The sequence below is a fragment of the Bombina bombina genome, chromosome 3 (genome assembly GCF_027579735.1).
Source record: "Bombina bombina isolate aBomBom1 chromosome 3, aBomBom1.pri, whole genome shotgun sequence".
NCBI lineage: Eukaryota > Metazoa > Chordata > Amphibia > Anura > Bombinatoridae > Bombina > Bombina bombina.
Genome location: NC_069501.1, coordinates 151183471 through 151327649, shown reverse-complemented (window position 1 = coordinate 151327649; position 144179 = coordinate 151183471).

The following is a 144179-nucleotide window of genomic DNA, read 5'->3' as shown; positions in this document are numbered from 1 at the left end:
GTGCTATATATATGACTTACATGAGCTAATACCCTCTAGTGGTGAAAAACTGTCAAAATGCCCTGAGAAAAGAGGCATCCTTCAAGTGCTTAGAAATTAGCATATGAACCTCCTAGGTTTAGCTTTCAACTAAGAATACCAAGAGAACAAAGCAAAATTAGTGATAAAAGTAATTTGGAAAATTGTTTAAAATTACATTCTCTATCTGAATCATGAAAGTTTATTTTGGACTAGACTGTCCCTTTAAAACCTTTTTGTAGAGCAAGGATATGCGCTTCTTTTGCTGCCCAACAAAAAAATAAAAAAAAATAATCTAAAAGTAAAAAAACACCCAAATAAACCTAACACTAACCCCCAAATTAGTACTCACCAATGTTGATGGCGGCGGCACTCCATTTTCATCCCGGCAGCGGTCCATCTTCTTATCTTCTCCCTGGAGGTCAATTTTCTTTTCTACATCCTGGCGATGGTGATCCTCCTCTTCAGAGCTTTAACAGGGAACTCCTCTTCATGCTGTCCCAAGCCACACACTGAATAGTAAATGTGAAGTACCCCTTTTACATGGGGGTACCCTTGCATTCCTATTGGCTGATTTGAATCTTCAAATTCAAATCAGTCAATAGAATGAAAACTTTATTTAGATTGTTTGCATTGTGGGGGAATGGCAGTTTAGGGGTTAATAGTTCTTTTTAGTGTTTGTGATGTGGGGGAATGGCGGTTTATGGGTTAATAGTTCTATTTAGTGTTTGCGATGTGGGGGTATGGTGTTTAGGGGTTAAAAGTTTATTTATGAGTGTAACTGTACTTTGTAATGTATTTTTGATGTGCTTTGTGCAACTTTTTAGTTTTGGAAAACAGTTAACCATAGCTCTGAGATAGCGATAAAATTTCGCTCAACTTTTAATATCAGTGGAATGGAAAGGGGGTACAAACTATCACCTAGATTTGGAGTTTGGCGTTAGCCATGAAAACCAGCGTTAGAGGCTCCTAACGCTGGTTTTAGGCTACCGCCGGTATTTGGAGTCACTCAAAATAGGGTCTAACGCTCACTTTTCAGCCGCGACTTTTCCATACCGCAGATCCCCTTACGTAAATTGCATATCCTAACGCCGGTTTATAAAGCTCTTAACTACTGTACTCTAAAGTACACTAACACCCATAAACTACCTATGTACCCCTAAACCGAGGTCCCCCCACATCGCCGACACTCTATTAACAATGTTTAACCCTTAATCTGCCGACCGCCACCTACGTTATCTTTATGTACCCCTAATCTGCTGCCCCTAACACCGCCGACCCCTATATTATATTTATTAACCCCTAATCTGCCTCCCACAACACCGCCGCCAGCTACCTACACTTATTAACCCCTAATCTGCCAACCGCAAAGCGCCGCCACCTACGTTATCCTTATGTACCCCTAATCTGCTGCCCCTAACACCGCCGACCCCTATATTATATTTATTAACCCCTAATCTGCCCCCCTCAACGTCGCCTCCACCTGCCTACTCTTATTAACCCCTAATCTGCCGACCGGACCTGAGCGCTACTATAATAAAGTTATTAACCCCTAATCCGCCTCACTAACCCTATAATAAATAGTATTAACCCCTAATCTGCCCTCCCTAACATCGCCGACACCTAACTTCAATTATTAACCCCTAATCTGTCGACCGGAGCTCACCGCTATTCTAATAAATGTATTAACCCCTAAAGCTAAGTCTAACCCTAACACTAACACCCCCCTAAGTTAAATATAATTTAAATCTAACGAAATTAATTAACTCTTATTAAATAAATTATTCCTATTTAAAGCTAAATACTTACCTGTAAAATAAATCCTAATATAGCTACAATATAAATTATAATTATATTATAGCTATTTTAGGATTAATATTTATTTTACAGGTAACTTTGTAATTATTTTAACCAGGTACAATAGCTATTAAATAGTTAAGAACTATTTAATAGCTAAAATAGTTAAAATAATTACAAATTTACCTGTAAAAGAAATCCTAACCTAAGTTACAATTAAACCTAACACTAGACTATCAATAAATTAATTAAATAAACTACCTACAATTACCTACAATTAACCTAACACTACACTATCAATAAATTAATTAAATACAATTGCTACAAATAAATACAATTAAATAAACTAGCTAAAGTACAAAAAATAAAAAAGAACTAAGTTACAAAAAATAAAAAAATATTTACAAACATAAGAAAAATATTACAACAATTTTAAACTAATTACAATTTTATTACTAATTACACCTACTCTAAGCCCCCTAATAAAATAACAAAGCCCCCCAAAATAAAAAAATGCCCTACCCTATTCTAAATTACTAAAGTTCAAAGCTTTTTTACCTTACCAGCCCTGAACAGGGCCCTTTGCGGGGCATGCCCCAAGAAATACAGCTCTTTTGCCTGTAAAAAAAAACATACAATACCCAAGCCCCCCAACATTACAACCCACCACCCACATATCCCTAATCTAACCCAACCCCACCTTAAATAAACCTAACACTAAGCCCCTGAAGATCATCCTACCTTGTCTTCACCTCACCGGGTATCACACCGATCCGTCCAGAAGAGCTCCTCCGATGTCCTGATCCAAGCCCAAGCGGGCTCGCATTCTATTGGCTGTTCCGATCAGCCAATAGAATGCAAGCTCAATCTGATTGGCTGATTGGATCAGCCAATCGGATTGAACTTGATTCTGATTGGCTGATTCCATCAGCCAATCAGAATATTCCTACCTTAATTCCGATTGGCTGATAGAATCCTATCAGCCAATCGGAATTCGAGGGACACCATCTTGGATGACGTCATTTAAAGGAACCGTCATTCGTCGTTCAGTCGTCGGCCAGGATGGATGTTCCGCGGTGGAGGTCTTCAGGATGCTGCCGCTTCGCTCCGTAGGTTGTGCGTGCAACCAAATCCCTGCAGCACGAGACAGCTTCAGGAAGCTCCAGCACTCAGGTGTTATGTTACAGTCGAGCATCTGCCGCAGCATATGGAGCCGAAGCACGATCGGTGCTCCGCCTCCATATGAGCGCAGATGCTTGATCGTTACAGACGGTGACATTGTGTGTGTCAATGTCTGTAACGATCTTCTGCTGGTGCCCGGGGGAGGTGTGGGCGGGAGTCGGGTGGCAGGTGGGCGGCTCAGCAGTGGAGGGGGAAGGGAAGGGGAGGGAGGGCCTAACGCTATAGAAATTAAAGGAACTAGGAGGGATGGGGCAGCTACAATTCAGAAAAGGGGTTTGTGGGTGCGGGGGGGACTAAATGGTGATAGCGGGAGGGGGGAGGTGGTGGGACCAATACACTACAGACAACCGCCAGTACCTAAGATGGCGGCAATAGTTAGAGGGGGGGTTAGAGAGCTGTTTGAGGGGGGATCAGGGACATAGGGATAGGGATATATGAATAGGGACAGAGGGATAGGGACAAAAGGATAGTGGGAGGGACAGAGGCATAGGGACAGAGAGATAGGGAAAGGGGGATAGGGGAAGGGATAGGGACAGAGGGAAAGGGACAGAGGGACAGGGACAGATGAATAGGGATAGGGACAGGGATAGAGGGATAGGGACATAGGGATAGGCACAGAGGGGCAGGGATAGAGGGATAAGGACAAAGGTATGGGGACAGAGGGATAGGGATAGAGGGACAGAGGGATAGGGATAGAGGGACAGAGGGATAGATGGATAGAAGGATAGGTATATTTCTATTATTAAACATTTTGGCCCGTGTACACAGGCTTTACCACTAGTAATAAATAAATGCTCATCAACCACCAATCTACCGATATTGCACATGGACCAATGATCTGTGCATATAAAATAAAGATGGGGCAGAATATATAGCAATGACCCCTTTAATGAAGATAGATTTAATCCACATAACTAACAATACATCATCATCAGCAATATGTAAATGTTAACATGAATAAAGTATTTTTAAAAATTGACAGTTACAAAGTCTATACAGATATTAATACCAGTGTGTACTTATCAGGAAATGGCATTAAAAAAATATTTTAATAAAAAATAAACACTGCTCTATCCAAAAATTCACACCCTATTAACCCACTATAAAAGAAAGCACTCACTGACAACATGTTGCTTATATTGTCAGTGTTTCTGCTTGGCTGTGGAGGCAATAGAAATGTGATGCAAAAAAATCACTATTAATGTAAATCTTAATAGTGTAGTGGTTTATTTTGTGTTGGGGTACTGGTGGTTTAGGAGTTAATTGTGTAGTGGGGACTTTGTGATGTGGGGGGCTGGTGGTATAGGGGTTAATAGTGTAGTTTAGTGCAACTGTTTCCTCCGGATAAACTTTTGCATGATCGCATTTACTTTCAACTTGTAACACAAGCGCATATTACCGCTAAATGCTACCCATAGAAAATATGAGTAGCGTAAATGACCATGAATTTGCAGTAATTTTAACAGTGAGCAACTATGGATTTTAGTGTATAGAACACTGCAATCTTGCAATTGCGTTTATGCTTCTCGCACTAACAATAGCGCTCCACTCGCAATCTAGGCTTAAATAAAGCATTGCTTGAATGATGTATTCAGAGCAAAGATTAGCCTAATACTAATTTGCAGATGTATTTTAAAAAATATATTAGTTGTTTAAATATTGAAAATAAAAATAAGGGTAAAGTTTATGTCCATAAAGCAGTGGGCATCTCCATATTGTAACTTTGGTTACCTTTTCTGCTGAGACCAATTAGAAATGGCTATAAATGACTTACTAGAGTATGCAACCAATCACTGTGTGGAATATAGCTGTGTCTATACTTCCATGTTTGACATGAATTGGAAAGCTCACATTATTCAGAATTAAATTACAGGAAAGGAGAACAAAATAAATAATTAAAGTATATTGTAAAGTTGTTTTATGTAATTAAACCATTTAAATTAAAGGGACAGTAAAGATTCAGATAGAACATGCAATTTGAAACAACTTTCTTATTTGCTTCTAGTATCAAAATATCTTCGTTCTCTTGATATGTTTTTACTAAATTGTAAATCTAGGCAGGCAAAGAGGTCATTTATAGAGGCACGTTTGTTGTGAGGTGCTGCAGTTCATTTTTTTTAGAAGAAAAAGTAGTCTATGAGAGTTGTTTTATGGACAAAAGAGGAAAGAAGGGCCAAAAAAACAAAAACTGGATTTGAAGAAGGACATAAAAAAAGAAAAAGAACACAGAAAAAATATATCAAAGCAGTAAATGCAGAACACAGAGATAAAAAAGAAAATATGTTTGCTTATCTCAGAGATAGCTCAAATCTTGTTCAATTCTTGTATAATTCAATCACTATCACTTAAAAGATGTTCACTTAGAAAAATGAGAGCTTAGAAAGATGCAGTTCTCTGCAAATGCTCTCCCCTAGCTGATCTTAGATTTATAGGCCTGTGCACACAACTTAGTTTACTAAATTAGTTGATTGCATAATAAAAGATTAGCGAGGCTCAGGGGTAAACAGAAAATTGCAGTCCTAGATCAGAGCGATGGAATTTCAAACAGATACATGTAGATCAGATTAAGTTAATCAATTTAACACATTTTAGATTACAAGTTTTGTGCTAAACAGGGTGCGAAACAAACACAACAAAAAGTTGCGTTATTTCAAACCCCCATAGCGCTGCCATTACGAGTTACTGAAAAGCTTCCTTGTGCGTACGATATGGTGGCGTTAAGCTCCATACTGCACAAAAGCCAAGGACTGCTTTGACTCGCTCGTGCACGCTTTCCCCCATAGACATCAATGGGGAGAGAGTGTTAGAAAAAAAAACTAACACCTGAAGCGTGGAATGAAAAGCTCTGTAACGCAACCCCATTGATGTCTATGGGGGAAAAAAGTTACGTTTAAACCTAACACCCTAACATAACACCCCTAATCTGCCGCCCCCGATATCGCTGACACCTAAAGAAAATTATTAACCCCTAATCTGGTGCTCCCGACATCGCCTACACCGAAATAAAGTTATTAACCCCTATTCCTCCGCTCACCGACATCGCCGCCACTAATAAAAGTTATTAACCTCTAAACCTCTGGCCTCCCACATCACCGCCACTAATAAAAGCTATTAACCCCTCTTCCGCCGCTCCCCGACAATGCAGCAACTATAATAAATTTATTTAACCCCTAAACCTCTGGCTTCCCATATCACTGCCACTAAATAAACCTATTAACCCCTAAACCGACAGCCCCCCACATTGCAAAAACCTAAATTAAACTATTAACCCCTAAACCTAATAACCCCCTAACTTTAAATTAAAATTACAATATCCCTATCTTAAAATAAATAAAAACTTACCTGTGAAATTAAAAAAACCTAAATTTAAACTAACAATTAACCTAACTATTATACTAAACTATTATACTAAAATTAAAATAACTACCAATTAAAAAACAAAATTACACATAAAAAAAAACTAATTATGAAAAATAACAAACAAAATTATCAAAAATAAAAACAATTACACCTAATCTAATAGCCCTATAAAAATAAAAAAGCCCAGCCAAATAAAAAAAAAAAAACCCTAGCCTACAATAAACTACCAATAGCCCTTAACAGAGCCTTTTGTAGGGCATTGCCCTAAAGAAATCAGCTCTTTTACCTGGAAAAAAATACAAAGACCCCCCCAACAGTAAAACCCACCACCCAACCAACCCACCAAAATAAAAAAGCTAAAACCTAAGCTACCAAAAACCTAAGCTACCCATTGCCCTGAAAAGGGCATTTGTATGGGCATTGCCCTTAAAAGGGCTTTCAGCTCTTTTACATTGCCCTGAAAAGGGCATTCTGCTCTTTTACCTAAAGCTCAAAACCCTAATCTAAAAAAAACCCACCCAAAAAAAAACACTAACCCCCGAAGATCCACTCACAGTTTCTGAAGTCCGGACATCCATCCTCATCTATCCATCCTCATCACTGGATCTTCAATGCAAGGGAGCCTTTTCAAAATGGCGTCCCTTGCATTCCTATTGGCTGATTTGATTCTTGAAATTCAAATCAGCCAATAGGATGAGAGCTTCTAAAATCCTATTGGCTGTTCAAATCAGCCAATAGGATGAGAGCTACTGAAATTTTATTGGCAGATTTGAATAGCCAATAGAATGTCTTCAAGGATAGATCCGCTCCACGCCGCCGGGATGAAGATAGAATACGCTGCCTGGATGAAGACTTCTCACCGCCTGGATGAGGATGGATGTCCGGACTTCAGAAACTGTGATTGGATCTTCAGGGGTTAGTGTTATTATTTTTTTTAATTAGGGTTTTGGGCTTTAGGTGGAGCTGAATGCCCTTTTCAGGGCAATGTAAAAGAGCTGAATGCCCTTTTAAGGGCAATGCCCATACAAATGCCCTTTTCAGGGCAATGGGTAGCTTAGGTTTTTGTTAGAATTAGGTTTTTTTATTTTAGAGGGTTGGTTGGGTGGTTGGGTGGTGGGTTTTACTGTTGGGGGGGGTCTTTGTATTTTTTTCCAGGTGAAAGAGCTGATTTCTTTAGGGGAATACCCTACAGAAGTCCCTTTTAAGGGCTATTGGTAGTGTATTGTAGGCTAGGGTTTTCTTTTTATTTTGGGGGGGGGCTTTTTATTTTTATAGGGTTATTAGATTAGGTGTAATTGTTTTTATTTTTGATAATTTCGTTTGATATTTTTCATAATTTAGTGTTTGTTATTTTTCGTAATTTAGTATTTTTTATTTTTTGTAATTTTAGACTTAAATTTGTTTAGTAGTGTTAGGATTTTTTAATGTGTAATTTAGTTTTTTTAATTGGTAGTTATTTAAATTTTATTATAATAGTATAGTATAATAGTTATGTTAGGTTAATTGTTAGTTTAAACTTAGGTTATTGTAATTTTAATTTAAAGTTAGGGGGTGATAGGTTTAGGGGTTAATAGTTTAATTTATTAGCGGCGATGTGGGGGGCTGGCGGTTTAGGGGTTAATAGGTTTAGTTAGTAGCGGCGGTGTCAGGGAGCGGAATAGGGGTTAATAACTTTATTATAGTGGCGGGTATGTGGGTGGGCAGCAGATTAGGGGTTAATAAGTTTTAAATAGTGTTTGCGATGCGGGAGGGCCTCGGTTTAGGGGTTAATAGGTAGTTTATTGGTGTTAGTGTACTTTGTAATAGTTTAGTTATGAGTTTTGTGAAACATTTTTGTTACACAAAATCCATAACTACTGCTCTCAGGTGGTGGTATGGATTGTGTCGGTATAGACTGTAACAAAAGAATTTTAGCCTCACCGCACAACCTGTAATACCGGTGCTATAGAAATCCCAAACAAAAACATACACCTAGATTTAGAGTTCTGTCGGTAAAGACCCGCGGTGCTAACGTTGCTTTTTTTTTCCAGTGCACCCTTAAGACAACGCTGGTATTTAGAGTTGTCTGAATGGCTGCGTTAGCCTCAGAAAGGGGAGCGTTGAGCATAATTTAGCTCCACTTCAACCCTCAATACCAGCGCTGCTTACGGTAGCGGTAAGCTGGTAAAACGTGCTCGTGCACGATATCTCCATAGGAAACAAAGGGGCTGAGCTGGCTGAAAAAAAACCTAACACCTGCAAAAAAGCAGCGTTCAACTTCTAACGCAGCCCCATTGTTTCCTATGGGGAAACACTCTCTAAGACTACATCTAACACCCTAACATGCACCCCGAGTCTAAACACCCCTAACCTTACACTTATTAACCCCCAATCTGCCGCCCCCGCTATCGCTGACACTTACATTATACTATTAACCCCTAATCTGCCTCTCCGGACACCGCTGCAACCTACATTATAGCTATGAACCCCTAATCTACTGCTCCTAACATCCGACACCTATATTATATTTATTACCCCCTAATCTGCCCCCCCAATGTCGCCGCCACCTACCTACACTTATTAACCCCTAATCTGCCAACCGGACCTCGCCGCCACTATAATAAATGTATTAACCCCTAAATCGCCGCACTCCCACCTCGCAAACACTATAATAAATTGTATTAACCCCTAATCTGCCACCCCCAATGTCGCCGCTACTATAATAAAGTTATTAACCCCTAAATCTAAGTCTATCCCTAACACCCCCCTAAATTAAATATAATTTAAATTAATCTAAATAAATTTACTATCATTAAATAAATTATTCCTATTTAAAACTAAATATTTACCTATAAAATAAACCCTAATATAGCTACAATATAACTAATAGTTACATTGTAGATATTGTAGGATTTATATTTATTTTACAGGCAACTTTGTATTTATTTTAACTAGGTACAATAGCTATTAAATAGTTAATAACTATTTAATAGCTACCTAGTTAAAACAATTACAAAATTACCTGTAAAATAAATCCTAACCTAAGTTACAAATACACCTAACACTACACTATCAATAAATTAATTAAATAAATTACCTACAATTAGCTAAACTAAAATACAATTAAATAAACTAATCTATAATACAAAAAAACTAAACACACTAATTTACAGAAAATACATTTTTTTACAAGAAGTTTAAACTAATTACACCTAATCTAAGCCCCCTAATAAAATAAAAAAGCCCCCCAAAATAATAAAATGCCCTACCCTATTCTAAATTACAAAGTAATCAGCTCTTTTACCAGCCCTTAAAAGGGCCTTTTGCGGGGCATTGCCCCAAAGTAATCAGCTCTTTTATCTGTAAAAAAAATACAACCCCCCCAACATTAAAACCCACTACCCACATACACCTACTCTAACCCACCCAAACCCCCTTAAATAAATCCAACACTATCCCCCTGAAGATCTCCCTACCTTGAGTCGTCTTCACCCAGCCGAGCCGAATTCTTCATCCAAGCGGAGCAAGAAGATGTCCTCCATCTGGTAGAAGTCTTCATCCAAGCGAGGCAAGAAGAGGTCTTCCATCCGGTAGATGGTAGTCTTCATCCAAGCGGGGTCTTCTATCTTCATCCATCCGGAGCGGAGGCATCTTCCATACAGCCGACACGGAGCCATCCTCTTCAACCGACGGACTAACGACGAATGACGGTTCCTTTAAGGGACATCATCCAAGATGGCGTCCCTTGAATTCCAATTGGCTGATAGAATTCTATCAGCCAATCTGAATTAAGGTAAGAAAAATCTGATTGGCTGATTCAATCATCCAATCAGATTGAAGTTCAATCCGATTGGCTGATCCAATCATCCAATCGGATTGACCTCACATTCTATCTTGGATGACGTCCCTTAAAGGAACCGTCATTCGTCGTTAGTCCGTCGGTTGAAGAGGATGGCTCCGTGTCGGCTGTATGGAAGATGGCTCCGCTCCGCTCTGGATGGATGAAGATAGAAGACCCTGCTTGGATGAAGACTTCTACCGGATGGAGGACCTCTTCTTGCCCCGCTTGGATGAAGACTTCTACCGGATGGAGGACCTCTTCTTGCCCCGCTTGGATGAAGACTTCTACCATATGGAGGACATCTTCTTGCTCCGCTTGGATGAAGAATTCGGCTCGGCTGGGTGAAGACGACTCAAGGTAGGGAGATCTTCAGGGGGTTAGTGTTAGGTTTATTTAATGGGGGTTTGGGTGGGTTAGAGTAGGGGTATGTGGGTGGTGGGTTTTAATGTTGGGGGGGTTGTATTTTTTTTTATAGGTAAAAGAACTGATTACTTTGGGGCAATGCCCCGCAAAAGGCCCTTTTAAGGGCTGGTAAAAGAGCTTAGATTAGATGTAATTAGTTTAAACTTCTTGTAAAAATTTTTTTATTTTTTGTAATTTAGTGTTTGTTTGTTTTTGTAGTATAGATTAGTTTATTTAATTGTATTTTAGTTTAGCTAATTGTAGGTAATTTATTTAATTAATTTATTGATAGTGTAGTATTAGGTGTCTTTGTAACTTAGGTTAGGATTTATTTTACAGGTAATTTTGTAATTATTTTAACTAGGTAGCTATTAAATAGTTATTAACTATTTAATAGCTATTGTACCTATTTAAAATAAATACAAAGTTGCCTGTAAAATAAATATAAATCCTAAAATAGCTACAATGTAACTATTAGTTATATTGTAGCTATATTAGGGTTTATTTTATAGGTAAGTATTTAGTTTTAAATAGGAATAATTTATTTAATGATAGTAAATTTATTTAGATGAATTTAAATTATATTTAACTTAGGGCGTGTTAGGGTTAGGGTTAGACTTAGGTTTAGGGGTTAATAACTTTATTATAGTAGCGGTGACGGAGGGGGTGGAAGATTAGGGGTTAATATTTGTAGGTAGGTGGCGGCAATGTTAGGGAGGGCAGATTAGGGGTTAATACAATTTATTATAGTGTTTGCGAGGCGGGAGTGCGGAGGTTTAGTGGTTAATACATTTATTATAGTGGCGGTGAGGTCCGGTCGGCAGATTAAGGGTTAATAAGTGTAGGTAGGTGGCGGCGACATTGGGGGGGGCAGATTAGGTTTTAATAAATATAATATAGGTGTCGGCGATGTTGGGGGCAGCAGATTAGGGATTCATAGGGATAATATTTTTTGCAGCGGTGTCTGGAGCGGCAGATTAGGGGTTAAAACATTTTTATTATAGGGTTGGCGATCTGGGGGGGCCTCGGTTTAGGGGTTCATAGGTAGTTTATGGGTGTTAGGGTACTTTATAGCACAGTAGTTAAGAGCTTTATGTTCCCGTGTTAGCCCATAAAGCTCTTAACTACAGACTTTTTCTGACGGTAGGAGTCTTGTCGGTAAAGGCTCTACCGCTCACTTCTTCCAAGACTCGTAATACCAGCGTTAGGCAAATCCCATGGAAAAGATAGGATACGCAATTGACGTAAGGGGATCTGCGGTAGCCTCGAGACGCGGAAAGAAAGTGAGCGGTAGACCCTTTCCTGCCTGACTCTAAATACCAGCGGGCGGTAAAAAGCAGCGTTAGGACCCCTTAACGCTGCTTTTGACAGCTAACGCCAAACTCTAAATCTATTTAATAGCTATATTGAGTGCTGGATTGACATTACGTTACAGGCTAAAATGCTTGCGGTATAACTATACTGACACGACTCGTAATGGTTGTGTTACTGTTTTTACGGTGAAATTGCCAATTTTTTCAGTGTTAAAACTGTAACGCACAACTTGTAATCTAGTCATTAGCAAATTAAAGAATTACACATTTTGAAAAGGATCTGAACAGATATCTCATGCACCAAACACACTTTAAAAAATGGACCAGAAAAGACATATTGCTAGATAAAAAGTGTCACTATAACTTTTGCTCACAAGTTAACTGAGCTAAAAGTAAAGTAAACTTTTAACACAGGCAGGTTAGCTTACAAGTTGAAAGTAAAAAGTGAAGCCCTTTTCACAAAATGTGTAAGGAATCCTAGGTAGTGACATCACCGGTTTTCGTCTGTGATCGCTTAGACATCCTGGACTCCCCCTGTATAACTCTGTAATACTGTATGGGATTATAAATTTCTATAATTTGGAGCAACAAGTATCTTTTATAACAGAACTCTGGTATCAATTTATTTTGGACATTATCAAACTATTTCAGTTAATAGTGTTCTTAATATTATATTTGTCTTTTCTGCCCCTTCTACAAGGAATAGGGATTGTTTTATCACTGACCAGCTCTCTTAAAGTGAAGAACTGTGTGTTACTTTTAGTGACAAGTCTCTTAAACTGATTCATGATTAAAAAAAAATTGCCTCTTGTAAGAACATGGATTTTTTTTTAATTGAACTGTGTCTGTCTTTTAAGAGGAGTTTTTAATAAATTGTGGATTTTTAAAAGTATATGGATGTTTTCTGCATCTGTAACAATGATAGGAAGCTATTCACCTGCAGGCTTTTGAAATGTCTCATATCAGTAAGGTATTATAATGTGAGGACCCTTGTTTGGTTTAAATTTCTATGTGCACTTTCCCTCCTCGATTTATACGGGTCATTGATGGTAACTGACTCTCTGCAGTAAATGAGCAGCCTGTACTAATAGAAAATAAAAATAAATCTGAAACCACAAACCTTTATTTGAATGTTACTTTCAGCACTAGAAACACTAACACCTAGATTACAAGTTTTGAGCGCTATAGGGAAAGTAAAGAGCGTAACAAAAGTTGTGTTATTTAACACCTTATAGCGCTGCCATTACAAGTTTTAAAAAACCCATCTTGTGCAGGCGATATGGCTGCGTTGAGCTCCATACCGCACAAAAAACAAGCGCTGTGTTTGACATGCTCATGCACGCTTCCCCCATAGACATCAATGGGGAGAACGTGTCATAAAAAAACCTAACACCTGCGATCGCGGAATGAAAATTTCCGTAACGCGGCCCCATTGAAGTCTATGGGGAAAAAATCTAACGTTTGAACACACCCTAACATAAACCCTGAGTCTAAACACCCTAATCTGCTGCCCCCAACATCACCAGCACCTACATAATATTATTAACCCCTAATCTGCTGCTCCCGATATCGCCGCCACCTAAATAAAACTATTAACCCCTAATCTGCCCCTCCGATGTCGCCGCCACTATACTAAAGTTATTAACCCCTATTCCGCCACATGCCAACATCGCCGCCACTATAGTAAAGTTATTAACCCCAATTCCGCTGCTCCCCGACATCACCGCAACTATATAAAGTTATTAACCCCTAAACCTCTGGCCTCCCACATCACTACAACTAAATAAACATATTAACCCCTAACCCTAACGTAACCCTAACACCCCCTAACTTTAACATAATTAAACTAGAGCTAAATTAAAGTTACAATTAACTAAATAATACCTATTTAAAACTAAATACTTACCTGTGAAATAAAACCTAAGCTAGCTACAATATTACTAATAGTTATATTGTAGCTAGCTTAGGTTTTATTTTTATTTCACAGGTAAGTTTGTATTTATTTTAATTAGTAACTATTTACTAACTACCTAGTTAAAATAAATACAAACCTGTGAAATAAATCCTAACTACCTTACACTAAAACCTAAAATTACAACAACAAAAAACAAACACTAAATTACATAAAATAAAAAACGAAATTATCCAAAATAAAAAAGAATTACAACTAATCTAATAGCCCTATCAAAATTAAAAAGCTTCAGTTTAGGCGTTAATAGGTAGTTTATGGGTGTTAGTGTACTTTTTAACACTTTAGTTATGAGTTTTATGTTACAGATTTGTAGCGTAAAACTCAAAACTACTGACTTTAGATGGTGGTATGGATCTTGTCGTTTTAGGCTGTAATGCCGTTTTTTTAGCCAGAACGCAAAACTCGTAATACCATCGCTATGGGAATCCCAGTAAAAAAAAACCTAATTTTTACGAGTGCGGTACTGCCGTTGCGTTACAGGCTAAAAGGCTTGCGGTACAGCTATACTGACAAGACTTGTAATGGCTGCGTTAGGGAAAATGATGCGTTATGGGCCACAACACTGCTATTTGACTCATAACGTTCAACTCGTAATCTAGCTATAAATTTTTTTCGTTGTCTATACCTATATATCTATATACATATACAGATATAGATATATATATATACAGATATATATATAGAAATATATATTTAAAAATAAAAAGAACATTTTCTACTATGTGACAAACATTGGAATGTAAAGTATATTAAAAGCACAATAAAACACAATTTTTTTTAAATTGCTTAAAAATGATTTTTTATGTTTCAAGGTATTTTATTGGAAAGGGTTCAAAAGTGTATGTATATATATATATATATATATATATATATATATACACAGCATATATGTTTGTGTGTGTGTATATACATGTGCATATATGTGTTTATATATGTATGTATATACATATAAATACATTTTTATATATATGTATATATATATATATATATATACACACACACACATTATAGCCATTTCTGCTTAAATACCATGTTATACACTATATCCCTTTTAACCCTTATAAAACACTTTTGATTAATGTTTATCAGTTAGATTACGAGTTTTGCATTATGACTCAAATAGCATCGTTACGGGCCATAACGCCTCATTTTCCCTAACACTGCTATTACAAATTTCTGTAGCGCCACAAAAATCACCATCTACGCTCAAATACAGAACGCTCTCCCAGACCAGTAATTATTGATAGATCGTTACCAAAAACACACAAATTGCTTCATACAAACACTTGACATTTTTTATTTATTTAAGAATGTATTTTATAAAAGAAATATAACTGATAAAAGATACAAGATCTCGGGTGTTAGAAAAAAAAGGGCACAAAAAACAATTTCACATTGACTTACATAAATATCTGTGAACATACACTCATATAGCTACATCTACCTACAAATATCATCACATACATACAGAATTAGATACATACAAACAATATACAGCACATTACTTTAACAAAACATAGTTTAAATATAAAATGAACATGATTTAGGTACGTTTTCACAGAAGGACATGACGTCACTCACTTTACGCTCAACACAAGTTTTTTTTCATGAAATTTCTTGCCTCCATTGACTTCTATAGGGAATATGTGCTCATGCACGCGACCAGCAGATTTCCGTAACGCACAAGAGATTTCTTTTACGAAATTATATTACATCAACTATAAATCACCATCAATTCTATCATCACCAATACGAAATCGGTTTCAAGAATTAAATCATATTTAAACTGACAGAAAATATACTTTTTAAGATTTCATTATTCACAAACAGTAGGCCATTTTAAACACTTGCCTCTTTTACGTCTATCATAGCATTTCATGTATTCAATCAAGTCATATGCTTGGATGAACAGCATATCTAGATAGGCTCACCAGATGATGATTGATGGCATATACATGCCTTTTGTCATTGCCTCACACATGTGCATTGCTCTTTACTCAACAAACAATATAGAAACAATGAACACATTTACATCATACAAGTACATTGGAAGGTTGGTTAACATTGGATTCTCTCTCTCAATCAGGAAAGAGAAATTATGGCTTTAGTGTCCCTTTAACATCACAATTTCAACATAATATAACATTAGGAATTCAGTATAATTATGAGATAGCCTTAGAAAATATTATAGTTGTCGCTTTTTTGGAAGGAACAACAATGCTATACTGCTTTATAAAATGAACATATGTGGGAGAGAATCACAATACATACATATATGTACATAACACACATCACACAACAACAAAGCACACATTTATCTTTTTAATCATCACACAATAAAAATGTTGCAAAATACAAGAGAACGAAGATTTGCAAACTAGACAGGCATGTTGCTAATATGATGACATCATTCGAAGCTTCAACCATACAGATTACAGCATTAGGACTGTACCGCCCCTTTCATCAGTTTTTCACTCAATACTGCAATATTACATATACGTACGAGAGGTTGGAAGATCTTCATTATTATTGCGATTTTAATGGGACGCTTAAAATATTGAGATCTCGCCAATCACTTATATATAGAATATTATAGATGTCAGCCGTTACTTTGTCATTTTGCAACAGTATTGCAGCAACATTGATCAAGCAGATTCTATGCCATGTCTATGCACACATTATACACAAGTATGCATTTTCAATCATGTTAGCGTGTGTTTTATAATATAAGATCCCGTTTACTAAGTATTTGGTATGCATATGAACAAACATCACGAAGATGCACTGCATATGTTACATTTTACACATTCACATTACGTATTTTTGGGGAAAAATTATTGGGGCCATCAATTCTATTGGCTGATCCAATCAGCCAATCGGATTGAACTTCAATCCGATTGGCTGATTACATCAGCCAATCGGATTTTTCCTACCTTAATTCCGATTGGCTAATAGAATCCTATGACGTAATTTAAAGGAACCTTCATTCTCTGTTAGGACATCGGAAGAAGAGGATGGCTCCGCGTCGGCTGGATTCAAGATGGCTCAGCTCCGGTTGATTGAAGATAGAAGATGCCGCTTGGATGAAGACATCTGCCGCTTGGAGGACCTCTTCAGCCCTGATCGGATGAAGACTTCTGCCGGTCCGGATGTCCTCTTCTGCCCCATCGGATGACCACTGGTGCCCGGCTGGGTGAACATGGCTCAAGGTAGGGTGATTTTCAATGGGGTAGTGTTAGGTTTTTTTAAGGGTGGATCGGGTGGGTTTTAGAGTAGGGGTGTGTGGGTGGTGGGTTGTAATGTTGGGGGGGTATTTTATTGCTTTTTTTTTTACAGGTAAAAGAGCTGATTACTTTGGGGCAATGCCCCGCAAAAAGCCCTTTTAAGGGCTGGTAAAAGAGCTGATTACTTTTGTAATTTAGTTTAGGGTAGGGAATTTTATTTTTTTGGGGGGCTTTTTTATTTTATTAGGGGGCTTAGATTAGGTGTAATTAGATTAAAATTCTTGTAATATTTTTTTATTTTTTGTAATTTAGTGTTTGTTTTTTTTTGTAATATAGTTTAGTTTATTTAATTGTGTTTTATTTTAGATCATTGTAGTTTATTAATTTAATTAATTTATTGATAGTGTAGTGTAGGTGTATTTGTAACTTAGGTTAGGATTTATTTTACAGGTAATTTTGTAATTATTTTAACAAGGTAGCTATTAAATAGTTATTAACTATTTAATAGCTATTGTACCTAGTTAAAATAAATACAAAGTTGCCAGTAAAATAAATATAAATCCTAAAATAGCTACAATGTAATTATTAATTATATTGTAGCTATCTTAGGCCTAGATTTGGAGTTTGGCGGTAAAAGGGCTGTTAACGCTCCGCGGGCTTTTTTCTGGCCGCACCATAAAATTAACTCTGGTATCGAGAGTTCAAACAAATGCTGCGTTAGGCTCCAAAAAAGGAGCGTAGAGCATTTTTACCGCAAATGCAACTCTCGATACCAGAGTTGCTTACGGACGCGGCCGGCCTCAAAAACGTGCTCGTGCACGATATCCCCATAGGAAACAATGGGGCTGTTTGAGCTGGAAAAAAACCTAACACCTGCAAAAAAGCAGCGTTCAGCTCCTAACGCAGCCCCATTGTTTCCTATGGGGAAACACTTCCTACGTCTGCACCTAACACTCTAACATGTACCCCGAGTCTAAACACCCCTAACCTTACACTTATTAACCCCTAATCTGCCGCCCCCGCTATCGCTGACCCCTGCATATTTTTTTTAACCCCTAATCTGCCGCTCCGTAAACCGCCGCCACCTACGTTATCCCTATGTACCCCTAATCTGCTGCCCTAACATCGCCGACCCCTATATTATATTTATTAACCCCTAATCTGCCCCCCTCAACATCGCCTCCACCTGCCTACACTTATTAACCCCTAATCTGCCGAGCGGACCTGAGCGCTACTATAATAAAGTTATGAACCCCTAACCCGCCTCACTAACCCTATCATAAATAGTATTAACCCCTAATCTGCCCTCCCTAACATCGCCGATACCTAACTTCAATTATTAACCCCTAATCTGCCGACCGGAGCTCACCGCTATTCTAATAAATTGATTAACCCCTAAAGCTAAGTCTAACCCTAACACTAACACCCCCCTAAGTTAAATATAATTTTTATCTAACGAAATAAATTAACTCTTATTAAATAAATGATTCCTATTTAAAGCTAAATACTTACCTGTAAAATAAATCCTAATATAGCTACAATATAAATTATAATTATATTATAGCTATTTTAGGATTAATATACATTTTACAGGCAACTTTGTAATTATTTTAACCAGGTACAATAGCTATTAAATAGTTAAGAACTATTTAATAGTTACCTAGTTAAAATAATAACAAATTTACCTGTAAAATAAGTCCTAACCTAAGTTATAATTAAACCTAACACTACCCTATCAATAAAATAATTAAATAAACTACCTACAATTACCTACAATTAACCTAACACTACACTATCAATAAATTAATTAAACACAATTCCTACAAATAAATACAATTAAATAAACTAGCTAAAGTACAAAAAATAAAAAAGAACTAAGTTACAGAAAATAAAAAAATATTTACAAACATAAGAAAAATATTACAACAATTTTAAACTAATTACACCTACTCTAAGCCCCCTAATAAAATAACAAAGCCCCCCAAAATAAAAAATTCCCTACCCTATTCTAAATTAAAAAAGTTACAAGCTCTTTTACCTTACCAGCCCTGAACAGGGCCCTTTGCGGGGCATGCCCCAAGAATTTCAGCTCTTTTGCCTGTAAAAGAATAAATACAATACCCCCCCCAACATTACAACCCACCACCCACATACCCCTAATCTAACCCAAACCCCCCTTAAATAAACCTAACACTAAGCCCCTGAAGATCTTCCTACCTTGTCTTCACCATACCAGGTTCACCGATCCGTCCTGAAGAGCTCCTCCGATGTCCTGATCCAAGCCCAAGCGGGGGCTGAAGAGGTCCATGATCCGGTCAAAGTCTTCATCCAAGCGGGGCAGAAGAGGATCTTCCATCCGATTGAAGTCATCATCCATGCGGCATCTTCTATGGTCTTCCATCCGGAGCGAAGCGGCAGGATCCAGAAGACCTCCAGCGCGGAACATCCATCCGGACCGACGAAAGAATCAGCCAATCGGAATTCGAGGGACGCCATCTTGGATGACGTCCCTTAAAGGAACAGTCATTCGTCGTTCAGTCGTCGGTCCGGATGGATGTTCCGCGCTGGAGGTCTTCTGGATCCTGCCGCTTCGCTCCGGATGGAAGACCATAGAAGATGCCGCCTGGATGATGACTTCAATCGGATGGAAGATCCTCTTCTGCCCCGCTTGGATGAAGACTTTGACCGGATCATGGACCTCTTCAGCCCCCGCTTGGGCTTGGATCAGGACATCGGAGGAGCTCTTCAGGACGGATCGGTGAACCTGGTATGGTGAAGACAAGGTAGGAAGATCTTCAGGGGCTTAGTGTTAGGTTTATTTAAGGGGGGTTTGGGTTAGATTAGGGGTATGTGGGTGGTGGGTTGTAATGTTGGGGGGGGGGGTATTGTATTTATTCTTTTACAGGAAAAAGAGCTGAAATTCTTGGGGCATGCCCCGCAAAGGGCCCTGTTCAGGGCTGGTAAGGTAAAAGAGCTTGTAACTTTTTTAATTTAGAATAGGGTAGGGAATTTTTTATTTTGGGGGGCTTTGTTATTTTATTAAGGGGCTTAGAGTAGGTGTAATTAGTTTAAAATTGTTGTAATATTTTTCTTATGTTTGTAAATATTTTTTTATTTTCTGTAACTTAGTTCTTTTTTATTTTTTTGTACTTTAGCTAGTTTATTTAATTGTATTTATTTGTAGGAATTGTGTTTAATTAATTTATTGATAGTGTAGTGTTAGGTTAATTGTAGGTAATTGTAGGTAGTTTATTTAATTAATTTATTGATAGTGTAGTGTTAGGTTAATTGTAGGTAATTGTAGGTAGTTTATTTAATTATTTTATTGATAGGGTAGTGTTAGGTTTAATTATATCTTAGGTTAGGATTTATTTTACAGGTAAATTTGTTATTATTTTAACTAGGTAACTATTAAATAGTTCTTAACTATTTAATAGCTATTGTACCTGGTTAAAATAATTACAAAGTTGCCTGTAAAATAAATATTAATCCTAAAATAGCTATAATATAATTATAATTTATATTGTAGCTATATTAGGATTTATTTTACAGGTAAGTATTTAGCTTTAAATAGGAATCATTTATTTAATAAGAGTTAATTTATTTCGTTAGATAAAAATTATATTTAACTTAGGGGGGTGTTAGTGTTAGGGTTAGACTTAGCTTTAGGGGTTAATCAATTTATTAGAATAGCGGTGAGCTCCGGTCGGCAGATTAGGGGTTAATAATTGAAGTTAGGTGTCGGCGATGTTAGGGAGGGCAGATTAGGGGTTAATACTATTTATGATAGGGTTAGTGAGGCGGGTTATGGGTTCATAACTTTATTATAGTAGCGGTGAGGTCCGCTCGGCAGATTAGGGGTTAATAAGTGTAGGCAGGTGGAGGCGACGTTGAGGGGGGCAGATTAGGGGTTAATAAATATAATATAGGGGTCGGCGATGTTAGGGCAGCAGATTAGGGGTACATAGGGATAACGTAGGTGGCGGCGATTTGCGGTCGGAAGATTAGGGGTTAATTATTTTAAGTAGCTGGCGGCGACGTTGTGGGGGGCAAGTTAGGGGTTAATAAATATAATATAGGGGTCGGCGGGGTTAGGGGCAGCAGATTAGGGGTACATAAGTATAACGTAGGTGGCGGTCGGCAGATTAGGGGTTAAAAATTTTAATTGAGTGGCGGCGATGTGGGGGGAGCTCGGTTTAGGGGTACATAGGTAGTTTATGGGTGTTAGTGTACTTTAGGGTACAGTAGTTAAGAGCTTTATAAACCGGCGTTAGCCAGAAAGCTCTTAACTCCTGCTATTTTCAGGCGGCTGGAGTTTTGTCGTTAGAGCTCTAACGCTCACTTCAGAAACGACTCTAAATACCAGCGTTAGAAAGATCCCATTGAAAAGATAGGATACGCAAATGGCGTAGGGGGATCTGCGGTATGGAAAAGTCGCGGCTGAAAAGTGAGCGTTAGACCCTTTAATCACTGACTCCAAATACCAGCGGGCGGCCAAAACCAGCGTTAGGAGCCTCTAACGCTGGTTTTGACGGCTACCGCCGAACTCCAAATCTAGGCCTTAGGGTTTATTTTATAGGTAAGCATTTAGTTTTAAATAGGATTAATTTATATAATTATAGGAATATTTATTTAGATTAATTTAAATAATATTTAAGTTAGGGGGGTGTTAGGGTTAGACTTAGGTTTTGGGGTTAATTCATTTAATATAGTGGCGGTGGTGTAGGGGGGTAGATTAGGGGTTAATCAATGTACTGTAGGTGGCGGCGGTGTAGGGGGGGCAGGATAGGGGTTAATAAATGTAATGTAGGTGGCAGAGAGCTCCGGGTGCGGCGGTTTAGGGGTTAAACAATTAATTTATTTGCGGCGGGGTCCGGGATCGGCAGGATAGGGGTTAATAACTTTATGTAGGTGGCGGCGGTATAGGGGGCGGCAGATTAGGGGTTAATAGGTATAATGTAGGTGGAGGCGGGGTCCGGGAGCGGCGGTTTAGGGGGTAATAAGTTTATTTAGGTGCGGGAGGCTCCGGGAGTGGCGGTTTAGGGGAAAAAACTGTATAGTATAGTTTGGGTGCTTAGTGACAGGCTAGCAAGAAAGCTGCGAATAAGCCAATGAACAGCGAGATCGATGACTGCCAGTTAACAACAGTCCGCTTCTCATCGCTCCGTACTTGGTGCGCGGCTTCTTGACAGCTTTCTTGATAACTTTGGTGAACGTATTTAGGTCTGCGGCGGCGATGTAAGGTGAGCTTAGGCGAGCGTATTGGGCCGGCGAATGCAGGTAAGTAGACAGCTTGGTAACTAGAGGCCAGAGGATGCGATTAACCATTTATTTGTCTTCTTCAGCAAATGTCTAGTTTTAGCGAAAAACGCATATGTAGCAGGTCATAGCTTAAATGTGCAGATATAGGATGCGATTTAACCATTTATTTGTCTCTTTCAGCAAATGTTTAGTTTTTGCTACAAACAGATATGTAGCAGGTCATAGCTTAAATGTGCAGATATAGGATGCGATTTAACTATTTATTTGTCTCTTTCAGCAAATGTCTAGTTTAGGCGATTTTCGTATACACAAATGCATTGTATAATTTTATTGAAATGTATTTTCATATCATAATTTGTAAGATTTTGGTAATATTGACATTTTGTAATGTTCATTATTTATAGGTGATTCGGGTTACATGAGCTGGCCTTGTCTCATTACTATGTTGCGTAACCCAGCTGACGAGGCCCAGGTGCGCTATAATCGGGCACACAAGTGGACCAGGGCTGTAGTGGAGCGGATGTTTGGGTTCCTCAAAATATGGTTACGATGCCTGGACAGGTCTGGAGGAGCCCTCCAATACAGCCCTGGTAAGGTGGCAAAGATCGTTATAGCTTGCAGCCTCCTTCATATCATTGCTCAGCGAGTTGGGATGCTGCAGGCCATCCAGGCACCCCGAGACCTCCTCCAAGATGAGGAGGACAAGCCAGTTCTAGAGGGGCCATTCTGGGATGAGGGGGTCAATGTCAGAGACAACATCATCAACCGCCATTTCAGATGGTAAATTCTATACGTTATATAGGAGTATTGCGAATATGTGAGACTTTGAATAAAATGAAAGTAGAATTGTGCGAACATGTTAGGATTGTTCAAGAAATTATTATAGAAAAATCTAAAATATATTTTATTATCATAGGTAATTTGTACATCATATGATTCTGGCATTGGCTCCTGTAATGACTTTGCCATCTGATTTTTAAAGACAACATTAGATGATAAGTATGCACAATGTATGGACCGAGACTGGGGGGGTGGATTTATCCATTGATCCATCATATGGCATACAATTAGTTTACATGTAGTATTTAGTTTAGACATTATTAGATTTTAGATATTCTGAAAGGGATACATTCCACAGATAGCAGATAAAGGGATACACTGAAGCACATTAGAATTGACAAAGTCATACATCAGAGGTTAAGTATGGACAATGTATGTGAGTCAGCTTCACAATGTATTGTTAGAACATAACACAAGAGGTTACATACACTTGGTAAGCTATTGCTATAAACATTTTAGGAAATAGGTAGTGTTAGGGGAGGGATGCAGAACTATGTACCATTTTATTAGACATTTGATTTACACTTTTTATTTTCCATTAGGGAGATTGACTTCATCTACAGACTGAAAGTGAATAATACCAGACTGAAAGTGAAGAATAACTATGTGATCCTGTCTGTGGCATTGTCTTTCAACTGTGCGGACTTTGAAAAACATACACACGGTAAGTGTACACAATTCTATGGAAGACTTGGATGCAGGATACATCCTATGGGAAACACTTATATTTCCTCTTTTCTTTAAGATGTTATTTCACAATCCTCTATTTGGAAAGTGATGAATATGACACATAATGAAGATAAACTGATATTTTCAATAGAGTCGACATTTAAAGACCATACATCCAGGTTAGTTTGCACAATGCATGCTATTAAGAATCATAGGAGGAATAATTGGAAAATAGTTCATAATTTATTGAATGTGTCTGACAATTTTCACCATGTCCTATTTTTTAAGACTTTTTTTTAATATACATTCCCCCTAATTTGTGCTAGAGAGGACTCAGATTGTGATCAATCATACAGATTAAGGGATACATTGCCTAGTTGACAATTAGGTATATTAGTTTTTGAAGGGACAGGAAATATTACATTAAATTATGTCCCTCATACAATATTTGAACAAAATTGGATATTAGCCATTATTTTGTCTAATTTTAAATGATAATTTGTAAGTCAACTCTTGATTAGACAATTTAATGTGATTAATTTAAAATTATGTATAGATAGATATAGATCTCCAGTCTGAACCTGACTTTAATCTCAAAACAAACAATACATGTTAGAGCATAGACAGAAGATGCATTTACATTTATTAGATTTAACAAATATTTGTTTATTCATGTGTTCATTAAATAATATAATTGATTTCAGATTCTAATATTTATTTTTTTCTTTTGAATTAATTCCAAAACAAAAATTGATTTATTGTTTGATTTTTTTTTACAAATAAATATCGTTATATACTATATTATTTTATTTATTTAAATATATCTTTATATATATATATATATATATATATATATATATATATATATATATAGATATATATATTCATATTTTCTATCCAAGTAAGATAATAAGAAATACTTCCTTCTAATATTTGGACATGTAAACAAAATATTAGTCCCAGGACTGTTTGATAAAGTATCTATTTTACAAGCACATGCCTTATAGTAAATATAATACAGTTGCACTTTTATTTAATTATCAACACAGCTTAAGCAGATAATGAGTGTTAAAGTCTTGTATCTTACAAAAGTGAAGGTGGAGTTAGATACAGCAATCTAATTTTTGGTTGGGTGATTTAGAGATGTACAAATCCTAAAATGTGCAAAAAGAAAAGAGAAACAATGATGGCACTACATATGTTGTTGCCAAAACACTTCAGTATAAAAGTCCTATTTGTATAGTTTTATAATAGGACTGTGACTAGATAATTTGTGAGGCTGGTGCTGTACACAAAAAGAGACTGTTAGCACAAAAACCAGTGGGCTACTGGGAAGTGTGTACTTATATAGCACTCAACAAAATTTAGCATTAGAATGCAATATCATCAGTGTGGAGATTGCAACATGGTAAACATCTGGAGCGAAGGGGTTAAAACTTTACTTTTATTGGTTCTACAAAATAAAAATACAAATGGTGACATAAAAACACAAAGGTCTATTCTCCAATACTTCTGTATAGTGTGGTAACTGTAGCCAAATGAGGGGTAAGTATGGTTTATAGTATGACCCAATGTATGGGATTGGCACTGTCAAATACACTGCTTGATTAATTGCACTTGTCAAAAAATCTAAAGTAATAGGGTCATGCTGGGGGACATACACCTATTACTCACATTCCACTGTTAATGTTGAAAAATAATGCCCGATTAAGCTGAGTGTGGTGGATATATATATATATATATGTGTGTGTGTGTAGAGGGGTAAATGTTTCCCAATTTTTACTGTTAGTGTGCCCAGAACAGTGGAATTCAAAAAAACCCCATCTGAAATAACCAGAGTATATCAGGCAATTACACAATATTAGGTCGCCCCCAAATGTAGCGTCTGAGACCTAATGTCATGGGGTTCATATGATAGTTCTATAATATTGAATGATTTCCCCTGACAGATAGGTATATAAGGCTGAGGTAATAGTACTGGCAGTACAACTCGAGAAAATCCTAAAATGTTAATGACGAGGCTATGCAGTATAAAGTCTACATAACAACCTTGGTCATGTCACTTTTAAGAAATGTGTAGAGTGAGCTTGTTAGATTAAAGTGACAGTGTAGTTTAATTTATATAGTCACATTCTAATATTTTTTTAAAAGTTTAACATATTCTAACAATAAATATAGCTTAGTTATTATGGTATCATTATTTGCAAGGTAACCAAGGTAGATTAAATGATCTTTAAAGAAAACATGATAGCTAAGTTTATTTTCACATAGACAGAGCTAGTTATTGTTATGCCATACTGATGACTTCTCACTCTAGTGGAGTCATTTGAAAGGACAGTTAACTCATAGATATTTCAACATATCATTTCTCACAATTATCCTCTTTACCTGCTGGAGTGTATACAATTGTATTAAAAAAGTATTTCTGTTACACTTAAAAAAAAAATCAAAATAGTTTATTTCTCCTATGGTATCTCCACCTATTCATAATGTTTTTTGCCTTAAGGCAAAGCTGTGTAAACAAAGCCATTATAAGATATTTCACTCCCAGTGGGGCATACAATATATAAGGTAATACAAAGTAAAAATGTTTTAGGTTTATTGTTTTGCAGATATAAGAAGTATGTATATGTAAACAATGGGATAAAGTTAGGAGATAAGCTTATCTATCCAAGCTAAGAAAAATATATTTTGTTGTGGCTTCAAAATAATATTTCCTAGACAAACAGGAAATATTTAATTTCATACATTATACTCTGCTGCTAATAAAATAATAAGGAATTGTAAACACATTAAGTGATCCAAATATTATAGTATACTATCCCTTTAAGAGTCTGCACTGAATCAATAAAAACCTCCATCAAAGGAGGGAGATAAATGGACACTTTACATACAATGTCCTCACACAGGTCAAATGTATATTCATATAACAGGATCGAGTATGACAAAATGTGGAATGTGTATTAAAGGAACATGAAACCCAAATATTTTCATTCATGATTCAGATAGAGGATACAATTTTAAACAACTTTCTAATCTACTTCTACTGTCAAATCTGTTTCATTCTCTTGGTATCATTTGGGGAAGGAGCAGCAATGCCCTAATGGTTTCTAACTGAACACATGGGTGAGCCAATCACAATCGATATACAGTATATGTAACCACCAATCAACAGCTAGAACCTAGGTTCTCTGTTGCTCCTGAGTTTGCTTAGATAAACCTTTCAGCAAAGGATAACAAGAGAAGGAAGCAAATTAAATAATAGAAGTAAATTGGAAAGTTGTTTAAAATTGTATTCTCTATCTTAATCACGAAAGAGAAATTTTGGTTTTCATGTCCCTTTAAAGTAAATATATATAAACTACCCCCTATTAAGTTACAATGGTATTTATACCTTCAGGTCTCCTCTTCCATGAATAAATATCTTAAACTAAAGGCAGACGGACCTAGGACCCTGTTGGAAACTATCTGTTTAGAAGAAAACAGGCCAAAACACTCCATTAGTAGAATATATATAGCGATGCAAAAAATAGGTGATGCCTCTAAAAACCCACTTCTACTCCGATGGGAAGCAGTTTTAGAACTTATCCTGACTAGAAATAAGTGGAATGAGGTGTTCACCTCAGCGGGTAGAGGACTAGTGAGTGCAGACCTAAAAGAGAACTCCCTAAAAAAAAGTTCAGATGGTATCTAACCCCTTTAAGTTCCTCCCACATGATTCCTAACGGTTCCAGGCTATGTTACCGAGGATGTAAAGAACTAGGTACATATAGACATATGTGGTGGGATTGTACAGACATACAGAACATATGGAGAAGGCTCTCCTCGTTGATTAGTTATATATTAGATGAAAGAATACATCTCACTATCACACAAGCATTACTTCATACCCCGCTTCATAGGTATAATAGACAAATCAATACCTTCATCAAAATATTATGCACAGTAACAAGAACATGCATAACGAGATACTGGAAGATAGGGGCACCCCGTGGCCCGAAATTAAAAATAAGATTCAATTTATATGCACAATGTACTAGTCAGCATCTTGGTCTCTGGGAACTAAGGAGACCAAGATGTTGACTAGTACATTGTGCATATAAATTGATGAGGTCTGGTTCTACTGGACACTCAGGAATGTATCTGAATATGCTGGTTAGATTGACTTATTTATGTTACTTACTTATTTATGTTGATGTTTTTGTTATTTGTTCATTTTTTCATATTTATATATGAGTATTTACTTGGTCCATATGGACCCCCCTGGGACAGAAAGAACAGTCGCTCTATTCCATATTGCTCCCTATGCTTCCAATTAATCCATGGTAGGGAAGACCACTGTAGTCTTTAATCTACAAACAAATTTTGAGACAAGACTGTGAAGAGTGGTCGGGGGCTATAGCACTAGTAGATCCAGTTTATATTATTATGACTGGACATGGTAATGCGATCTGTTTTCCTTACATAGTTTTGTTAATCTTATATGAAAAGACTGTTGGAATAATAGCTACTATGCAAAATTTCAATAAAAATGATTTAAACATAAAGTAAATATATATTTATGGTTTACTGTCCCTTTAAATGTATATAACCTTTCACGGGGTATACACTCATCGATTTAAATATATTATTATATTTAGACATGACTGCATATTTATTTAGAAAATATCCTATTGCATATTTACTATTAGAATATTGGCTATTATGTCAACTATGTATTTTTAGTTAATAGCTTGTGATGGCTATTTCATTTGTAGTGAAAGGGAAATGCAACCATAAGTTAACCTTCCATGATTCAGACAGAGCAGATTTGAATCTAAAAAAAAATGTACTTTAATAATCACATATGGTTCATTCTCATGTTATCCTAAGTTTGGAAAAACCATATGCATAGGCTTATGAGCAGTAAAGCATTACTGGTAGATATCTACTTGTTTGTGGGTGGGCAACAATGCATAGTTGCAATGGTTAGACAGATGTCTTTAGATACTTCACACTATTGCATATCTGCTCCTTAACAATAAAGACACCATGAAAAATAAAATTATATGTGAGCATTTCAGACAAATACATGCTCTATTTGATTTTTATAATTAAGGAACAGAAACGTTGAATTTCCATTTTAAAAAATTCAATTTATTTTTCTCAAAGTAACATCTATTATAATACAAATTATGCATTTCACCATTTTGGAAATATAGCGTGGTAAATGTATCTTTCAACACGAGATTCACATCTATGTAAAGTCAAATATAATTTCACCCACTAGCACACAATCGATGTGCATTGTTGGGATTGTAAATACATTTAATAGAGCACTGTCAATACTTCACAATGAGTCACAATATTTATTTAATAAACAATGAATACATACAATGTTTACTTTTTGAATCTAAAATATTTTTAAAGTTTTATTAAAAAACTTGATCAATATTAAACATTGAATTGTGTCATAAACATTTACTAATGTGACTGGATTATATTTACTATCGTGAGTAAAAATACAATCAAATGTCAACAAAATATATTAATATTTTATGGATTCTGTATATTATATATGCGTCACATATATACGCATACCATTCTCATAAATTCTAAATAAGTCTACATGCCAAATGTAGTAACAGCACCCTCAGGGGGTATGTGTAAGGAAGTTACAAAGATATGAATCTATGAACCATTAAATATTGGCCAATCAGAGTTCATCACACAAACATAACTTGACTCAGTATGGCCTCACAGACATGCTAACAAAATTACAGTATTTTATCTAATCAGATGTTCAGATACCATGTCCCATGGTATATCTCATGTATACTTCCCCATATTAAAGTCCATTACACGTTGCCATTTTGTCAGTTCTCTAATACCTGCTGGTGGATTAATATATATATATATATATATATATATATAATCTATATAAAATATATCTAACTCGGCAGGCATGACATCTCCCAGGTTCACACGGGCGGAAAGTACTGCACTGGTCCACGTGGTAGAGTTTTATCCGCAGCTGTTTGGGACTCAGAAGGGGTCGAAAAAGCAGTCGTTTAGGAGGGCCCTCTGGCTGTCTATCACCGTTACTGTGAATTTGGTGAAAGATGTTCAGAGGACCACAGATCAAATCATGCAGAGATTTGGGGATATGAGGTTGCAGCTTCGCAATAAAGTCCGCCTCATGAGGGAGTGGGCAAAAGCCTGTCGGAGAGGTGGAAATCAGGATCCACCCCCATGGAAACTTTTCCTTTAACCTTATGAGGAGACTTTATGCGCCCTCCTCAATCTCCACTTCCGCATGCTCCTCGGTCCCTTCACAGTCCCCAGCTGCTGGCTCTGAAACTCCCGACCCGGAGGCCAGTGCAGCTCCAATCGGTGACCTAGGAGAAGGAAATACAGAGGCATCTACTTATCAAGCCATCAACTTACTTGCATTCGACGGCACCAATACGCTAGCCTAAGATCGCCTAACATCGTGGCCGCGGACCTGAATACATTCTCCAAAGTTACCAAAAAAGCTGTCAAAAATCCACGCACCAAGTATGGGGTGATGCGCAGCAGACTGATGTTAACTAACAGTCATCGATCTCGCTGCTCTTTGGCTTTTTTACAGCTTTATTGGTACCCTGTCACTAAACACCCACACTATACTATACTGTTTACCCCCTATACTGCCGCTCCCGGAGCCCACCGCAACTCTAATAAATGTATTAACCCCTAAACCGCCGCTCACGGACCCCGGCGCAACTAAATAAAGTGTTTAACCCCTAAACTGCCGCTCACGGAGTCCACCGCCACCTACATTATACTTATTAACCCCTAATCTGCCGCCCCCTACACCGCCGCCACTTACATTATACTTATTAAGCCCTAATCTGCCACCCCCACACGGCCGCCACCTAAATTATACTTATTAACCCCTAATCTGCCGCCCCCTACACCGCCACCACTATATTAAATTTATTAACCCCTAAACCTAAGTCTAATCCTAACCCTAACACCCACTAACTTAAATATAATGTAAATAAATCTAAATAAATATTCCTATCATTAAATAAATTATTCCTATTTAAAACTAAATACTTACCTTTAAAATAAACCATAAGCTAGCTACAATATAACTAATAGTTACATTGTAGCTATCTTAGGGTTTATTTTTATTTTACAGGCAAGTTTGTATTTATTTTAACTAGGTAGAATAGTTATTAAATAGTTATTAACTATTTAATAACTTCCTAGTTAAAATAAATACAAATATACCTGTAAAATAAAACCTAACCTAAGTTACAATTACACCTAACACTACACTATAATTAAATAAATTCCCTAAACGATGGTAGACATCTGAATTGATGGTAGACATCTGAATTGAGATTTGTCACACATCAAATAGGAATATGCGTCACAGAGCTAAAATGGAATTGCGCATCCGTGAAATCCCTATCCTCCGCCATTTCATACATTGAATATCGATTCATACAAAAGTTTGAAATATTATTTTGTAACATTCAATCTTTACAATGATACTATTGGAATATCATGATACACACAATTGTAAATATATTCTAAAGATCTAAAAATTATACTCATCACACTACTAGATCCAAATCAATTCATAATTACGGATGCACAATTATGCTTTTAATTATTGCGCAATCATCATGGAATTGCGCAGAGACGTGAACATGGTTTTGCTGTAACAGTGGCATTACTTTAGATATGTTGGTCAGATGTATACATTAATTAGTATGAATGTGAAGAATATAGTATCCTTATTTTCAATCTTATAAATTGCAAAAGCTATACTAGCAATATAAAAATAAAAATTGACCGCTCAATGTCTGACAAAGAATTGATGACAATGCAAGAAGACATAAAATTACTTAAAGGGACAGTTAACAACATAAAAGCTTGAAAATAAACATACATTATCTCTTTATTAATAAATACATTTTTGAAAACTATGAACTCACATGAAGAATTAAAATGTTTAACTTTGTCAATTTGAAAAACAATGTATGATTGCTCATGTCAAAGTTCTTATTTGTATTAATGGTATCCAATCCTGATTTAATATTTTACAGAGATGGATGTTGGTGCTGGAACCTCTAGCCTGGGTTTGTCCCATTCTGGTATGTCTCATTATTGTCAGTATATGGCTGGGTTATAATACAATTTATTTAATAATTATTCTTTAAAACAAACCCCCAATAAAATGCATATACACAACAATTAAAATCAATATTTTATTTTTAAATTCTTTATATTAGTTAAAGTTATAAACACATTAAATTATATTTATAGGAACCAGATTATGAATCAAACTATACAAGCTTAAACTGTTACAATATTCTATACAAAGATCATAAAAATATACCTTTACAATTTACCTTATTCTCAAAGGATTACATTAAAATACCACAATGAAATACCAGAGTACGGATCACTAACTTTAACAGTTTTGCTTAGTTAAACAATATAACAAGATGCTTTAACAGCCAATTTCTCTGAGCTGAAATAAACTCTTTTTAGCTACAATTAAGGCAAGTTCTAAAATATATATAGTTGCCAACAACTTAATGCACACCAGAGAGATTTACTTACAATAATAGGCCTGACTTAGAAATATGTAACACAAAGGACCTTTACCAAGCAGACAATTACTTAGCACTAAATATGACTAGTTTAACTACACAGGACTATGAAACACAAACTTAAAATACTAATTGTGCCCTTTTAAATGTATCAGCTTCAATTAGACTGCAGCAACAATGAATGTAATTCTTGATACTTTACCAGGTCAACAGTTTGAGAATTCAGTTAATATCCAAATATGTCTATCGTCATATGTTTAGAGGAATTATGCACATTTGTAAGAGAATTAATCTTGATAGTTTCTTATCCACAAAGAGTGTTCCAACGTATTTGTCTTACAGAAAATTGTGTTCGCACACTAATCCTTCTATAAGCAAAGATGGCAGCAAGCAGGATTGCAAAAGTAGTTACCAACCAAAAATGTTTCCACCAAGATTTTTCTCTCTCTGTGCAGGGAGTTTTTGTCTGAGACAAAACTCCTCCTCACTTCTTAATCATTCGATAGATTTGGATACGTACTTTTCTCTGATTGGCTACTGGGAAATTTAATTTTCAACAGTCAAATGCCTTTTGGCTGTAATACTGGATTTACGTCATCGGGGGCAGCAGACAAAGACAAACAGTTTCATTCAAATATTGCTGCAGTTCAATTATCTAACCTATAAAATGTTTATCAAATACACTATTTCTTTATATTAATAAACATGTCTGGTCATACATATATCTGTCTCATCTAATATAACTTAGCATGTATTTATAGAGGCCAAAGATGAACTTACTTCCAGTATCATACTAGTAGTCAATTATACTGTAAATTATTTGGCTCTTCACAGAATCATTTCATTCAACATCCTGGCATTATATTGCATCTTAAATAAATACAGCACATATCACATTTCTAATAATTTTTGAGTGCATATATTTATATTTATGATCAATATTCATAGGACATCTTGTTGTCTGAAAAATAAAGAAATGGATGTTGTTATTTTAAAATAAACATTTATACATTTATTATACAGCCATTTTTCAAGCTCAGCAAATATTTATCTAATATGTTACTGTTTCAGATCAATACACACACACATATATATATATATGTTTTTAATATGATCTGTGTATTTTAAATTATGAGGATTTACACACAATTTCTTTATCTGAAATTTAGTTTCCCATGTCATACAGAGACTTAAAATGTCAGCTTGTTTGGGAGCTCGGCAGGGGATCATTCACACCTATATGAGATTAGCTACATACTTTTTAAAAAAAAAAAAAATTCTGAATATATTTAAGCTTCAAAAGAAAATCCAGTGAGCCATGGTGTTAAATTATCACATGTGTATGTTAGTGAAGGTTGGCATATGCTTCTCCTAGATCAGAATGTATGTTGAGAATCTTTAAGGGTGCTTCTGAACATATTTTCCACCAAAACACAGAATATTCTGCTCCATCACCCCAGGGGTTTGTGTTGAACTAATGAGACCAATGCTCTCTTTTGAATCCTTTAGAGGTATAAGGTAGAGAGTGGGGGAGGGGGTGTCCTGTAGTTACAGTTTAATTATAAATGGATCATTTCCTGCCCAAGACAAATCTATATGCATTAAATAATATATATATATATATATATATATATATATATATATATATATACAACACATAGAAACACCCAGCACTCACCAGCTAGCTCACAGCTAAGATAAAATCACAACTGGAAAGGTTAGTCACCGCATCTGGCCAAATGGGAAAGCTCAGGCACCACGTCAAGGTCCTTTCCTTAGCCTGAGTCCCTAACACAGGCACACCATCATGCGAGCTCACAAAGCTAAACAAACTGAGAACAAAGAAGGGGTGCACAGGTGGCTGTAATCACCCATAGGAAATACAAAACATGGAAGGGAACTGCACACCAAGACCGGATCAGGTACACATCCTGTGACTCAGTAACATCCAGCCCTGGGTGCTAAATAGCACTCCAAAAAAGCTGTGATGTCACCAGAGCCACAGGCAGTTAACCCCAGTCCGGAATGGGTGCAAGAACCAAGGGAGATTACAAATAAAAAGTAATACAACACATAGAAACACCCAGCACTCACCAGCTAGCTCACAGCTAAGATAAAATCACAACTGGAAAGGTTAGTCACCGCATCTGGCCAAATGGGAATGCTCAGGCACCACGTCAAGGTCCTTTCCTTAGCCTGAGTCCCTAACACAGGCACACTATCATGCGAGCTCACAAAGCTAAACAAACTGAGAACAAAGAAGGGGTGCACAGGTGGCTGTAATCACCCATAGGAAATACAAAACATGGAAGGGAACTGCAGTTCCCTTCCATGTTTTATATATATATATATATATATGTATATATATATATATATATATATATATATATATATATATATATTAATAACACTTACAGATATCCTGACATAAATCCCCCTTCCAGTTTCAAATAGATGTAGGACACATGTATTTAAATTGGCTTAAAGTCAGTAGTACTTGGTGATTGTAGACAGTATGCATCATAGACAGTCTTCTATGAAGAGAGTTTTTGAGCCCTCATGCTTGTTAGTTAGGCATCTTTAAACCACCATATTTATTTAGTGCATTTGGGGATATGACACTTCATTCTCCCTCTATGACTTGTAGTTGGGATCTAGGATGGCATACTCGCAACTCATTAATATGAACCCATTTATCCATAAAAGTATCATTTTTAGGTATCCTAATTTTATAGGCAATTGGAGATATTTTGTCAGTAATGACAAAAGGACCCTTCCATGATGGAAGACATTTCTTCTCCTTAACCTGATCTCTTCCAAAATTATAAACATAAACGTTATCATTTATTTCATATTCCTTTTTGGATGTTTTGAGATCATAATAGGCTTTAGTGGCATTTGCAGATTTTTCTATGTTCCTTTGAGCAAATGCAAAAGCATATTGCAGGTGCTTCCTTAAGTTCTCCACATATTGATGTGTATTGGCAGCATTTATCAAGTTCTGGTCTGATGTACGGTACAGTAGAAGCTGAGGTAGGACCATTCTTCTACCAGTCATCAATTCAAAAGGTGACATCTTGGTAGCACTACTTTGAGTTGCTCTTAATGCCATTAGTACTAGAGTTAATTTTACATCCCAGTCTTTACCCGTTTCACTCAAAAACCTTTTGAGGATTTTCAGAATGGATTGGTTGTAACGGTCTACACCACCACTAGAGGCAGCTCTATAAGCAATATGGAGCTTTCTTTTGACCCCTAGTATTTTCCACATTTTGGTCATCACTTCGCTAGTGAAGTGGATCCCCCAATCGGATTTGATTCTCTGGGGTAAGCCAAATCTGGAAAAAATGTGGTTGATGAGCAATGCTGCACATGTTTCAGCACTATTGTTAGGTGCACTAATGTACTCTACCCATTTAGTGAATAGGCATGTCACTGTTAGCATTTATTTGTTACCTCTAGATGACCTTGTTACTGGACCAATAAAATCAATTGTATATCTGACCATGGCATTACCATCTCCCTTTTCTGCAATGGCACTCTATGCGTTGGTGCAGGTGGTTGGAACTGTGGACAGGTTAAACAACCTTGACAGTATGTTTAAACATTCTTCAACATATTCGGCCAAAAGGCATAGTCACGCAATATTTATAATGTTAATTTGGCACCACAATGGCCAGATGTGGGAGCATCATGGGCATGTTGAAGCATTAGACCTCTGAACTTGGTAGGTATCACCCATTGCTGGATGCCAGTTATGGAGGTTCTAATTAAAAAAACATCCTTTAACTTGAATTGTGATTTGGATTTCCATAACATTCTAAGATATTCCTTGCCAATACCGTCCTCTTTTGAGATGGGGTTGCTTTCAGGATCTTCTGTGTTTATAGAAGATACCTACAATGGGGTCTTCTTTTTGACTAGTGATCAGGTCCTCACTAGGAGAATCCTGACTCCATTGTACCAGGTTAGGCTCACTCTGTTGTTTAGCCTGGTTTCTGGTAATGGCTTCTACCTGAATTGCACCCATTAAGTGGACAATATTAAGGAGTTCTCCAGTTTTGGCTCCTTGTTTGGCTTATGAATCCGCAAGATCATTGTCTTCCTTATCAGGACCTAGGATCCCTGAATGACCCTTGGTCTTCTTCCAGTGTATGGTTAACCCATTGGACACCACTAGATTATCAATGAATACCGTGTTCAATAGCCATTTCAATGGTTTTTAGAACAGCAGTGAGTTCTGCAAGTTGACTGGATCTTGGTCCTATGTTGAAACCTACAGAAATATTTGGGAATCCATTTGCCCAAGTTATACCAATGCCAGCGACTAGTCTGCTCTCATTTTCAATAGTGGCATGGTAAGAACAACCATCAAACATATACACAAGGTAATGTTTGACAATGGTCCTCATTGTATATTTTATATGGGGAGAGCAATTGTTCCTCCAGGAAATCGTCTTCTAATAACTCTTCCCCATAATCCTTAGCAGTACAGTCATGGAGCTCAGCAAGCCCCTGTGCGACTGGATTCTTTTTATTTTGTTTGTAGCGAATTTCTGAAGGCCAGCCTTTTAAGGAAAGAGTCCAAGCTGTTATGCGGCTATTAGACAAATTTCTGTTTTATTCTCTCACTTTGCAGATATAACAAAGGCTGGTGGGCCATTTCTGCAATAGTTTTCTCACCCTGTATATAGATGTGGACATTTTGTAGAGCCCATACAATAGATAAGAGGGCTTTTTCGCAATCGCTAAACTTTATTTCTACTGAGTATAAAGTTTTACTCGCATAAGCAATCACTTTGCTTAAATGATCATGCTTTTGGTATAAAACAGCATTCATGCTTATATCTGTGTAACCTATCTCTAAGTAGAAAGATTTACCTCCTTCAGGGTATGCTAAGCAAGGTGCTTGAGTGAGTTTTCTCTTCAGATCCTTGATGGCTGTCTCTTGAGCCTCACTCCAGTGCCACTTCACATCCTTCTTTAGAAGAAGTACCAGTGGTTTAGCTAATTCAGCATAATTATCAATACATTTGCGAGAATAATTTGTCATACCCAGGAATGATCTCAATTCCTTTAAGTTAGTTGGGTTTTTAGAATTTATTATAGCTTCCACCTTTTTCTTCTGAGGATTTAACCCTTCAGAAGTAACTTCATGTCCCAAGAAGTTTACATGAGAGCAGCACCATTGAGCTTTTTGTAGGGATAATTTGACACCTGCCCTTTTAAGTTGTCTAAGGACGTGTTTAAGCTCTGTGATGTGTTTTTATTAAAAAATCATCAACTTAAGATAAGGTCCCCCTTTCCAGTGCATCAGGTATAGCCTTATGCATGAATACAGCAAATTCATGTCCTGAGTTTATGTATCTAAAACGGGAGCCTTTGGAATGCATACTGGACCTTTTGGAATGAGAATGCAAGCTTATACTGGTCCTCTTTATGTACCTTTATGGTCCAATATCTCTGTGCACAATCAATGGCAGTGAATATGTAAGATCCCTGCATCTGCGCTAGGCACTGGTCAATGTATGGCACACGCCAGCTGGACATGTACTCTCATTTGTTTAGCTGTCTTAAGTCAGCACACAAACGCTATTGTCAATTGGGCTTAAGAACACCTAGAATAGGATTGTTATAAGAGCTATGCACCTGTCTGATAATACCTCTTTCTTCCAAGTTCCTTATGATTTCTGCAAGAGAATCATGTGAAGCTAAAGGAAGTCTGTATTGTTTAACAAAGACAGGTGGTGCATTGGGATCTGTTTGGATTCTTGCAATGCGTAAGTCTGTAGTCCCACAGTCATAAGAATCCCTAGCAAAAATATCCTTGTACTCCATCAGGAGTTCTCCTAGTTGTCGACGTTCATCATCACTGGAACAGCCGTTAGCTAAAATATTTGCTCTTTGACTATTTGCTGAAATCCTGGAAATATTTCAGGCTGTACTATTTCATAGGCTTCTTCCAACCTAGAGGTGAGGTCCCCTTGATTATAATTTACATTGCCCCCATGATTCTGGGTATTGGTGTATTCTTGCTGTTTGATCAGCTGATCAAATACTAGAGAGGCTTCTTCAATTTTTCAGATGCCTTCCTCTGAGCTAAAGGGATACATAGACTGAATTGTGAATAGTCCCTCTGGCACAGATGCAAAGGATTGTTCTGTTAATTGTTCTTCAGTTAAGTATCCTTCAGGTATTAGCCCAATTACATTATTCTGGAATCCAAAAGTGTAATAACTTGATTCCAGTGCATATCCTATGGTAGTTCCCTTGGATAAGTTTATATCCTGTGGGGTCATGTTATGCACAATAACATGTAGTTGCTTAGTTCCAATATTTACCACAGGAGTATGGGTCATTGTTATACCCAGATTTTGCATTCTATGGGAGAGGCAAATTAGTGTTTCAGAAGTTTTTAATTTCTGACCTCTCTTTACCTGTAAGGATAAGAGGAATTTATCAGCCCCAGCAGGGATTACAACATCGTTAGACACCTGCATATTCACAGCATATGGCAATTGCTGGTTTGATTTCAGGGCGGCATGTTCATTCTGAAATACTTCAGGGTCCCCCTTTAACCTGCTCCAGAGGCAAGAGTTAATCAAATCTATTTGTATGGCATATCTATGTAAGAGATCATTGCCAATGTATATTTGATTATGGGGAGTATTTAAAACTAAAAACAGGTGCTTTGCTGATTTATTACCTATAGAGATAGATAATAAACATTTAACTGTGACATTATAGCTTTCAGACCTGTCATCCAGGCCGTGGACACAGTGGTCTTGGGGAGAAAGATATTTAATCACCTTAGGTTCAGCGATCTGCGCTAATAAGCCTTCGCTTATATAGCTAGTTTCCTGTTTTAAGTTCAATTTAACATATTTGGTTTTACCAAGGTCATGCACTTGCATAGGGATAAATAGATCATCCTTAACTGTCTCAATTCCTGAGAGGTATTGAGTGTAGCTTCCCCCTTGTGGGATTTTATGATTTCCCTTGTGGAGAGATATGGTTTATACATCGCCGTCTAAGGAAATATTTGCTATCTTTCCAGGCGAAATTTTAAAAGTATTATCATCAGAGCCACTTAAAGGAGTCTGATCATCTATTTGTAGATTAGTGATTTCAGGTATATAGTCATTCCTGAAATGAATCTCCACAGCATCTGTTAAAGGAGTCTGATCATCTATTTGTAGAATAGTGATTTCAGGTATATAGTCATTCCTGAAATGAATCTCCACAGCATCTGGCATTACCCTCATTGCTAATAGAGGGGTTTTCATTATGATGATACAGCCTTTATAAATCACTTAATTCTCTCTGGCTTTGTGCAAGTTCCTTATGCAAATCTTCTATCTGAACTACTAAATTCTGGTTATATTTTTGTAAGGTGGCCATGTTTTGGGAAAACTCATCAATTTTATCCTGGATTCGTTCTGCCTCTTCCTCATCTAACCTTAATGAATAATTTTCACCCCTCAGTTGCTCCAATTGTGAATTTTGTACTTCTATTTTATTGTACATTTCATCATTCACATAGAGGAGCAGGCCCCAAGTTTTGAAAATTATTTCATCACGTTTCCCCCACTTTTGAGGTTGGCCCAATTTTAACAGCCCTTGAAATATTTCGCTTTTGCCGCACCATATATCATTTGCAATATTTTTGGCCTTAGTCTTCAGCATCTTAATGTAAGCGCTTAATTCTACCTTAATATTTAATTTATTTTTAAGGTGAGAAATGGCTTCTGTTTTAAGCGTTTCTGCCTGACTAACGGGCGATTTTGGGGAACATATTTCAACACTATGTATAGAATTAAATGATTCACTTCTAGTAACAGACATTATTATATTGGCTTAGTATTTAGTTAAATTAAAACACTAATACAATTTTGACCAACAAGAAAAAAAATATATATTTTCAAAAATATTAATATTAATTTTGAAATATGAAAAATCAACTTTTTTAATCAATTTAAAAAAAAAAATATTTTAATTATAGTTCAAGATATTAATATTAATTTTGAAATATTTAATCACAAAAAAATTAATACATTTTTTTTAGATTAATCTTTCAAAAAAAATTACTACAAATATATTATATCAATGTGATAAATTTAATAATCATCTACTGCAGTGCCTGCAAATAATATGTCAGTATATGGCCGGGTTATAATACAATTTATTTAATAATAATTCTTTAAAACAAACCCTCAATAAAATGCATATACGAAACAATTAAAATCAATATTTTATTTCTAAATTCTTTATATTAGTTAAATTTATAAACACGTTGAATTATATTTATAGGAACCAGATTATGAATCAAACTATACAAGCTTAAACTGTTACAATATTCTATATAAAGATCATAAAAATATACCTTCACAATTTACCTTTTTCACAATGGATTACATTAAAATACTACAATGAAATACCAGAGTATGGATCACTAATTTTAACAGTGCTTAGTTAAACAATATAACAAGATGCTTTAACAGCCAATTTCTCTGAGCTGAAATAAACTCTTTTTAGCTACAATTAAGGCAAGTTCTAAAATATATATAGTTGCCAATAACTTAATGGACACCAGAGAGATTTACTTACAATAATAGGCCTGACTGAGAAGAAGCGGACAATTACTTAGCGCTAAATATGACTAGTTTAACTACACAGGACTATGAAACACAAGCTTAAAATACTAATTGTGCCCTTTTACATTTATCAGCTTCAATTAGACTGCAGCAAAAATGAATGTATTTCTTGATACTTTACCAGGTCAACAGTTTGAGAATTCAGTTAATATCCAAATATGTCTATCGCCATATGTTTAGAGGAATTATGCACATTTGTAAGAGAATTATTCTTGATAGTCTCTTATCCACAAAGAGTGTCCCAACGTATTTGTCTTACAGAAAATTGTGTTTGCACACTGATCCTTCTATAAGCAAAGATGACAGCAAGCAGGATTGCAAAAGTAGTTACCAACCAAAAATGTTTCCACCAAGATTTTTTATCTCTCTGTGCAGGGAGATTTTGTCTGAGACAAAACCCCTCTTCACTTCTTAATCATTCGATAGATTTGGATACGTACTTTTCTCAGATTGGCTACTGGGAAATTAAATTTTCAACAGCCAAATGCCTTTTGGATGTAATACTGGATTTAGGTCATCGGGGGCAGCAGACAAAGACAAACAGTTTCATTCAAATATTGCTGCAGTTCAATTATCTAACCTATAAAATGTTTATCAAATACACTATTTCTTTATATTAATAAACCTGTCTGGTCATATATCTGTCTCATCTAATATAACTTAGCATGTATTTATAGAGGCCAAAGATAAACATACTTCCAGTATCATACTAGTAAGCAATTATACTGTAAATTATTTGGCTCTTCACAGAATCATTTCATTCAACATCCTGGCATTATATTGCATATTAAATAAATACAGCACATTTCACATTTCTAATTATTTTTGAGTGCATATATGCATGTTTATGATCAATATTCATAGGAAATCTTGTTGTCTGAGAAATAAAGAAACAGATGTTATTTTAAAATAAACATTTATACATTTATTATACAGCCATTTATCAAGCTCAGCAAATATGTATCTAATATGTTACTGTTTCAGATCAATATATATATATATATATATATATATATATATATATATATATATATATATATATATATGTTTTTAAAATGATCTGTGTATTTTAAATTATTATGAGGATTTAGACACACTTTCTTTATCTGAAATCTAGTTTCCCATGTCATACAGAGACTTAAAATGTCAGCTTGTTTGTGAGCTCGGCAGGGGATCATTCACACCTATATGAGATTAGCTACATCCCTTTTTTTAAAAACTCGTTCTTTTTCTGAATATATTTAAGCTTCAAAAGAAAATTCAGTGAGCCATGGTGTTAAATTATCACATGTGTCTGTTAGTAAAGGTTGGCATATGCTTCTCCCAGATCAGAATGTATATTGAGAATCTTGAAGTGGGTTTTGAGCATATTTTCAACCAAAACACTGAATATTCGGATCCATCACCTCAGGGGTTTGTGCTGAACTAATGAGATCAATACTCTCTTTTGAATCCTTTAGCGGCATAAGGTAGAGAGGGGGGTCTGCTGTAGTTACAGTTAAATTATAAATGGATCATTTCCTGCCCAAGACAAATCTATATACATTAAATAATATTTATATATATATATATATATATATATATATATATATATATATATATATATATATATATATATTAATAACACTCACAGATATCCTGACATACATCTTTGCTTTTGGCTTACAAATTTGGTCAAAACATTGCGTAATCCATTCACATTGATCTATATTAACATATATCCTCTAATTCGATTTCAAAAGGATTTAAAAAGAAGAATCACAATTCAGAGATCGAATTCCATTGTAATCCAAATCTCATTGTATTAGTATTCGAAGATATTCCTCTGATTCTTGCTATCTTTATTTGAATGTAATATTAGGGTCTTGCCCATTTGGTATTCTGCACCTGGGTAGTGCTTGACAGTTGGTGGCTACATTTAGACAACACTAACACATTTTTACACATGTGCAGAATATATAAATATACATCTCATATGCTTTGATATTTTCATCTTATCATTAAGAGAGAAGTAGAATTAAAATTCATGATGATAGGAGGAAATAATATATTTGATGGAAATTGCATGCTCTCTCCGATTCATTACATCAACATATGGAATTGATAATTCCTTTAGAGTGACATTCTCAAATATTGATATTGAATTTATCTATAGATAAAAAATATATTTCTTAATCATTACACTGTTTTGATGAAACAATACTGTGATTTAAATCACATCTTTCACTCTCGGACTACATTTTTATATAAGCAAATCCTAACAACACCATGATGACATAGTTTAAAATATATCTTATGTCTTGCACTGTGATCAATATGTGTTGTGTCAGAAACAAAATTACTGTACATAGCACAAATTGATATATGTGCTACATGTATTATGCTCTAGTTGATACCAGTTGTTATTCAAAGTGTTGTTTGTCTGGATTATTTAAAAAAACAGGGACCAATAGTTATTTATAGATATGCCATAGAATAATATGATAACAATTGGCTGTCTAATATTTTAAGAAATCTGACATATGTGAAAGACATAATTTTCTTTCCACTCACCTTAATGAAATAATTAATTTATTTTTCATATTAGTGGTCTAGTCTTCCCATTTCAAAAGATATTTTTTTAAGTTGTTTAGAATAATGTTATTTTTGAATACCAGATATGTATATTTAAAGCTGATGTACAAATTGTATTACATAATATTTATTTATATCATTAATAGATATAGTTATTGTGACAGACTCAGAGGGATCCAGCACTGACACAGACCTGCCTTTGCAGGGTTCTGGTAAGTCCATTAACTCATTCATATGTCATTAAAGGTGTCTTTTTCAGAAATATTCTGATTATGATTATGATGAAGCATTCCATTTGAATAAAACTTATAATGTACTTGTCACGCCAAGCTGCTCTAGCCATTGCTAGGGGTGCTGTGTCTCCTTCCCTGCTCGTTGTCAGGGGCAGTGTCGGCTCCAGATGCATGCAGTGCTGACGTCATCACCACATACTCCGGATGCTGGTCAGAGCTCAGTGGCGTGAATCTGCCCCTTTTTTAATGTTTTTAGAACGATCTGTCACTGCCCAAGTATAGGTGTTACTTTGTGTGCTCCTGGGTGTGATAGATTGTTCTTTCTTGTGTCTAATATTGTTACTGAACCTGCCTGCCTGACTACTCTACCTGCCTTAACCCTTACACTGCTGGATTGATTACTGTTGATGAACCTGCCTGTCTGACTACTCTACCTGCCTTAGCCCTTAAACTGCTGGACTGTTCTACTGTTGCCAAACTCTGCCTGACCATTCTAGTGGTGTGCCCTTGGACTGCTTTACTGTTGCCAAACCCTGCCTAACTATTCTAGTGGTTTATCCTTGGACTGCTTTACTGTTGCCAGACCTTGCCTGCCTGACCATTCTAGTGGTTCATCCTTGGACTGTTCTGCTGTTGCCGCTGAGGATTGTCCTGCCTTCTTCATTTCACTAACTTTCTCTGCTCTGGGATATTCCCTATCATTCTGGCTTGACGCCGGGATAACAAGACTACTGGCTGAGTTTGGTCTGATAGAGGAGTATCCCACGAGCGTTACAGTACTCCTCTAATTCTATATATTTTTATTTTATTAGTTTAATATTAAGATCTCAAAACTTCTTAGTCTACACCTTTGTGCTTCAGAACATGGCTAGCACATGTTGATATTTTGTATAAATGTAGACAACAATGATCAAGCGATACACACATGAGAATTATTAAATGTTCCGTGTACTATGCTTTTTTCCAGATTTTCAAAATACAGACAATCACATTTAATTATTAATCATCGATAATTATATATTTTATTTCAATTGCATACCCCATCCAAATTAAGAAATTCCTAACTTTGGTTCAGTATCTCTTTGATGCAACATTTATGTGTGTCCTTGAGCACCAGTAACACTTGTTATAATATTTGATTTTAACATGTACACAACATATTATGTTTTAAAGAGATTGATGTAACAACATGTGCGATGGAGGAGGAAGTGGCTCCCTTGGAGTCTGATGGTACGTCATATATATATATATATATATATATATATAACATGTATCTAACGTGTATTGTTTCAAAATCATACTATTGAAGATAACTAAAGTCTACAGCTTTGTCCCTTTAAAATATATTATTCCATTAATTTTCTAATACACTACTGCCCCCCTTTCTATATCATGCAGCATGAACATATGTTTTAATTTATTTTCCAATTTATGTATGAATTGTCATGAATGACATCATGATGTCACATGAATATTACATCCAAACACCCAATAATCATCTTATGATTGTACAGACAGTCATTACTATTCATCTGAGTGCCTAGATGCAGACCATATCATTATGTCATCATTGTTTGGAGCTTCTCAGCCACATCTAAATATACATAAAACATAATCGTGTTGAAATCCATTGATTTAATTTCATGATATGTAAAGGGATTTGAAAATGATTTATATGTAGACTGTCAATTTCACTCGAATAAACATTAATAATTCCTCTAACCTAAATATTCAATTCTGATTGTGTCTATTAATATTGGGATGACATACATTTAATCCTAAGTGTAAAAGAGATATTCACAAAACATACTCTGTAAAATTAATGTCAGATACCATTCGAATCTTAATATTTAATATGAACGGTAGCATCTACCATGTATAGATTCTGAATAGTAATTGATTGAACCATCAAGCTTAAAGATACACTGAACCCAAATTTTTCCTTTTGTGATTCAGATAGAGTATGCTATTTTAAGCAACTTTCTAATTTACTCCTATTATCAATTTTTCTTCATTCTCTTGGAATCTTTATTTGAAATGCAAGCATGTAAGTTTATATGCTGGCCCATTTTTGGTTAACAACCTGGGTTGTTCTTGCTGATTGGTGGATAAAATTCACCCACCAATAAACAAATACTGTCCAGCGTGCTGAACAAATTAAATTGCTTAGGTGCCTTCTTTTTCAAATAAAGATAGCAAGAAAACCAAGACAAATTAATAATAGAAGTAAATTAGAAAGTTGTTTAAAATTGCATGCTCTATCTGAATAAAAGAAAAAATTTGGTTCAGTGTCCCTTTAAAATATTTCTATTTAAGATTACAAAGGAAATCATCTTAATCAATATGGTAATCAGTGATTACCTTGATTCAAAGGCTACAGTATGTGGAGTGGCCATTTAGATATGATCATATTACACACTCCCATATTATCCAATTGTTAGAGTCTCCAAAGTCAATCCACGGGCATGTGTCTAAAAGAACTATGGCGTTTCAATCTCAAATGCATACATGCGTACTGATATATTATCAAAAAGAGAAATATCATATTATAAAATCATAAAGATTAGCACATAATGTTGACTTTGCAAAATATGTTTTTTAATGTATTGATCAAACGTTCCATGAAAAATATCAGTGAACAATCAGAGTTTCAAGGATCAATTAAATATGATTATTAATTATACTTGATTCAAATCAATCAATACCTTTAAACATAGTTATTATTGTGACTTTGTATAAATATTTTATGAGAACAACAATACAGATTTTAAATGATGGTGAATATTGATTTCTCTCAAGATAATAATATATTTTCATTTAATATATGTATTTATAAAATTGTATTATATATTTCAGATGGAACTTCCACTTCTGGGCAACAGCCTTCCGCCCCTTCCCATCCTGACCCCTCTCCTGGCCCTTCCCGTCCTGACCCCTCTCCCGGCCCTTCCCATTCTGACCCCTCTCCCGGCCCTTCCCGTCCTGACCCTTCTCCTGGCCCTTCCCATCCTGACCCCTCTCCCGGCTCTTCCCATCCTGACCCCTCTCCCAGCCCTTCCCGTCCTGACCCCTCTCCTGGCCCTTCCCATCCTGACCCCTCTCTCGGCCCTTCCCCACAAAAAATCCCTGCCCTCCCTCGCCGCTCTCCCCATTTGCACAGCCACCAAATCCCCAAGCCCATGACTCCCCAGCTGTGCAGGCTCCACCGGAGCAGGAACCCAATCCCCCACCTCGCCCCATCCCTCCCCCTCGCCCCATCCCCCCCAACAACACCTTTACCCTAATCCCCACCTTCATTGTCCTGGGTGTTGGATTGTCCTTCACAGCCACCGATGTAAGTATCATTACAAATCATTACAAATCAACATTAGAACATACATTGATTTAGAATAGAAAATGTTTTTTATAAACCTTTTCTTTATTTGATTAAATATTTCAGATTTACATTTTTTTAAATCAACATCCTCATTTTCTAATATCTAAATGATATTGCCCAGATGTTGGATATATATTATGTATATATGCCAATATTTTGGATTTGTTATCACTGCCCTTTTCACAGTGTGTCATAAACCAAAGAAAGATTTTTTTTTTCAGATTGATAGGGTTGTGATTTTTCTTTAATATCTTAATGGTTTATCTATGAAAAACATATTTCATGTGTAATTCATCTTCTCTATAGCATATTTTATTATAATAATGATTTGTATTTTAATTAGTACAATGGCCTCTAGTTATGAAGCTCCGTATTTACCTGCATTCGCCGGCCCAATACGCTCGCCTAAGCTCGCCTAACATCGCCGCCGCAGACCTGAATATGTTCGCCAAAGTTATCAAGAAAGCTGTCAAGAAGCCGCGCACCAAGTACGGTGGAATGAGCAGCGGACTGTTGTTAACTGACAGTCATCGATCTCGCTTCTCATTGGCTTCTTCGCAGCTTTCTTGCTAGCCTGTCACTAAGCACCCACACTATACTATACTGTTTTACCCCCTAAACTGCCGCTCCCGGAGCCCCCACAACTAAAATAAACTTATTAACCCCTAAACCGCCGCTCCTGGACCCCTCCACAACTATAATAAATATATTAACCCCTAAACCGCCACTCCCGGACCCCGCCGCCACTATAATAAATATATGAACCCCTAAACCGCCTCTCCCAGACCCCACCAAAACCTACATTATACCTATTAACCCCTAATCTGCCGCCCCCTATACCGCCGCCACCTACATAAAGTTATTAACCCTTATCCTGCCGATCCCTGACCCCGCCGCAAATAAATTAATTGTTTAACCCCTAAACAGCCGCACCCGGAGCCCTCCGCCACCTACATTACATTTATTAACCCCTATCCTGCCCCCCCTACACCGCCGCCACCTACAGTACATTGATTAACCCCTAATCTACCCCCCTACACCGCCGCCACTATATTAAATAAATTAACCCCTAAACCTAAGTCTAACCCTAACACCCCCCTAACTTAAATATTATTTAAATTAATCTAAATAAATATTCCTATAATTAACTACATAATTCCTATTTAAAACGAAATACTTACCTGTAAAATAAACCCTAAGATAGCTACAATATAATTAATAATTACATTGTAGTTATTTTAGGGTTTATTTTTATTTTACAGGCAACTTTGTATTTATTTTAACTAGGTACAATAGCTATTAAATAGTTATTAAGTATTTAATAGCTACCTAGCTAAAATAACTACAAAATTACCTGTAAAATAAATCCTAACCTAAGTTACAATTACACCTAACACTACACTATCATTAAATAAATTAAATTAATTAACTACAATTACCTAACATTAAATAAAATTAACTAAAAATAACTAAAGTACAAAAAAAATCTAAATTACAGAAAATAAAAAAAAAATTACAAGAATTTTAAACTAATTACACCTAATCTAAGCCCCCTAATAAAATAAAAAAGCCCCCCAAAATAATAAAATTCCCTTCCCTAAACTAAATTACAAATAGCCCTTAAAAGGGCCTTTTGCGGGGCATTGCCCCAAAGTAATCAGCTCTTTTACCAGCCCTTAAAAGAGCCTTTTGCTGGGCATTGCCCCAAAGTAATCAGCTCTTTTACCTGTAAAAAAATAAATACAATACCCCCCCAACATTATTACCCACCACCCACACACCCCTACTCTAAAACCTACCCGATCCCCCCTTAAAAAAACCTAACACTACCCCCTTGAAGATCACCCTACCTTTAGTCGTCTTCACCCAGCCGGGCACAAGCAGTCATCCGATCCGTCCAGAAGTCTTCATCGAATCCGAGCAGAAGAGGTCCTCCAAGCGGCAGATGTCTTCATCCAAGCGGCATCTTCTATCTTCAATCAACCGGAGCGGAGCCATCTTGAATCCAGCCGACGCGGAGCCATCCTCTTCTTCCGATGTCCTAACACTGAATGAAGGTTCCTTTAAATGATGTCATCCAAGATGGCGTCCCTCGAATTCCGATTGGCTGATAGGATTCTATCAGCCAATCGGAATTAAGGTAGGAAAAATCCTATCAGCCAATCGGAATTCGAGGGACGCCATCTTGGATGACATCATTTAAAAGAACCTTCATTCAGTGTTAGGACATCGGAAGAAGAGGATGGCTCCGCTTCGGCTGGATTCAAGATGGCTCCGCTCCGGTTGATTGAAGATAGAAGATGCCGCTTGGATGAAGACATCTGCCGCTTGGAGGACCTCTTCTGCCCGGATTCGATGAAGACTTCTGGATGGATCGGATGACTGCTTGTGCCCGGCTGGTTGAAGACGGCTAAAGGTAGGGTGATCTTCAAGGGGGTAGTGTTAGTTTTTTTTAAGGGGGGATCGGGTGGGTTTTAGAGTAGGGGTGTGTGGGTGGTGGGTTGTAATGTTGGGGGGGTATTGTATTTATTTTTTTTACAGGTAAAAGAGCTGATTACTTTGGGGCAATGCCCCGCAAAAGGCCCTTTTAAGGGCTGGTAAAAGAGCTGATTACTTTGGGGCAATGCCCCGCAAAAGGCCCTTTTAAGGGCTATTTGTAATTTAGTTTAGGGTAGGGAATTTTATTATTTTGGGGGGCTTTTTTATTTTATTAGTGGGCTTAGATTAGGTGTAGTTAGTTTAAAATTCTTGTAATTTTTTTTATTTTCTGTAATTTAGATTTTTTTTGTACTTTAGTTATTTTTAGATAATTTTATTTAATGTTAGGTAATTGTAGTTAATTCATTTAATTTATTTAATGATAGTGTAGTGTTAGGTGTAATTGTAACTTAGGTTAGGATTTATTTTACAGGTAATTTTGTAGTTATTTTAGCTAGGTAGCTATTAAATAGTTAATAACTATTTAATGGGGGCGGCAGATTAGGGGTTAATAGGTATAATGTAGGTAGCGGCGGGGTCCGGGAGCGGCGGTTTAGGGGTTAATAAGTATAATGTAGGTGGCGGTGGTGTAGGGAGCAGCGGAATAGGGGTTAATAAGTATAAAGTAGGTGGCGGCGGTGTAGGGGGGGCAGATTAGGGGTGTTTAGACTCGGGGTACATGTTAGGGTGTTAGGTGCAGACACTTCCCATAGGAATCAATGGGATATCGGGCAGCAGCGAACATGAGCTCTTGCTGCTGTCAGACTCCCATTGATTCCTATGGGATTCGCCACCTCCAGGGCGGCGGATTGAAAACCAGGTACGCTGGCCCGGAATAGTGTCGAGCCTACCTGCTAGTTCTTTGATAACTAGCAAAAGTAGTCAGATTGTGCCGAACTTGCATTCGGAACATCTGTAGTGACGTAACCATCGATCTGTGTCGGACTGAGACCGGCGGATCGTATGTTACGTCACTATATTCTACTTTTGCCAGGCTGTAGGGCTTGATAACTAAAGTGAATCAGCCTCACCACAAATACGCTGCGGAATTCCAGCGTATTTGCGGATGACGGCTTGATAACTAGAGGCCAATGTCTCTTTGCTCTATTTTTATTATGTTATTTAATTATTATTATTATTTTTTTAGGTTTTTAGGTTGTTGTTTTTTTAGCTAGAGGCTCTAGGAAGGATTGAGCAGACCATGCTGAGTTCCAATCAGTTGCTGGGAAGGATGCATGACACCATGCATATCCAGCTGTGGCTTCATCGCATGACTCTAGCCAGAATAATAGGGTTAGAGGCAATGAATGAAGCCAATTTGCTGGCTCCTTAGCATAGATGCCTTCTTTTTCAAATAAAGATAGCAAGAGAACGAAGAAAAATCAATAATAGAAGTAAATTAGAAAGTTGCTTAAAATTGCATGCTCTATCTCAATCATGAAGGAACTTTTTGGGTTCAGTGTCCCTTTAATGCTACTTAACACAATTCAATTCATGATATGAGGTGGAATAGTGCAATACTAACATGTCTCAGAGTAACACAGGCCACAAGCCACATGTAGAGTTTTCAGTAAATGGACACTATAGCCATCACATTACTTTTAGCTCAAGAAATCAGGTTCTGTGTCTACATCAGGCTAAAGTAAATTGTGTGACCATAGTGTCACTTAAAGAACACATTTTCTCCATCATTGACATATACACATAACTATTGTATGAAACACATACCTGTATACTGCGCATATTAAAATCCCTCATATCACAAATAACAATGTGCACATGCATGTTATAAAGTTTGACATGAGAATTAGTATAGGCCCTAGCATGTATCAATGTACATTGTATGCCCACATAGACATATATATGACTGTACTAATCCCTCTCATCATTTGATTCCTCCAAAGCGCACCTCCTGTCACGAGGATACAAACAGGCATGCCACCACCATCACCACCACCAGTCACAGGCATGTAGCATTCCACCAACAGTAACAGGCATGCAGCATCCACCACCAGTCACAGGCATGCAGCCACCACCACCAGTCTTCAGGCAACCACATGGACAGTATGCTCCCAGGCATGAGCTGGGTTGGAGGGCTTCAGTTGAGGACCCGGAAGTGATGCCACCACCATTGACATATGACTCCTGGCAAGATTCCTGGCCAGAGGAATATTCTTCTTTTGGATTTGAGGGGGAGCCAAGACAGCCACAAAGGGTCCATGTATTTACCCCCCCAACACAATCTCAGGGCAGTCATGCTTTTTACACACAGAGTATGTCACAAGAAGGGCCAACTGGACAGGCTGAGTGGTCACACACTGGTCATCAGTGGGACTATCGATCCACCCTGAGAGCTCCACCATCCTCATCACTTGGGAGAGCTCCACCATCCTCATCACTTGGGAGAGCTCCACCATCTGCAGATGATGAAAATATAGCTGAAAGGACTCAAGCACCAGCAGATGCAGCTGAACCTGTCCCAACAGAACCAGCAGATGCAGCTGAACCTGTCCCAACAGAACCAGCAGATGCAGCTGAACCTGTCCCAACAGAACCAGCAGATGCAGCTGAAACTGCACCTCATGCAACAGCAGATGCAGGTGACCCTGCCCCACAAGCACATAGAAGCCCTGCTGCTCAAGAGCCTGTGGATGCATTGTATTTACCCCTGGGTGAGGAATACATTGCACTCCAGAGGAGGCTCATAACAAGCATCGAGAACATACAAAGAGGCCAAGAGAGGTTCTTCAGGAGCCAACAGAGGAGACAACAATGTAGCATAGAGCTACAGAGGGACATAGCAGCATCGTTAAGTGCAAGTGTTCATAACCAATCACAGATGATACAAATTCTATCTGATATGCAGATGCAAATGGACAATAGATGGAGAGAATAAAATCAACTCTTGGGTGTGTTGGTTGAGCACTTTACACACCAGCAGGACACTGCCTCCAGCCTATCATCTGTGGCCAGCACACCAGCAGAAACAGCAGAATCTTCTCAAACAAGGAGAACAAGGAAATCCACTACAGCCACCTCAGCTCCCTCATCCAAGAAGCCAAAAAAATAAATAAATATTCTTATAGTTCACCATAAATCTTGTCCTCTGTTAATTACCAAATAATTGTCATCCACATCCATGTGAGGTATGTTTTAGTACACTAATATTGTTAACACATATAATATGACCTGTGTGGAAATTGCAAACAAAGGTAATATTATCATGTTTATGGCATGTTCTATAAACCACATCACATAGTTGTGTATGAAGGGTACATATAGTAATATTCACTTCTAAGATGTAAATCAAGGTTTCTCACATCCAATATAAATTTCCACATGGGTATATATATATAAATAATAATGTATTTACAGAAGGTGTGAACATAAGGTATAAACATCCATTTTCATTCTTATTAATGATAGTCAATAAATCATAGTGACATAAACATGAATTAAACAAATGAGACATTTTTAGTAATTAGGGTGGTTAAGGGAAGGGGGGTGGGATGTAGTAGTTTCACTTACATGCAGTGGAAATCCGCAGTATGTAATTCTGCAAGACATGATATATACACATACAATGGTTGGTGAGGTATAGTCAAACATCATAATACATGTGAATGTTACGGTTTACTGTACTTATGAACAAGTAACTTACAGGTGAAGTATTGACGGATGACAAAGTCCCTCACTTCATTCCCCCTTCAAGTCCCCCTCACTTCTTTCCCTGTCCACATCCTCAGGTACAGGAACCAGCTGCTGATCTTGTTCTGTTTCCATGTCCCCCAATATACGTGTGTCCACAGCAATGTTATGTAGAATACAACATGCATTGACTATGGAACACACTTTGTTGGGGTTATACTGTAAAGCTCCACCTGTCAAATCCAGACACCTGAATCTGGGTTTGAGTAGGCCAAAGCTCCTTTCTATCACATTTCTGGTCCGTATGTGGGCCTCCTGGTACCTGAGTTGTGGCTCTGTAAGGGGGTGTACCAAGGGGGTTAACAGCCATGGTCTGCAGCCGTACCCTGCGTCACCTGTCATGTAACATATGTATTCTGATTACTACAGGTTCATCATGTGCTTAAAGGGACATAACATGGATTTCATTTAAAAGATATATTTTTCAAATACATTAAATTGGTGCATTGTAAGCAATCTACTTTTATGCCAGGATTAGTCTAGATAAAATTCTATTTTCATGATTCAGATAGAACATTCCATTTTAAGAAAATGTCCTTTTAAGTGAAAAACTATTTATAGTATACTGTCCCTTTAAAGGGACATGAAACACACATTTCTTCTTTCATGAGTTAAAAAGAACCTGCAATTTTATTCAACTTTATAATTTACTTCTATTATGTAATTTGCTCTATTCTCTTGATATCATTTGCTGACAAGCATATTATATATGCTCATTAGCTGCTGATTGGTGGCTGCACATAGATGCCTCATATGATTGGCTCATCTATGTGCATTGCTATTTCTTAAACAAAGGATATCTAAAGAATAAATCATATGAGATAATAGAAGTAAATTGTAATGTTGTTTAACATTGTATTCTCTATCTGAAACATGATAAAATTATTTTGTGCTTATTGTCCCTTTAGTAGAAATATACAGACAGAATGAAGGTAGTGCATACTCACCAAGCAGCCAACCTCCCGAGAGTGTGCCAGATTCGAAAAGCTAGAATAAGGAGGTCTGGCGCAGGATGTAGGAATCATGTGCACTACCTGGAAAGCCTGCATACACATGTGTGAATTTCAGAGTGGTATCGCAGAGCATCTGGCAATTCAAGGAGTAAAACCCTTTCCTGTTAATATAGTGGAATGACTCCTCATGTGGGGCCACGATACACACCCCTAGACTTAGGTTTAGGGGTTAATACCTTTAATATAATAGTGGCGACGTTGGGGGTGGCATATTAGTGGTTAATAAATGTAAGTAGGTGTCGGCGATGTTAGGGCAGGCAGATTAGGGGTTAATAAAATTTAACTAGCGTTTGCAAGACGGGAGTGCAGCGGATTAGGGGTTAATACATTTATTAAAGTGGCGGCAATGTCCGGTTGGCAGATTAGGGGTTAATAAGTGTAGTTAGGTTGCGGCGACGTTGGGGTCGGCAGATTAGGGGTTAATAAATATAATGTAGGTGTTGGCGATGTTAGGTGCAGCAGATTAGGGGTTCATAAGTATAATGTAGGTGTCGGCGATGTTAGGGGCAGCAGATTAGGGGTTCATAAGTATAATGTAGGTGGCGGGGATGTCCGGTCGGCAGATTAGGGTTTAAAAATATGTATTATAGTGTTTGCGATGTGGGGGGCCTCGGTTTAGGGGTTAATAGGTAGTTCATAGGTGTTAGTGTACTTTGTAGCACTTTAGTTAAGAGTTTTATGTTCTGACGTTAGCCCATAAAACTCTTAACTACTGACTTTTAAATGTGGTAGAAGTCTTGACAGGAGAGGGTCTACCTCTCACTTCTTTCAAGATTCATAATACCAGCATTAGGCAAGTCCCATAGACAAGATAGGACACGCAATTGAAAAGGGGATTTGTGGTAACCTCGAGTCGAAGAAGAAAAGATAAAGCAGCATTGGGACCTCTCAACGCTGCTTTTTAAGGCTAACGCCAAACTCATAATCTAGGCAATTATTATTTATATATATATACCCATGTGGCAATTTATATTGGATGTGAGAAACCTTGATTTACATCTTAGAAGTGAATATTACTATACAGGCAGTGCAGAATTATTAGGCAAATGAGTATTTTGGCCACATCATCCTCTTTATGCATGTTGTCTTACTCCAAGCTGTATAGGCTCGAAAGCCTACTACCAATTAAGCATATTAGGTGATGTGCATCTCTGTAATGAGAAGGGGTGTGGTCTAATGACATCAACACCCTATATCAGGTGTGCATAATTATTAGGCAACTTCCTTTCCTTTGGCAAAATGGGTCAAAAGAAGGACTTGACAGGCTCAGAAAAGTCAAAAATAGTGAGATATCTTGCAGAGGGATGCAGCACTCTTAAAATTGCAAAGCTTCTGAAGCGTGATCATCGAACAATCAATCGTTTCATTCAAAATAGTCAACAGGGTCGCAAGAAGCATGTGGAAAAACCAAGGCGCAAAATAACTGCCCATGAATTGAGAAAAGTCAAGCGTGCAGCTGCCAAGATGCCACTTGCCACCAGTTTGGCCATATTTCAGAGCTGCAACATCACTGGAGTGCCCAAAAGCACAAGGTGTGCAATACTCAGAGACATGGCCAAGGTAAGAAAGGCTGAAAGACGACCACCACTGAACAAGACACACAAGCTGAAACGTCAAGACTGGGCCAAGAAATATCTCAAGACTGATTTTTCTAAGGTTTTATGGACTGATGAAATGAGAGTGAGTCTTGATGGGCCAGATGGATGGGCCCGTGGCTGGATTGGTAAAGGGCAGAGAGCTCCAGTCCGACTCAGACGCCAGCAAGGTGGAGGTGGAGTACTGGTTTGGGCTGGTATCATCAAAGATGAGCTTGTGGGGCCTTTTCGGGTTGAGGATGAAGTCAAGCTCAACTCCCAGTCCTACTGCCAGTTTCTGGAAGACACCTTCTTCAAGCAGTGGTACAGGAAGAAGTCTGCATCCTTCAAGAAAAACATGATTTTCATGCAGGACAATGCTCCATCACACGCGTCCAAGTACTCCATAGCGTGGCTGGCAAGAAAGGGTATAAAAGAAGAAAATCTAATGACATGGCCTCCTTGTTCACCTGATCTGAACCCCATTGAGAACCTGTGGTCCATCATCAAATGTGAGATTTACAAGGAGGGAAAACAGTACACCTCTCTGAACAGTGTCTGGGAAGCTGTGGTTGCTGCTGCACGCAATGTTGATGGTGAACAGATAAAAACACTGACAGAATCCATGGATGGCAGGCTTTTGAGTGTCCTTGCAAAGAAAGGTGGCTATATTGGTCACTGATTTGTTTTTGTTTTGTTTTTGAATGTCAGAAATGTATATTTGTGAATGTTGAGATGTTATATTGGTTTCACTGGTAAAAATAAATAATTGAAATGGGTATATATTTGTTTTTTGTTAAGTTGCCTAATAATTATGCACAGTAATAGTCACCTGCACACACAGATATCCCCCTAAAATAGCTATAACTAAAAACAAACTAAAAACTACTTCCAAAACTATTCAGCTTTGATATTAATGAGTTTTTTTGGGTTCATTGAGAACATGGTTGTTGTTCAATAATAAAATTAATCCTCAAAAATACAACTTGCCTAATAATTCTGCACTCCCTGTATGTACCCTTCATACACAACTATGTGATGTGGTTTATAGAACATGAATATGTCGTAAACAGGATAATATTACCTTTGTTTGCCATTTCCACACAGGTCATATTATATGTTTTAACAATATTAGTGTACTAAAACACACCTCACACGGATGTGGATGACAATTATATGGTAAATAACAGAGGACAAGATTTATGGTGAACTATAAGAATATTTATTTATTTTTTGGCTTCTTGGATGAGGGAGCTGAGGTGGCTGTAGTGGATTGCCTTCTTCTCATTGTTTGAGAAGACTCTGCTGTTTCTGCTGGTGTGCTGGACACAGATGATAGGCTGGAGGCAGTATCCTGCTGGTGTGTAAAGTTCTCAACCAACACACCCAAGAGTTGATTTTGTTCTCTCCATCTATTGTCCTTTTGCATCTGCATATCAGACAGAATTTGCATCATTTGTGATTGGTTATGAACACTTGCACTTAACGATGCTGCTATGTCCCTCTGTAGCTCTATGCTACGTTGTTGTCTCCTGAAGAACATCTCTTGGCCTCTTTGTATGTTCTCTGTGCCTGTGATGAGCCTCCTCTGGAGTGCAATGTATTCCTCACCCAGGGGTGAATACTATGCATCCACAGGCTCTAGAGCAGCAAGGCTTCTATGTGCTTGTGGGGCAGGGTCACCTGCATCTGCTGTTGCCTGAAGTGCAGGTTCAGCTGCATCTGCTGGTTCTGTTGGGACAGGTTCAGCTGCATCTGCTGGTTCTGTTGGGACAGGTTCAGCTGCATCTGCTGGTGCTTGAGTCCTTTCAGCTATATTTTCATCATCTGCAGATGGTGGAGCTCTCCCAAGTGATGAGGATGGTGGAGCTCTCCCAAGTGATGAGGATGGTGGAGCTCTCAGGGTGGATCGATAGTCCCACTGATGACCAGTGTGTGACCACTCAGCCTGTCCAGTTGGCCCTTCTTGTGACATACTCTGTGTGTAAAAGCCATGACTGCCCTGAGATTGTGTTGGGGGGGGGGGGGGGTAAATACATGGACCCTTTGTGGCTGTCTTGGCTCCCCCTCAAATCCAAAGGAAGAATATTCCTCTGGCCAGGAATCTTGCCAGGGGTCATATGTCAATGGTGGTGGCATCACTTCCGGGTCCTCAACTGAAGCCCTCCAACCCAGCTCATGCCTGGGAGCATACTGTCCATGTGGTTGCCTGAAGACTGGTGGTGGTGGCTGCATGCCTGTGACTGGTGGTGGATGCTGCATGCCTGTGACTGGTGGTGGTGGTGGTGGCAGCATGCCTCTTTGTATCCTCATGACAGGAGGTTCTGTGGAGGAGTCAAATGATGAGAGGGATTAGTACAGTCATATATAAGTCCATGTGGGCATACAATGTACATTGATACATGCTAGGGCCTATACTGATTCTCATGTCAAACTCTATAACATGCACGTGGACATTGTGATTTGTGATATGAGGGATTTTAATATGCGCAGTATACAGGTATGTGTTTCATACAATAGTTATGTGTACATGTCAATGATGGAGAAAATGTGTTCTTTAAGTGACACTATGGTCACACAATTTACTTTAGCCTGATGTAGGCACAGAACCTGCTTTCTTGAGCTAAAAGTATTGTGATGGCTATAGTGTCCATTTACTGAAAACTCTACATGTGGCTTGTGGCCTGTGTTACTTTGAGACATGTTAGTATTGCACTATTCCACCTCATATCATGAATTGCATTGTGTTAAGTAGCATTAAAGGGAAACTGAATCCAAAAATTTCCTTCATGATTCAGATAGAGCATGCAATTTTAAGCAACTTTCTAATTTACTTCTATTATAGATTTTCTTCATTCTCCTGCTATCTTTATTTGAAAAAGAAGGCATCTATGCTAAGGAGCCAGCAAATTGTTGGTTCAGGACCATGGACAGCACTTGTTTATTGGTGCTGTACAATCAGCAAGGACAACCCAGGTTGTTCACCAAAAATGGGCCGGCATCTAAACTTACATTTTGCTTTTCAAATAAACATACCAACAGAATGAAGAAAATTTTATAATAGGAGTAAATTATAAAGTTGATTAAAATTACATGCTCTATATGAATCAAGAAAGAATACATTTGGGTTCAGTGTCCCTTTAATGTCAAATATAATGGTAGATGTTTTTGTTAGTAGGCCAAATACCATGCTCCTCATTGTGTACATGAATGTGTGATAGTAAAGGATGTTATATCTCAAATACATATAATACTGGTGTGTGAGATGTTACTCACCAGTATGATGTGCTGTGGTTGCAGCCCCTGAGTCACGAGCCCCTGGAAGTCCACGGACTGCTGTGATACTCAGGGACCTGCGTATCATCTCCTGCCAGGTGTTATATTCTGTGTCCAGGGGTGGACCACCGCCTGTTCCCCTCTGGTGTATAGCTTCCTGCCCCATCTTTTCTTTCACCCGCCTCTTGCAGTCATTCCACCACTTTTTAAGGCCCTCAACAGTCTTCCTCTGTGGGGCCACACTGTTGTCGGCATCGTCTACTGCCAACCATGCTGTTTTACGCTTTTGGCAACGCCTTTCCCCTTCTCCTGGCCAAAGAGGGCACTGTGATTGTCCATGATGGCCTGGACTAGGGCAACATTCTCATTGAATGAGAAGTATGGACATCTCATCCTCTCATCCTCCGTGGACACCTGGCTTGCTCCCTCTGATGTCCCTGGTGTGGGTTCCTCCCTATCCTCTCCCTCCTCCCCCCTTCTGTCCCCATGTGCACCCTCTGTCCCTCTTCTAGATGTGCCTGGTCTCTGGGGCTCTCGGGCATCTTCCCTCCCATCATCCCTTTTAGCTCTCCCTCTCCCCACTCCACTTACTCCCTGACGGGGACCCCACTGCTCCTCCTGTCCTCTACAATACTCCTCTCCCTGCCACTCCTCTCCCCTCCTCCCCACCGCCCTACCTCTCCCAGCCATCCTCACACTACACACACTCACACTCACTCCCAGCTCAATCACACACAATCACAACCAAACACTCAGCCTATCACACTGTAAAATTGAAATAAAATGTGTGAGGTGCTGAAAAAAAAGTGTGGTGTATTTTGTATATGTATGTATGCAAAATGTGTGCAATATGTAAAAATATGTGTAAGTGTACAAGCTTAACCAAACAACAATGCAACCTAACTAACTCCTCTGTTTGCGCCTCTCTCTCTACTCTAACTAATCCTCCACTCCACTGTAGTGTGCTGTAGCTCAACGAACCATCCAAACACACTGAAGAAAATGGCGGCTGCGCTTGTGTTTATATATGCATTTTGAATAGCGTAATTACGTGGCGCATTTATTTGAAATTGCGGTTAATTTTTACGAGTGTTAGCCTAATTTGCATAAAACTACTCTTTATTGAGACTTTACGTGGACAATATACAGTCGTAAGTGACTTGCGACGACTAAAATGTGTATTTGCGAACATTTCGGAAGATCGGCAGTTTGTCCTACTTACGCCAGTTAAGCATCTAACAGTGCAGTATATGTAATTTCCGATGTGCGAGGTAAAAATACGGGGAGCGCGGGTTCCCACACTTGCGCTGAAAACTAGGCTGTATATCATATCACGCCCCTAATCTGTAGACTAAATACTAAATGTGATGACTTTTCTTCCAATCCAACTTTCTCAAGGTAATTCTGAATGCGTTTCCTTAATAATGTTTAAAAAAGCGTAATTGCATTAGTCATATCCCTAAATTCTTTTGCATGTGAATGGGTTATGAGGTGGATGTAAAGAGATTATTAAATGAGCTTACCAGCAGATGAGAGGGGCAGGTTCCCGGTATCAATTCCTCCTTCGATACTGACTATGGCCACGTTGGAGATGTTGGGATGCAGAATTTCCTTTCCAGCGGCTGTATACAAATGTCTGTTCCGGGCCGCCACCGGTCCCTGCATGGTATGCATTCTCCCTTGACATCTTCTTCTTGAGTTCACTTCTGCAGTCCAGTAGCAGTGCTGTATTGATTTGACAATAGCCCTCCTAGCCCTCTCCATATAGGCTGCTATAAGGACCTCCTTCTCCTCCATGGTATACCTCTCCTCCCTCTGCCTGGTCTTCCCCCGTGATGTGAGCCTCTGTTGTCCGGAGTGTATTGTGCCCTTTCTGTGCTCCTGACCTACACCACTAGGCCCAGCCACTTGTTCATCTTCAACAAAGTGGCTGGGTCCACCCACCCCTTCTTCCTCTCCCCCTTCCTCTCCCCCTTTCTCTCTAGTTCCTCTCCCCCTCCCTGTCCCTCTCTCCTACATAACCTGCTCCCTAACCTCCTCCATAACCTGCTCCCTAACCTGCTGAGTAACCTGCTGCATAATAAGCTGTAAGAGCTCTGCGCTGATCTTCTGCCTCGGCTCTCCCCTAGCCCTCCTTCCCACCATACTCGTTCAAAATGTGAAAGTGCCCAAATGAAAGGGAGTCAAAATAATGAACTAAAAGTAAAAAATGCAAAAACTGTGAATGGACTTAAAAAAATAGGGTAAGGGATATTAATTAACACGTATAAAAAAAAGGATTAAATGAGGGTATGTAAACAATAAGTTGGTGTAAATCAACCAAATTCTAACTATGGGATGGGTATGGGATTAAAGGGAATGGATTATGGAGTGTATGTGTGTGTATGTAGTGCTACTGATATGCGTATGTATGTATTGAATGTGTTTGCGTGTAAATGTGTTTATGTAATGTACAAGAAAAACAGCACTCGCAAACTCACCCAGACAAACTCTCACTCTCTCTCACTAACTAACTCTCACTCACTCTCTCTCACTAACTAACTAACTCTCACTCACTAACTAACTCTCATTAACTAACTAACTCTCACTGTCTGTCACTAACAAACTCTCACTTTGTCTCACTAACTAACTCACTCTCTCACTAACTCCCACTCACTAACTCTCTCTCTTTTACTAACTAACTCGCTAACTCTCTGAAACCTCAAACGGCTAGACCTGCACCTATCTCAAAAAAGCAATACAGTCAAAGAAGCCATGTTTCTAGCGTGCTTATATACCCTATGTAAATGGTTAATGATGTACCGGTTTGCAAAGTAAAGGAGGCTCAGGTGTGCTTTAGTAATGATTTGTATGTGTGCAATGTGGAGTATTTGTTTTAATTTGTGCATGCTCATATTGAGTTTGTAAATGCACATATGTATTTGTGGAATGTGTATAATGCGATGATGTCATAGTGATCGTTTTGCATAACATTCTCCTAATTTAGTATCCCAAAATCAAAATGCTGATTTCTGTTCGTATCGTATTAGTTAAGTGTTGTAAACATTTATTTTGTAATAATGTTTTCTAATCGCCAATGCAAATGTTTTGTTTGTGTATCAGTGTGCAATTCATTTTTCATGTTGTTTTGTTCCGTGATGCAGATCGCAACGTATTTTCCTAATCCTCATTTAGTGTAAATGTTGTGTAGTATTTTTTGTAAAGGATTGTGAATGTTGAATGCGTATGTGCTATGTTGTGTGAACAATTGTTGTTTGTCCATTTGATCTGATTTTAGTTCTTGTACATGAAGTTGTATGCATGATATGACAGAGCAGTGTGTAGTTCTCATGATGTCGAGTGTTAGAAGACAAATATGTGTATTCTAAATTTAGCATTGATCTCTATGGGAGAATCCATTACGCGTCCGTGATTATGCTAGGGAAATAAACATGGTACTCGTATTACCGCGATGCGTAACAAGGTTCTTTTCAGATTTGTAATCCCGACGTTATGAAAGTGTGCAGTGAAAATAACGAACACACTCATTGCGAACAGCCATTATGCCATAACTTGTAATCTAGCTGTATATGAGGTGTATTTAATCAGAAAGTGTATATGTCATGATACACTCATGATACCTGGATTAGCCACCCAGCAGAGGTGGTATTGTGGTATCAGCATTGCCAGGTTAATCTGAACTGCTCTTTTTTTGTAACATCTGTGTTCAGGAATGCTGTACTCTAAAGACCCCCTCCTTCCCCCTTCCTGTTGGTGGATGGTACTTCCTGATACTGTGAGTTAAGGCTGGCTATGTATGGTTGGATGATCATAAATTATAACAAGAGTGGAGGCCTTGACAAGACAAAGAAGCTGAGTTTTAACTAAATGTAACAGAAACTGGGACACGAAGCAGCTAACATCAGCTGAAGGAAGTTCTCCACAAGACCTATTGAAATCTGGATAATAATTATAAGTATTTGTGTATTATTTTTATGTCCCATTTTATTTAAAATAATTATATCTTTTCATGTGTGTTATTTTGAATGGTTTTATAATTTGTCACTGTGTAACCTTTATTGGTATTTTTTACATATTAAAAATCTAATTCTGTCTTTGGACAGAATTCACACTCTCAAGAGACAACGTTAATGGCACGTTACCTAATAGTTCATTTGTGTGAATTATTGGTTTCCAAGACACCCCTTTTTTCAAAGTTCTTGGTGGTGGCAGAAAGTGTTAAACTGGGGTTGTGTGGGCAGGATTTGGGGATTAATTTTGTGTCCCTTTAAGGTCCTTTGTAGAGATAAATGTTTTAGGGAAACAGAGGCTTAGTACTATTAGCCCCTTCATGCCCACACCCTCCCCATTGTGACGAGTGTGTGGAAAGGCTTACTCGTCACAGTATATATGAGTGTAATAGTTTATTTTGATGTGTTTTGGTGAACTTCAGGCGTGCTAATCCATTGATCACAAATTTTGTTACTTTCAACTTTTAATTTGCACGCTAGTTAGTGTGATATTGTTTATCTTTTCCCATGCAAACATTAGCACTACACTTGTGATCTAGCCCATAGTGATTGCTTAAGGAGAAAAAGTAACACACCAAACAAAATTTAAAAAAACGTACACAAGGGGCCAGGAATAGACCCAGTACAATGTGCTACAACTATTTTTTTTAATGAAATAAATTATTTGCCTTATCAAATAGACAAATACTTTAAATCTAGGCTTAAAAAGTAAAATATGAATAGTCAAATACAAAAATATATATTTTTTTTTACTTATAAATGAATATTTAAACCCTTGATTAACTGCAAAATCTTAAAATAATTATATGAAATCAGAAAGAAACTCTGTGGCTGCAGTGTTTGCAGAAATGTTATACAAAGCTGTGACACTGTTGCCATAGAGCGCTACAGACATGTGTACGCTCCTGATGTCCTATATGCCTACCTAGGTTTACTCTTCAACAAAGTTTAGCAACAAAACAAAACATATTTTATAATAGAAATAAATTGGCAAGTTATTTTAAATTGAATGCTCTGTCTAAAGCACGTACTGTCCCTTTAACCCTTTGAGTGTTAAGCACTTTTTCAGATCCCCAAGACTTACACTGTTAGAAAGGTTAGGCGATTACCTTTCCAACGGTGAGTCTTGAGGGTCTGTAGCTGCTTAGATGCCTGAGATACAGGCTTCTAAGCAGCATGCCCCCTTTTCCTATTCTTAACATTGTTCTTTTAAAATAAAGTTGCGCAGTGATGTCATCACATCATTGAGCGTGACTTCACCACACATAACGTGAAGCCCCAGCAATTCCTGTCACTATACAGGCCCGATTGCCGGGTTAGGAGTGGGTGGGAGCTCCCAGATCTCCCTCAAGGTAGGAAAGAGGCTCTGAGCCGTCGTTGACACCAGAGTGGGAAACTCTGCGATGGCTCAGAGCCGTCGTTATCACTGAAAGGGTTACAGTGAGACTATTATAAATAGAGCATAATAATTATGCACAATTTAGATGAGCATTTTTAAAAATAAATAAATAACTTGGTCTCTCCTTTCTCTTTACATTTAAGCCAATCTCTCTTGTTATCATCACCTCACATTGACCTATATTGCAATTTGTGCGGTATGGCTATACCGCTGAAAAATTAGCCTTTGCGAGCCGAAAATTAATCTTACCCATATTTCTTACCCATATTACAAGTCGTGGCAGTACGGCTATACCGCTAGCGTTTTAGCCAGTACCGCAACTATCCATTCCACACTCAAAAAATGGCTTTTAAGTGTGGAATATTCAGCTCACTTCACCATAGAAAAACTGTGAGAGCGAACGGCAAGGTAAATTAAAACAAGTCCTTTATTTCCAAAAGTTAAAAGCAGATGGTCCAAAACAGTGTAAAAAGTTGCACACAAGCACCTAGGGTAGGCAAGCTTACGCGTTTCGGCTGTTAAGCCGTAATCATAGCATAGGATAGCCTATTCCAGGTGATGCTTATATACACTTACAAATGACATCACTAGTTCAAAGGTTAAAACAACTCCCCTAGGTGTGTTAACAATTCGTGTGCCAGAAACAGTCATTTATACAATTTAATACAAAATATTCCCAGTAAATACTTTATGAGGGAACTTACAATCTCGAGAAAACATTAGAGTGTAAATAGTTGTAATACACTTTATATAGTAAAATATATGAAAAAGGATTAAGATTAATATGGTAGATTTGGTCCTGATACCGCATGAGAAAAATCCCATTATTAAATATCTAAAAATGTGTAATAAACAAGTAATATATTTGACATACAAAATATAGTGCTGCAAGATTAAATTATAACCACATGTCTGCAATAATAATGCACAAAATATATGTAAGCAATAATGGCTGAATATAGACATACACTGTGTGCAGAATTATTAGGCAAATGAGTATTTTGACCACATCATCCTCTTTATGCATGTTGTCTTACTCCAAGCTGTATAGGCTCGAAAGCCTACTACCAATTAAGCATATTAGGTGATGTGCATCTCTGTAATGAGAAGGGGTGTGGTCTAATGACATCAACACCCTATATCAGGTGTGCATAATTATTAGGCAACTTCCTTTCCTTTGGCAAAATGGGTCAAAAGAAGGACTTGACAGGCTCAGAAAAGTCAAAAATAGTGAGATATCTTGCAGAGGGATGCAGCACTCTTAAAATTGCAAAGCTTCTGAAGCGTGATTATCGAACACTCAAGCGTTTCATTCAAAATAGTCAACAGGGTCGCAAGAAGCGTGTGGAAAAACCAAGGCGCAAAATAACTGCCCATGAACTGAGAAAAGTCAAGCGTGCAGCTGCCAAGATGCCACTTGCCACCAGTTTGGCCATATTTCAGAGCTGCAACATCACTGGAGTGCCCAAAAGCACAAGGTGTGCAATACTCAGAGACATGGCAAAGGTAAGAAAGGCTGAAAGACGACCACCACTGAACAAGACACACAAGCTGAAACGTCAAGACTGGGCCAAGAAATATCTCAAGACTGATTTTTCTAAGGTTTTATGGACTGATGAAATGAGAGTGAGTCTTGATGGGCCAGATGGATGGGCCCGTGGCTGGATTGGTAAAGGGCAGAGAGCTCCAGTCCGACTCAGACGCCAGCAAGGTGGAGGTGGAGTACTGGTTTGGGCTGGTATCATCAAAGATGAGCTTGTGGGGCCTTTTCGGGTTGAGGATGAAGTCAAGCTCAACTCCCAGTCCTACTGCCAGTTTCTGGAAGACACCTTCTTCAAGCAGTGGTACAGGAAGAAGTCTGCATCCTTCAAGAAAAACATGATTTTCATGCAGGACAATGCTCCATCACACGCGTCCAAGTACTCCACAGCGTGGCTGGCAAGAAAGGGTATAAAAGAAGAAAATTTAATGACATGGCCTCCTTGTTCACCTGATCTGAACCCCATTGAGAACCTGTGGTCCATCATCAAATGTGAGATTTACAAGGAGGGAAAACAGTACACCTCTCTGAACAGTGTCTGGGAGGCTGTGGTTGCTGCTGCACGCAATGTTGATGGTGAACAGATCAAAACACTGACAGAATCCATGGATGGCAGGCTTTTGAGTGTCCTTGCAAAGAAAGGTGGCTATATTGGTCACTGATTTGTTTTTTTTTTGTTTTTGAATGTCAGAAATGGTATATTTGTGAATGTTGAGATGTTATATTGGTTTCACTAGTAAAAATAAATAATTGAAATGGGTATATATTTGTTTTTTGTTAAGTTGCCTAATAATTATGCACAGTAATAGTCACCTGCACACACAGATATCCCCCTAAAATAGCTATAACTAAAAACAAACTAAAAACTACTTCCAAAACTATTCAGCTTTGATATTAATTAGTTTTTTTGGGTTCATTGAGAACATGGTTGTTGTTCAATAATAAAATTAATCCTCAAAAATACAACTTGCCTAATAATTCTGCACTCCCTGTATATATGTGTATAACATGTGCAAAGTTTAGCAATAGTAGCTAGATATAAACATATATGTATGTCCTATAATATTATACGAGAACAATGAAAATCAACACTAGTTGTTGCACATGAATAGTATAAATGGCCAGAACATATGTAATATCTTAGCTAAAGATAAAGAGAAGGAATTCAATTTCCTGATATTTTATAACACATCCAAGGGATAATTCATGTGGCTATATCAAATGACTACCTCAGTATATGTAAACCTATATAGTACCCTAGGGGGCACAATTCAGCTCATAAAGTAAAACACCCAAGCACTGGTAGTAGTGATGATAGTAATAATGGTACTAATAGTGGTGGTAACGGTAGTCAGGAGTTGGAGATGCTGTGGAAATACACTAGATGAAACTAGAGAATAGTGGAGATATCATTGAACTAATGAAAAGGGTTACTCCCAGTAATTAATAAGATCGAATTCGGAGTTAAGTCTATATGGGATCTTAGTCTCCAACTTAAATATCCACAGCATCTCCCGCTTCCCCAAAATGGTATCCCTATCTCCTCCTCTTTTGGGATAAGGGACCATATCAATGGGTTGCCAAGAGAAACATGATAGTTCCTTATTGTGAACCACTGAAAAGTGATTCACCAGTGGGGTAGATGCCTTTCCCACCCGTATGGTAGAGAGATGGTCTCTCATCCTAGATCTAACATCCCTTGTCGTAAGTCCAACATATTGTTTCCCACATACTGTGCACGTTATACAGTATATGACATATGTGGAGGTGCAATTGAGGCAAAAATTAATCTCATATGTTTTTCCCTTTTTGGAGGATGTGAAAGTATCAGATACTATAAGGTACTCGCATGCCCCGCATCTGGAGCTGCCACATCTGTATGACCCTTTATGAGTGAGCCAGGAGCTAGCTTGTGGTAATGGCTTCTTAAGGACCGTGGGTGACAGAATGTTTCCCAATGTCCGATTCCTATGGTAGGAGCACCTAACACCCTCCTGTACACAATTTACCAATCTTTCGTCTGCAACAAGCATCTTGAAATGTTGTTTAACTATCCTGCATACATCGTCATATTGGGAACTAAAATCAGTTACAAAGGGGACATCTTTATGTGTCTCCTCACCTTTCTGTTTGTCCTTAATCAGATCCGATCTATGCAGTTTAGAAACATCATTGAAGGCCCTTTCGTGGATAGCCCCTTTGTAGCAGGCGTCTGTTGACTTCCTTCATCTGATTCTGGCAATCCATTGCATCAGTGCAGTTACGTTTTACCCTAATCAATTGTCCCTTGGCGATCGCATAGGGTACATGTTTAGGATGGCAACTCCTTGCATGTAGCAATGAGTTGCCAGATATAGGTTTTCTGTAGAGACTGGTAGTGATTTTACCATCATAACTACCTCTAAGTGTTATATCAAAACAAAACAAAACATATTTTATAATAGAAATAAATTGGCAAGTTATTTTAAATTGAATGCTCTGTCTAAAGCACATACTGTCCCTTTAACCCTTTGAGTGCTAAGCACTTTTTCAGATCCCCAAGACTTACACTGTTAGAAAGGTTAGGCGATTACCTTTCCATCGGTGGGTCTTGGGGGTCTGTAGCTGCTTAGATGCCTGAGATATAGGCTTCTAAGCAGCATGCCCCCTTTTCCTATTCTTAACATTGTTCTTTTAAAATAAAGTTGCGCGGTGATGTTATCACGTCATTGAGCGTGACTTCACCGCGCATAACGTGAAGCCCCAGCAATTCCAGTCACTATACAGGCCCGATCGCCGGGTTAGGAGCAGGTGGGAGCCCCCAGATCTCCCTCAAGGTAGGAAAGAGGCTCTGAGCCGTCAATGACACCAGAGTGGGAAACTCTGCGACGGCTCAGAGCCGTCGTTATCACTGAAAGGGTTACAGTGAGACTATTATAAATAGAGCATAATAATTATGCACAATTTAGATGAGCATTTTTAAAAATAAATAAATAACTTGGTCTCTCCTTTCTCTTTACATTTAAGCCATAAGGGATAAACCTCCTATTACGTCCTACGTTCTAATAATAAAATAAAAACACAACACAACTGCTTGGCGAAAAGACCGGTCACGGTTGCGTTTATTAAATAAACCAAATTTAATTCTGCCTAAATTAGCCAATACTTAGGCAGCAAATTTCAACCTCTGAATGAACTTGTAACAAGTTCATTCCAGTTGGTGGCGGCATCTTCTTCTAACTAGCTAACCCCTACTGATTGCTGGTCAAGGCCCCTCCGATGTCTGCAGCGTGGCACAGGGTTGCGCACGCTCATTGGTACAGCGAGAGAGATTCGTTACGAAGAGCTCTTCGGCCTGCAGCTCTTTAAAGGGAGAGGAACCCCTAAGCCGGCACTTAGTGGGCGACACCTCCCCCTGTGTTCGGGCCGTCACTCTGCTCTCTCTGTACCCGCTCCCAGGGCCTTGACCGACCGCCAGCTAGGGCACAATTCTACCAACCCGGTAAGGCGTCCCCTCCCAACGAGTCATCCAACACGTTTGAGAGAGGTGGTTGACTATCTTAAAACCTCGGGCTTATGGGGCTGGTTCAACTAAACCTACCCCCGCCGAGGGCAGACTTACCCATAACCTAACTGCCGCCACATACCTTCATCCAGGGTCGGGCGGGGAAATTTCTCATCGAAGTCTGGAGGCAGGAAGAGGCTGGATCCACTGGAGCAGGACCCTATAAAGGCAAGAGGTACACCCGCCCACCCACTTGCAACATTGTAGCATACACACACTCTAGAAACCTCCAGACTTCAAGTCAGCTATCCCTTAATTTTGCTACAGGCCCACTAGAGGGCCCTCCACTTCCAATCTCTCTTGTTATCATCACCTCACATTGACCTATATTGCAATTTGTGCGGTATGGCTATACCGCTGAAAAATTAGCCTTTGCAAGCGGAAAATTAATCTTACCCATATTTCTTACCCATATTACAAGTCGTGGCAGTAGGGCTATACCTCTAGCTTTTTAGCCAGTACCGCAACGATCCATTCCGCACTCAAAAAATGGCTTTTGAGTGTGGAATATTCAGATCACCCATATTACAGGTTGTACGGTACGGCTATTCTGCTAGCGCTATGGCTTATACTGCCACGATCCATTCCGCTATCAAAGACCAGTAGTTATGGATTTTGCAAAACAAAAATGTTTCACAAAACTCGTAACAAAAATGTTACAAAGTACACTAGCACCCATAAACTACATATTAACCCCTAAACCGCCATCCCCCGCTTTGCAAATACTATATTAAACCTATCAATCCCTAATCCGCCGCCCACACACATCGCCAACACTTAATTAAAGTATTAACCCCTAATCTGCCGCCCTCCACATCGCCAACACTAAATAAACCTATTAACCCCTAAACCGCCGACCCAACACATCGCTAACACCTAAATAAAATCTATTATCCCCTAATCTGCCGCCCCCGACATTGCCAACACTAAATAGTTCTTAATCCTAATCTGACACCCCCAGTCACACAAATACTAAACTAAACCTATTAACCCCTAAACCGCCAAACACCCTCATCACTAATACTAAACTGAACCTAGTAACCCCTAAACCGCTAAACACCCACATCGCGACTACCTAAATTAAACTATTAACCCCTAAACCTAACAACCCCCTAACTTTAAATTAAAGTTACAATATAACTACCTTCAAATAAATAAAAACTTACTTGTGAAATAAAAAAACCTAAACTTAAACTTTAAATAAACCTAACATTACTATTTAAACAAAATAAAAGATACCAAAAATAAAAAACCTAAATTACAAAATTAAAAAATCCTAACACTACGGAAAAAAAACTAACATTACAAAAAAAACAAAGTCTAAAATTAAAAAAAAAAAAAATCTAAGATTACAAAAAATAATAAACAAAATTATCCAAAATAATAATAAAAAAAAACAATAAACTACCAATAGCCCTTAAAAGTGTCCTTTATAGGGCATTGCCCTAAAGAAAAAAAAAATACAAACAGCCAATAGGATTTGAGTAGCTTTCATCCTATTGGCTGATTTGAAATTTTCAGCCAATAGGAATGCAAGGTACCCCAATATAAAATGGGTATCTTGCATTCAATCTTCAGTGTGCGGTGGATAATCACATGAAGAGGAAGCTCCACGTCAAATGTCATCGCGGTCACCGATCCTGCTCAGCTCTGTGCCGCCTCAGGTCTGCAACCTGTGGATGAAGATGAAAGATGGCTCTGCGACACCGGGAAGAAGATTGAAGATGGAGCCGCCTGGAAGAAGACCTTCACCGCCGAACTTTAGGAATGGTGAGTACCTTTGTCGGGTTAGTGTTAGTTTTTTTGTTTTGTTTTTTGGGGTTTTTTTTTTTAGATTAGGGTGTTTTTTTTTTAATGGGCAGCAAAAGAGCCCATACAAATGCCCCTTTAGAGGCAATGGGTAGCTTAGGTTTATTTTAGTTAGGTCTTTTTTTATTTTGGTGTTGTATTGTTAGGGGGGACTTTGTATTTTTTTTTTTTTTTAAAAAAAAGAGCTGATTTCTTAAGGGCAATTCCCTACAAAAGCGCTTTTAAGGGCTATTAGTAGTTTATTGTTAGATTAGGTGATGTTTTTATAGGGGTATTAGATTAGGGTTTTTTTGTTTTGTTTTTTGGATAATTTCATTTATTATTATTTGCAATCTTACGGCTAGATTTAGAGTTTGGCGGCCAAAGGGGTGCGTTAGCTACGCGTGTTTTTTTTCTCCCGCACCTTTTAAATACCGCTGGTATTTAGAGATCACAGAAGGGCTGGGTTTTCAGTGCGTTAGGCTCCAAAAAGGGAGCATAGAGCATAATTTAACGACTGCAACTCTAGATACCAGCGGTGCTTACGGACACGGCCAGCTTCAAAAACGTGCTCGTGCATGATAAACCCTCATAGAAAGCAATGGGGCAGTCTGAGCTGAAAAAAAACCTAACACCTGCAAAAAAACAGCGTTCAGCTCTTCACGCAGCCCCATTGTTTTCTATGGGGAAACACTTCCTACGTCTGCACTTAACACTAACATGTACCCCGAGTCGAAACACTCCTAACCTTACACTTATTAACCCCTAATCTGCCGCCCCCGCTATCACTGACACCTGCATATTATTATTAACCCCTAATCTGCCGCTCCATATACCGCTGCTACCTGCATTATACCTATGTACCCCTAATCTGCTGCCCCTAACACCGCCGACCCCTATATTATATTTATTAACCCCTAATCTGCCCCCCACAACGTCGCCGCCAGCTACCTACAATAATTAACCCCTAATCTGCCGATCGGAGCTCACTGCTACTATAATAAATGTATTAACCCCTAAAGCTAAGTCTAACCCTAACACTAACACCCCCCTAAGTTAAATATAATTTTTATCTAACGAAATAAATGAACTCTTATTAAATAAATTATTCCTATTTAAATCTAAATACTTACCTGTAAAATAAACCCTAATATAGCTACAATATAAATTATACATTGAGCTCGCATTCTATTGGCTGTTCCGATCAGCCAATAGAATACGAGCTCAATCTGATTGTCTGATCGGATCAGCCAATCGGATTGAACTTGATTCTGATTGGCTGATTCCATCAGCCAGTCAGAATTTTCCTACCTTAATTCCGATTGGCTGATAGAATCCTATCAGCCAATCGGAATTTCGAGGGACGCCATCTTGGATGACGTCCCTTAAAGGAACCGTCATTCGTCGGGAAGTCGTCGGAAGAAGAAGATGGGTCCGCGGTGGAGGTCTTCAAGATGGAGCCGGTCGTCATTGGATGAAGATAGAAGATGCCGCTTGGAAGAAGATGGTTGCCGATCCGGATCTACTCTTCTTCCCGGATAGGATGAAGACTTTGGAGCCTCTTCTGGACTTCTTCAGCCGTCGCTTGATAGAAGACTTCAGCCGGATGATGGATGTCTAGCCCCCGCTTGGGCTTGGATGAAGATTTCGGAGCCTGGAACGATCGGTGATACCTGGCATGGTGAAGACAAGGTAGGAAGATCTTCAGGGGCTTAGTGCTAGGTTTATTTAAGGGGGGTTTGGGTTAGATTAGGGGTATGTGGGTGGTGGGTTGTAATGTTGGGGGGGGTATTGTATGGTTTTTTTTCCAGGCAAAAGAGCTGAATTCTTTGGGGCATGCCCCGCAAAGGGCCCTTTTAAGGGCTGGTAAGGTAAAAGAGCTTTGAACTTTTGTAATTTAGAATAGGGTAGGGCATTTTTTTTTATTTTGGGGGTCTTTGTTATTTTATTAGGGGGCTTAGAGTAGGTGTAATTAGTTTAAAATTGTTGTAATTTTTTTCTAATGTTTGTAAATATTTTTTTATTTTTTGTAACTTAGTTCTTTTTAATTTTTTGTACTTTAGTTAGTTTATTTAATTGTATTTATTTGTAGGAATTGTATTTAATTTATTTATTGATAGTGTAGTGTTAGGTTTAATTGTAACTTAGGTTAGGATTTATTTTACAGGTCATTTTGTAATTATTTTAACTAGGTAGCTATTAAATAGTTATTAACTATTTAATAGCTATTGTACCTGGTTAAAATAATTACAAAGTTGCCTGTAAAATAAATATTAATCCTAAAATAGCTAAGATATAATTATAATTTATATTGTAGCTATATTAGGATTTATTTTACAGGTAAGTATTTAGATTTAAATAGGAATAATTTATTTAATAAGACTTAATTTATTTAGTTAGATAAAAATTATATTTAACTTAGGGGGGTGTTAGTGTTAGGGTTAGAATTAGCTTAAGGGGTTAAACAATTTATTAGAGTAGCGGTGAGCTCCGATCGGCAGATTAGGGGTTAATACTTGAAGTTAGCTGTCGGCGATGTTAGGGAGGGCAGATTAGAGGTTAATACTATTTATTATAGGGTTATTGAGGCGGGAGTGAGGCGGATTAGGGGTTAACACATTTATTATACTAGCGATGAGCTCCGGTCGGCAGATTAGGGGTTAATTATTGTAGGTAGCTGGCGGCGACGTTGTGGGGGGCAGATTAGGGGTTAATAAATATAATATAGGGGTCGGCGGTGTTAGGGGCAGCAGATTAGGGGTACATAGGGATAAAGTAGTTGGCGGCAGTGTACGGAGCGGAAGATTAGGGGTTAAAAAATTTAAATATAGTGGCAGCAATGTGGGGGGACCTCGGTTTAGGGGTACATAGGTAGTTTATGGGTGTTAGTGTACTTTAGAGCACAGTAGTTAAGAGCTTTATAAACCGGCGTTAGCCCAGAAAGCTCTTAACTACTGACTTTTTCCTGCGGCTGGAGTTTTGTCGTTAGATTTCTAACACTCACTTCAGCCACGACTCTAAATACCGGCGTTAGAAAGATCCCATTGAAAGATAGGATACGCAATTGACGTAAGGGGATCTGCGGTATAGAAAAGTCGCGGCTGGAAAGTGAGCGTTAGACCCTTTAATGACTGGCTCCAAATACCAGAGGGCGGTAAAAACCAGCGTTAGGAGCCTCTAACGCTGGTTTTGACGGCTACCGCCCAACTCTAAATCTAGGCCTTAGATTTTTTATTTTTAGTAATTTTAGACTTTTTTTTGTAATGTTAGTTTTTTTTTTTTTTTTTGTAGTGTTAGGATTTTTTAATTTTGTAATTTTTTAATTTTTATTTTTAGTATCTTTTATTTTGTTAAAATAGTAATTTTACGGGCGGAGAATGGCCGCATAGGAATTTGGCCTCTTAGCTGCAGATCTCCGGAGCCCTAAGACAGTTTGCCGATAAATATGGGCTAAATATTTACACTACCAACCCACAACTTGCTTTAGCAGTCAGGAGTAAACCCCCTCCACCTAAACCTCAATCCTCATTGCCTAGGGAAGCGTGCATCAGTCACAACAAGCTGAATTAGATAACGGCGTCACAAGGCCTTCATCAAACGCGGCTGCAGCCGCTCAACTGGACAACAGGGTCTGCCCGCAATGATAACTGCGGATAGCGAGCCGCAACACACAGCTGAAAAGATCCACACAACTACCACGTAGCCACACCAGATCATGGTGTTGGCCGGAAAAACTCCATCACAAAAATTACCCGCCAACTGCTCAGCCCCTATCAGACGGCTGAAAATTCTCACAGTGAGTATACTCTAGCTACTCTAGTACTCTAAAAGAGCAGACCAGTAGGCTACATCTTGCATGCTTAACCAGCACCACAGGCCACAAATATACAAGGGACCAGTTCTCAGTCGGGACATACAGTTAACGAACCTTCAGCATAAAGGGTGCCACAAAGAGGGACCAAAAAAATAAAGAAATAAGCTGTAAAAAGCCACACAGAGACTGAGAAAAAAAACGGTAACTGGTAAAAAAAAACAACCCATAAACAAAAGATCACCATACTAAAGAAACCCTCCACTCTGAGATCCAAAGCCTAACTCTTTGAAACTATACCCTCCTGACCTCTATTAATAACGAGGCCCACCAAGGCCTAAACATGAACAGGGAACCAACTGATCCCCTGCACCAAAAATATCCTGCTCTCCATTTGGCATCTAATCACGCCATGACTCTCAAAGACCTGGAGGCCAAAATAAACAGCCCATTACAGCAATACTCGATAAATACAGATCTTTCAGTCTGTCAATAGCAGACCCAACAGGGAAAAAATACTCCGACAGGGGTAGAAAATACCTTAACTTACATCTGAAGATCATACTCATACTTCAATAAACCCTACGCATAACCACTTTAAACATGGCCTGTTTTCTCTTATGGCACTTAAGAACAACAGCCAAGAAAACTTGATTATAGCAAACAGCCCACTCTAAGAGATAAAATAAAAAGACAACCCTACACACCTATTAAAGGAGATTGGCACGCAGGACTACAGCATAGCCAAACCGCACCCATTACCGTCCTGTCATATATACACCAGAGACTATACAGACTTCAGGCACTGTAATGCCAAACAAAAGAACTCCTAAAGCAACCAAAGAATATAAGCTCTTCGCGATGCATAACTACCTCAAACCTGCGGAACACGCACCAGCACCCCTGAGTGACACCCACTAAAATAACCGACAGTCGTCTAGATTATGAGTTGTGCGTTAAGGTAAAAAAGCTGCGTTAACAGGTGCTATTACGAGTCTTGCAGGTATTGGGGCACCGCACACTTTGCTCGCCTTACCGCAAACCGACTTACGTAAAGTTTGGAAACCCTTTTTTCCTATGGGACTTCCATAGCGCTGGTATTACGAGTTTGTCCTGGGAGGTCAAAAAGTGAGCGGTACAGCCTATACCGACAAGATTCGTAACGCATTTTAAAGTCAGTAGTTATGAAATTTACACTACAACGCCGTAGCATAAAACTCATAACTAAAGTGCTAAAAAGTACACTAACACCCATAAACTACCTTTTAACCCCTAAATCGAGGCCCTCCCGCATTGCAAATACTAAAATAACATTTTTAACCCCTAATCTGCCGCTCCGGACATCGCTGCAACCTACTTATTTATTAACCCCTAATCTCCCTCCCCAATGTCGCCGCAACCAACCTACACTTATTAACCCCTAATCTGCCACCCCCAACGTCGCCGCCACTATATTAAATGTATTAACCCCTAAATCTAAGTCTAACCCTAACCCTAACCCTAACTGCCCCTAACTTAAATATAATTTAAATAAATCTAAATAAAATTAATATCATTACCTAAATTATTCCTATTTAAAACTAAATGCTTACCTATAAAATAAACCCTAAGCTAGCTACAATATAACTAATAGTTACATTGTAGCTAGCTTAGGGTTTATTTTTATTTTACAGGCAAGTTTGTATTTATTTTAACTAGGTAGAATAGTTACTAAATAGTTATTAACTATTTAATAACTACCTAGCTAAAATAAATACATATTTACCTGTAAAATAAAACCTAACCTAAGTTGCAATTACACCTAACCTTACACTATAATTAAATAAATTCCCTACATTAAATACAATGAAATAAATTAAATAAAATTAGCTAAATTACAAAAACAAACAAACACTAAATTACTTTTTATTAATTATTTATTAAAATAAAAAACAAATTACAGATCTTTAAACTAATTACACCTAATCTAATAGCCCTATCAAAATAAAAAGCCCCCCCCCAAAATAAAAAAACCCTAGCCTAAACTAAACTATCAATAGCCCTTAAACTGGTCTTTTGCAGGGCATTGCCCCAAAGAAATCAGCTCTTTTTCCTGTAAAAAAAAATACAAACACCCCCACAACAGTAAAACCCACCACCCACACAACCAACCCCCCAAATAAAAGCCTAACTAAAAAAAACCTAAGTTCCCCATTGCCTGAAAAGGGCATTTGTATGGGCATTGCCTTTAAAAGAGCATTTAGCTCTATTGCAGCCCAAAGCCCTAACCTAAAAAATAAACCCACCCAATACACCCTTAAAAAATCCTAACACTAACCCCCGAAGATTCACTTACTGGGAGAAGTCTTCATCCAAGCGGCAAGATGTCCTCAACGAAGCCGACAGAAGTGGTCCTCCAGATGGGCAGAAGTCTTCATCCAGACGGCATCTTCTATCTTCATCCATCCGGCGAGGAGCGGCTCCATCTTCAAGACATCCGGCGCAGAGCATCCTCTTCCAACGGCGTCTTCTTGCAGAATGAATATCTCTTTAAGTGACGTCATTCAAGATGGCGTCCCTTAGATTCCGATTTTCTGATAGAATTCTATCAGCCAATCGGAATTAAGGTAGAAAAAATCGTATTGGCTGATGCAATCAGCCAATAGGATTCAACTTCAATCCTATTGGCTGATCCAATCAGCCAATAGGATTGAGCTTGCATTCTATTGGCTGATTGGAACAGCCAATAGAATGCAAGCTCAATCCTATTGGCTGATTGCATCAGCCAATAGGATTTTTTCTACCTTAACTCCGATTGGCTGATAGAATTCTATCAGCCAATCGGAATCTAAGGGACGCCATCTTGGATGACGTCACTTAAAGAGATATTCATTCCGAAGAAGACGTCGATTGAAGAGGATGCTCCGCTCCGGATGTCTTGAAGATGGAGCCGCTCCGCGTTGGAAGGATGAAGATAGAAGATGCCGTCTGGGTGAAGACTTCTGCCCGTCTGGAGGACCACTTCTGCCCGTCTGGAGGACCACTTCTGCTGGCTTCGTTGAACACATCTTGCCGCTTGGATGAAGACTTCTCCCGGTAAGTGAATCTTCGGGGGTTAGTGTTAGGATTTTTTTAAGGGTGTATTGGGTGTGTTTTATTTTTAGGTTAGGGCTTTGGGCAGCAATAGAGCTAAATGCCCTTTTAAGGGCAATGCCCCTACAAATGCCTTTTTCAGGGCAATGGGGAGCTTAGGTTTTTTTAGTTAGGCTTTTATTTGGGGGTTGGTTGTGTGGGTGGTGGGTTTTACTGTTGGAGGGGTGTTTGTATTTTTTTTTACAGGTAAAGGAGCTGATTTCTTTGGGGCAATGCCCCGCAAAAGGCCCTTTAAAGGGCTATTGATAGTTTAGTTTAGGCTAGGGTTTTTTTTATTTGGGGGGGGCTTTTTTATTTTTATAGGGCTCTTAGATTAGGTGTAATTAGTTTAAAGATCTTGTAATTTGTTTTTTATTTTCTGTAATTTAGTGTTTTGATTTTTTGTGATTTAGCTAATTTAATTTAATTTATTTAATTGTATTTAATGTAGGGAATTTATTTAATTGTAGTGTAGTGTTAGGTGTTAGTGTATCTTAGGTTTCGTTTTATTTTACAGGTAAATTTGTATTTATTTTAGCTAGGTAGTTATTAAATAGTTAATAACTATTTAGTAACTATTCTACCTAGTTAAAATAAATACAAACTTGCCTGTAAAATAAAAATAAACCCTAAGCTAGCTACAATGTAACTATTAGTTATATTGTAGCTAGCTTAGGGTTTATTTTACAGGTAAGTAGTTTTAAATAGGAATAATTTAGTTAATGATAGTAATTTTATTTAGATTTATTTGAATTATATTTAAGTTAGGGGGTGTTAGGGTTAGACTTAGGTTTAGGGGTTAATAAATTTAGAATAGTGGCAGCGACGTTGGGGGCGGCAGATTAGGGGTTAATAAATGTAGGTAGGTTGCGGCGACATTGGGGGAGGGAGATTAGGAGTTAATAAATATAATGTAGGTGTCGGCGATGTTGGGGGCAGCAGATTAGGGGTTAATAATTATAATGAAGGTGGCGGCGATGTCCGGAGTGGCAGATTAGGGGTTAATAAATATAAAGTAGGTGTCGGCAATGTCGGGGGCGGCAGATTAGGGGTTAATAGGTGTAAGATTAGGGGTGTTTAGACTCGTGGTTCATGTTAGGGTGTTAGGTGTAATCATAAAATGTGTTTCCCCGTAGGAATCAATGGGGCTGCATTACTGAGTTTTACGCTGCTTTTTGGCAGGTGTTAGACATTTTCTCAGCTGGCTCTCCCCATTGATGTCTATGGGGAAATCATGCACAAGCACGTACGACCAGCTCACCGTTGATTTAAGCAGCGCTGGTATTGGAGTGCGGTATGGAGCACAATTTTGCTCTACGCTCACTTCTTGCCTTTTAACGCTGGGTTTGTAAAAACCTGTAATACCAATGCTGCAGGTAAGTGAGCGGTGAGAAATAACTGCACCGCACAGCTCATAACACAAAATTCATAATCTAGGCGAGTGTAAACTCATATCCATACCTTGAGGCCTGAACCCACAAACTATGTCACCAAAAAAGATTTAAAATACTTATCATCAAAAGATGACATAAGAGAAGGGATGCAGGAAGTCAAAAACCTATTTGGAGAATTAATCGAAAATTCAATTACAGTCAGAAAATATGCAAATACACACAGACATGATACAGAACCTCATGGACCGCATGGAAGATTTGGAGAACAGGAGCAGAAGGAACAATCTTCGGATCCACAGGATCCCCGAATCCATTAATCCTACAGCCCTTATGGGCTACTTACAGAGTTTTTCCGCACCATAAAGACACCCCAACGGGACCAGAAATCCCTATAGAAAGAGCACACCGTGCCCTCCGACCAAAACCACCCAACAAAGCCCCCCAAGGAAGAGATCTAGAGCCAAGAAGCCCCTCACATATGCAAGAATAGAAGTAAAGTTATTTGTGGACCTATGCCCCACCACTCTACAAAAGAGAAAAGACTTGAAGTTCATAACAACAGTGCTCAGAGATAATAAAATCCCTTACTGCTGGGGCTTCCCAACATGCATCATAGCCACCAAAGACAATACCTCCACCACCTTCCGCTCTTTGTCAGACTTAACTACTTTCAACAAAACCATTGGCCTATAAATAAAACTACCTCCATCACTTGCCCATCTTCAAGACAATGCCTCAGCGACCTCTGACCAACCCTCAGAAACCTCAACTTAAATCTTCAGAACCCGCATGTGAAGAAACATAAAGCAGCAAGACAACAGCAAAACCTTCCTCAACTGGACTTAGAACCTAATTCAACATATCTATCAGGGAAGTGGAAATCTAATTGTTATAAACGCTATCTAACTCTGAACTTTGAACTTCTCCCAACAGAAATATTAGATAAGGGACAACAACTTTGCTACAACTGTATTTACAACCACTCTTGCTGCATTAAATGTAAAATGTTTGTTACACATGCACCTGAAAACGCACCCCATGGACTACAAACCCGTGGAAGCCACATATTATACACATGTAAACCTTATAGCAGGCTCACATACTTAACAACAAGGGACGAGACAATCCCCTCCTCCCTTCATGTTCACTTTACCCACAATGCACCCATACACTAGCTTCCCTGCATCAAACACTGCTACAGCACATACATCATACGCACTTGCACATTGCAAACACCTATCACTGTTCATAATATACACCTCACAGGCAACAGTCTAAGGACAGTACCCCTAGCCTTATTGTTATATTGTTACAAATTGTTTTGAATTGAAATAACGTAATATTTGTATACCAGTTATTGACTTACCACTCATTGTACTCTACAGTGAGACTACAAATACCCTTTCACCCTCAATGGCCAGATACACCAGTATCCTCATACGTGTGGAAACTAGATGATACCTTACTGAATAACCCCTTAACCCAAGCAGCTGTCACCAAAACACTTCAAGAATACTTCAAAATCAATACTACCCATAACTTGCCACTAACCATGATATGGGAAGCACATAAGTATGTCCTACACGGGGAACTCATTAAAATTAGAGCCAAACACAACAGACTTAAAAGAGAACGCCTTCAAACCCTACTTACACAACTATCAAACAGGGAGACCCTACACAAAAAAAGATCCAACAAACACAGAATATTTACTAGATTAGGAACACACTAAAACTAACCTATTAAATCATCTACAAGAGGAACACCACAGAAAAGCACTTCTTAGGAAGCAAAAATACTACAAACAAAATGATAAAACAGGTAAAATGTTAGCTTGCGCCATTGCCCGTAGGAAACTCAAATCTTACGTTCACTGATCCACAAGGAAAACCCCAACAACAAGCAAAAACCATAGCAAACGTCTTTAGAGACTACTACAAGGTGCTATACAACCTGCAATGAAACACATTAGAGTCCATAGAAAATCCACACACCACATCTGCCTCCCCTTCTATGCAAAGCTACTTATCCACGGTAAGCCTACCATCCCTCTCTAAGGAGGATAAAAACTCCCTAGAAGGGCCATTCACACTCACCGAAATTACTAACACTATTAAAGACTTGCCCTCGGGAAAAAGCCCTGGCCCAGATGGCTTAGGAACCAAATACTACAAAACATTTATCCATATCCTCGCCCCTCACCTTCTGGAAATCTTCAACTCCATATTTGATACGACCTCCCTTCCAAGTACAATGTTAGAAGCACACATAATAGTAATTCCAAAACCCAGCAAACCCCCACAAAACCCAAAAACTTCTGCCCAATATATTTGCTCACTACGGATATAAAGATATTGGCCAAACTACTGGCTCACAGACTAAACAAATTCCTAAAACAACTATTTTCCACTTACCAAATGGGCTTTATACCAAAATGTTGAGTGGCGAGAGATAATACTCTCAAAATCCTACAGCTGATCACTCACGCACACAACTCATACACGGCTCTCTCCCTCCTCTCCTCCAACACCAAAAAGGCTTTTGACCGTGTTAGCTGGCCTTTCATGTTCACCACCCTAATAAAACTGAACCTAGGACCAAAACTCATAAACCTAATATCTTCCCTCTATTCCACACCAAATGCCAAAATTCACCTAAACAGCAGACTCTCAGACCCTTTCACCATCTCAAATGGCATGAGACAGGGATGCCCCCTCTCTCCCATTCTATTTGCCATAACAATAGAGGCCCTAGCCAGCAAAATAAGAGCAAAGCCCAAAATAGAAGGACACCGAATTCAAAACATAGAATACAAATTAGCCATGTAGGCCCATGATGTCCTGCTCACCTTGGCAAACACGGCACAATCCCTACCAGAAGTTCTAAAAGAGATCAAACAATATGGATCAGTCTCTAACTTCCACCTCAACCTAAACAAGTCCGAACTCCTCAACATATATGAAATCCATACTAAAATTAATCTAATTAAAAGAACAAACCCCATAAAAATATCCCAAAATGAAATCCGATACCTAGGTATCACTATCAAACCCCACCTACCTGACCTAATTAAAACCAATTCTAAAAAACTCAAAGACGAAATAACTGCAGACCTATCGAGCAGGAAAGAGAAAAACATTTCATGGCTAGGTTGTATAAATATAGTCAAAATGAATATTCTGCCTAGGGTACTATACTGTACATTCTTCATACTATCCCTATACCACCTACCAACCCTCACATCCAACACATACAAAAAGCCATAGAATATTATATATGGCAAGGAATAAAACCCAGAATAAACAAATGCACGCTATTTAAGATTCGCTCAAAAGGCGGGGCAGGACTACCGAACCTCCACACTTAAAGACAAGCTATTTTGCTACAGAGAATAACTGAATGGAGTCAAAACACACCTTACAAGGCATGGGTAAAACTTGACACTAGCATTCTAAACTACTGTAATATGGAATCCCTTGCCTGGACTCCCCGGAAACACCACCCTCACTATTATCCTATCCATTAATAAAAGAAACCCTCACAGAATGGGACTAAATAGTTACCACAATGGGCAACATCTCATCTCCTACCTCTCCTTTAATCCCAATACACAACAATCCGACTATAGGTATCCAAACCCCCTTAACATCAGTGAAACACACACTACCACTAAGCAAAATAGCCATATACAACGTCATGGAAAAGAACAAACTAAAACCACAACAAGATTGGGATCCAGCCCTCTTCACTTTTTGGTTCCACTGTGCCCAAATATCACTCTACATTGCCTCACATAGATAAAAATCATTGATTACCAGGACACTGACACATTTTGAAACCCTATGCACACAAAACTCCCCACCAAAAACCTTATCTCATGCATCTATGACCTGCTCCATCACAATGGCCTCAACAACCACCCCTCAAATGTACAATGCTGGCACAAAGAGCTGGGACAAGATTTTAAACCCAAAAAGTGGAGCAAGGTCTTCGACCTCACAAAAAAAAATGCTCAGTATCAGCTAGAACCCAAGAAGCTCAGTACAAATTTCTAAGTAGATGGTATTTAATGTCCCAAAGAGTAAAAAAATGTACCCCAACACAATGGGAAAGTGCTGGAAGGGCTGTGGGGGTGAGGGAACATGTATGGTGGGATTGCCCCAAAATTGTGGACTTCTGGTGAGAGGTCTTCACAGAGATCAATAAAAAACTTGAAATGTCTATTAGACTTAGCCCAACACTTCTCCTTTACCATGACCTTCCAAAATTCAACAGCACATACGAGAAAGCACTTTTTGTCTTAATGAAAAATTGAGCAAAAGAACTGATACCTAAAAGGTGGAAAACTGACATCATCCCTAGCCTTTCAGATTGGAGGAATTCAATCTCCACTCAGCTACAACTAGAAAGATACTACTATCTTAGGATAGGAAAACCTGAATTACATGAAACTATGCTCCTTATATGGGAAGATAACCCCCTTTAAGTCAGCACCTGATGTGAAGCAGTAAAGCTCTCCAGCACAACACAATACATCCAACAACTCCAGCGTTCCCCCCCCCTCCAGTGAATTGCCCACCCTTTTTTCCCCTTATCCCCTCTCCCCCCTTCATAATGGAAAACAACTATGGACAACTCCAGTCCTTCCCCCCTACCCCTCAAAAGAAACACAATTAAAGTTAAAAGTTTATTGTGTTTTTCATTGAAAATGTTTCAGATTATATGTTCAGATTTGTATAAAAAATAAATAAATGTTAAAACAAATGCAAAATATCCCAGGACCTAAATGAACTGTACACTACTATGAAGAAAGCTCCCCCCCCCAAAAGGAGATATAGTGATTCAATAATTCAAGAGACATTTGCAAACTCAAGATCAGCTATGGATTTTTTGTATCACCAACCACCTTCTGTAGGCCTGGTTACACACTGTTAACTTTGTACTACAAGCTCTTACTTGACCATATTTTATTGTACTTCTTCAATGTTAACTTGAATGTATCAATAAAATAAATAAAAAATAGTAATTTTAGGTTTTTTTATAGTTTAAGGTTAGTTTTTTTTATTTCACAGGTAAGTTTTTATTTATTTGAAGGCAGTTATATTGTAATTTTAATTTAAAGTTAGTGAATTTTAGGTTTAGGGGTTAATAGTTTAATTTAGGTAGTCACAATGTCGGTATTTAGAGGTTAATATGTTAATATGTTTCGTTTAGTATTTCCGATGCGGGTGTTTGGCGGTTTAAGGGTTAATAGGTTTATTTTAGTATTTGCGATGCTGGGGCAGCGGATTAGGGGTTAATAACTTTATTTAGTGTTGACAATGTCAGGGGGCAGCAGTTTAGGGGTTAATAGCTTTATTTAGTGTCTGCAATGTTGTGGGTGCGGTAGATTTGGGGTATTTAGACTAGAGGTTTATGTTAGAGTGTATAGCTATACCGACAAGACTCCCAATAATGGGTTACCACTTACTGCTTTTACGCTAAAATTGTCATTTTTTCAAAGTTAAAAGCCGCAACGCAAAACTTGTAATCTAGGTGACAATGTTTAAAAAGGTGTATAGTTAATCTGAAAAAAGCCTAATTGAAAGAAACGCCCTTCAAAGCATTCAATTCAATTCAAAATAACCCCTTATATGCAATAACAAATGTGTACAATAGTGAAAAACGTAGCAGAGATGCATATATATCTAGCCCTGTACATATTGGAACAAGAAACAGAGAATTAGTACATATCAAATAGGAGAAACCATATGATATATGCAGAGACATGAAATGGTATACACAGTACCAAGGTGCCAGACCAAAGGAAAATCAATGGGAATAGTAATTCCAAATACATTCCCAGCAATGCTCACAAGAGTTAAGTTGGAGCATTTGTAATCAGTTCAAACATTTGTGAACAAATTTGATTGGATCAGGTTTTTCTGTTGGGTCAGCACCCTCAGGGAGTGGGATGACCAACATTACTACAGGGGGTGCAGAGGTCGCAATTGCGACTGGGCCCCTGAGGGTGGGGGCCCAGCTTAATTTTTTTTTTTTTAATAAAAAACGTTGACCTGCCACTGCCTGCACTGATATCATGTGAGTGTGACATGATGCTTCACTAGTGTCTCTGACTACAGGGTTAGTGTTTCTGTTTTACCCATTGGTGTTTATGTGTGTGTGTGTGTGTGTATGTGTGAATGTATGTATGTGACTGTGTGTGTATTTATACATGTGTGTGTGTATGTTGGTGGAACCAGCAAATTACAGACCTTGTTACTACAGCATGGGGGGGGGGCGGCGGGTAAACAGTGTCACTATACAGTACCACTATATACAGTACGGGGGGGCTGGCCCATGTCACTGACTACTGTGGTCACTTTATAAAGTACTGGTGCAGGTAGGGTCAAGCCAGCCATCTCACCGGCAGATTACAGACTGTGTCACTAACTCACTATATACAGTACTGGTGGGTTAGACCATCTCACAGACTGTGGGCACAGGGTACCTCCTTTTGCAGACATGTAATCTGATTCACATTTTTTTTCTGTGTTAAATGTAAAAAAAAAGAAAAAATATAAGTATCAAATTCACATTTTTTTGGGGTGGGGAGGGGCCTTCTTAGATTCTTGCACCTGGGCCCTGTGGTTTCTAGTTACGCCTTTGCAGGGAACCCAAGAGAGATACCAACTGAGGGGCAACCGAATACAGAGCAAATACAAATGAATAATGTACTGAATGTATCTTCTATCAATCTAACCCGTGACCAATTAGAACTTTTAGGATTGAATTTAGGTTTTGCACCAACCACTCATTTTGATATGTTCCAAACTATGATAGACATTAACCGTTTCATCAGGAATTTGACTCTTAAAAAACATGTGATGTAACTACTTCGGATGGCTTGGCCTCAGAACTGAGGCAGCTACCGATCAGGTGAACAGTGGAGCATCCTTCAAGAACAAATCTAAATTATATCCTATTCACAGCAGCGGACCAGTGATAGAAACTTTTTACACCCGAGTTGAGGCTGACCAACAGGCTTTGAGGGTTAGTCCCGAACCAGTGAAAAATATATTTATTTTTGTATTGAGGCTTACAGAATATAACAGGTAGGTTACATGATACATGGGAGAGCAGTTAGACTTATGCACAGGCATTGTTCACTTGCAAACTTGTACAATTAGAGTTGTAACAAAAAAAAGGAGCATATATCTTTTAAATTTCATGAAACCTGTCTTAAGGCCTTCCATATGATATAAGAGGGTCACTCTTGTACCCCAATATTATACCTATAACAAAAAATAAAGAGAGAAGGCATATGAAGGTCAGAGTCCACTTTTGGATCCCAAATTAAGTAAACCTCAATTTTTAAATATACATACAATATTAACAACTGTAAATTAACAAAGAGAAGATTGATATAAATTTAAAATTCTCTGTAAGTGCTTAGTGTATATATAGGGTAAATACAGATGTAGAACCTGTGGAGAAAATAATAAACTAGGGTAGATGTTAGCAGAGGAAAAAGCTAGAATGTATTTCACAGCTGGTGCTTTGAGAGATCTTGAGAGGACTCCATGGATCATTTATAAATTTTCTAACAGAAAAAAAAAGAAAAAAGATATGCCAGGATGTGAGTGAATAACAAAGATGTGCGTTGTATTTTTAATTTTGGTTAGTTTTTTTAGGGTCTTATAGAGGGAATAGTTGTAGATTATATATATCTGGATGAGAGTGTGCTTAGAGGGACTATGCTAAATGAGCATAATATGGTGAAGGGTCCCACAGCCACAATTTTATGAATAGGAAGCCTATTGTGAGTATAGGGTATACTAAGGTGGTTTGTAGTACCAAAGCACTTATAGATTTATGTATAAGTCTTACTGTCCCGGCTGCAAGCAGCAAGATATAGAGTCTGAATACCAAGAGATTCTGCCTAGGTAAATTAGGATGTAGTTGGTAAGCTCTAAGTCCATGTCTAGTTGTGAAGTTATGGCGTAACTTAGTTGTGTGGCGAGGTAGCTGTGGTTTTGGCATAAAACAAATGATAAAGGAATAGACCCACTGGCAATTCAGCTCCCACCTAGTAAAATACAGTAGAGGTATATATTTGCAGTCCAACATACACAAAAAATATTCTAACATATATATGCAATTAAAGCACTTGCTAAGCATTGCTATCAAAATAGACAAGATAGGAATGATTAGGCATACAATTTAAACTTGTAATAAACAGGTAATAAACAGCTTATATAGTTTTAGCTCTGAAACATACAAAATGTGTACTGTCCACAATCAGCCATCCCCAGAGTTTACTGGTTACAAAAATTCAGACTATTAAGTTGTCATTCGGGAAAAAGGATCATAACTAGGGTCAATATACAGTCTTGAAAATGACGGTATAGAGGACATTGCTGAGATGACAATGCACCATTGTTCTTATTAACCTACCCGACACCCAGTCTACTAATAAGGGTGACCAAATTTCCTTTGTTCACTGAGAGAGTCGTAGTAGAGGAGTGGTAGGAAACCAGAACTTCGCTCTATGGTTCTAAGCCTGAGGGCATGTGCTGAAAGTTTCAGTTGATTTGAAGAGGTGATGGTAGTAGTCTCCATCAACAGAGGCTCTATGTGATCATGGCGCCTTTTCCGTCGATTATCAACTTCCAGTATGTACTCTTGCATATGGGTCCACAAAGGGATCCATGGGGTTCATCGTTGCTCTGATGTGACTATCTGGGGGCTCCGAAATTACGCTCTGCGTAGCCTGAGCTTTGATGTTATTGTCCAAGACGACTTCTTCTTTAGTAGCAGGAGGTAGCGATTGCCTCGATCTCCCAGCATTATGATCCAAAGAGTCCTCATATAGTAGCGTGAAAATGGAAGTAGCCATCAGGATCTTAGTGAATGCGGCATGATGTGAAATCAACATATTGTCAATCTCCAGCAATATGTCATTTGCCATCTCCACAGGCAGTTATATTACTTATGTGCAGCAAGTGATGTATACAAGGTATAGCATTAGACACAATAAGTGTCGCGTAACGACAGGGCCCAGAGTGCCCTGACGGGGGGTAAAATTATTGCCTAGATGTTAAAGCGGCTCAGAGCATTAATGCCAGCAGCAATTCAGGCAAAAGTGGGCTTGTTCTGTGCTCCTTCAATGGGAAATTTTAATTCTGTTAGTTGTTCCTATGAATAAGGTAGTCGTAAGGTGATATATAAGGATTGCAGATGAAAAGATGGAGCAACATACAGTGGTGCGTCCTATCATGGGTGCTGCCCGGAAGTTCCCGCAGTGAAAAATAATTTGTCCAAGAAACAAAGAGCTGCTTTGAAGTCTCTTCAACAAGACAACAATATAGTCATACACCCTGCAGACAGGAGTGGGACTATCATTGTGATGAATCGGGTGGACTATGTCTCTGAAGCCTTACGTCAGTTTAGCAACACACGATTATTAAATTCTGGATAATAATCCCACAACTGGATATAAGATACTTCTTGCTCACATTTTGGATGATGGTCTGGAACATGGGTTTCTGGATGAATGAACAGCTTCATATTTGGATGTAAAATTTCCTAAGATACAAATGTTCCCCCATTTCCCAAAAGTACATAAGTCCCTGATAGATGTCAAGGGTCACCCAATAGTGAGGAGTGTCATCTCACTCTTGGAGCAGCTCTCTCAGTGGCTGGATGCCATCCTCCAGCCTATAGTAATCGCTTTGCCTTCATATACTGTACAAGGAATTCCAAACATATTCTGAATTTGCTGAATAAACTTAAATGGGAAGGCTCTTTTACCTGGGTTACTGTGGATGCAGTTTCCTTATACTCCTCGATACCCCATACAAAAGGCATAAAAGCTGTTGAGTACTTTTTGAGCAGGCATACTGATTACACTACAGAATTTCAGGCATATGTTATTTGTGTTCTAATCTTTCTACTCACCCACAATTTTTTCTACTTTGAGGGCAATTACGATATCCAGAGATGTGGCACTGCCATGGGGGCAAAATTCGCCCCCTCATATGCAAATTTATATCTTGGCATATGGGAATTTGACAACATCTTTGGAGATAGTAACCCCTTCAAGCCACATATACGCTTTTTTAAGCGGTATATAGATGACCTGCTTTTGATCTGGTCTGGGCCCACTAACCAAATCAGCTCCTTTATTAAGTGGTTGAACAACAATGATGTGGATCTCAGTTTTACTTTCACATCTGACCCTAATAGTATTAACTGTCAGCGTAGGTAAAGTCCAGAGTTAGACACCAAATGCTAGAATGAGGTTAATAACACCCTAGCACAGTGAGTATATACCAGGACCTGACCCTGCGACAGCTGTAGTATAATATACTCACAGTAATAGACTGGAAGATGGCACAGCAGGGTCAGGAGAAGAAACTTCATGTAGATAGGGTTAATCAATAGAGTAATCAAGCAAGCAATGTTCAGCAACGTGTAATCAGGCAGGTAGGGGTTAACCAATAGAATAGTCAGGCAAGCAATGTCCAGCAACGTGTAATCAGGCAGGTAGAGGTTAACCAATAGAGTAATCAAACAAGCAATGTCCAGCAACGTATAATCAGGCAGGTAGGGCTTAACCAGTAGAGTAATCAAGCAAGCAATGTCCAGCAATGTGTAATCAGGCAGGTAGGGGTTAACCAATAGAATAGTCAAGTAAGCAGTGTCCAGCAACGTGTAATCAGGCAGGTAGGGGTTAACCAATAGAATAGTCAGGTAAGCAATGTCCAGCAACGTGTAATCAGGCAGGTAGGGGTTAACCAGTAGAGTAATCAAGCAAGCAATGTCCAGCAACGTGTAATCAGGCAGGTAGGGGTTAACCAATAGAATAGTCAGGTAAGCAGTGTCCAGCAACGTGTAATCAGGCAGGTAGAGGTTAACCAATAGAATAGTCAGGTAAGCAGTGTCCAGCAACGTGTAATCAGGCAGGTAGGGGTTAACCAATAGAATAGTCAGGTAAGCAATGTCCAGCAACGAAATATCAGGCAGGTAGGGGTTCAGGGTTCAGAATTAAGTAGGCACAGGTTCAGAATATCACAGATATAAATGGTACTCACTTAGCCAACGAGTGAAAACAAACAGGACCCGAGGAGAGGAGACGCCAGAATAAGAAGGCCTCCTGACGTCAGCAGAAGGGGCCGACAGGAACAGGGTTGCTAAGCAACCAAGAAAGCGCTACCGCACTGACACAGAGGAAGAAGGAAGCGATCAGCAGCTGAGCGATCGCGACAGTGCCCCCACCTCAAGGACCCCTCCGGGAAACACGAATAGGCTTTGAAGGATTCAGAGCGTGGAACTGTTTGATCAAAGCAGAGGCACGGACATAAGAAGCAGGTTCCCAAGAACGTTCAGTGATGGGATATCCCTTCCAATGGACCAAATAATATAGACAGTTACCCCGTAATCTGGAATCAAGAATTTGACTGATCTCAAATTCTGAAGTACCATCCACAAGGAACGGAGAGGGAACTCTACATTTGGTGGAAAACCGGTTAGAGACTGCTGGTTTAAGAAGAGATACGTGAAAGACAGGGTGAATCTTCAAGTTGTCTGGTAAAGCCACCCTGTAGGCAGTAGAACATACCTTGGAAACAATCCTGAATGGTCCGATGTATTTGGGACCCAATTTAGCACAAGGTTGTTTGAGTCGGATGAATCTGGTGGAAATCCAAACCTTGTCTCCAGTCCGAAAAGAGGGTGCCTTCCGGCGTCTGCGATCAGCAAATCGTTTATACTTTTGAGTAGAGAGAAGAAGAATTTCCCGAATCTTCTTCCAGTGTTTACAAAGACTTCTTACTGTACGATCTGCTCCAGGAACTCCAGAACCTCCCGAAGACATAGGAAAAGTTCTAGGTTCAAATCCATAGGCTGCCTTGAAAGGAGAAGTCTGTAAAGAAAAGTTGAAGTGGGAATTGTAAGCAAGTTCTGCTAAAGGAAGAAGTTGAGACCAATTGGAGTGCTGATGATTAACATAGTGCCTGAGATAGGACTCAAGAGATTGATTTACCCACTCAGTTTGACCATTGGACTGAGGATGATGAGCAGTAGAAAGAGATATGGTAACTCCAAACTTTGCACAGAGATTTCCAAAATCTTGAGACAAATTGAACTCCTCGATCAGAAACGATGTCCAAAGGAAAACCATGTAATCTGGTGATATGGAGAATAAACAATTCAGCGAGTTTCTGGGCCGATGGTAATCCAGTTAATGGAACAAAATGAGCTGCTTTGGAAAACCTGTCTACCACAACCCATATGGTCTTGTTTCCGGCAGAATTAGGAAGATCTGTAATAAAGTCCATGGAAACATGAGACCAGGGATAATACGGAACAGGCAGAGGTTGTAAGAGACCAAGAGGTAAAGATGAAGACTGTTTATTAGAGGTACAGGAATGACAAGCTGCAACATAATCCTTGACATCTTTGCCCATGGAAGGCCACCAGACATGTTGTTTGAGTCTCCACAAAGTATTACGCACTCCTGGATGTCCAGACAGAACATTATCATGAGCCCAACGAAGAAGTTTTAGGCGGAATTCTGTAGGTACAAACAAGATCCCAGGAGGTATGTTATAGGATGAAGGAACAGAAGCTTGAGCAGACTGTAATGCTTGTAAAGAAAACGTAGATAACTGAGCCAGAACTTTAGCAGGGCGGAGAATGGGTTCAGAATCCCAAAATGTAGAATCAGAAGCCAGAAATTGTCTAGATAAAGCGTCTGCTTTTGTATTCTTAGAACCAGGAATATAAGAGAGGACAAAATTAAATCTGGAGAAGAACAGAGCCCATCGGGCTTGACGTGAGTTGAGGCGTTTGGCAGTATGAAGATACAGAAGATTTTTAATTATAACAAGCAATTTACTCTGTATGCCTATGTCCCTTATAGATCGTTATAGATCGTCATATCTTGGATAGGAAGTTTTGTGTATCTAATTTGGTGCTAACGATCTATATTATTTTGTACTAATAATATTTACCTATTATTTTACTTTGTGTAGCTGTGCAAATATACACATGTGATAGCCTTTTCTAAATATATATTGTGTCATACGACATTTGCCAATGTTTACCTACTGTGTAGCAATGTGAGTCCATAGATTTAAATCTATATCTGTATATATATTGTTTGTATACTCTGTACTGTTGTACTTCTTTGGTACTGTGTGTACTATTTTGTGTCTCTGCATCTATCATATGGTTTCTCCTATTTGATATGTACTTATTCTCTGTTCCTTATTCCAATATGTTCAGGGCTAGAGATATATAGATCTCTGCTACGTTTTGCACTTAGCGCCGAAACATGTAACCTGTTTGATTCTACGCTCTCCAATTTCTTATGCACTTTTTTGGACCCACAAGAAAGGAGGATGTCCCTGTACGGTGTGTCGAGAGTTAAAAAGGAGCTATAGTCACTGTAGTAAGCAGAAACTTCACAGACCCAATCGGTAAAAATATAAAAAAACAGTCGTTAGTGGTGGAATTATGACCCCCTCTTCTCACCTCTGTTACATCCGGTCCTGGGGGCAGGATCACTGAAACCTGTAAGCGGTATGCGCGGTGTGCCGGTGGCTCTTCTCCTTCAGCCTGTCCGGTGTGGCTTTCAAACTGCGTCCGCTGTTGGTGCCTGTACTCCCTCGTCAGACGTTTCTAGAGGTAGGGGGGCGGGAACCACCTAACACTTCCCTGTATTTTTCCTTTGCGGTGATTGGTTGGAAGACGTCCTCTGTTCAGACGCTCCCTCCTGATTGGAGTAAAATCGATCTCAACCAATCCTCTTGCGGATAGGGGAAGCTCAGCTGCAGGGTCTGTTCAGCAGTGTGGAAGTTAGGGATAGTGCGAGGAGCAGTCTCCTCTCTCAGTGCTCACGCTGGTAGGTCACAGAAACAGAACAAAAGAGGAAGCGGAGCACTGAGTAAAATATTGAAGCAATGTCAGCAGCTGTTTGAGCTGAACCCATTGCAAGGAATAGCACCCTTTAACTCCTTGTAGTTTTCATTTTCCGTTTTTTTAAACATTGCTTCAATAAAGAGAACTTTTTATTTTACTCAGTGCTCCGCTTACTCTTTTGTTCTTTTTTGGACCCATCCAACCTGTTGTTTTTAACTTTGTACAAATAAATGGAAAGTTTTATCTTTATACGGCCTCCCTCTTTTTTCATTGATCATTACCAGCCTCAGTCTTGCTTTCCTCAGTGATTTGCAAGCACCGGGCAAAGAAAATCCTCACCCCTCCCACTCCTATACGTCATGACTGATGTCATCTCCCTGGAGCCGAGCGCTGCTGGCCGAAATTGGATAGAGGCTATGACTAGGAGGCTGCAGTGGATGCTTGCTGAGCAATCTCTCAGCCTGTAAGGCAGAGCTTTCCAAACTTTTCATGTCGGTGACACACTTTTTAGACCTACATCATATCGCGACACAGTCATTTGGTTGTACCAGCAAACAGGAGGAAGGGACTCACAGAGAGGTGCAGCAGAAACAGAGCTTCGAGAGAGGTGGATTAGCCTGGCAGATGCATTTAGGATGTATTGAAGGAGAGAGCGGTGGGAGAGAGGGAGGCCAGTTAGTAGGTTATTACAGTAGTCGAGTCGGGAAATTACCAGGGAGTGGATTAACTGTTTAGTAATTTCAGGACTCAGAAATGGACAAATTTGGGAGATATTGCATAGGTGGTTGCGGCGGGATGAAGAGAGTCATTGGATGTGGGGAATGAAGGACAGATTTGAGTCGTGTGACTCCAAGGCAGCAGACTTGGGATGATGGGGAAATAGTGGTGCCGCCAACAGTGATGGAAAAAATAGAAACTGGAGTAGAGTTGGGTGGGGGGGATTAAAAGTAGTTCGGTCTTGGACATGTTTATTTTTAGGTGGTGAGAGGCCATCCAGGAGGAAATGCCAGATAAACAGTCGCTGATGTAAGAATTGACAGAAGGAGAGAGTGCAGGGGTGGAAAGGTAGATCTGGGTATCACAGAGGTAAAATGTATATTAATAAACTTTTTACCTCTGTGATTACCTTGTATCTAAGCCTCTGCAGACTGCCCCCTTATCTCAGTTCTTTTGTCAGACTTGCATTTTAGCCAATCAGTGCCGACTCATAAATAACTCCACAGGAGTGAGGTCAATGATAGCTATATGGCACACATGAACTAGCGCTGCCTAGCTGTGAAAAACTGTAAAAATACACAGAGATTAGAGGTGGTCTTCGAGGTGGTCTTAGAAATTACCTAGGTTTAGCTTTCAACAAAGAATAGCAAGAGAACAGAGCAAATTTTATGATAAAAGTAAACTGGAAAGTTGTTTAAAATGGCATGCCCTATCTAAATCCTGAAAGTTTAATTTTGACTAGTCTGTTCCTTTTACTCAAGACTTCACCAACCACTTAAACTACAAAGTTGACTGAATTAGATATGAAATAACCCCACCATACCAACTGTGTCATTATTTTTTATTGGGATTGTTTTTGTGCTGTGCTTCCTAGAATAAATTGCACTGCATATGTGGTTACTCTGTTTTTTGTTATTATAATCTTTTTAGAGCACAGAACTTTTATTAAAATTCTATCATATATCTGGTTTTCTTATATGTCCAGCTTTCTTCTTCATTTTATTACTGAACAGCAAATCAAGAAAGTACCACATTTAAATATGAATTAATGGGTCTATTTAGATTTAAAAGGACACTAAATAAATCATTGCTTGAATGATATACTCAGAGCAAAGATTAGCCTGATAATAATTTAAGAATTATATTAGTTGTTTAGATATAGAAAACATAAGGGTAAAGTTTTAATGTCCATAAAGTAGTGGGCACCGCCATATTGGAACTTTGGTTACATTTTCTGTTGAGACCAATTAGGAATGGGTATAAATGGCTTACTAGAGTGTGCAACCAATTACTGTGTGGAATATAGCTGTGTCTGCACTTCCATGTTTAACACAATATTCAGAATTAAATTACCGGTAAGGAGAACAAAATAAATAATGAAAGTTATTGCAAAGTTGTTTTACTACATGCAATTAAACAATTTATATTAACTTCTAGATTGTAAGTTCCCACATGAGTAGGACCCTTAATTCCTTCTGCATGTGTTTGTAAAATGTTGTCTTGTCTCTTACAAGTATATATCATTGTTTTATTTAAATGAATTGTACCCATGCACAGCGCTGCGGAATATGTTGGCACTTTATAAATAAAGTATAATAATATTTTGATGTGTTTAATGTCCCTTTAATAATTCAGATAACATTGAATCACCATATTCATATATCAGTATGGTGGTAATGATGATATACTACAAATCAGTTCACTTGATTGTTATGGGTGTAAGCTGGCTAGGTATAAGCAGATAACCGGGTAATTCACAGTCACTTGGTATTCTCATTCTTATAGATTAAATAACCAAATATAGGTTAACTCTAATACAACCCTATGTAGCTATCATCAAGATTAACATGCAATGCTAACTTTGCCAATATTATTTGCATGAATTCCAATGAAATCAACATCATGGGAGCAATTTTAAATAGTATAGTTTTATTTACAATTATTTTTTAGATGTGACTGCAACATAGTTTTAGGTACAGTCCTGATTAGCCCAACAGGCAGACCATGCAAGAGTACAAATATGCCTAGTTGGCTTATATAGCCTCTAAAAGTTGGTTTGATTTTGATTGTTGATTTTTTTTCACACTTCAAATGTAAGTATCAGTAAAGAAAAATCAATATCTCCTCTCTATAGGATCTACCAATCAGTAAAGGCAAGATGCACTTAACAAAAATTAAATTACAGACTACAAAAATAAATAAAATACAGAGCCATATAGATATTTCAAAGATGTCTACAGTCCTTTCAATAGGTATCTCACTTTGCACAAGCAGTGTGATTCCCTTTAAATGTCCCACAATCTTAAAACACAGGTGCCTGGTCGCTCCACTCCACAACAAACTCTGGATCAAGCATCACATAAAGAAGATACCTAAAAGAAACACAAAAGGGGCGCACCACATTGCGTATCCTGTGGAGTGCTGTAATCTGTTTCTCAGCCTATGCAGGTATGCAATACAGTTGTTTCATCATCTTGCATAGGCTGAGAAACGCGTAGTAAAACTAATGTATTCAATTATGTTATTTATTTATTTTAATTATAAATTCTGTATCATTATCTTTTATTGTATGTTTGCATTTTTGATAAAAAGAATACTTGAAAATTGGCTGCTGTTGGTTCGGAGTAAGTCAGCTGGACAACTAGGAGGGTCCAACATATGTATAGACACCATTTTTGTGGTTGATCCCAATACGTGTGTACCCATCAGAAGGGCAGTTTGGCGTTTGCATTACAGCATTCCACAGTATATTGTATGTAGCACCCCTTTTGTGTTTCTTATAGTCACTTCAGATGTGTCTTACAAATCAAAAATATGCTTTTCTATGTGATGTCATTATAAAAAGTTAAAACTACAAAAGTGGACATGTAGGCATCTATTTATCAAGCCGTCAACTTGCTTGCATTCGACGGCACCAATACACTCGCCTAAGATCGCCTAACATCGCTGCCGCGAACTGAATACGTTCTCCAAAATTATCAAAAAAGCTGTAAAAAAAACCGCGCACCAAGTACGGTGCGATGAGCAGCAGACTGTTGTTAACTAACAGTCATCGATCTCACTGCTCTTCGGCTTTTTTACAGCTTTCTTGGTACCCTGTCACTAAACACCCACACTATACTATACTGTTTACCCCCTATACCGCCGCTCCTGGATCCCGCCGCAACTCTAATAAATGTATTAACCCCTAAACCGCCGCTCACGGACCCCGCCGCAACTAAATAAAGTTATTAACTATTTAATAATTTCCTAGTTAAAATAAATACAAATATACCTGTAAAATAAAACCTAACCTAAGTTACAATTACACCTAACACTACACTATAATTAAATAAATTCCCTAAACTAAATACAATTAAATACAATTAAAAAAATAGCTAAAGTAAAAAAACAAACAAACACTAAATTACAGAAAATAATAAACAAAGTACAAGATTTTTAAACTAATTGCACCTAATCTAATCCCCCTAACATAATTAACCACCACCCACACAACCAACCCTACTCTAAAACCCACCCAATCCCCCCTTAAAAAAACCTAACACTAACCCCTTGAAGATCACCCTACCTTGAGAAGTCTTCACCCAACCTGGCCAAAAGTCCTCAACGAAGCCGGCAGAAGTGGTCCTCCAGACGGGCAGAAGTGGTCCTCCAGATGGGCAGAAGTCTTCATCCAGGCAGCATCTTCTATCTTCATCCATCTGGCGCGGAGCGGGTCCATCTTCAAGACTTCCGACGCGGAGCATCCTCTTCATACGGAGTCTTCTTCAACAATGACTGTTCAATCCTATTGGCTGATCCAATCAGCCAATAGGATTGAGCTCGCATTCTATTGGCTGTTCCAATCAGCCATTAGAATGCAAGCTCAATCCTATTGACTGATTGGATCAGCCAATAGGATTGAACTTCAATCCTATTGGCTGATTGCATCAGCCAATAGGATTTTTTATACCTTAATTCCGATTGGCTGATATAATTCTATCAGCCAATCGGAATTGAAGGAACGCCATCTTGGATGATGTCACTTAATGGAACCTTCATTGTTGAAGAAGACTCTGGATGAAGAGGATGCTCCACGTCGGATGTCTTGAAGATGGACCTGCTCCACGCCGGATGGATGAAGATAGAAGATGCCGTCTGGATGAAGACATCTGCCCGTCTGGAGGACCACTTCTGCACGTCTGGAGGACCACTTCTGCCGGCTTCGTTGAGGACCTCGGCCCAGTTGGGTGAAGACTTCTCAAGGTAGGGTGATCTTCAAGGGGTTAGTGTTAGTTTTTTTTAAGGGGGGGTTGGGTGAGTTTTAGAGTAGGGTTGGTTGTGTGGGTGGTGGGTTTTATTGTTGGGGGGTTTGTAAAAAATTTTTACAGGTAAAAGAGCTGATTACTTTGGGGAAATGCCCCGCAAAAGGCCCTTTTAAGGGCTATTTGTAATTTAGTGTAGGGTAGGGCTTTTTTTTTTATTTTGTGGGGGCTTTTTTATTTTATTAGGGGGATTAGATTAGGTGTAATTAGTTTAAAAATCTTGTACTTTGTTTATTTTTTTCAGGCTCGCCACAAATACGCTGCGGAATTCCAGCGTATATGCGCTTGATAAATAGATGCCATAGTATAGTAAATTGTATGCTCTCATAAAATGAATCAGGAATTGAATAAAATGTGCACTCACAAGACTGTAGCACCAGAGGATGCATACAAAAGCATGCTGCAATCTCAAAGTTTGACAGCTACCTCGACCTTTATATCTGCAAGTTGCATTTGCTCTACATAACCAGCTGAGGTTGGAAAGGAGTCACCATATTCCAGTAATAGGGCTTTTTTTAACGCACACCCCAATAATCTTTTACCAAAATGCCAATTCAATACATAAATATAATAAGGTGTATTACTATCCTTTAGATAAGTTTTTTTAAAACGATTTATGTACAAAATTTACCATAATAGTCTATGGAGATGTTTTTGTAGATAAATCATTTGAAAGGTTTTCCTAAAGGATTGGAATCAAGCCTAATATAAAAGAATATTATAAAATGTATAGTTTGATGTAGTTTGATCATGTAATTAAAAACAATTGCAGCATGCAAGGTGTTAAAGCATTCACAAAAGTTCCACCCGCTGTTTGTTTATTGCAAAGTTGCAGAAAAATCTTGTAATCATAAGTTGTTTAATGTCCCTTTAAAAATATATGGATAGCAAGAGTAGTTAAGACAGGGAATGAGCCTTTAAGAAAGTCTTTAAGAAACCTACCCCTTAAACAAAAACTAAAGTAATCCATAACTGAACATCTTAATCCTTTGTACCAAATCCACTTTATATATAAATAGATAAACCATGGTAAAATGCTGAACAATAGTGAAAACTGAAAATATTTTAATAAGTTCAAATGTGTAAATATATGTTCACATCTAAATAGTTATTCCAATTGATAAATATACTGATTAAGAGATAGTGACTACATTGAGGCCTCTAGTTATCAAGCCGTCAACCGCAAATACGCTGGAATTTCGCAGCGTATTTGTGGCGAGGTTGATTCGCCATAGTTATCAAGCCCTACATACCGGCAAAAGTAGAATCTAGTGATGTAACCTACGATCCGCTGGACTCAGTCCGACACAGATCGATGGTTACGTCACTACAGATGTTCCGAAAGCAAGTTTGGCACAATCTGACTACTTTTGGAAGTTATCAAAGAACAACCAGGTACGCTCGCCACTATTCCGGCCCAGCGTACCTGGTTTTCAATCCGCCGCCCTGGAGGCGGCGGATCCCATAGGAATCAATGGGAGTCTGACAGTAGCGAGAGCTCATGTTCGCTGCTGCCCGATATCCCATTGATTTCTATGGGAAGTGTCTGCACCTAACACCCTAACATGTACCCAGAGTCTAAACACCCCTAATCTGCCCCCCCTACACCGCCGCCACCTACTTTATACTTATTAACCCCTAAACCGCCACTCCCGGACCCCGCCGCAACCATAATAAATATATGAACCCCTAAATCGCCGCTCCCGGACCCCGCCGCCACCTACATTATATCTATTAACCCCTAATCTGCCGCCCCCTATACCGCCGCCACCTACTTAAAGTTATTAACCTCTATCTTGCCGATCCTGGACCCCACCTCAAATAAATTAATTGTTTAAACCCTAAACTGCCTCACTCGGAGCCCTCCGCCACCTACATTACATTTATTAACCCCTATCCTGCCCCCCCTACACCACCGCCACCTACAGTACATTGATTTACCCCTAATCTAACCCCCCTATACCTCCGCCAATATATTAAATGAATTAACTCCTAAACCTAAGTCTAACCCTAACGCTAACACCCCCCTAACTTAAATATTATTTAAATGAATCTAAATAAATATTCCTATAATTAAATAAATTAATCCTATTTAAAACTAAATACGTACCTGTAAAATAAACCAGGCAACTTTGTATTTATTTTAACTAGGTACAATAGTTATTAAATAGTTATTAACTATTTAATAGCTACCTAGCTAAAATAAATACAAAATTACCTGTAAAATAAATCCTAACCTAAGTTACAATTACACCTAACACTACACTATCATTAAATAAATTAAATTAATTAACTACAATTACCTAACATTAAATAAAATTAACTAAAAATAACTAAAGTACAAAAAAAAACACCTCTAAATTACAGAAAAAAATTACAAGAAGTTTAAACTAATTACACCTAATCTAAGCCCCCTAATAAAATAAAAAAGCCCTCCAAAATAATAAAATGCCCTACCCTATACTAAATTACAAATAGCCCTTAAAAGGGCCTTTTGCGGGGCATTGCCCCAAAGTAATCAGCTCTTTTACCTGTAAAAAAAAGAATACAATACCCCCCCCAACATTACAACCCACCACCCACACACCCCTACTCTAAAACCCACCCGATCCCCCCTTAAAAAAACTTAACACTACCCCATTGAAGATCACCCTACCTTGAGCCGTCTTCACCCAGCCGGGCACCAGTGTTCATCCAATGGGGCAGAAGAGGACATCCGGACCGGCAGAAGTCTTCATCCTATCCGGGCAAAAGAGGACATCCGGACCGGCAGACAGGCAGGGGGGATCGGATGGGTTTTAGAGTAGGGGTGTGTGGGTGGTGGGTAATGTTGGGGGGGTATTGTATTCTTTTTTTTTACAGGTAAAAGAGCTGATTACTTTGGGGCAATGCCCCGCAAACGGCCCTTTTAAGGGCTATTTGTAATTTAGTATAGGGTAGGGCATTTTATTATTTTGGGGGGCTTTTTTATTTTATTAGGAGGCTTAGATTAGGTGTAATTAGTTTAAACTTCTTGTAATTTTTTTCTGTAATTTAGAGGTGTTTTTTTTTTGTACTTTATTTTAGTTTTTTTAGTTAATTTTATTTATTGTTAGGTAATTGTAGTTAATTAATTTATTTATTTAATGATGGTGTAGTTTTAGGTGTAATTGTAACTTAGGTTAGGAATTATTTTACAGCTATTTTGTATTTATTTTAGCTAGGTAGCTATTAAATACTTAATAACTATTCAATAACTATTGTACCTAGTTAAAATAAATACAAAGTTGCCTGTAAAATAAAAATACACCCTAAAATAGCTATAATGTAACTATTAGTTATATTGTAGCTATCTTAGGGTTTATTTTATAGGTAAGTATTTAGTTTTAAAAAGGATTAATTTTTTTAATTATAGGAATATTTATTTAGAATAATTTAAATAATATTTAAGTTAGGGGGGTGTTAGGGTTTTAGGTTTTGGGGTTAATTCATTTAATATATTGGTGGCAGTGTAGGGGAGGGTAGATTAGGGGTTAATAAATGTACTGTAGGGGGTTGCGGTGTAGGGGGGGCAGAATAGGGGTTAATAAATGTAATGTTGGTGGCGGAGGGCTCCGGGTGCGGTGGTTTAGGAGTTAAACAATTAATTTATTTGTGGCGGGTCCGGGATTGGCAGTATAGGGGTTAATAACTTTATGTAGGTGGCGGCGGTATAGGGGGCGGCAGATTAGGGGTTAATAGGTATAATGTAGGTGGCGGTGGGGTCCGGGAGCGGTGGTTTAGGGGTTCATATATTTATTATAGTGGCGGCGGGTTCCGGGAGCGGCGGTTTAGGGGTTAATAAGTTTATTATAGTTGCGGAGGGGTCCAGGAGCGGCGGTTTAGGGGTTAATAAGTTTATTATAGTTGCGGAGGGGTCCGGGAGCGGCGGTTTAGGGGGTAAAACTGTATAGTATAGTGTGGGTGCTTAGTGACAGGCTAGCAAAAAAGCTGCGAATAAGCCAATGAGCAGCGAGATCAATGACTGTCAGTTAACAACAGTCCACTGCTCATCGCACCATACTTGGTGCGCGGCTTTTTGACAGCTTTCTTGATAACTTTGGCGAACGTATTCAGGTCTGTGGTGGCGATGTTAGGCGAGCTTAGGCGAGTGTATTGGGGCCGGCGAATGCAGGTAAGTAGACAGGTTGATAACTAGAGGCCTGAGAAGGAAATTTAATTTTTTTTATTATTGTTTAAATAATACATCAGCTTTGCAGTATAGCTTAATAATTTATTTCCCCCCCTTTCGAGTGCTATAAAAAAAACTTGAAATAAGTAACACAATTGAAAAATATATTGCTAAATAGATTCACCTGCAAACTATGACATCTTGCAAGCACACTTAACACCTTAAATTCCTCCATCAGTTAATACAAATTCACGCCTCCATTTTCCATATCTGGAACCATTTGGCAGAACGCATATTTGACACTTTGCGAACATGCACACGTGTGGTAGGGTGTGGTGTCGTGAATATATCACGTGTACTGCTCCAGATTGCTAAAAGCAAAGGAGCATGAGAAGCACCTTTAAATTAATGGGTGATGAAACCCCACATTTTTCTTTCATGATTTAGACAGAGCATGCAATTTTCCAATTTATTTCTATTATCAATTTTCTCCATTCTCTTGGTATCTTTTGATGAAATTCAGAAATTTAAGCTCAGGAGCGTGCACGTGTCTGGGGCACTATATGGCAGCAGTTTTGCAAGAATGACATCCATTTGCAAAAGCACTAGATGGCAAGTGCAACACTATCAACAAACTATCTAGTTTATCTTCAACACAGAATACCATGGGAACAAAGCAAATTTGATCATTGAAGTAAATTGGAAACTTTGGTAAAATTGTGTGCTCTGTTTGAATCACAAAAGAAAAAAATATGTGGGTTCATATCCCTTTTCCGCCCCCTGCACATTTGCGGCCAATCAGCCTCGAGCAGGGAGTGTCAATCATCCCGATCGTATCTGATCGGAATGATTGCTGTCCGCAATCTCAGAGGTAAACTTACATTTCCGGCGAGCCGGAATGGTCACGTGGAATAAGCAGCATCCGCTGCTTCATAAATATACCGCTATAAGTAATTTGTTACAACATATGAGTGTATGTAGATATTTTGTTCTTGTATTAGTTAATTTGAAGTTGTGACTTTGTGCACAAACGTTCAATAAAAATGTATTGTTTACTTTGTTTTTTATTTGTATTTTGTATGACTATTTTTTGTGAGATTATTAAAGTGAATATGAACTACAGATTAAAATGAGGTATTTAGCTTTTATAAGGTGTAAAGCTGTTTTTAGCGCTTCTGCTTTTTGGTAATTAAATTTGTTATCCCTGTTGTGTTGCTACTATTTCTGATTATCTGATTACAATGTCCCTTTTATATATTTAAACTTTTTTCCCACCCAGGAGGCATATTTATCAAGCTCCTGACGGCTCGCCGGAAACCGAAGTTATGAAGCAGCGGTCTGAAGACTGCTGCTCCATAACTTGTCCGCCTGCTCTGAGGCAGCGGACAGAAATCAACCCGTCTTTGGAAGAATCTTAAAGGGACATTAAACACTTTGAGATGGTAATATAAAATTATACATTGTATATATAAAACAACTCTGCAATATACTTTCATTATTTATTTTGTCCTCTTTGCCTGTAATTCCATTCTGAAATTGTGAGCTTTTCAGTTCCTGTTAGAAATGGAAGTGCAGAACACTGTTATATACCACACAGCCATTGGCTGCTCACTCTAGTGACCTATTTATAACTGTCCCTAATTGGCCACAGCAGAGAAGGTAACACAAGTTACAACATGGCAGCTCCCAGTGTTTTATAGACACTAAAACTTTACACTTATTTTGTCACTTTTTAAACAACTAATCAAACTTTAAAAAATACATCTACATGTTAGTCATGGACTAATCTTTTCTTTGAATGCATCATTCTATCTAGCATGTATTTAGTGTTTAATGTCCCTTTAAGAAGCTTAAAGGAAATGCATAAAGCTTTAGGGATGAGTGATGAAGTAACAATCATGGAAAACATATTATGAGAATGAGTTACTTCAAAGAAAGAAAGGAGGCACCCTCAAAAATAATGTATTCTGATGAAAAATCAAATAAGATGGAACAAAGAGTAAAGTTCCTAACCCTAACACCCACATAACAAAGACACTAGAAAAAGTCACCTATAAAGACACTGATTGGAAAGGATGATAAAGAAGAACGCACAGGATTGAAAACAGATCCCATAGTTAATCTGAATACTTGAAAATAATGTCAGGGTGAAGAGCTGTCCACTGAAAAATGGAGCTTAAATTACAAAAGCCCTAACTCCTCCCAGTAAGCCAATAGCTCATTCCATAGTAGCACAATATTGGAGAATCTACAAGGACTGAGAAATAGGTAGGAAAGCACAAACCAGAGGTTTCTGATTTTTAACTAAATTTGTCAAAAATGGCTCAACTAAATTACTGTATAGTAATATTCCTTGCTGTTACCAGCTTACAAACCTGAAAAAAATATATCTAAAAAAATTATTTTCTCTAAAATAAAGGAAGCACCATCCAAACCATAAGGTCAAACATATTCAGATGTTTGATATAATAGGAGCCCAGAGACAGAATGATGGAAAACTGGGAAACCTGTAGTTCTAAACAAAATCTGGGCATTCTTGCCAAGTGCAACATGTAGGATGGTTTATTACATGTTTTGATTTACAGAATCACTGAAATATGAAAACATTTTTGGAAATCATTGTAATGTTTTTGGAATAAATCCTGACATGGAGTCCCTGATGTCTGATAAGACACTGTTGGCAGCTGCCTAGAGGTGCTCTCCTTATTTTTCTTAGAAATGTCTCTCTGAACATTTTAAATTTTGGTTTGTGTATTTTATGGAAGACTTAATAGGCATACTGTATATATTTCCACAAGTTGTGAATGCCAGCCTGGCATGATTTTGTTCCAAAATGGCTTGCCTGCCAAGTTGATTTCAATACTTCTGCAGGCCAGAAAAATGGATACCCTAAACTCATTATATAAATATGATTTTAAACATTGTGGAAAAAATAATCTCATTGCATTAAAATCTAAAATGCCGTAAAAAATTCTAATAGGTTGGGTTTAGAGAGTGTTTTTATATTAGTTTATATATTTAGATTTCAGTCCTACATTAACATAAACACATTTCTGAATACAACATATTAATAAACCTCTGATCAAGTCCTTGTAAGTTTCCAAACTGTGAATCTTATCTGTACTACACTACATGTACTTTAAACTCAGCTCTTACAACCCTTGAATATACCCAACATAGGAATATAAAATGGATATCCTGAAATGTAATTTCTTCTTGCCCTCTCATCTTAAAGAAGGATGTCATAGCGGGTGTGAGATATTGTAAACGAGGATTATAGGAAAAGACAATATTTTATGTTAAAGTCAAGTCCAAAATTTGTTTTCATGATTTAATGTAATTTTAAACAACTTTCCAATTTACTTTTATCACCAATTTTGTTTTATTCTCTTAGTATTCTTAGTTGAAAGCTAATTCTAGGAGGTTCATATGCTAATTTCCTAGACATTGAAGACTGACTCTAATCTGAATGCATTTTGACCACTAGAGGGCATTAGTTCATGTGTTTCATATAGATAACATTGAGCTCATGCACGTGAAGTTACCCTGGAGCCAGCACTGATTGGCTAAAATGCAAGTCTGTCAAAAGATTTGAAATAAGGAGACAGTCTGCAGAGGCTTATGTACAAGATAATCACAGAGGTAAAAAGTGTATTTCTATAACAGTGTTGGTTATGCAAAACTGGGGAATGGGTAATAAAGGGATTATCTTTCTTTTTAAACAACAAAAATTCTGGTGTTGACTGTCCCTTTAAGCATTTTGGTATTGTTTTTATATTATTGACCCTGTTTCTCTAATGTTCACTAGGTTCAGTGAGCAAACACCCTCACCACACATGGTTCTTCTGACTTTCAAACAATGGTACTGAACCTAGAATACATTGTAAGCCTATTGAAAGAAATGGAGCTGCTTGGAAAGCTGATTCTACAGAGCTGAAAACAATAATTCTTATATGCTTCTAGGTTCACATATATTTTTTGTCTTCCCTCTTGAGACATCTTTATAAAATAGGCAAGAGTCCTGGACATTTTTAGAGATTATGGGCCAGATTAAAAGTGGCATATTAACAGTTACGCGCAGTCTCTGACGCACACAAAAAGCTGAAGTCAAGCACAGTTAGTGTGTGAGCGGGAGCGATAAAAAGTGTCCACTTGTAATCTAGCCCACAGTAGGTTATTGTGTCCAATATTTCTTTGCATATCTATTTGTTCACTTAGGCCTAGATTTGGAGTTTGGCGGTAGCCGTCAAAACCAGCGTTAGAGGCTCCTAACGCTGGTTTTAGGCTACCGCCGGTATTTGGAGTCAGTGATTAAAGGGTCTAACGCTCACTTTTCAGCCGCGACTTTTCCATACCGCAGATCCCCTTACGTCAATTGCGTATCCTATCTTTTCAATGGGATCTTTCTAACGCTGGTATTTAGAGTCGTTTCTGAAGTGAGCGTTAGAGCTCTAACGACAAAACTCCAGCCGCCTGAAAATAGCAGGAGTTAAGAGCTTTCTGGCTAACGCCGGTTCATAAAGCTCTTAACTACTGTACCCTAAAGTACACTAACACCCATAAACTACCTATGTACCCCTAAACCGAGCTCCCCCCACATCGCCGCCACTCGATTAAAATTTTTAACCCCTAATCTGCCGACCGCCACCTACGTTATACTTATGTACCCCTAATCTGCTGCCCCTAACCCCGCCGACCCCTGTATTACATTTATTAACCCCTAACCTGCCCCCCACAACGTCGCCGCCAGCTACTTAAAATAATTAACCCCTAATCTTCCGACCGCAAAGCGCCGCCACCTACGTTATCCCTATGTACCCCTAATCTGCTACCCCTAACACCGCCGACCACTATATTATATTTATTAACCCCTAATCTGCCCCCCTCAACGTCGCCGACACCTGCCTACACTTATTAACCCCTAATCTGCCGAGCGGACCTGAGCGCTACTATAATAAAGTTATTAACCCCTAACCCGCCTCACTAACCCTATCATAAATAGTATTAACCCCCTAATCTGCCCTCCCTAACATCGCCGACACCTAACTTCAATTATTAACCCCTAATCTGCCGAGCGGAGCTCACCGCTATTCTAATAAATTGATTAACCCCTAAAGCTAAGTCTAACCCTAACACTAACACCCCCCTAACTTAAATATAATTTACATCTAACGAAATAAATTAACTCTTATTAAATAAATGATTCCTATTTAAAGCTAAATACTTACCTGTAAAATAAATCCTAATATAGCTACAATATAAATTATAATTATATTATAGCTATTTTAGGATTAATATTTATTTTACAGGCAACTTTGTAATTATTTTAACTAGGTACAATAGCTATTAAATAGTTAAGAACTATTTAATAGTTACCTAGTTAAAATAATAACAAATTTACCTGTAAAATAAATCCTAAACTAAGATATAATTAAACCTAACACTACCCTATCAATAAAATAATTAAATAAACTACCTACAATTACCTACAATTAACCTAACACTACACTATCAATAAATTAATTAAACACAATTCCTACAAATAAATACAATTAAATAAACTAGCTAAAGTACAAAAAATAAAAAAGAACTAAGTTACAAAAAATAAAAAAATATTTACAAACATAAGAAAAATATTACAACAATTTTAAACTAATTACACCTACTCTAAGCCCCCTAATAAAATAACAAAGCCCCCCAAAATAAAAAATTCCCTACCCTATTCTAAATTAAAAAAGTTACAAGCTCTTTTACCTTACCAGCCCTGAACAGGGCCCTTTGCGGGGCATGCCCCAAGAATTTCAGCTCTTTTGCCTGTAAAAGAATAAATTCAATACCCCCCCCCCAACATTACAACCCACCACCCACATACCCCTAATCTAACCCAAACCCCCCTTAAATAAACCTAACACTAAGCCCCTGAAGATCTTCCTACCTTGTCTTCACCATCCAGGTATCACCGATCCGTCCTGGCTCCAACATCTTCATCCAACCCAAGCGAGGGTTGGCGATCCATCATCCGGTGCTGAAGAGGTCCAGAAGAGGCTCCAAAGTCTTCCTCCTATCCGGCAAGAAGAGGACATCCGGACCGGCAAACATCTTCTCCAAGCGGCATCTTCGATCTTCTTCCATCCGGTGCGGAGCGGGTCCATCTTGAAGCAGGCGACGCGGATCCATCCTCTTCTTCCGTTGTCTCCCGACTAATGACGGTTCCTTTAAGGGACGTCATCCAAGATGGCGTCCCTCGAATTCCGATTGGCTGATAGGATTCTATCAGCCAATCGGAATTAAGGTAGGAATCAGATTGAGCTCGCATTCTATTGGCTGATCGGAACAGCCAATAGAATGCGAGCTCAATCTGATTGGCTGATTGGATCAGCCAATCGGATTGAACTTGATTCTGATTGGCTGATTCCATCAGCCAATCAGAAAATTCCTACCTTAATTCCGATTGGCTGATAGAATCCTATCAGCCAATCGGAATTCGAGGGACGCCATCTTGGATGACGTCCCTTAAAGGAACCGTCATTAGTCGGGAGACAACGGAAGAAGAGGATGGATCCGCGTCGCCTGCTTCAAGATGGACCCGCTCTGCACCGGATGGAAGAAGATCGAAGATGCCGCTTGGAGAAGATGTTTGCCGGTCCGGATGTCCTCTTCTTGCCGGATAGGAGGAAGACTTTGGAGCCTCTTCTGGACCTCTTCAGCACCGGATGATGGATCGCCAACCCCCGCTTGGGTTGGATGAAGATGTTGGAGCCAGGACGGATCGGTGATACCTGGATGGTGAAGACAAGGTAGGAAGATCTTCAGGGGCTTAGTGTTAGGTTTATTTAAGGGGGGTTTGGGTTAGATTAGGGGTATGTGGGTGGTGGGTTGTAATGTTGGGGGGGGGTATTGTATTTATTCTTTTACAGGCAAAAGAGCTGAAATTCTTGGGGCATGCCCCGCACAGGGCCCTGTTCAGGGCTGGTAAGGTAAAAGAGCTTGTAACTTTTTTAATTTAGAATAGGGTAGGGAATTTTTTATTTTGGGGGGCTTTGTTATTTTATTAGGGGGCTTAGAGTAGGTGTAATTAGTTTAAAATTGTTGTAATATTTTTCTTATGTTTGTAAATATTTTTTTATTTTTTGTAACTTAGTTCTTTTTTATTTTTTGTACTTTAGCTAGTTTATTTAATTGTATTTATTTGTAGGAATTGTGTTTAATTAATTTATTGATAGTGTAGTGTTAGGTTAATTGTAGGTAATTGTAGGTAGTTTATTTAATTATTTTATTGATAGGGTAGTGTTAGGTTTAATTATATCTTAGGTTAGGATTTATTTTACAGGTAAATTTGTTATTATTTTAACTAGGTAACTATTAAATAGTTCTTAACTATTTAATAGCTATTGTACCTAGTTAAAATAAATACCAAGTTGCCTGTAAAATAAATATTAATCCTAAAATAGCTATAATATAATTATAATTTATATTGTAGCTATATTAGGATTTATTTTACAGGTAAGTATTTTGCTTTAAATAGGAATCATTTATTTAATAAGAGTTAATTTATTTCGTTAGATGTAAATTATATTTAAGTTAGGGGGGTGTTAGTGTTAGGGTTAGACTTAGCTTTAGGGGTTAATACATTTATTAGAATAGCGGTGAGCTCCGCTCGGCAGATTAGGGGTTAATAATTGAAGGTAGGTGTTGGCGATGTTAGGGAGGGCAGATTAGGGGTTAATACTATTTATGATAGGGTTAGTGAGGCGGATTAGGGGTTAATAACTTTATTATAGTAGCGCTCAGGTCCGCTCGGCAGATTAGGGGTTAATAAGTGTAGGCAGGTGTCGGCGACGTTGAGGGGGGCAGATTAGGGGTTAATAAATATAATATAGGGGTCGGCGATGTTAGGGCAGCAGATTAGGGGTACATAGGGATAACGTAGGTTGCGGCGGTTTACGGAGCGGCAGATTAGGGGTTAAAAAAAATATGCAGGGGTCAGCGATAGCGGGGGCGGCAGATTAGGGGTTAATAAGTGTAAGGTTAGGGGTGTTTAGACTTGGGGTACATGTTAGAGTGTTAGGTGCAGACGTAGGAAGTGTTCCCCATAGGAAACAATGGGGCTGCGTTAGGAGCTGAACGCTGCTTTTTTGCAGGTGTTAGGTTTTTTTTCAGCTCAAACAGCCCCATTGTTTTCTATGGGAGAATCGTGCACGAGCACGTTTTTGAGGCTGGCCGCGTCCGTAAGCAACTCTGGTATCGAGAGTTGCATTTGCGGTAAAAATGCTCTACGCTCCTTTTTTGGAGCCTAACGCAGCATTTGTTTGAACTCTCGATACCAGAGTTAATTTTATGGTGCGGCCAGAAAAAAGCCCGCGGAGCGTTAACAGCCCTTTTACCGCCAAACTCCAAATCTAGGCCATAGGTTTGAATGTTCGATCAGTAGCATAGTGTATTGGTACAATCTTGAAATGAACTGGCAATACTAGTAAGTGGTTCATGATATTGTATAGAGTAGACATATGTCAGAAGAATACTATTTTTAGTTATTTGTTATAGGTCAATAATTGATTTGGTATGTGAAGAAAGTATCTCAACTGATTACTAGTGAGAAAATAATACCAGTAAAGAAAAAGCTATTCAATAACTTAAATGAAAAATTTCATAATGTCTCACTCACCTTTTTAGTATTTTGCCAGTAAGACAATGAAAAATTAGTGTGAATGTCAGATTAGTTATGTTACATCATTGGTGCTATCATATTTCATGTGATCAGAGATGACATTGATTATTAGGGATGTGCATTTGGATGAATAATGTTACAATGAATGCTGACTATGGCTGCCAGTAGCAAGATTCAGTTCTTTGCGGAGCCAGATTTCTATATGTGAAAAGGCAACACACAAATATCTGTGAAAATCCAAATCTTTTGAGTGTTGCACTTTCAGAAACCAAAATCCGTCTCCGAAAAGAGTTAAATGTTTCTGCCAGTGGCCATTTTCTACATGCGTTGCAACACGAATCACCCTAATGCACATCCCTATTGACGATTTATATGAACTTAAATGTTGGCTTTAATGAAATCGTTTACCATTGATATTATAATAAAACAGTTGGCTTATCTTGCATATTTGTGTGTATTTATTCTCAAGATGTTGCAAAGCTCTTCATGACAGTAATAATTAAGTTAAATTATTTTCCAAACAAGCTTGTTAATTTGGACAATAAGCTGTTTTACTTTCTAAGCTTTATTATTTACTAATTAGCATGCTGTTATACTTCTAATTGGTGCCTCGGGAAAAATCACAACTCTTAGTTTAGTCATAGATTTATGCATTTCAAAGAAAATAAATATAAATAGGTAATGTAAAATGAGCAACAAAATGCAAGAAAAAAGAATTGCGGGTAAATATGATAAATCCATTAATTTGGACTATTTCTAAAGCCTAAGTTCTTTAACTTTATTTATTTAAAATATAGGAATGTAGGTTAACAGAAGGATGCTGTTACATACAGAAGTATATCAACAAATGCAATGATTGCACCTTTTACTGTTTATTTAAGTGGAACAAAGATGTTGAAGTACAGAGATTTAATCAGCACAATATGAGACTTGTTTGCAAAAGCAGAGCGAATAACTTGTTTAGGTATAAAGTGCTTAAATGGTAAAGGTACTGTGATATACAGGGTTAACCAGAACTGCAATCAGCACTGGTTTGTCACAGAAAGGATTAACTGATCCTTTCCCCCTTAACAAGTTTGGTACAGTCTGCCCACTCCAGGCCTGTGACTTAGTTCAGTGGGTGCAAGGGTCTGTAATAGATCCAGAAAAAATCCATAATTCTCCCTAAACGCCACCCACACTAAATCATCTCTGCTGCCACCACTTTAAGATTACTATATTGGAAATCCTAAAAAAAACCCCAGGCTAACAGATTAAAAAACCCCAAAACAGTTTGACAAAAATCAATCTAATAAAACACATTATTTACCAGTCTCTTCTGTAAAGTGGTTCAAATATTAGACAAAAGTAAAAACTTAGTAAAGGAATATTTATTATGAAAAAAAGAGTTACAGTGCATTTGTATAAAAAAAGGGAGTTTATAAACACAATTACACAAAGCAAATCCGTTTTTAACCATTAACAAAGGAGAAATATACAGAACCTGTAACTTTACCAGAATAGCATCTGTTCCACAGAGATGGCAGAAATATTGTCAAACTTGCTCCAATGTAAAATGACAATATTCGTTTGCTAAAATCATAATTATTTTTTTGTTTTTCCTGAGGTTAGGTTTCTGGCCAGGCCCCTTTCAGAGTGGGCAAGGAGGGTAGCCAAACCTTTTTTATGGCATGCCATAAACCACATTGCAAACTGTCTGAAGTTATACAATAACTTATCATTTTAGTTATTTATATATCAATTACATATACCCTTATAAGCAATCTAATTGTGACATTATGACAATTATTTTGATACCAGATATGATGTCTAGCATACAAAGTGACTTAAATGCATAATATTTAGAAAAATCTTATTCTGATTTGATTCAGCTGTAGCCATTAATTGACCTATTGGCTATGTGGTGAAGAGGGCTCGGTCTCTCATCACTCTAGATTGACATTTTGGGTCATAAACTGACTGGAGGTACCAGGTCTCTTTGTGTATGTAATACTTTTTGAACAAGTAAAACTATTCATGACAGGATGTCTGTTTTTGAAAGATAGATACAGGGAAATAGTCATCTAGAAAAACAAAATAATTAACACACAGAAAATGAAAAAAAAAAAAAACCCTCAAAACCTAAAATCATTAGGTCTTCATGACAGGGACATTAAAATGTAATAGTACATTTACTTATAAAGAAAACCACTCATATGTTGAAATGGTAGTTCTAACCAAAAATGTAATTGTGTCTTTTATATTTTAGCTTTGAATAAATATCCCATTAATACCCTTCTTATACCTTTAAAAGAAAAAACTCCATCACGTACTGTTTTTTTTAATATAGATTATCAGACCCTGCAACATGATGCAGAGTGATTGCTTAGATAAATGTAGGGGCTCATTTTCAAATACCCCTAATTGTTTAACGCAGATTAAATAAGATAACCATACTCATAGCTGGGTTTTCCATTGCCAGTATATATCATGCATATATAAAAATTACTTTAATGTCTCTTGATTGAGGGGATCAAGAAGGGAAACATTAAACTATATATTTTCAGCGTGAAATGTTTACCAAACTAAAGATTTACCCTCTTAAAAGTGGTGAGACTAATCAATACCAACACATATATTCAAAATATTATAGGCTGCTGACACTGAGGAAACACAAAACAAGGCAACACAGTTTTTATGAGCTGGATTACTGTGTCTACATGATTTTAATGAGGAACTGGATCAAGTAACTCTTTTTATTTATAAACAAATAAATGTAGAATTATTTTTTTTGTGTCCAGTCACCTTCCATTGCTTCATACTATTGGGCATTAAAGCTAAAGCACTTAATGCCCAACAGCAGCCTTCATATGATTTCAAATTCCCCTAGGGAGACAATGACAGGTGAATCCCATTCTGGGAACTGAGTTTGCTTTTCTTTCATATGCTAGAAGAAAGGAGTATCTTAAACCTTTCATTCTCTCCTTTCTCTTGTTCCTTCTTGTTGCATTAAGGAAAAAGAAATAGTGGGTGAATGAAAATCCTGTGTAACAGCTGTACCACACAGAAGGCTAGATTACAAGTGGCGCTCTAACGTTACCACAGGCGAGATACTGCAATATCATGACCGTGCTATCAAGTTGAAAGTAAACACGTACTGCCAGGTTATTACGACTGAAGATCCTGCATAAAAGGTAAGGGCTAAAAATAAATGTGCACCAAACACAACATAAATACATTAAACTAAACTGTTACACTCATAAACACTATTTATAAAAATTATTCATATAAATGTTTTTTTTTTTTTACATTTGTTAAAAGGTATATGGTATATGACAATGTGTTTGAATGGAAAGGGCTATATATATGTGTAAATATGTATATGTGTGTATGTATATATATATATATATATATATATATATATATATATATAGGCAAAAAGGAAAATGTTGTGTCTAAAAAATAACTGTATAAGCATTCAAATAATAGTCTTATTATATAAAACCCCTTGGTAGCGATCGCCCAAGCACTTCCAAAAAATCCACAAACACAAATGTATAAAAATGGATGAACAGTCCCAAAAAGGTATAACAGGCGTTCACAGGTTGTCTCCTATTAATCAGGTAAGCTCTAAATAGCAGTTATGGGTCTTATGGATTTTACAAACTTTATGCTTCCAAATGCATCTGTGTGATATTTACCACTATGCGGTTAAGCCCACTTACCACTGCTACAGAGGAACGCCAGACACCACGAATCCATTCAAATCCTTACTGATTGAAGGCCCACTCTCGGTCCGGTCTCTGCCCGGCAAACTTGCCTCTGCAATCTCCGTCTACAGACAGTGCTGTGAAGGACGCTGCTGTTGCGTCTGTGCGTGTGTGGCGTACCACGTGTCGAGGGTCATCCAATGAGGTGAAACGGATTCCTTAGCTGGGATATGATGGTCTGTAGTAATCCAATAGGAAGTCTAGCTGTCTACGCTAGCTTAGGGGTATCGTATGGAGCATACAAAGAACCACTGGGCACCAATGCTTAATCCTGATAGAATATTAAAAGTTAAAACAAAATTTAAAGCAATAGGTGCCAAAAGCGGTTAAAAAAGTGAATTTTATTTGTGTAGTCACACAATTAAAACATGGGGGTAGTACAAAAAGCAAACAAATTAGGCAACAAAACTGAGCACATGGTTGGTTGCTGACATGTTTCGGCACACAGCCGTAATCATAGCTAAAGAGTACACCTGTTACCAAGTTTAAGTACCCTACCTCTGATTCTAATAGGTTAAAAACAAACATGCTCAAATTAACTCATTAAAGTAACAAGTTAGTGAATCCAGCCTTGGGACTACAAAATTAACCTTATTTAGTAGTATAAATGCCTATTGTTCAAACTTGAACTAGTATAACACTATGCCAAATACCTATACCAACATTTTATTATATTATGACCAATATATAGAGAAGAATAATTAACCTCAAATTTTAACTGTATTTACCTGACTTGGTTTTTATTTAAATGAAAATTTTACAAAAGTATCTATATGTTGTATAAGGCAATTGCTGATAGTAGGGATATGGAAGTACTTTGAATGAACCTTTAAAAAGAATACTTTATATGGAAACATAATAATAATTATTAGTTGTTAAACATTATGAAAGGTCTGACTCTCCTTATATCCAACTATAGATAAAATGTAATTTTACTGGTCTATAGATAGGTGTTCTTTTATTGGTTTAAAAAGAACATAATTTAATCTTAAATTTATTGAAAGAAGACATTACTTTATTTTAATTATTATTTTTTGAAAATTTATTTCCAATAATTAATTAAATCATATTCAGAGTTCATTCCTTGGGGAACTCTTGTCCCAAGTTTAAATATCCAAAACATCTCCCTCTTGCCCAGCATTTTGTCCCTATCACCTCCCCTTGGAGGTGTATTCACCTTTTCTATTGCTTGCCAGCGAAAGGTAGATAGGGATTTATTATGCTTATTAGCAAAATGCTGGACAAGAGGGGTAGTAGCTGTGCCTGAGCTAATTGTAGATAGATGGTTTCTTATCCTTGTGTTTACATCATTTGAGGTGAAACCTACATATTGTATGGAACATTCAATGCATGTGATAACATAAATCACATAGGGAGTAGTGCAGTTCAGGCAGGATTCTATCTGGAATCTCTCACCTGTTTAATTTTAGATATCTCTCAAATGTTGGAAATTTGCTGAGTCTTAACCCTCTAGGTATCAAATTTAATTTTAGATATCTCTCAAATGTCCATACATCATATTGTAATTTCATTTCTTTAATCAGTAGTTTCTCCATTTCTTCAAACAAACAGCTCAAGTTGTAATCCGTGATGTTAGTGGAATTTTTTTTATCCAAATCCATACATTCTCTATCTGCCAGTGGCATAAGTGAATAAAAGTTCATAGTACCCTCCATGTTTGTGTGCTCCATATGTAGAGTGTTAGATTGAGACAACAGAACTGTGTATATCAGGACTTGCACAGTAAATAAACAAGCAAAAAGGAAAATGTTGTGTCTCAAAAATAACTGTATAAGCATTCAAATAATAGTCTTATTATATAAAACCCCTTGGTAGCGATCGCCCAAGCACTTCCAAAAAATCCACAAACACAAATGTATAAAAATGGATGAACAGTCCCAAAAAGGTATAACAGGCGTTCACAGGTTGTCTCCTATTAATCAGGTAAGCTCTAAATAGCAGTTATGGGTCTTATGGATTTTACAAACTTTATGCTTCCAAATGCATCTGTGTGATATTTACCACTATGCGGTTAAGCCCACTTACCACTGCTACAGAGGAACGCCAGACACCACGAATCCGTTCAAATCCTTACTGATTGAAGGCCCACTCTCGGTCCGGTCTCTGCCCGGCAAACTTGCCTCTGCAATCTCTGTCTACAGACAGTGCTGTGAAGGACGCTGTTGTTGCGTCTGTGCGTGTGTGGCGTACCACGTGTCGAGGGTCATCCAATGAGGTGAAACGGATTCCTTAGCTGGGATATGATGGTCTGTAGTAATCCAATAGGAAGTCTAGCTGTCCACGCTAGCTTAGGGGTATCGTATGGAGCATACAAAGAACCACTGGGCACCAATGCTTAATCCTGATAGAATATTAAAAGTCAAAACAAAATTTAAAGCAATAGGTGCCAAAAGCGGTTAAAAAAGTGAATTTTATTTGTGTAGTCACACAATTAAAACATGGGGGTAGTACAAAAAGCAAACAAATTAGGCAACAAAACTGAGCACATGGTTGGTTGCTGACATGTTTCGGCACACAGCCGTAATCATAGCTAAAGAGTACACCTGTTACCAAGTTTAAGTACCCTACCTCTGATTCTAATAGGTTAAAAACAAACATGCTCAAATTAACTCATTAAAGTAACAAGTTAGTGAATCCAGCCTTGGGACTACAAAATTAACCTTATTTAGTAGTATAAATGCCTATTGTTCAAACTTGAACTAGTATAACACTATGCCAAATACCTATACCAACATTTTATTATATTATGACCAATATATAGAGAAGAATAATTAACCTCAAATTTTAAACTGTATTTACCTGACTTGGTTTTTATTTAAATGAAAATTTTACAAAAGTATCTATATGTTGTATAAGGCAATTGCTGATAGTAGGGATATGGAAGTACTTTGAATGAACCTTTAAAAAGAATACTTTATATGGAAACATAATAATAATTATTAGTTGTTAAACATTATGAAAGGTCTGACTCTCCTTATATCCAACTATAGATAAAATGTAATTTTACTGGTCTATAGATAGGTGTTCTTTTATTGGTTTAAAAAGAACATAATTTAATCTTAAATTTATTGAGAGAAGACATTACTTTATTTTAATTATTATTTTTTGAAAATTTATTTCCAATAATTAATTAAATCATATTCAGAGTTCATTCCTTGGGGAACTCTTGTCCCAAGTTTAAATATCCAAAACATCTCCCTCTTGCCCAGCATTTTGTCCCTATCACCTCCCCTTGGAGGTGTATTCACCTTTTCTATTGCTTGCCAGCGAAAGGTAGATAGGGATTTATTATGCTTATTAGCAAAATGCTGGACAAGAGGGGTAGTAGCTGTGCCTGAGCTAATTGTAGATAGATGGTTTCTTATCCTTGTGTTTACATCATTTGAGGTGAGACCTACATATTGTATGGAACATTCAATGCATGTGATAACATAAATCACAAAGGGAGTAGTGCAGTTCAGGCAGGATTCTATCTGGAATCTCTCACCTGTACTCATGGATTGAAAACTGTCAGTAAAGAGAGCAAATTCGCACGGTCTGCAGGATCTCTTTCCACACCTGAACATGCCTTTGTGTTGTAACCATGTACTCTTTGGTGTGTTTTTAGAAATACACTTCAAATTACTGGCTGCTGATGATCATCTTACAGAGAGTGTAGAATTAGGCCTGAAATGTTCTTACAGAAAGTGTAAGACTTTGGGCAATATTCTGTCACCCTCCTGTATTTCTAAAAACACACCAAAGAGTACATGGTTACAACACAAAGGCATGTTCAGGTGTTAATAAGAGAAAACGTTCTTCATATTTTTAAATATATATGTGAAGAACATTGGAATGTAAAATATGCATAACTACCTTCGGGTTAAGCACACTTGGTCTAATGCGGTGCCGGGTTTGCGCGTGAGTGATAAGTGTTATGTTCTTTTTCAGCAGCACACTCCATTAAAGTCTATGTGGAGAAAAAGTTAGCGCAAAGTCCTAAAGTTAGCATGCGTTGGGTTTTGCTCACACGCAAAACATTTACTTTAACTTGTAATAGTTTACACCTGGCGGGTTATGCACACGAGCAAAATCGCTAAATAGCACAGAACTTGTAATCTGGACCAGAATGTATTAAAGCTTCATGGCAAAACTAGTGTGTGACCTTGTCTATCTAAAGGTATATGTTCAATAATTTGGTACCTTAGTTGACTTATTATAAACTAGTACTAAAGCCCGTGTACACGGGCCATTTTTTGCAGTACAGCGGTCCCACCCCTTGCTCTCTCCCCCCTCTCTTTTGCTTTCTCTCCCCCCTCTCTTTTGCTTTCTCTCCCCCCTCTCCTTTGCGCTCTCTCTCCTCTCTTTTGCTCTCTCTCTCCCCTCTTTTGCTCTCTCTCCCCTCTTTTGCTCTCTCTCTCCCCTCTTTGGCACTTTCTTCCCTTTCTTTTGCTCTCTCTCCCCCCTCTTTTGTTCTCTCCCCCCTCTTTGGCTCTCTCCCCCCTCTTTGGCTCTCCCCCCCTTTGGCTCTCTCTCCCCCCTCTTTGTCTCTCTCCCCTCTTCTGCTCTCTCTCCTCTTTGGCTCTCTTTCCTCTTTTGCTCTCTCTCTCCCCCCTCTTTGGCTCTCCCCCCCCCTTTGGCTCTCTCCCCCCCTTTGGCTCTCTCTCCCCCCCCTTTGGCTCTCCCCCCCCCCTTGGCTCTCTCCCCCCCCCCCTCTTTGGCTCTTTCTCCCCCCTCTTTGGCTCTCTCCACTCTTTGGCTCTCTCTTCTCTTTGGCTCTCTTTCCTCTTTGGCTCTCTCTCCCCCTCTTTGGCTCTGCCCCCCCTTTGGTTCTCTCCTCCCCCCCCCTTTGGCTCTCTCCACCCCCCTCTTTGGCTCTCTCCCTCCCCTCTTTGCCCCCCCCCCCCTCTTTGGCTCTCTCTCCCCCCCTCTTTGGCTCTCTCTCCCCCCTCTTTGGCTCTCTCTCCTCTTTGGCTCTCTTTCCTCTTTGGCTCTCTCCCCCCACCCCCTTTGGCTCTCTCCCCCCCCCCTCTTTGGCCCTTCTCCCCCCTCCATCTGACAAACATACTTGGCCATTTATTATATAGGATTTCCTGGTGCATGTCTAGCCACACAGTAAGTCAACTAAGGTACCAAACTATTGAACATCAACCTTTAGATAGACGAGGTGAGGATAGAGAAAGAGACTTAAAGGAACAGTCAAGTCCAAAAAAACAGGGCATGTAATTTTAAACAACTTTCCATTTACTTTTATCACCAATTTTGCTTTGTTCTCTTTGTATTCTTAGTTGAAAGCTAAACCTAGGAGGTTCATATGCTAATTTCTTAGACCTTGAAGGCCGCCTCTGCATTTGACAATTTTTCACCACTAGAGGGCATTAGTTCATGTGTTTCATATAGATAACATTGAGCTCATGCACGTGAGTTTACAGAGGAGTGAGCACTGATTGGCTAAAATGCAAGTCTGTCAAAAGAATTGAAATAAGGGGGCAGTCTGCATAGGCTTAGATACAAGGTAATCACAGAGGTAAAATGTGTATTATTATAACTGTGTTGGTTATGCAAAACTGGGGAAATGGTAGTTAAGGGATTATCTATCTTTTAAAACAACAAAAATTCTGGTGTTGACTATCCCTTTAAACATAGAGATTGGATTTACCATTTAGAAAACAAAGGTTCCCTTTGGAATGAATAAAGACTGGGGTGTTTCTGTGTTTCTATACATACATACATATATATATATATATATATATATATATATATATATATATATATGTCAGTTTGGGTATTATCACTTTAATTTGCAAAATATCTGACTTAATGATGTCATGAGAGGTGGAGCTATAGAAAATATATTTAAGAGAGCTGAGTCTCTATACATATATAGAGGATTGATGAAGAATAGGAGCCCAGTAGAGTTTAGCTAGCACAACCGCTAGATAACACAGGAGTGCGTAGTACAGAAGGAAAATTCAAAAGCAAGGTCAAACGTTCCAAGGTCAGGGCAGGCAGCAAAGGTTCATAAATGGTATAACAAGCAAGGGGTCAGGGCAGGCAGCAATAGTTCATAAACGGGAAACAAGGCAGAAAGTTCAGTAAATCAAGATTCATACACAGAACTTAACTCAGTGATAGCTCTTTAATAACTGAGCACTGAGTTCACTGAACAGCAGTGCATTATAGGATTGCTAAATGAGTGACAGCTGATAAGGGGTGTGGTGTTTGCTTTAAATCTCTCACATCTCCAGTGCAATACTGTTTGTCCAATACTGCATTGCTGCCACTAGGTGGAGTGCGTGTGCAACCTCTGCAGTAGTCTAGGTACTTTTCACAGTTGCTGCAGTTTGTAGGGAACAGAAATAATGTTGTACCAATATGGAGGATTCCATTAGCAGCACATGGAGGTACAGCTGGCTTTACACTGCTGAGTCCGGACACCAATGGAGGAACAGCAGGAGTACCCTCTGCAGCATTAGTACAGGTAAATGCATTACAATGATTAAGGATTACTAAGTCAGAAACATTGTATGTTATTTGTTTCACTTTTTTCTAATAAATCTATGATTGCATTGGTGTTGCTGTACTTTGGTTTTTGAAGTAGCATACAGCTAACATTACCAGTCTTTACCCTTTCACTAACTTCTGTTCCTCTTTTTCTTTACAAATCTGTTCTGCAATAAACTATTTCTAAATGGCAGTCAAATTTCACCTGCACACAGTGTTACTCCATGGGGTCGATTGGGTTGATTCTGACTCACTCCACTTCCGACCCACTCCTGTCTTCCTGAAGCGGAAATTAGTCGTAAGATGGCTGCTCCTTAACTTGTCTGCCACCTCTGAGGTGGCGGGCAGCAATCAGCCCGATCAGATACTTTCGGGTTGATTGACATCCCCTGCTAGGGGATGTGCAAATGTATAGGGGCCGGCATTGCACAAGCATTTCACTAGAAATGCTTGTGCAATAATAAATGCAGACAGCGTATGCCTACATCAAACTTCATAGCAGATTAATTGAAATCACACTTAGACCAAAATTCTTTGACCATAAAAAGCAGAGCAAAGGGGAAACCTCTTCAAGCCCTTAATAGAAGGTCGGGAATTAGCCAGTCTAAATGCCCTCCCACAAAAGTAAACCTGATAAAAGTCCTAGCCAGGTTTATCAATAACGCTAGGGACAAAAAGATAATGGTCTAGATTATAAGTGGAGCTCTATCTTTACAGGTGCACATTCAATAACCAGTTATTACAAGCTGATGGTTAATGCGCCCACAAGCTCCTAGTTTCAGTTTGTGCTTAACGCAATTAACCGAAGGTCAGATCTCTGGTTAAAAGTTAAAATGTGCCCCAATTGCCACCAAAATAAAGATTACTGTGTATTTACATTTCAAATAAAGATACACATTTTTGTTTTTTAAAACAAAAACTGCTCAAATCAGTTATAAGCAGGTTAAAGTGAAGGGATCTGGGGTGTTTGAAAAAAAAACCCGTCACTAAAGTACCTTTACATAGAGGTGAATGGGGACTGTGATTTTACTCTAAATATATATATACATATGCTTATATACATATATATATATATATTTATACACACATATAAAAACATAAATATATCTGTATATATTCATATACATATATATAAATATATATTTTTATTATTTTTTTTGCTGCCCAATTTCTCCCCTGCGCTGTACTAGGTGATTTGCTCTGTCTGATGGCATGGAAACAATGCTCCCATTGGTGCCAATGATTGCGCACTCTTGTGAGCGCAAGGCTTCCAGGCAATGAGAACACAAGGTCACATGCACTGGTATTACTGAGGGGAGTGCAAATATTGTGCCTGCGTTAGTGCAATTTTGCACTCTACTCATAATCTAGTCCAATATGGGAACATTATGCAATGTGACATTGTTTATAGGCAGGGACAAATAAAAAGCAATACACTTTTAAGAAGAAAAAGAAAATTAAAACTATAATATGTGGCAACTATTTGTTTTCCTCAAACCCACTGTGAGTCATACATGTATGCCAGTCTTCCAAGTTCCCATAACAGCTCATAAAAGAGATTAGAGTCTATATAATATGCCCTGTCTAAACTCATATTAATTAAACATTATCTTAGGTAACAAAAATACAAGAAGAAAATTGGAAAAATGTAATTAATGCAAATACAGAGTAAAAATAATTGTGGTTACCAACATTCAGTTATGAGAGGTGAATGATCTATTCCAAGAACACATACATTTCTTGTTAAATGCTTGTGCAATGTTAAATGACATATGCGTATGCTGTCTGCATTTAGCAATGTCGATGTATTATGGCCTAGGCCAGCAAGGCCGGTGCCTAGTACAGCAGATTTGGGAGGGGCAGCACATCTGCCCTATCCTTTCTCTAAAAGCCAGCACACAGTACAGTGAGCGATAAAGTGCAGGCACATGCGCTGATTAACATCTCTATTCACAGGCAGTGCTTCCTTAAACCGTAGCTTCATTTAGAGACGCCGGCATTTCTGCAGTGGAAGCGTTCTTGGTGAGAAACTTGCACGCGGATATGCTCACAAGGTGAGGCTGGAGGAGAAGACCTTGTGCCAATATGCTGCCTCCCCTTGTCAGCTGTGGTGGGTCTGCGAGCGCAGTGCTTATTGCAGGTCTTAGTAACTAACAAACTGGATGGGTCTGTGCACTGCTTAGATCATCTTGTGATGTCTAATCATAAACTCTCAGTGCTAATATATGTTAGCTGCGAAAAGCTTTCTCTGCATTCACGAACCCACAGAGTAAATAGTAAACGGACACTTAAAAAGTTTAATTACTTGAATGATGGTAATTACTGTATGTTGTTGCATGTGAAGGGCAGTGATTGTTTCTTTCATGCAATTGGCAAGAGTCCATGAGCTAGTATGGGATATACAATGCTACCAGGAGGGGCAAAGTCTCCCAAACCTCAAAATGCCTATAAATACACCCCTCACCACACCCACAATTCAGTTTTTAGAAACTTTGCCTCCTATGGAGGTGGTGAAGTAAGTTTGTGCTTGATTTCTATGATTTATTCTGTGATAAGCGCTTCTAAGCATTCTGAAGCCCAATTCCTCTCAGAGTACAGTGTTGTCAGAGGAATGTGAAGGGAGTATCACCTATTGATTTTATGGTTTTCCTCGCGGAAAATCTTTTCAAAGGTTCTCTGTTATCGGTCGTAGGGATTCATCTACTACCTCCCTTTTCAGATCGACTATATACTCTTATATACCATTATATCTACTGATACTTTTTCAGTACTGGTTTGGCTATTTGCTCTATGTTTATGGGTGTCTTTCGGAAAGTATGTTTTTTCTTATTTAAGACACTCTCAGCTATGGTTTGGCGCTTTATGTATTAATATAAAGTTTTAAATATATGTATTTTACTTATATTTGCCATGAGTCAGGTCTATGTATATTTCCTTTTGCAGACTGTCAGTTTCAGTTTGGGAAGCATGTTTAGGAAGTTATTTGTCTTACCTGGGGTATAGTCTTTTTTTCAAATTAACTGTTTTTTCTTTTAATTTCGCGGGCAAAATTAGGCTTGCGAGGGCACAAAATGCCGTTATTTATTGCGTCATTCTTGGTGCGAGAATTTTTTTGGCGTGAAGGTACGTCTTTGATGAAACAAATTTGTCATTTCCGGCGTCTTAGTTGATGCCAGGTTTCCTTGCACAAGGTTGCGTCTGTTCTGGATGTTGTTGGCGGCAAAAATTTTTTTCAACTTCCTTTTGCATCATGCATCATACTTGGCGCCAAAAAATTTAGTTTATTTTTCACCCCACTTCCTATATGCCTCTTGCCTTCTATGCTCAGAGGGCTATGCTGTTTGCATTTGTTCCCATTCCTGAAACTGCAATATAAGGAAATTTGCTTCAATGTTATTTTTTCTTTTACATTTTGCAAGATGTCTCAATCTGATCCTATCTCAAAAGCAACTGTTGGAACCCTACTGCATGATCACAGTTCTACCAAAGCTAAGTGTATCTGTTGTAAATTAGCTGAGATTATATCTCCAGCTGTAGTTTTGCATGCATAAAAGTCTAGTACAGTTTCTGTTGTTCCTTCAACATCTAATGTACGTGATATCCCTGTTGATATGAAAAATTATATTGCTGATGCGATACAGAAGTCTTTGTCTGCTATTCTGCCTTCTAATAAATGTAAAAGGTCTTTTAAATCTTCTCATAAAGTTGATGAAATTTCTAAAGACCGACAATATACTGAAATATCCTCCTCTGATGAGGATCTCTCTGATTCAGTAGATCCTACCTCAGACATTGACACTGACAAATCTACTTATCTTCTAGGTTTAAAAGGTTGTACCCCTTGCCAGCGGCTAGATTAGAATTTTGGTAAAAAGTCCCCAAAGTTGATGGGGCTATTTCTACTCTTGCCAAATGTACTACTATTCCTATGGAAGACAGTACTTCTTTTAAAGATCCTTTAGATAGGAAACTTGAATCTTATCTAAGGAAAGCTTATTTATATTCTGGCTATCTTCTCAGGCCTGCCATTGCTATGGCTGATGTTGTGGCTGCATCAACCTTTTGGTTGGATAGCTTAGCGCAACAGGAAACAGATCCTGATTTGTCTAGCATTGTTCGTTTGCTTCAACATGCTAATCATTTTATCTGTGATGCTAATTCATTCAGGACAGTTCTGGAACTGAAGTTTTTTAATCCTTTTGTAAGAGTCCCAACTTTCAAGATGGTGACTATGAGGACTATTTTGCCTTTTGTTCAGCAAGTTCATTTTATGTCCATGATAGACAGGATGCATATCTTCACATTCCGATTTATCCAGACAACTATTGGTTTCTGAGATTCTCTTTTCTAGACAAGCATCACCAATTTGTTGCTCTTCCATTTGGCCTAGCAACAGCTCCAAGGATGTTATTGAATGTTCTTGGTGCCCTTCTATCTGTAAATCTGTAATCAGAGAACAGGGTATTGCAGAGTTTCCTTATTTGGAATATATCTTGGTACTAGCTCAGTCATTTACAGTACATTTAGCCAAATCTCACAAGAATCAGCTAGTGTTGTTTCTTCAAAGACATGGTTGGAGGATCAATTTACCAAAGAGTTTCTTGATTCCTCATGTCCATGACTCTGTCTTTAACAGACAAGAGACAAATTAAATTGGCTTCAGTTTGTCGAAACCTTCAGTCTCAGTCATTCCCTTCAGTGGCTATGTGCATGGAAGTTTTAGGTCTCATGATTGCAGCATCAGACTCGATCCCCTTTGCTCGTTTTCACATGAGACCTCTACAGCTTTGTATGCTGAATCAATGGTGCTTGGATTATACTCAGATATCACAATTGATATACTTAAATCCCAACATTCAACTCTCTCTGACTTGGTGGTTAGACCATCATCATTTAATTCAGGGGGCCTCTTTTGTTCATCCTACCTGGACTGTGATCACAACAGATGCAAGTATTTCAGATTGGGGAGCTGTCTGGGGATCTCTGACAGCACAAGGGGTTTGGAAACCTCAAGAGGCAAGGTTACCAATCAATATTTTAGAACTCCGTGCTATTTTCAGGGCTCTTCAGGTTTGGCCTCTGTTAAAGAAAGAACCATTCATTTGTTTTTAGATGGACAATATCACAACTGTGGCATATGTCAATCATCAGGGTGGGACTCGCAGTCCCCTAGCTATGAAAGAAGTATCTTGGATACTTTCTTGGGCAGAATCCAGCTCCTGTCTAATTTCTGCGGTGCATATCCCAGGTGTAGACAATTGGGAAGCGGATTATCTTAGCCGTCAGACCTTACATCCGGGGGAGTGGTCTCTCCATCCAGATGTATTTTTGTCAGATTGTACAGATGTGGGGTCTTCCAGAAGTAGATCGGATGGCTTCTCATCTAAACAAGAAACTTCCCAGGTACCTGTTCAGGTCCAGGGATCCTCAGGCGGAGATGGTGGATACTTCAGCAGTTCCTTGGTTTTACCAAATTGCTTATATCTTTCCGCCTCTAGTTCTTCTTCCAAGAGTGATCTCCAAGATCATTATGAAACAATCGTATGTGTTTCTGATAGCTCCAGCGTGGCCTCACAGGATTTGGTATGTGGATCTTGTTCGGATGTCCAGTTGCCAGCCTTGGCCACTTCCTCTAAGACCAGACTTTCTGTCTCAAGGGCCATTTTTCCATCAGGATCTCAAATCATTAAATTTGAAGGTATGGAAATTGAACTCTTAGTGCTTATTCATAGAGGTTTCTCTGACTCAGTGATTAATACTATGCTACAGGCTCGTATGTCTGTTTCAAGGAAGATTTATTATTGAGTTTGTAAGTCCTATGTTTCATGGTGTTCTTCTTATAAATTTTTCTGGCATTCTTTTAGAATTCCTAGAATTTTACAGTTTCTTCAGGATGGTTTGGATAAAGGTTTGTCTTCAAGTACTTTGAAGGGACAAATCTCTGCTCTTTCTGTTTTATTTCATAGAAAGATTGCTAAGCTTCCTGATATTCACTGTTTTGTTCAGGCTTTAGTTCGTATCAAGCCTGTTATTAAATCAATCTATCCTCCTTGGAGTCTTAATTTGGTTTTGAATACTTTGCAGTCTCCTCCTTTTGAGCCAATGCATTACTTTCTTGGAAAGTGTTGTTTCTTTTGGCTATCTCTTCAGCTAGAAGAGTTTCCGAATTGTCTGCTATTTCTTATGAGTCTCATTTTTCTGATTTATCATCAGGATAAGGCTGTGTAAATTTCTTCCTAAGGTTGTGAATTCTAACAACATTAGTAGGGAAATTGCTGTTCCTTCCTTGTGTCCTAATCCCAAGTATGTTCTTGAAAGATCTTTGCATTCTTTGGATGTTGTAAGAGCCTTGAAATATTATGCTGAAGCTACTAAAGATTTCAGGAAGACTTCTAGTCTATTTGTTGTCTTCTCTGGTGCTAGGAAAGGTCAGAAAGCTTCTGCCATTTCTTTGGCATCTTGGTTAAAGCTTTTGATACATAAAGTTTATTTGGAGGCGGGACAGTCCCCACCTCAGAGGATCACAGCTTATTCTACTAGATCAGTCTCCCCTTCTTGGGCTTTTATGAATGAAACTTCAGTTGATCAGATTTGCAAAGCAGCAACTTGGTCTTCTTTGCATACATTTACTAAATTTTACCATTTTGATGTATTTGCTTCTTCTGAAGCAGTCTTTGGTAGAAAAGTTCTTCAGGCAGCTGTTGCAGTTTGATTCTTCTGCTTATGTTTTAAGTTTTTTTCTTTGAATTTATGAGAAACTTATTTTTTGTCGATTTAATTTTTTCAGCGGAAACTGACTGTTTTTATTTTAGTCCTCCCTTTCTAGTGACTCTTCTGTGGACTTCCACATCTTGGGTATTTATATCCCATATGTCACTAGCTCATGGACTCTTGCCAATTACATGAAAGAAAACATAATTTATGTAAGAACTTACCTGATAAATTAATTTCTTTCATATTGGCAGGAGTCCATGAGACCCACCCTTTTTCTGGTGGTTTATGATTTTTTGTATAAAAGCACAATTATATTTCCAGTTCCTCTTTTTTGTATGTTTTTTTCTCCTTTTTCTTTTTTTTAATCATTTATTTATATCTCCAACAAAAAGTACAATCAAATGAGTTTCACCTTTAAACAAAGTATTTCTTTTTCATACAATGTTCAAGCAGAAAAAAAAAAAAAACAATAACCCTGCATAACATGTTTGTACAAGATGTTGGGATTTTTTTTCTTTTTTTTTTCTGCCTTAAAATAAGATAGAACCAAACAGCATTCAACCAGGAAAGAAGAAACCAACAAAGGGGGAAGAAAAAAAAGGGGAAAAAGGGGGGGGGGGTAGGAGGGGCAGTTCTCTCTGTTACTCTATAATTCTACCTTTTACCAACCTTCTCCCTCTTCTCGCTAGTCCGTCCCTCTTTCTATCTCCTCAATTCTCTTATCCCTCTCTATAATTGGTTATCTAGGAATGTGGAAAGAAATCCAAAACCACTAAATCCATAAAAGAGTTTGAAGACAAAAACGGGGTAAGGATACTTTTTTGTATAGCTAAAGGGTAAGATTTAATAACTGGTAACCATCCAACTAAAAATAATTTTATTTTATTTTCCGAAGTATTTTGCAAATTAAATGATTCATATATGATTTGATTTTGGATCTGTTTCAAAATCTGTGAAAAACCAGGAGCTGCAGTAGATTTCCAATTTTTAACAATTTGATATCTAATCGATAAAATAATAGTATTCAAAATATTTGTTTGGAAGTCCCTGTTACTAGAGTCGTCAAGCCACACTATTTCATTCACTGACAATGTAATTGCTGTCTTATAGTGTAAATTAAACCAATATTCTATCTTACGCCATAGTTGTAGAATTTTTGGACAATACCAAAACATATGTAAGGTATCCGCTTTAGCTTTCTTACAACGAGGACAAGTTCCATTGTTAGCAGAATATAATTTGGCTAATTTTACTCGAGATAAATAATAATTGTTAATAAGTTTTAAATGAGATTCTCTCCAACTCCTGGGGATTTCACATTTCTTTAAATTTAGCATACTTTGTTTAATTTTTCCAGGCTCTATTAAAGGGAAACTGGGAATCCAAAATAAAGTCAACTTATCTAAGAAAATTAGAGTTTGTTTAGAGAGCATAATGTCATACATAAGGGAGATAGAGGGATTACCTGTAGCAAATTTTTGAATACATAAATTGAGGTCCGACCACGCAATCATTCTACTCATTTCCACATCTCCCATATTCTAGTGTTAATAAAATGATGCATTTGTAAATACGCAAAAAAAATTGGATCTGGCTAACTGGTAACTTTGAGACAAAGTTTCAAATGATATTGAGGCCTAGTTATCAAGCCGTCAACCTCAAATACGCTGGAATTCCGCAGCATATTTGTGGCGAGGCTGATTCGCCTTAGTTATCAAGCCCTAGATACCGTCAAAAGTAGAATTTAGTGACGTCAGCTTCGATCCGCCGGACTCAGTCCGACACAGATCGATTCTTACGTCACTCCAGTTGTTCCGCACACAAGTGCGGCACAATCTGACTACTTTTGCTAGTTATCAAAAAGCTAGCAGGTACGCTCGGCACTTTTCCGGCCCTGGAGGCGGCGGATCCCATAGGAATCAATGTGAGTCTGACCATAGCGAAAGTTCATGTTCGCTGCTGCCAGACATCCCATTGATTTCTATGGGAGCTGTCTACACCTAACACCCTAACATGTTCCCCGAGTCTAAACACTCCTAATCTGCCCCCCCTACACCGCCGCAACTAAATAAATGTATTACCCCCTAAACCGCCGCTCCCAGAGCTCACCACAAGCTATACTAAATATGTTAACCCCTAAACCGCCGTTCCCGGTCCCCGCCGCAACTATAATAATTATATTAACCCCTAAACCGCTGCTCCCGGACCCCTCCGCCACCTACATTATACCTATTAACCCCTATCCTGCCCCCCTATACCGTCGCCACCTATAATAAAGTTATTAACCCCTATCCTGCGGATCCCGGACCTTGCCGCAATTAAATAAATAGTTTAACCCCTAAACCGCCGCTCCCGGACCCCGCCGCAACCTATATTAAAGTTATTAACCCCTAATCTGCCCCCCCTACACCGTCGCCACCTATAATAAGTTTATTAACCCCTATCCTGCCCCCCCTACACCATCGCCACCTATAATAAATTTATTAACCCCTATCCTGCCCCCCCCCTACACCGCCGCCACTGTAATAAAATTATTAACCCCTAAACCTAAGTCTAACACTAACCCTAACACCCCCCTAACTTAAATATTAATTAAATAAATCTAAATAATATTTCTCTTATTAAATAAATTAATCCTATTTAAAACTAAATACTTACCTTTAAAATAAACCCTAATATAGCTGCAATATAATTAATAATTATATTGTAGCTATCTTAGGATTTATTTTTATTTTACAGGCATCTTTCAATTTATTTTAACTAGGTACAATAGCTATTAAATAGTTATTAACTATTTAATAGCTACCTAGCTAAAATAAATACAAATTTACCTGTAAAATAAAAACTAACCTAAGTTACAATTACACCACACTATACTTTAATAAATTATTCCTATTTAAAACTAAATACCTGTAAAATAAACCCTAAGATAGCTACAATATAATTAATAATTACATTGTAGCTATTTTAGGATTTATATTTATTTTACAGATAACTTTGTATTTATTTTAGCTAGTTAGAATAGTTATTAAATAGTTATTAACTATTTAATAACTACCTAGCTAAAAGAAATACAAAATTACCTGTAAAATAAATCCTAACCTAAGTTACAATTAAACCTAAAACTACACTATCATTAAATTAATTAAATAAATTAGTTACAAATAACTACAATTAAATTTAATAAACTAACTAAAGTTCAAAAATTAAAAAAAGCTAAGCTAAGTAAGAAAAAAAAAAATTACAAACATTTAAAAAATATTACAACAATTTTAAGCTACTTACACCTAATCTAAGCCCCCTAATAAAATAACAAAGCCCCCCAAAATAAAAAAATGCCCTACCCTATTCTAAATTAAAAAGTTCAAAGCTCATTTACCTTACCAGCCCTTAAAAGGGCCTTTTGCGGGGCATGCCGCAAAAAATTCGGCTCTTTTGCCTGTAAAATAAAAATACAACCCCCCCCAACATTACAACCCACCACCCACATACCCCTAATCTAACCCAAACCCCCCTTAAATAAACCTAACACTACCCCCCTGAAGATCATCCTACCTTGAGTTGTCTTCAGCCAGCCGACCCACCGATGGAACCGAAGAGGAGATCCGGAGCGGAAGAAGTCATCATCCAGGCGGCACTGAAGAAGTCTTCCATCCGATAAAAGTCTTCATCCAGGCGGCATCTACAATCTTCCTCCATCCGGAGCGGAGCCATCTACAGACGAGCCGACGCGGAGCCATCCTCTTCTTCCCGATGACTAATGATGAATGGATATTCCTTTAAGGGACGTCATCCAAGATATCGTCCCTTCAATTCCGATTGGCGGCTCGTCTGAAGATGGCTCCGCTCCGGATGGATCAAGATTGAAGACGCCGCCTGGATGAAGACTTCTATCGGATGGAAGACTTCTTCAGCGCCGCCTGGATGATGACTTCTGCCGCTCCGGATCTCCTCTTCGGTTCCATTGGTGGGTCGGCTGGCTGAAGACAACTCAAGGTAGGATGATCTTCAGTGGGTAGTGTTAGGTTTATTTAAGGGGGGTTTGGGTTAGATTAGGGGTATGTGGGTGGTGGGTTTTAATGTTGGGGGGGTTGTATTTTTATTTTACAGGCAAAAGAGCAGAATTCTTTGGGGCATGCTCCGCAAAAGGCCCTTTTAAGGGCTGGTAAGGTAAAAGAGCTTTGAACTTTTTAATTTAGAATAGGGTAGGGCATTTTTTTATTTTGGGGGGCTTTGTTATTTTATTAGGGGGCTTAGATTAGGTGTAAGTAGCTTAAAATTGTTGTAATATTTTTCTAATGTTTGTAACTTATTTTTTTTTATTTTTTGTAACTTAACTTTTTTTATTTTTTGTACTTTAGTTAGTTTATTTAATTTAATTTAATTGTAGTTATTTGTAACTAATTTATTTAATTAATTTAATGATAGTGTAGTGTTAGGTTTAATTGTAACTTAGGTTAGGATTTATTTTACAGGTAATTTTGTATTTCTTTTAGCTAGGTAGTTATTAAATAGTTAATAACTATTTAATAACTATTCTAACTAGCTAAAATAAATACAAAATTACCTGTAAAATAAATATAAATCCTAAAATAGCTACAATGTAATTATTAATTACATTGTAGCTATCTTAGGGTTTATTTTACAAGTAAGTATTTAGTTTTAAATAGGATTAATTTATTTAAATATAGTGTAGTGTTAGGTGTAATTGTAACTTAGGCTAGTTTTTATTTTACAGGTTAATTTCTCTTTATTTTAACTAGGTAGCTATTAAATAGTTAATAACTATTTAATAGCTATTGTACCTAGTTAAAATACATTGAAAGTTGCCTGTAAAATAAAAATAAATCCTAAAATAGCTACAATATAATTATTATTTATATTGTATCTATATTAGGGTTTATTTTAAAGGTAAGTATTTAGTTTTAAATAGGATTAATTTATTTAATAAGAGAAATATTATTTAGATTTATTTAATTAATATTTAAGTTAGGGGGTGTTAGGGTTAGTGTTAGACTTAGGTTTAGGGGTTAATAATTTTATTACAGTGGCGGCGGTGTAGGGGGGGCAGGATAGGGGTTAATAAATGTATTATAGGTGGCGACGGTGTAGGGGGGGCAGATTAGGGGTTAATAAGTTTAATATAGGTTGCGGCGGGGTCCGGGAGTGGCGGTTTAGGGGTTAAACTATTTATTTAGTTGCGGCGAGATCCGGGAACCACAGGATAGGGGTTAATAACTTTAGTATAGAGGGCGGTGGTATGGGGGGGCAGGATAGGGGTTACTAGGTATAATGTAGGTGGCGGCGGTGTCCGGGAGCGGCGGTTTAGGGGTTAATACATTTATAAGAGTTGTGGCGGGGTCTAGGAGCGGCGGTTTAGGTGTTAATAACTTTATTTAGTTGCGGGGGGCTCCGGGGGTGCCGGTATAGGGGTTAGAACAGTGTAGTTTAGTGTGGGTACTTAGTGACAGGCTAGCAATAAAGCTGGGAAAAAGCCGAAGAGCAGCGAGATCGGATGAGTGATAACTATCACAGTCCACAGCTCATCGCCCCGTACTTGGTGCGCAGCTTTTTGACAGCTTTATTGATAACTTAGGCGAAATTTTGAAGGTCCGCGGCTGCAATGGTAGGCGAGCTTAGGCAGGCGTATTGGGCCGACGAAGGCAGGTAAAGTAGACGCGTTGATAACTACCCCCCATTGTCTGCCCATCTTGTGTGAGAATCTGAGAAATGTATTTGAGATCTTTTTCTGCCCAGTCTGTGAACGCTATTTGATTACAACCTGGAGAGAATTGTGGATTTCCAACAATTGACAAAAAGGCAGAGAATGTAAAATCTATTTCCAGCATTGTGCAGCATTTCTGCCAAGCCGCCACTATATTTCTTATTGAAATTAGAGCGGATAAATTGTCTGGTAACAATTGAAGCGGACAATGTAATATTGCCTTAAGAGTACAAGGAGAGACTATATAAGTCTCCATCTCTAATGATGAAACTAACTCAGCTTCTACGATCCAATCCATTGCCGTTTTTATTAAGCAAGCCCAGTTATATAATTTAAAATTGGGAAAGGCAAGACCTGCTGCCTCAAATTTTTGCATTAATCTGTGCAAGGTAATACGCACTTTCTTATTGTCCCAAATGAGCAATAGGAATACAAATTCTGCAAATCCGTGCTAAGAATAAAAAGGGGAAGATTCTGAAGGGGGTAGAGCAATAGAGGAAAGATAATTGTTTTAACTAAGTTGGTATGAGCCGTAATAGATAGAGGAAAACATAATTTATGTAAGAACTTACATGATAAATTCATCTTTCATATTGGCAAGAGTCCATGAGCTAGTGACATATGGGATATACAATCCTACCAGGAGGGGCAAAGTTTCCCAAACCTCAAAATGCCTATAAATACACCCCTCACCACACCCACAATTCAGTTTAACGAATAGCCAAGCAGTGGGGTGATAAATAAAGGAGTAGAAAGCATCAACAAAGGAAATTTGGAAATAATTGTGCTTTATACAAAAAATCATAACCACCATAAAAAGGGTGGGCCTCATGGACTCTTGCCAATATGAAAGAAATGAATTTATCAGGTAAGTTCTTACATAAATTATGTTTTCTTTCATGTAATTGGCAAGAGTCCATGAGCTAGTGACATATGGGATATCAATACCCAAGATGTGGAGTCTTCCACTCAAGAGTCACTAGAGAGGGAGGGAATAAAATAAAAACAGCTATATTACGCTGAAAAAATAACCCACAAACCAAAAATAAGTTATTTTCACTTTGAAAAGAAAAAAACTTAAATCAAAAGCAGAAGAATCAAACTGAAACAGCTGCCTGAAGAACTTTTCTACCAAAAACTGCTTCCGAAGAAGCAAATACATAAAAATGGTAGAATTTAGTAAATGTATGCAAAGAGGACCAAGTGGCTGCTTTGCAAATCTGATCGACTGAAGCTCCATTCTTAAAAGCCCATGAAGTAGAGACTGATCTAGTAGAATGAGCTGTAATTCTCTGAGGCGGGGTTTGACCCGACTCCAAATAAGCTTGATGAATCAAAAGTTTCAACCAAGAAGCCAAGGAAACAGCAGAAGCTTTCTGACCTTTCCTAGGACCAGAAAATAAAACAAATAGACTAGAAGTCTTCCTGAAATTTTTAGTAGCTTCCACATAATATTTCAAAGCTCTTACCACATCCAAAGAATGTAAGGATCTCTCCAAAGAATTCTTAGGATTAGGACATAAAGAAGGGACAACAATTTCTCTACTAATGTTGTTAGAATTCACAACCTTAGGTAAAAATTGAAAAGAAGTCCGCAAAACTGCCTTATCCCGATGAAAAATCAGAAAAGGAGACTCACAAGAAAGAGCAGATAGCTCAGAAACTCTTCTAGCAGAAGAGATAGCCAAAAGGAACAACACTTTCCAAGAAAGTAGTTTAATGTCCAAAGAATGCATAGGTTCAAATGGAGGAGCCTGTAAAGCCCTCAGATCCAAATTAAGACTCCAAGGAGGAGAAATTGACTTAATGACAGGCTTAATATGAACTAAAGCCTGTACAAAACAGTGTATATCAGGAAGTATAGCAATTTTTCTGTGAAATAAAACAGAAAGAGCGGAGATTTGTCCTTTCAAGGAACTTGCAGACAAACCCTTATCCAGACCATCCTGAAGAAACTGCAAAATTCTAGGAATTCTAAAAGAATGCCAGGAGAATTTATGAGAAGAACACCATGAAATGTAAGCCTTCCAAACTCTATAATAAATCTTCCTAGAGACAGATTTACGAGCTTGTAACATAGTATTAATCACAGAATCAGAGAAACCTCTATGACTTAGAACTAAGCGTTCAATTTCCATACCTTCAAATTTAATGATTTGAGATCCTGATGGAAAAACGGACCTTGAGATAGTAGGTCCGGCCGTAATGGAAGTGTCCAAGGCGGGCAACTGGACATGTGAACCAGATCCGCATACCAAAACCTGTGTTGCCATGCTGGAGCCACCAGCAACACAAAAGACTGTTCCATGATGATTTTGGAAATCACTCTTGGAAGAAGAACTAGAGGCAGGAAGATGTAAGCAGGTTGATAACACCAAGGAAGTGTCAGCGCATCCACTGCTTCCGCCTGAACATCCCTGAACCTGGACAGGTATCTGGGAAGTTTCTTGTTTAGATGAGAGGCCATGAGATCTATCTCTGGAAGCCCCCACATCTGAACAATCTGAGAAAACACATCTGGATGGAGAGACCACTCCCCTGGATGTAAAGTCTGGCGGCTGAGATAATCCGCCTCCCAATTGTCTACACCTGGGATATGTACCGCAGAGATTAGACAGGAGCTGGATTTCACCCAAGCAAGTATCCGAGATACTTCTTTCATAGCTTGGGGACTGTGAGTCCCACCCTGATGATTGACATAAGCCACAGTTGTGATATTGTCTGTCTGAAAACAAATGAACGGTTCTCTCTTTAGTAGAGGCCAAAACTGAAGAGCCCTGAGAATTGCACGGAGTTCTAAAATATTTATTGGTAATCTCGCCTCTTGAGATTTCCAAACCCCTTGTGCTGTCAGAGACCCCCAAACAGCTCCCCAACCTGAAAGACTCGCATCTGTTGTGATCACAGTCCAGGTTGGGTGAACAAAAGAAGCCCCTTGAACCAAACGATGGTGATCTATCCACCATGTCAGAGAGTGTCGTACATTGGGATTCAAGGATATTAATTGTGATATCTTTGTATAATCCCTGCACCATTGATTCAGCATACAAAGCTGTAGAGGTCTCATGTGAAAACGAGCAAAGGGGATTGCGTCCGATGCTGCAGTCATGAGACCTAAAACTTCCATGCACATAGCCACTGAAGGGAATGACTGAGACTGAAGGCGTCGGCAGGCTGCAACCAATTTTAAACGTCTCTTGTCTGTTAGAGAGTCATAGACACTGAATCTATCTGGAAACCTAAAAAGGTGACCCTTGTCTGAGGAATCAAGAAACTTTTTGGTAAATTGATCCTCCAACCATGTTTCCAAAGAAACAACACTAGTTGATTCGTGTGAGATTCTGCAGTATGTAAAGACTGAGCTAGTACCAAGATATCGTCCAAATAAGGAAACACTGCAATACCCTGTTCTCTGATTACAGATAGTAGGGCACCCAGAACCTTTGAAAAGATTCTTGGAGCTGTTGCTAGGCCAAATGGAAGAGCAACAAACTGGTAATGCTTGTTTAGAAAAGAGAATCTGAGAAACTGATAGTGTTCTGGATGAATCGGAATATGAAGGTATGCATCCTGCATGTCTATTGTGGACATATAGGCCTAGATTTGGAGTTTGGCGGTAGCCGTGAAAACCAGCGTTAGAGGCTCCTAACGCTGGTTTTAGGCTACCGCCGGTATTTGGAGTCATTAAAAAAAGGGTCTAACGCTCACTTTTCAGCCACGACTTTTCCATAACGCAGATCCCCTTACGTCAATTGCGTATCCTATCTTTTCAATGGGATCTTTCTAACTCCGGTATTTAGAGTCGTGTCTGAAGTGAGCGTTAGAAATCTAATGACAAAACTCCAGCCGCAGAAAAAAGTCAGTAGTTAAGAGCTTTCTGGGCTAACGCCGGTTCATAAAGCTCTTAACTACTGTACTCTAAAGTACACTAACACCCATAAACTACCTATGTACCCCTAAACCGAGGTCCCCCCACATCGCCACTCGATTAATTTTTTTTAACCCCTAATCTGCCGACCGCCACATACGTTATACTTATGTACCCCTAATCTGCTGCCCCTAACACCGCCGACCCCTATATTATATTTATTAACCCCTAACCTGCCCCCCACAATGTCGCAGCCAGCTACCTTCAATAATTAACCCCTAATCTGCCGACCGCAAAGAGCCGCCACCTACATTATAGCTATGTACCCCTAATCTGCTGCCCCTAACACCGCCGACCCCTATATTATATTTATTAACCCCTAATCTGCCCCCCACAACGTCGCCGCTACCGTCCTACACTTATTAACCCCTGATCTGCCGACCGCAAAGCGCCGCCACCTACGTTATCCTTATGTACCCCTATTCTGCTGCCCCTAACACCGCCGACCCCTATATTATATTTATTAACCCCTAACCTGCCCCCCACAACGTCGCAGCCAGCTACCTACAATAATTAACCCCTAATCTGCCGACCGGAGCTCACCGCTATTCTAATAAATTTTTTAACCCCTAAAGCTAATTCTAACCCTAACCGTAACACCCCCCTAAGTTAAATATAATTTTATTCTAACGAAATAAATTAACTCTTATTAAATAACTTATTCCTATTTAAAGCTAAATACTTACCTGTAAAATAAATCCTAATATAGATACAATATAAATTATAATTATATTATAGCTATTTTAGGATTTATATTTATTTTACAGGTAACTTTGTATTTATTTTAACCAGGTACAATAGCTATTAAATAGTTAAGAACTATTTAATAGCTAAAATAGTTAAAATAATTACAAAATTACCTGTAAAATAAATCCTAACCTAAGTTACAATTAAACCTAACACTAGACTATCATTAAATTAATTAAATAAAATACCTACAATTACCTACAATTAAACCTAACACTACACTATCAATACATTAATTAAATACAATACCTACAAATAACTACAATGAAATAAACTAAAGTACAAAAAATAAAAAAGAACTAAGTTACAAAAAATAAAAAAATATTTACAAGCATTAGAAATATATTACAACAATTTTAAACTAATTACACCTACTCTAAGCCCCCTAATAAAATAACAAAGCCCCCCAAAATAAAAAAATGCCCTACCCTATTCTAAATTTCTAAAGTTCAAAGCTCTTTTACCTTACCAGCCCTGAACAGGGCCCTTTGCGGGGCATGCCCCAAGAAGTTCAGCTCTTTTGCCTGTAAAAAAAAACATACAATACCCCCCCAACATTACAACCCACCACCCACATACCCCTAATCTAACCCAAACCCCCCTTAAATAAACCTAACACTAAGCCCCTGAAGATCTCCCTACCTTGAGTCGTCTTCACCCAGCCGAGCCAAATTCTTCATCCAAGCGGAGCAAGAAGAGGTCCTCCATCCGGTAGAAGTCTTCATCCAAGCGGGGCAGAAGAGGTCTTCCATCCGATTGAAGTCTTCATCCAAGCGGGATCTTCTATCGTCATCCATCCGGAGCGGAGCGGCAGCATTCTGAAGACCTCCGACGCGGAACATCCATCCTGGCCGACGACTGAACGACGAATGACGGTTCCTTTAAATGACGTCATCCAAGATGGCATCCCTCGAATTCCGATTGGCTGATAGGATTCTATCAGCCAATCGGAATTAAGGTAGGAATATTCTGATTGGCTGATGGAATCAGCCAATCAGAATCAAGTTCAAACCTCAGCCAATCGAATTGAACTTGATTCTGATTGGCTGATTCCATTAGCCAATCAGAATATTCCTACCTTAATTCCGATTGGCTGATAGAATCCTATTAGCCAATCGGAATTCGAGGGACGCCATCTTGGATGACGTCATTTAAAGGAACCGTCATTCGTCGTTCAGTCATCGGCCAGGATGGATGTTCCGAGTCGGAGGTCTTCAGGATGCTGCCGCTCCGGATGGATGACGATAGAAGATCCCGCTTGGATGAAGACTTAAATCGGATGGAAGACCTATGCCCCGCTTGGATGAAGACTTCTACCTAATGGAGGACCTCTTCTTGCTCCGCTTGGATGAAGAATTTGGCTCGGCTGGGTGAAGACGACTCAAGGTAGGGAGATCTTCAGGGGCTTAGTGTTAGATTTATTTAAGGGGGGTTTGGGTTAGATTAGGGGTATGTGGGTTGTAATGTTGGGGGGGTATTGTATGTTTTTTTTTACAGGCAAAAGAGCTGAACTTCTTGGGGTATGCCCCGCAAAGGGCCCTGTTCAGGGCTGGTAAGGTAAAAGAGCTTTGAACTTTAGTAATTTAGAATAGGGTAGGGCATTTTTTTTATTTTGGGGGGCTTTGTTATTTTATTAGGGGGCTTAGAGTAGGTGTAATTAGTTTAAAATTGTTGTAATATATTTCTAATGTTTGTAAATATTTTTTTATTTTTTGTAACTTAGTTCTTTTTTATTTTTTGTACTTTAGTTAGTTTATTTCATTGTAGTTATTTGTAGGTATTGTATTTAATTAATGTATTGATACTGTAGTGCTAGGTTTAATTGTAGGTAATTGTAGGTATTTTATTTAATTAATTTAATGATAGTATAGTGTTAGGTTTAATTGTAACTTAGGTTAGGATTTATTTTACAGGTAATTTTGTACTTATTTTAACTAGGTAACTATTAAATAGTTCTTAACTATTTAATAGCTATTGTACCTGGTTAAAATAAATACAAAGTTACCTGTAAAATAAATATAAATCCTAAAATAGCTATAATATAATTATAATTTATATTGTAGCTATATTAGGATTTATTTTACAGGTAAGTATTTAGCTTTAAATAGGAATAAGTTATTTAATAAGAGTTAATTAATTTCGTTAGATTTAAATTATATTTAAGTTAGGGGGGTGTTAGTGTTAGGGTTAGACTTAGCTTTAGGGGTTAATACATTTATTAGAATAGCGGTGAGCTCCAATCGGCAGATTAGGGGTTAATGTTTGAAGTTAGGTGTCGGCGATGTTAGGGAGGGCAGATTAGGGGTTAATACTATTTATTATAGGGTTAGTGAGGCGGATTAGGGGTTAATAACTTTATTATAATAGCGGTGCGGTCCGGTCGGCAGATTAGGGGTTAATAAGTGTAGGCAGGTGGAGGCGACATTGTGGGGGGCAGATTAGGGGTTAATAAATATAATATAGGGGTCGGCGGTGTTAGGGGCAGCAGATTAGGGTACATAGGGATAATGTAAGTAGCGGCGGTTTATGGAGCGGCAGATTAGGGGTTAATAATAATATGCAGGGGTCAGCGATAGCGGGGGCGGCAGATTAGGGGTTAATAAGTGTAAGGTTAGGGGTGTTTAGACTCGGGGTACATGTTAGAGTGTTAGGTGCAGACGTAGGAAGTGTTTCCCCATAGCAAACAATGGGGCTGCGTTAGGAGCTGAACGAGGCTTTTTTGCAGGTTTTTTTTCAGCTCAAACAGCCCCATTGTTTCCTATGGGGGAATCGTGCACGAGCACGTTTTTGAGGCTGGCCGCGTCCGTAAGCAACTCTTGTATCGAGAGTTGCAGTTGCGTTAAATATGCTCTACGCTCCTTTTTTGGAGCCTAACGCAGCCATTCTGTGGACTCTCAATACTAGAGTTATTTTAAAGGTGCGGCCAGAAAAAAGCCAGCGTTAGCTACACGGGTTGTTACCGACAAAACTCTAAATCTAGCCGATAATGTCCTTGCTGAACAAAAGGCAGAATAGTCCTTATAGTCACCATCTTGAAAGTTGGTACTCTTACATAACGATTCAAAATTTTCAGATCCAGAACTGGTCTGAACAAATTTTCTTTCTTTGGTACAATGAATAGGTTTGAATAAAACCCCAAACCTTGTTCCTGAAGAGGAAATGGCATGATTACCCCTGAAGACTCCAGATCTGAAACACACTTCAGAAAAGCCTGAGCTTTTACTGGATTTACAGGAATGTGTGAGAGAAAAAATCTTCTCACAGGAGGTCTTACTTTGAATCCTATTCGATACCCTTGAGAGACAATGCTCTGAATCCAATGATTTTGGACAGATTTTATCCAAAAATCCTTGAAAAACCTTAATCTGCCCCCTACCAGCTGAGTTGGAATGAGCGCCGCACCTTCATGCGGATTTAGGGGCAGACTTTGGTTTCCTAAATGGCTTGGATTTATTCCAATTTGAGGAAGGCTTCCAACTGGAAACAGATTCCTTGGGAGGAGGATTGAGTTTTTGTTCCTTATTCTGACGAAAGGAACGAAAACGGTTAGAAGCCTTAGATTTACCCTTAGGTTTTTTATCCTGAGGCAAAAAAACTCCTTTTCCTCCAGTGATAGTTGAAATAATAGAATCCAACTGAGAACCAAATAAATTATTACCTTGGAAAGAAAGAGATAGTAATCTAGATTTAGATGTCATATCAGCATTCCAAGATTTAAGCCACAAAGCTCTTCTAGCTAATACAGCTAAAGACATGGATCTAATATCAATTTTGATAATATAAAAAATGGCATCACAAATAAAATGATTAGCATGTTGCAGTAAGCGAACAATGCTAGATATGTCAGAATCCAATTCATGTTGCGCTAAATTTTCCAACCAGAAAGTTGATGCGGCCGCAACATCACCCAAAGAAATAGCAGGTCTGAGAAGATGACCTGAATATAAATAGGCCTTCCTTAGATAAGATTCAAGCTTCCTATCTAAAGGATCCTTAAAGGAAGTGCTATCTTCCATAGGAATAGTGGTACGTTTAGCAAGAGTAGAAATAGCCCCATCAACTTTGGGGATCTTTTCCCAAAACTCTATAGATTTTGCTGGTAAAGGATACAATCTCTTAAACCTTGAAGAAGGAACAAAGGAAGTACCTGGCTTATTCCATTCCCTAGAAATCATATCAGAAATAGCCTCAGGAATGGGAAAAACACCTGGGGAAACCACTGGAGGTTTAAAAACAGCATTTAAACGTTTATTAGACTGAACGTCAATGGGACTGGTTACCTCAATATCCAAAGTAATTAACACTTCTTTTAATAAAGAACGCATATACTCTATTTTAAATAAATAAGTAGATTTGTCAGTGTCAATATCTGAGGAAGGATCTTCTGTTTCAGATAGATCCTCATCAGAAGAGGATGAATTATTATGTTGTTGGTCATTTGAAATTTCATCAGCTAAATGAGAAGTTTTAAAAGACCTTTTATGTTTATTAGAAGGTGGAAATGCAGACAAAGCCTTCATAATAGATTCAGAAACAAATTCTTTGAAATTTACAGGTATATCATGCACATTAGAAGTTGAAGGAACTGCAACTGGCAATGTACTATTACTGATAGAAACACTATCTGCATGTAAAAGTTTATCATGACAACTATTACAAATGACATTCGGTGGAATAATTTCTACAATTTTGCAACAAATGCACTTAGCTTTGGTAGAACCGATGTCAGGCAGCAATGTTCCAGCAGAAACTTCAGAGACAGGATCGGATTGGGACATCTTGCTCAATGTAAAAGAAAAAACAACATATAAAGCAAAATGATCTATTTCCTTAAATGACAGTTTCAGGAATGGGAAAAAATGCAAAAGCATAGGCCTCTTGATAGAAGAAAGCAGGAGGCAAACATGCATGGGGTATTAAAATAATGAAAAAATTGGCGCCAAGTATGACGCCAACGTAACGTAAACTTTTTTGGCACCAAAAATGACCGGAAATGACACACTTGCGTCACTAATGACGCCGCCGTGTGAAAGGTCTCAACATCACGCATGACGCCGGAAATGACAAAGTTGCGTCAAAAAACTTAATTTCCTGCACCAAAAAAGTTTGCGCCAAAAATGACGCAATAAAGTCTA